The sequence below is a fragment of the Poecilia mexicana genome, unplaced genomic scaffold (genome assembly GCF_051168715.1).
Source record: "Poecilia mexicana isolate PSO_F unplaced genomic scaffold, ASM5116871v1 scaffold_16, whole genome shotgun sequence".
NCBI lineage: Eukaryota > Metazoa > Chordata > Actinopteri > Cyprinodontiformes > Poeciliidae > Poecilia > Poecilia mexicana.
In genome coordinates, this window is record NW_028263385.1 from 6,185,644 (window position 1) to 6,307,539 (window position 121,896).

At 37.8% G+C, this 121,896-nt stretch overlaps 8 protein-coding genes across 9 annotated transcripts; 5 read left to right on the forward strand and 3 right to left on the reverse strand.

Annotated features, from left to right (window-relative positions):
• Nucleotides 1–23,216: 23,216 nt before the first annotated feature.
• Nucleotides 23,217–28,677, reverse strand: arl4aa (ARF like GTPase 4Aa). Of its 2 annotated transcripts, none has more exons than XM_014977732.2 (2): nucleotides 28,538–28,677; nucleotides 23,217–25,180 (listed from the first exon to the last, which is right to left on the reverse strand). In XM_014977732.2, exon 2 carries the CDS (start codon nucleotides 25,076–25,078, stop codon nucleotides 24,476–24,478), a length of 603 nt encoding a protein of 200 aa, XP_014833218.1. In that variant the 5' UTR covers nucleotides 25,079–25,180; nucleotides 28,538–28,677; the 3' UTR covers nucleotides 23,217–24,475. The 2 variants fall into 2 exon arrangements, with proteins under 2 accessions (XP_014833218.1, XP_014833216.1); XM_014977730.2 differs by lacking the exon at nucleotides 28,538–28,677 and adding an exon at nucleotides 27,893–28,482.
• Nucleotides 28,678–46,089: 17,412 nt separating this feature from the next.
• LOC106931464 (protein C activator-like) lies at nucleotides 46,090–49,285 on the forward strand. Its single transcript, XM_088013956.1, has 8 exons — nucleotides 46,090–46,207; nucleotides 46,321–46,409; nucleotides 47,791–47,797; nucleotides 47,843–48,032; nucleotides 48,115–48,300; nucleotides 48,599–48,657; nucleotides 48,759–48,883; nucleotides 48,977–49,285. Exons 1-8 carry the CDS (start codon nucleotides 46,090–46,092, stop codon nucleotides 49,124–49,126), a joined length of 924 nt encoding a protein of 307 aa, XP_087870082.1. The 3' UTR covers nucleotides 49,127–49,285.
• A 6,703-nt stretch (nucleotides 49,286–55,988) lies between these two features.
• LOC106931463 (blarina toxin-like) lies at nucleotides 55,989–57,648 on the forward strand. The gene is made up of 6 exons (XM_088013960.1): nucleotides 55,989–56,025; nucleotides 56,355–56,547; nucleotides 56,628–56,813; nucleotides 57,125–57,186; nucleotides 57,283–57,407; nucleotides 57,502–57,648. The coding sequence occupies exons 1-6, from the start codon at nucleotides 55,989–55,991 to the stop codon at nucleotides 57,646–57,648; spliced, it is 750 nt and encodes a 249-aa protein (XP_087870086.1).
• A 1,953-nt stretch (nucleotides 57,649–59,601) lies between these two features.
• On the forward strand, nucleotides 59,602–61,356 carry LOC106931462 (snake venom serine protease homolog). The gene is made up of 6 exons (XM_088013708.1): nucleotides 59,602–59,715; nucleotides 59,891–60,083; nucleotides 60,158–60,343; nucleotides 60,650–60,711; nucleotides 60,813–60,937; nucleotides 61,031–61,356. Exons 1-6 carry the CDS (start codon nucleotides 59,679–59,681, stop codon nucleotides 61,178–61,180), a joined length of 753 nt encoding a protein of 250 aa, XP_087869834.1. The 5' UTR covers nucleotides 59,602–59,678; the 3' UTR covers nucleotides 61,181–61,356.
• A 6,436-nt stretch (nucleotides 61,357–67,792) lies between these two features.
• On the forward strand, nucleotides 67,793–69,364 carry LOC106905572 (kallikrein 1-related peptidase b27-like). Its single transcript, XM_014970468.2, has 6 exons — nucleotides 67,793–67,829; nucleotides 68,078–68,270; nucleotides 68,351–68,536; nucleotides 68,843–68,904; nucleotides 68,996–69,120; nucleotides 69,215–69,364. Exons 1-6 carry the CDS (start codon nucleotides 67,793–67,795, stop codon nucleotides 69,362–69,364), a joined length of 753 nt encoding a protein of 250 aa, XP_014825954.2.
• A 2,989-nt stretch (nucleotides 69,365–72,353) lies between these two features.
• vwde (von Willebrand factor D and EGF domains) lies at nucleotides 72,354–104,867 on the forward strand. Its single transcript, XM_088013961.1, has 34 exons — nucleotides 72,354–72,437; nucleotides 72,567–72,649; nucleotides 75,191–75,311; nucleotides 76,741–76,805; nucleotides 79,501–79,714; nucleotides 80,715–80,946; nucleotides 82,388–82,465; nucleotides 83,079–83,308; nucleotides 83,548–83,637; nucleotides 83,919–84,066; nucleotides 85,115–85,329; nucleotides 85,667–85,740; nucleotides 85,848–86,127; nucleotides 86,937–87,133; nucleotides 88,165–88,862; nucleotides 89,734–89,870; nucleotides 89,983–90,135; nucleotides 90,352–90,456; nucleotides 91,569–91,683; nucleotides 93,398–93,654; nucleotides 94,666–94,885; nucleotides 95,849–96,003; nucleotides 96,069–96,264; nucleotides 97,051–97,464; nucleotides 98,638–98,733; nucleotides 98,860–98,955; nucleotides 99,041–99,136; nucleotides 99,978–100,073; nucleotides 100,166–100,261; nucleotides 101,192–101,287; nucleotides 102,014–102,109; nucleotides 102,787–102,882; nucleotides 103,768–103,865; nucleotides 104,017–104,867. Exons 1-34 carry the CDS (start codon nucleotides 72,354–72,356, stop codon nucleotides 104,029–104,031), a joined length of 5,442 nt encoding a protein of 1,813 aa, XP_087870087.1. The 3' UTR covers nucleotides 104,032–104,867.
• A 52-nt stretch (nucleotides 104,868–104,919) lies between these two features.
• On the reverse strand, nucleotides 104,920–107,385 carry seraf (Schwann cell-specific EGF-like repeat autocrine factor). The gene is made up of 5 exons (XM_015009619.2): nucleotides 107,036–107,385; nucleotides 106,554–106,649; nucleotides 106,379–106,483; nucleotides 105,297–105,392; nucleotides 104,920–105,135 (listed from the first exon to the last, which is right to left on the reverse strand). The coding sequence occupies exons 1-5, from the start codon at nucleotides 107,256–107,258 to the stop codon at nucleotides 105,023–105,025; spliced, it is 633 nt and encodes a 210-aa protein (XP_014865105.1). The 5' UTR covers nucleotides 107,259–107,385; the 3' UTR covers nucleotides 104,920–105,022.
• A 2,857-nt stretch (nucleotides 107,386–110,242) lies between these two features.
• On the reverse strand, nucleotides 110,243–121,678 carry tmem106ba (transmembrane protein 106Ba). Its single transcript, XM_015009613.2, has 8 exons — nucleotides 121,568–121,678; nucleotides 117,186–117,395; nucleotides 116,121–116,184; nucleotides 115,831–115,990; nucleotides 114,048–114,188; nucleotides 113,188–113,237; nucleotides 113,058–113,111; nucleotides 110,243–111,690 (listed from the first exon to the last, which is right to left on the reverse strand). The coding sequence occupies exons 2-8, from the start codon at nucleotides 117,382–117,384 to the stop codon at nucleotides 111,570–111,572; spliced, it is 789 nt and encodes a 262-aa protein (XP_014865099.2). The 5' UTR covers nucleotides 117,385–117,395; nucleotides 121,568–121,678; the 3' UTR covers nucleotides 110,243–111,569.
• Nucleotides 121,679–121,896: the final 218 nt, after the last annotated feature.

Consider the following 121,896-nt stretch of genomic DNA (forward strand, 5'->3'; position numbering starts at 1 on the left):
GGCACAGTGGAGAAACCTTAAACTGCTCCACTTACTCAACAGGTCGTTGCTAGGTAACCAAAGAGTGAGTGAGTTGCTAGGTAACCAAAGAGTGAGTGAGTCAGTTGATTCCACCGACCTTGCTTAACTGGTCATGAGAGGTTGAGCAACTAAATCCTTTCCACTGCCTACATCCCCCAGAATGCTTTGTGGTTCTGGATCGGAGTTCAGTGAATACTCAGATATATAAACCATTGATATTGATCATGTGTCTGGATATTAACGATTTAATTCCCAGTCATAGTTTAGGTTTCCACCAAAGTATTTTAGACATTTAGCTTAAAGGTGTAGTGTTAGGTAAAAATCAACTTTTTTTATCTTTACGTCATGTTAAAATGCTATTCCAATAAATATGTACACCCTTAACATGTTTTTTGTTGATTCAGTTTTTCAATTCAGTCTTCTAAAGTTCACACCTGCCATCAGTCACAGTGAGTCTGGAAAAAAAGCTCAAAAAAGCTCCTCGCAAAATTTTCCTGACATTTAATCATTAGTATCCGCTTGGTAAAGCAATAGCTGGCAAAAGGTGGAAAATTATTTTAAGGTTAATGTTGACAAAAGTATCCAGTGAGGACAAGCTTTAACAATTGGAGGCAATCTGGGACTATAGTAGCACTACAAAAACAAGACGTTAGTGGTGGCAGCAGCATACTATGGGAATGGCTTACTTCAAACATTCTGGAAGAAAATTTGGTGGAGGCTGATTAAGTTTTGAGGAGTTTATATTCCAGCAGGATGGCAAACCTAAACTTACATCAAGAGATGGAATGTGTTCATTTAAACCATTGAATGCATGCCACACTTTTCAGATTTTTATTTGTGAAAATGTTAAAAACACTCTTTAATTTCCTTACACTACAGCTATGCACAACTTTGTGTAGTGCAATCCCAATAAAACACAAAAAAATTATTTTAATGTGAAAAAATAGGGGAAAAGTACCTACGCAATATGAACTCTATGTTGTTTTTCATCATTACCTTTAATTGGAGGTTGAAAACCTAATGTTAGCCAAGAGATAATGAATTTATCCATTTATCTTTGTTTAACTAAAAACACAAATCAGTTTGCTAAATACTTTAATGAGCACATTCAGTGTGGGAAACTCAGAACATAAAGTTCCTGTCCACACAGATGCAAGCCATTCAGAAACCAGTTAGTCACTGAGATTATCGAAGTGTTTGCACAGCAACAACTGATACACTCCTTCTTTTGAACATAAATTATGCAAAACCAATTTAGGACAAGCCGTGCCATTGTCATGCCAGTGACCTTATTTCACCAAAGCTCTAAGGAAGTAATAAACGTTCATCCTGCCAGCATTTACTGCCATTATTACCTTTTACAATCCTCCTCTCATATATTCTGTTAATTATGGCAACTCGTCATTCTGAGGTTTCAAAGTTCATTTGATCATTTGTCTCTTTAAGCAAATATGTTGTCACCCTTCAAAGGGTGGATATTATCAAAAGACTAAATTTAAAACCCTCTTATCAGCCACGGCACATGTAAAAACACCAACATGATGCAAGACCAAAGGAGCTCAACAAAAAGGGGAAATCTTGTCAGCATTCCCAGATTAGGGTTTAAAGCAGCTGACTGAACAGGAAATAAAGAGAACGCCTTCAAAACGCCATATTCTGTCACAAGCCATAAGGTGGTGTGTGTTATCCTCCAAGCGGTAGATTAAATTAGGGTTGGGCGAGAGAAAGAGAAAAAAGCTGATAAGGCTTTTCCTGAGCGCTGCCTGTGCCCACGTGTTGATCGGTCAGCGTCTGTTGCTAAAGACTTCCTGCAGAGTCAGGATGCACCTGCTCCGGTTGGACGGGTCTTGAGTTTTCCAAACGCGTCATGGCGGCTCCCGGTGGGGGAGAGCCCATTGTGTGAAAAGCTGCTGAACTTGTGGAACAGTTTGCACCAGAAAACAGGTCTGCTGTTCTGTTTTGTTGCAGTTCTGTCGCAATCTTATAGGAGATTACTGGATGTTCACCAAAGTCCAAAACAAACTTCACTCAGCAAAGTTTTTCTGTCTCTATAATAGGAGGATTCACTTTAAGTTTGAAAGCTGCATAACTGGTTTAAATCCAATTATGGGTGTAATTTTATTATTTTACTTTACCAGGAAGTCCCAGGAAGAAACATTATAAAAACTCAAAAATGTCTAAGTGTCACACACTAATTAGTTGGTATAAATAATAAAAACAAAAAAAATAAACACCCTGAAAAAAATACGTAATTCTCTAACTTAACATTTAAAAGCTGTAAATTCAAATAATGCAGTTATTTCAGTGTTTATTTAACTAAATGCCACTGTCATTGTGACATGTCAAAGCGATCCTAACATCTAATTGGTGAGCGCAACTTAAATTTAAGCCAATCAGCTGAAGAGGAGAAATTCTAGCCCCACCTACTAATTGGCTTTATAGAATTTAAAGGGCCAGGGTATATTTATTTTATAATTTAATAAAGACAGAAATATTCAAATTATTTGAAGAATTAAAATTTAAAACAAATGAATAAAAACATAAGAATTAACCCACGTTTTTTTATTTGTATGCTGCAGCACATTCTCAATTTCTTAAAACTGTTGGTTTGTACAACTTAATGTAGGTGGGCGGGGCTAACTCCCCTACAGTCAAGCTGATTGGTCTGTGCAGGTCAACCAATCATACACTAGTGTTTACTTGATCTGAGAAAAAATATCTGTTTAATCTATTTTAATGGTCCACTGCAGAAAATAAAACATGAAATAGTTAAACCAATGCATTAAGGATTTTAATTATATAGTTATCAACAAGTATAAACAATTGTAAATTTATTAGTATATTTTATGTTTCTTTCAGTTGTTTATTAACTGGACTGGAGCACTTTTGGCCTTTAGAAATGATTCCAATCAATTTAATTTTAAAATTTTTGGAGAAATAATTTTGAGATTTGATTAATAAACCATGTCACATTTTCAAAAGTAGTAAGCTGAATTTGGATTAGAGCTAAAAACATTTTTAAACTTAAATAGGTTTTTCTACGGTAAGCAAAAATGAGCAGAGGTTGTATTTAAATAGTCATAAAAATATGTTTTTTTAATGATCTCCAGAGATACTTTACCTTGGAAATGGCTCTAAGGCTTCAACTGCCCACCAGCTTTAACCATTGGGTCTGTTGGAGCAGAAACTATCTGGTTGCAGCTTAATTTCAGACCCTTGGCAGTGGTTATTAAATTATAAACAACTTCCCATTGAAAATGCATGAAGTTGAAAAAATTTCCAAGCGGTAGAGCATGTGTGAGCTGGGAAGGTGAGAGCTCAGCATGGGACTATGAGTCTTCAGTCAGATAATAATCTGGTGTATTGAGGAATTAGCAATATTTGGAGGTAAATACTTTGGTTGTCCAATCCTCAGTTGCACAGAATAGCTTTAATGATAAGATAAAACCTAAAAATATCCACAGAGAGTCAGTATTTATCCTTTCAAAGCGCTTGATCATGGGGCAGACTGTTTAGAACAAACAGCACATGTTTGTCTCCCTGTTATCTCTGTCAGAGTTAATTCCAAGAAACGGATAAACTCAGCAAATACCAAGAGCGACACATTCTGAAAATCACTGTCATCACTTTGTGCTACTAACAAGGGAATCTTGGCAACAACAAAGAAACTATGAAAAGGTGCAAAACAAATCTAATCCGTCTCAGCCTTGTTTCTGTTTCTTTCTTTCTGATTTAACTCTGTTGTCAACATTTGAGACGAATGAGTCAGTGGGAAGAAGAAACAATTTCACCCTGAAATTCCCGGAAAGGTGTTTCTACATATTTGACGAGCAGATAAAGATTGCGTTGGAGTTTTTCCAACAATCGCATCAATATTTTACTTTCAGCATAATGCATCTTTTGACTGAAGGTGGCCTGTATAATTAGCGTGGTGATTTAAGGGGCATCGGTGGCTGGCCTCCACGATGAACAAGGCATCATCTGTCTCCTCCAAAGGTAGACACAGGGTACTTTTGAAGTCTCTGCTTTCAGTCCTTTGAGCTCTGGGGCCTCTCTGCAGCATATCAAACACAGCTCAGAGACAAAGATACTTTGTTTGAAGGATTTTTTTCTTCTTTTTTTTTGATTTGCCACAAAGACAGATAGCTAATGAGGCGCCAGTGTCTCAGCTCAGATCTGGATTGAGACTGTAGTCTTAAATTTCAGCTCAAAACGAGACCAGTTTGCTTTCGTAGAATAACAGGACGGCGTTCTACAGCCTTATTTTGGCTGAATTTTAGCTTTAAAGGGCCATGGTGTCAACTTTAATATTTGTTCTTACCAACTTTGTGGAAAACTTTAGGATTTGCTGGACAGAAGCAGTTATGAGTTTTAATTTTATGTTTTTCATTTCATACATAACACCAATTATCTACAATTGTCATCTCAAAGGACGTCAAATGAGAAATAAAATCCACGTAAACACGGAAGTATATTCTATCAGAGGTGGAAGTACCAAAACTTGTACTCAAATGATGAAGTAGCACTACTTAAGCATTTTTTTACTCAAGTAAAAATAAGCAAGATCATTACAAAATCAGGCAAAACAGACATTTTACCAGATCAGTTTCTTATAAAACTTATGAAACTTGAACAAAAACTGCCTCTGTGTGTTTGCGTCTGGTGAATTTTTGGTGAAAACATGTTTGTTTTTCATTCAGTGAGTAGAAAATCCAGATTATTTGCTCAAATAGGAGTAGCGATACTTCATAATAAAATTACTCAAGTAACAGTAGAAAGCCTGGTAAAAATGCTTTTAAAAGTACAAGTTTTTCAAAATGTTACTGAAGTAAATGCTAGTTACTACCCAACTCTGCTAACAGATTGCCACAATTAATATCTTTTACTTATGAGATTGGAGCATGGCAAAAAAATCTATTACTAGAGTTTAGAGTTTAGAACCAACTGATTTTGGTTGCTAAGTGATGGGCTGGGCTGGGCTTGGGTTGCTAGGTAACGGCTGGACTTAGCTTGGGTTGCTAGGTAACGGCTGGACTTTGTTGGGGTTGTTAGGTGAGGGGCAGTGCAGATGATTTCTGACGTTTTATTCTGGAGGTTTTTGAAACGAGTCACTTTTTAGACTACACCACAAAAAAATTTGCTGGCTAGGTGTTTTTTTTTTTTTTAAGCTCTGTGAATGTTTTTAGAAGGAGTAAAATCCAATGCAAGTACAAAAACTCAGTAAAAATACTTTTTTCTCCCAAAAAGTTACTCAAGTAAATGTAAGTAGTTACTACCCAACTCTGGACTCTATAAATCTCCCCTTTCATCTTTTTCCATCAGGCGCCAACACAGTGAATCATCTCTGCATCCTCTTTCTTCACACCAACTAACTTCAACTCCTCTTTTACCACATCCATAAATCTCTCTTCCCCTCTCGGCCTTCTGCCTTGTGGCTCCAACCTCTGAATCCTCCTACTAATATAATAATTTTCTCTCCTCTGGACATGTCCAAACCATCTCAGTCATGTCTCTCTGACTTTATCTCCAAAACATCTAACATGAGCTGTCCCTCTGATGCACTCATCCCTTACTCATTCCAACCTGCCTGAACACACTTCACCTCTTTTCCACACTCCATTTCTCTGGGCCATTAGTCCTAAATACTTTAAGTCCTCTTCCTTCTTTACTGTTACGGTTATTCTCCTTTTATTTACACACTTATTCTGTCTTGATACAACAAATTTTCATTCCTCTCTTTTCTGATATAAATGTCCACCTCTAGCTTTTCTTGTACTCACTGCAGATCACAATGTCATCTGCAAACAGCATAGTAAATAGACTCTGACCTGAACCTTCAGACACACGTAGTTACAAAGTCGGCCTTCTATCATCTGAAAAACACTTCCAGGATTATTGGACTAAACTCTCAGCAAGATCTAGAGAAACTCATCCATGCATTCATCTTTAGTCGCATTGATTACTGCAACAGTGTCTAAGTAAATCAATCCTCCAGCTGCAGCTGATCCAGAATGCTGCTGCTGGTGTTCTGACTAAAACCAGGAAGATAGAGCACATCCCAGTTCTAAAGTCCTTACACTGGCTCCCTGTAGCTCAGAGAACAGACCTTAAAATAATAGTGTTAGTTTATAAATCACTGGTTTAGCACCACAATACATTAAAGATCTGCTGTTGTTGTATCAACCTTCCAGACCTCTCAGGTCTTCTAATTCTGGTCTGCTCTGAAGAACCTTTACCAGAACCAAATGAGGAGAAGCAGTATTCGCTTCTGCACCACAAAACTAGAAAACACTTCCAGAAAACTCCAAAACAGCCGAAACACTGAGTGCCTTTAAAAACCCACCCGTTCAGAGTTGCTTTTGATTAAAAAGAACATTGATCAACATATTTAGTGTGGGTGGTGAGCTGATGACAAGATGTGATGTTTACATTTGTTTCACAATTCGTGACTCTGGGATGTTTTTATGATGTAAAGCACTTTGAACTGCCTTGCTGATGAAATGTGCTGCACAAATAAACATGACTTGACGCAGAAACACTCAGCGAGGAGTACTGTTTGTGGAAAAGTAAAACAAACAATTCCTCTGACCAGGAATCAGACCAGTAAGCCAGGAGTACTGTCTGCGGGAAAGAAAAACAAAGTAAAACAAATTAAAGTTGGTGACAAGAAACAAATGAAAGGAATTTCATCTAGGAGGAAACGTCTGCAAGCACACCACTTCCCTGAGTGAAGAGCTTGTTTTGACTCAGACTTTATCAACCAGAATCTCAGCAGGTGAAGCGTTAGCAAATGCTGCTGATTACACAAAAAAAGCATAATCAGTATTCTTTTATTCATCGCAGCTGCACTCGCTGCAAAATCTTCAAAAATAAACGTGTTTACTCCAGTCCAATTCAAAATATTTCTGACTGATCTGATATGATTCAGATACAATAAGACCAACTCTGGTTTTTCTGTTTTGTTTACAAAAACCCAACATGTCGAAATGTTGTTTCCATTACTTTTTTCAAAAAAAGTGCTGACGCATCCAGTCACATGAGCCTACAGTGATTATCCAGACAAGTATGGCAACATGCTTTTGCAACTGACTGGAGATGTTTATCAAGTGAAACCTAACCACTGCTGTGTACAACGTCTTGCAACGTGAAACGTTTTGATCCGCAGGTTTGTCCTGTTTAATCCTTGAGCACAATTACAAGTACGGGATCTGATGTGAGGCTTTTTTGTGTTTTGGTTCAGCTGAAATAAAGTAGTATGTCTAACTGCAAAGCAAACATACAAAAAAAATTATAGTACTTAATTGCTGAATCTCAGAGTAAGCAGCATATCTGAAATCAATCCATTTTATTATGATTCCAATCATCTGTCTTGCATTAAAACAAAAATCGTTAGTCGTTACATGTTGCGTTTTTAATGCTGTCAGCTAGTTTAGAAGATTGGAAAAGCAGCTTGCAGTCAAATGTCTGATTTGTAGGATTTTCTCTTAAAAAAGTTAAGTTATAATTATTGATATTACAGTCATTATTTTCAGATGTTACGTGAAGAAAGGATCCATTAAAATTGAAAAAAGAAGAATACAAATTCATACAAAGGATGATTTCTGTTTAGTATACATATTTGCTCATTTATTTATTTTTCTATTTTTTAATGTGTAAATATTCATAAATAAAAACAAGTGAAAAACTAATTAGATAAACAACAGATTTTACTGTAGAAAGGACCATCTACTGAACCAAATCAGACTTTTTGTTCACTTTTGGGTCAAGAAATAACAGATGTAGGAGGGAAAACCAATCAATCAACCAATCAAAATTCTGATGCAGCCCTAAATATAAGACTACCCAATTCTTCATCAGCCAATCTTTATAACCACAGCTGTTTCTGATAATTGATGCCAATCGTCAAGACTCAATGTGATCTGGACAGAAATCTTTAGTCTTTAAAGCCACCATTAGTTTGGTCTGTCTAAAGCTGCTGGTACATTCATAACGTGTGCTGGCACTCAGGTGCCAATTAATTTCAACATTGGGCCACTGTCATAGTTGTACAGTAAAGCCACCTGCCCACATTTAACATTGCATGCTAAAAATTAAAAATACTAGATTTAAAATGGATCTATGGGAAAGGTTTGCTCACATTGGAAACAAAAACACTTAAAAATTTCCAATTTTGTTGCTGTTTATTAAAACTACAAATTAGTTAATTTCAAGGGCAGAATACATGTTTTAAAACTATCACAACAGAGTTGTTTTTTTTATCATTGAAATGTGCAATACCTATAAGTTATAAGAGTATAAGTTTATGAGAACATGAATCAGAGTGAAGCTGTCGATCTTATGGACATTTGTAGTCTTACACTTACTTATTAGAGTAGAATTAATACTAAATACCAAAATAATGACAAATGAATTTGTTGTTAATCATTCACTACTTTCCTCTAATCTAGAGGTTTATGTCGATTTCCTTAGTATTTGGTAAAGTTGTCTTTTACATTGTATAGCTTGGGTCAACATTTTGGTTTTCTTCCACAAGTTACTTCCTTCAGCTTGCTGGAATTTTGGCCCATTACTCCTCACGGAACTGGTTTAACTGGGTCAGGCTTGCAGGCCACTCTGCACACACACACACACACACACACACACACACACACACACACACACACACACACACACACACACACACACACACACACACACACACACACACACCCCTTTTCAGCTCGGCCCATACATTCTTCTCTTGTACTGAGATCAGGGCTTTCAAAAGGCCACTCCAAAACATTGACTTTTTTTTTGTCCCAACTAACTTGCGGGTATGTTAAGGGTGACTGTCGATCTGAAAGACTCATTTGTGCACAAGCTTTTACTTGGCTGATGTCTTAAGATGCTAATTTCCTCATCAAGGGCACCAGCAGTTACTTTTGGAGTAGTAGATTCTCTGTAGATAATAAAACTCCTAGAAATATTATATATACCAATGTATGTAAACTTCTGACTTTATTTGTTCTACTATCCGGTTATTTTTATTTTGTAGATCAATACCCCTTTTTGCTTATTATTAGTCTGTAATGGTTGTTGTATATACACTAATTGGTGAATAATAATAATAATAATAATAATAATAATAAAACTTCTGACTGGACCTGAAATTATTTTGGAGATAGGAGTTTCCAATAATGATGTATTCTATTCTTCTCAAACTATTGGCTAATTTCAGGTGCAATCATTTCACTGCTTTTTGGTAACAAACAGCCTAAAGAAAAATTTAGATGTCAGCTAAATGTCATGTTGCAAAAAAAATTCAAAAGACGTAAGGAGATAAAGGATGCAGATGTTTACCAAGATTGGTCATGAAGACATAAAATGATGTGATGCATAACTAATTAGGTTTAAACTCAACAAGGTGAGAGAGTCTATAAAAAATATTTAATTCCTGTGTTGTCATATTTCACCATGCGTTTCATGGCAGGGAGAAAAATTCCTCTTAAAACCTGAGATCAAAGACATGACTGAGATCAGAAACAAAAGAGGGCTGTGGGAGTGAAGGTGATAAGAGGCTTAACACTGGCTTACAGGCTGTGCACACCTTGTACAGTGAAATACAGCCACCGTCTAAAAGCTGCAAAAGACGAAGGAGGTGAGGAGTGTAGTGCTGCAAAGAGCTTATCATGCTCTTTATGTTATCGGAAATAAATAAAATATTTTAGTTAGTGGGCGTACAAAATACAAATAGGTGTTTTACACTAAATGAAGCATATGTTTTTAGTAAAAAAAAAAAAAAAAAGATATTTCAGCACATATGAAGGCTTTCGCTTCAGATGTAGAGTAACTTGCGGTTTAACTGTTTCCTAAAAACTTTAAACACAAAATTCACATTTTGCATGTTCTTGTACTTCCATTTGGGTTTCTACTGCTTCTAAAAACATCAAAAGCACTTTAAAACAAACCACCCAATTAGTTTCTGACAGTAAGGAATTTATTATTTTTTTTATGTTTGAAAAATGACTCGTTTCTAAAACCTTTGGAATATAACTTCAAAAATGAGCAGGCAATGCCCCTCACCTAGCAACCAAGCTTTGCTGTGAGAGGCCATTACCTAGCAACCGTTACCCAGCAACCCAAGTGGAGCTCCAGCAGGTTTTGTCAGTTGGTCCTAAAATCTAAAATGTAGTAACAGCAGGTTTTCTGCCATGTTCTAAACTCATAAGTAAAGGACTTTTATTGTGGCAGTCTGTTAGCACAGTTGGGTAGTAACTAGTTACATTTATTTGAGTAACATTTTGAAAGAATTTTACTTTTAAAAGCATTTTTGGTATGCTGAACTTTTTACTTTTAATTAACTGAGTAATTTTACTATTAATTATTGCTTCTCTAACTTCAGTAAACTTTCCGCATACTTTACCCACAGTGAGTAACTTCACTGAATGAAGAACAAGTTTTTTTTTTGTTTGGTTTTGTTTTTATAACTTTTTACAAGTTTTATTTTGAAAGAAATTGATTTGGATTCATTTTGTTACCAACATTTTTCTAATTGTTGGTCCTTAAAACGAAGGACCAAAGAAAATATCAAAATTTCTACATAACTTTATATTTTGGTCCATCTGATGATGTAGTTTTTGAATATTAAATGACTGATGTTTTGATCTGTTACTTAGTTCTTGAGTAGCCTTTTTACCAAATACTTTTTTACTCTTAATTGAGTAATTTCTTGGACGTTTTACTTTTTACTTTAGTAAAAATGTGCTGAAGTAGTGCTGATCTTACTAGAGTAAAGTTTTGGCTACTCCAATCTCTGTTATATGTCTTTATGTTGTTGGTACAAAATATATTTTCTAAATATCTTTCCATAAGAATAAACTTTCATATGAAACATTTCATGCAACTGAACTGTATAACTATATGAAGGAAAAGTAAGAAAGAATGGTGTAAATAAATTAATAAGTTCACTATTTTTCTCTGTTTACCCTGCATTTCCTTTGTAAACACACAAATAAATTATTTTAAATGATTTCAGAGGACTCAAACTTGCTTTATGGAAAGTTTAAAATAGTTTGGTACCCGATCTTAGTTTTTAGGAGCCTTGTCACTGATGTAACATATCTGCTGGGTGGCAGGGCTTTAATTTATTTTGATTCATGGCTGTGAGGGCAAGAGGACGTAACCCACCCCCACACTCACATCCCCTCACCCACAGCGCTGGAGTCTGGTTCTCACAGAAAACTCTCTCAACCTGATTGTTTAGCTCCAAGCCTCTGACATGGCAGCAGGGAACAACTGATAAGACTTCTGGTGAACCCAAACCTTGACTTGTTGTGTTTTCTTTCAGATAATCTGCCTCCCCTGATAAGACGAAGTGCAGACTGCACATTCAGAGACGAGCCATGTTTTCCAAGACAAGAGAAACAGAAATCTTTGGAGGTGATCCATGACTGAACAACCTTTTAAATCTCTCAGATCAATGTAACCAAACAGAAACCTCCAGCTTAATAACTCAGAAGCTCCATTAGTAAAAGGCAATCTCTGTCTGCCGAGTTCTGGCCGGAGTGGAGACTGTTAATCACTGAGGGACATCAATATCTCTGACCTCCGTCCTCCCCTCATTCCAGATAAAAAGGCCCAGTTCAATACTCAGCTATGTCTTTCTTATAGTTAATCAAGTCCCAGTACAAACTCATGTTGTGGCTCTTTAAATACCCCAGTCAGTGGTAATGCCAACACCGAGGGAGTCACGCTGCTCATAACGAGGAGGCCAGCAGCAGCTCGCTTCATTACCCAGAGGAGAGGACAACAACGAACCAGCTGTGAAGTCAGGACCTCTCATTCTCTTCTGGAACGAAGCAGTGTCGTTTCACTGCAGATTTAATTACAATCCAATGTGATTCCAATCAGAACAATTGAATTTTGAGGTACTGTGAAGTGAGAGTTTCTATATTTGGTACACAAGCACAACCAAGAGGAACCTTCAACAGTCCTCAGACTTTTCAAAGTTGATGTCAAAAACGGTACATGCTCAGTAGCCAGCTTTTCAGATACACGTTTGCTTTGCTTGTTAAGATGAATACCAAATTGACCAATCACAAGGTAGCAGCTCAGTATATTTAGGCGTCTGGAGACAGTGAACATGATTTCTAACTACATGACTTCTAACTAAGCATCAGAATGAAGAAGAATTGGTATTTACAGGTGAACTATTCTGCTTCCTTGTATGGGTTAGGATAGATCTATGGGCTATTCATAACATGTTTATTACAGTTTTTTGCACAAAATCATCAACAGATAAGTTTTCAAACTGATCAGCTCTGACTATTCTGAGCTCTTTTCAGAATGAGCTGTTTTAGTTCCTCTTGTCACTTTAAATCCAAATAAGCTCCTCTAACTCAAAATTCACACTTGCATATGAAAATGGCTGCAAACAGATACACAATTACACAGCCCTACATCTTTGAAAAGCAGAAGTAGAGCCTCCTGCACAACCAACAAGAATGCAGCAGGTGGTTTCAGAACGGCAAGTCAACAACAAAACACTCATCTTTTCCAGCAGCCATTGTACAGCTCATACAGTGGAAAAACAAGTTGGCCAAACATGCTGGAACTCCTCTTGGTTGCTTGGTAATGGTCTGAGCTTAGCTGAGGTTGCTAGGTAACGGGCAATGCCTGCTGATTTGTGACGTTACATTCTAGAGGTTTTTGAAACGAGTCATTTTCCAGACATATAAAAAGCATTCACTTTTTTGAAGCACCAGGTCTGTTTTTAGAAGCAGTAAAAGCCCAAATGGAAGTATAAAAACATGCAATTTTGTATTATACTTAAAGTAATTTTGAACATGAATAGCATTGTTGTTTGTGCCTACTGAACCAGAAAGGAATCTACTGGGGGTTTCACAATGAATAGTCCAGAAAAGGGAAAATATTCAACGAGTGGCAGTTCATTGAATACTGACTGGCTCAAGATGACAGAAAAGTAACAATAACTCATGTAACTTGTTGCAACTGAAGTATGCAGAACACACAACATGTGAGAATATGAGACAGATGGTCAAGTGCCACCTCTGTCTGGTAAGAACAGGAAACCGGGTCAGCAAAATTGGACAACTACAGATTAGAAGAACGTTGCCTTGTCCAAAGAGTCTCAGCTTCAGCACATCCAGATCAGAATTTGGTGTAAACAGCATGAAAGCATAGATCCATCATGCCTTGTATCGGTTGAGTTTGTGGAGGTGGTATAATGGTATCGGGAATATTTTCTTGGCCTACTCTGGACTTTAGTGCCAGTTTAGTATTGCTGAAACACCAAGCGACCGTGCCCATCCCTTTATGATCACAGCAAACTCATCTTCTGATGGCAACATCCAACAGTAAATCTACCATGTAACAAAATTAAGATTATCCTAAACTGGGTTCTTGACTGAACAGCTGCTGGTCTTCCAACAATGAGGATTTCCCAAATATGCCCTTTAGTGGAAGACCTCACCAAGACCATCCAGTGGTTTATCTTTTTCTCTCTGTAATTTGATTTTAGTCCAATATGAAAGACTCAGGTCTCTGTTTTCTGAGAATGTAGCCTCTTTGGAAGTCTTCTTATTTTTTCTCCAAACAGTGGATACCCGCCTAGTCCTGGTTCAGTATTCACAGATTAACCTATTAGCAAATTTCAATGGAACGCAACTCAAAATTATTAGCAAAAACCTGCATATTCACAGACTTTTAGACATGCTATTGGCTGGTGTTTGCAAAGCAACCAATCCAGGAGCACATTATATTCTCCTTGGCACTCATTGGCTATATGCCCAAGACTGAAGATAGGAAAGACTGTAGATATTAGCATCTGGGCTAATGCTAAGAAGGTTTCCACCCTGTGTATTAATGCATGTTATGGCATATTTGATTTGCTGTTGGGACTAATAAATACTCAGCTATAAGCGTGTTTATACAGGGTTTCAATACAGAGAATCCACTGTAATCTGTCTTTTATAGGCTCATCCAGATTTAGTGAGGCTTTACTGCAAAACAACTATATTTATTATACGTCTTTAGAGACACAGGTTTCAAACACAAACAACTCAGTAGGCCAGTCATGGTCGCTTGTTAAATATTAGCTTGAATCTCTGTTTTGACCTTGGCTACAGTTTATCCATTTCCATCTTCTTCACTGCAGTTTATCTCATAACAGACGTGTAATTAAATATCTGAGGAGAGAAGCCGTGACCTCTGTGTGAACCCATGTAGCTGCTTCCTCTCCCCCCTCCGTTTGGGAATTCACTTCAGCGCTGACACGGCTGAGAGGCTTTTAGGTGAATCACAGACAGTTTCTGATTTGAATTTCAATTAGCACACAGAGGGCAGAGCGTCGAGACAACAAAACTGTTTCCTATGCCCCAAAACAAGTCAGGGTGTGAATAAATATGAAAGAGATCCACCAGAATTTAAAAAGCATTTTTCCACTTACTCACTCCAGACTTTATTTTTATTCCACGTTAAAATATTTACAGCTAATGTTTCCCCAAAAATGATGTGCTAAATTTGTGTTCTGATGTTTATGGATCATTTTTGAAGCATTCCCAAACATCTCTGAATCCGTTGGCCGCCACATATTTTCCCCTCCGCTCCACGTGCAAACAGAAAGCACTGGGGACCACAGTCTAAATCCATTATAATCCTCTCTGCCCAAACAACACCAAAGACTGATTTCACAGGCTTCTGCTTCACAATGCCCACACTGGAGGGGGACACAGCTCTTTGTGCACCAGATTTGTGTTTGGACACTGGATGATGTGTGGCTGTGAAGCTCTGGGTTGCAGGTCAACACGGTAGAGAGAATAAAAAAGCTATTTTAGCATTTTCTTAGTAGCAAACGGTTTGCAACTGGTGGTACTCCAGCTGTTGACAGTCGTTCACTCTCAGAAGTTAAGAGTTGGAGGTTAAAGAGCAATCAACATAAACAACGAGGCTTTCACACAGGCTGGACATAGAATGGTGTTACATAAAATCCATCAGGATACGTGGTAAAAGCAACCACTTGAAAATACAATTTATATTCTGTTTGTGCTTTAGATTACAAGCTTCACTCAGAACATAGATTAAGCCATGAAAAAGGACATTGCACTGCAAACATACAGTACTAAATGTTCATCACATGCTCTTATTTTGATATCTTGGTGCAGAATGATCCCCAGCTGGTTTTTAGTGCTATGAATAGATTCATTTGCCAGACTTTGATTTTATCAAATCTGTTTTACAGTAACTTGAAATACTTCATTTTTGTCTGTCTTTCACTTTCTCACATTGTTGTGACGAACTTTGACCACTTTTATAGTTTCTGCACAAAGCTGCACAATGTACCTTTCACAATATTTTTATTTTTTTACATATCTGTTGAAACTGTCACTATGTTGGAACAGCACAGCATAGCAAAATCAAGCTCCTCTGCCTCCCAGTGCTAAATAAAAAACAACCAATCAGATACAGTATTGGTGCCGCCGATTCTCGATCTCAATCTTGTGTTCTGCTACACTGCAGCCAGCATAGTCTGTTGCATTTATCCGCTAGGCTAGTTAGCATGGCGGTGAAATGGTTTTCCCGTAATGGAAATCCGTTTATCTGTTTATTAGCCAAATGTGCTATGAGTACATGAGGTTGATTGACAACGCTAAGACCCTCCTCCTGGCTCTGATTGGCTGATTTTGACCGGGAGACAATAGTAGGGGGAATCATATTTTCACAGATTATCTGTCTCACAGCGTACTGTCAAAGTGGTGAAAGTTTTAACAAATATTGCTAAAAAGCTTTTTTTTTTTTTTTTTTTTAATAAAAACTGCATACTGTAGCTGTAAGCAACACTCAAGTGAATAATTGTGACCAGAGCAGAGGGAACAGTGGGAAAATAAGGTGGTTTTCACCAAGGAACTTCCCAGGCAGGCAAAGCAAACCAGAAACGTTTGGATCCTAAACCCTCAAGGATTCTGGAAATCCTGATAAACGGATTTAGCTTTGGTTCAAAATGTTTAGGGAGACAATAAAGAGTGAATGCTGTACCTCACTGTCCATACTGTTACTGCTACCAGAGTTGGGTAGTAACTAGTTACATTTACTCAATTACATTTACTTGAGTAACTTTGAAAAAATTTACTCTTAGGAGTTTTTTTTACTTCGCTGTACTTTTTATATTTACTTGAGTAATTTTATTATGAAGTATTTCTACTCCTACTTGAGTAAATTTTCTGGATTCTCTGCCCACTGAATGAAAAACAACCATGTTTTAACTAAGAATTAACTAAGAATACACATGCAGTTTTTGCCTAATTTTGTTACTTATATAAATGTCTGTAAAATACCGAAATCTGTCCGTCTGATGATGTAATTTTTAAATATTAAATGATTGATAATTTAATCAGATCCTCAGTCCTTGACAAGACTTTTTACTAAATACTTTTTTACTCGAGTAAATCTATGTTGAAGTAGTGCTACTCTAACTTGAGTACAATTTTTGGGTATTCTGCCCACCTCTGACCGCTACTAAATTATTTTAATGTAAGATTAAACTTATTTACTTTAGCGGAGCTTTGTTTTTCGCTCCCTCCTGCAGCCTGTGGGTTAATAAAACAGACTTCTCCACACACTATAGAAACAGGAGTACACTTCTTCAGCGCCTCCCTCATCTTCCTCCCCCTCTCCCCTTGCAGGTGGCCCCGTTTTCTACTTTCAGCAGGGCTGCAGGAGGAATTCACATGTAAATAGGCCACCAGCTCTCAATAGACTGCAGGGAGAAAAATGAATCCCATCATGATAACCTTGCATAATAATCACGCTTCAAGTGTGCACATACTGCACACTTTTTTTTACGAGATGGGATAAAATCTGAGAACCCGGCAGATTAACAGAACCCCCTGGAGATGCGTTTATGGGGAAATGAAGAGGGGAGTGACACACAGGCAACACAAAAACCTCATGGTATGCATTTAAGATTATGTTGCCTCTTTTACGAGAAGGATTTTGGTTAGTCCCATATGTGCACCAACATTGGTTCCAAAAGAAAATATCTGATTTCACACAGGTCTTAGTAAGGCAGTGAAGCTGGGAGTCCTAAATGTTTACCCAACGGGTTTAGAGAACAAATACTCAGAAACACCTTCAGATCCCTGCACTTGTTCTTGGGTTTTGACCTAATTTCTCAACAAGTTATTTAAATGTCCCATCTCAAGTATGATTTGTTTTCAAAGTTGGGTTTGCCTCAACTTGTAAAAAACTTCAGTTCTTTACGAGCCTTGTTAACTTCAAAGTTAACAAGACAAACTGTCCTTATTAAAAACAATAAACAACTTTGTGTTGATTATCTTGCATAAATCTTGCCTTTAAAGAATGAAATATGTTCTACTTTTTACGGACAAAAAACAATCCAGCTATGACGAATGACTAATAAAAGTTAATATAACAACTATAACAATAAATCTTTTGACAGAAGATGGGCTCTATGGAGAAGTGATAAGCAGTTAACATCTTACCTGCAGTGGTTAACTTTACAGTTTGTTCCTGCAGGCTAAAGCAAACAAGTCAGATTCAAAACACACAGACCTTTAGCACTAGCATCGATTAGCGTAAATCAGCTCCACACAGTTTGGATGGCTGACCATTTCAACTGAGCAACAGACCAATAAATGACCAACTCATTTGATTAATATTTGAATCTTAAATATTTTCATCAGCTGAAAGCAGAACATTATCATATTTAACAGGAATAAGGGCATAAAAGGGGCATTGTACTTTCCCACAAAGTTATTTGAGAAAACATATGTTTGCAACACAAATATGTCAATTTATTGATAACTTGATCATGAATAGATTAACTTCGACAACTTTAAACTTCAAATTATGACTACTTTTAAAATCTTACAATATTTTATAATAGTCTTTCACAGAAACTGAATATTTTGCAAAGAAATATTCACTCTAAACTTTCACATATTACGCTTCCAATTAACCAATAAGCAACAAACAGTTTACTCTAGAACTACTTCCTGTCTTACACCAAAATAAAAGTCACAGACGTTATGTGTTCATCTTAAAACATTCACCTCACCATTAACAGTCTGTTGTTGACAGCAGCTGAGTAACTATTCACACAACAACTTCCACTTTGATTTGAAATATTGTGTTTTAGCATCTTAGTAAAGATTTAATCTGTGTGTATCAGGATGAACTATCCCTGAAGGCAGAGTGAGTAGGAGCTTCTTAAAGAGACAGAGGCCCATTTCCAAGGCGACATACTGCAAAGTCAAATTTGACATAAATAGTCTTTTACAAAAACTGTGAATATTTTGGTCCCAATATTTTTATGCTGCCATTAAAACACACTAAGCAAACTTTCAGACATTGTTTCCAATTAGTCGATAAGCAACAGTTTACATGAAACATTTATCAAACACAAGCACTCTAAACAATTTAACAGTTATAGGAATAAAGCATTTTTATAGCCAGAAGTAGGGCTGAAACGATTCCTCGAATGATTCGAGTACCTCGATTACTAAAATTCCTCGAGGAAAATTTACCTGCCTCGAAGCTTCGTTAATTTATGTTTTATTAGTTAGCGCACCATGTTCCGGCCGGGACTTCATTTGCGTTGCGCGGAGCTCTCACTTCCGCCTCTGAGTTGTTGACAAAAGCTAAGTCTCAGCGGCATAAAGTCCAATCTTCAAGATTGGCCCGTGGGGATTTTATTGATTGATGATAATGCCCGACTTTTTTTATCGTTTTTGGGGAACCAATAAGCATCCTTAAAATGACTGGGGGAATGCCTGGAGTACGGCAGCATTTCTCCTCCGGGGCTGCTGGTTGAAAGCGAACGGCGGGAAGAGCGCTGAGGTGAGCGGATAGACTGAACAGGGCGGGCGGCTGAGTAGCTGATGCTTACCGTGTAAATGTAGCTTTACCGACGAACCGCACAATAAATTTCATATCCCGGTCTGAAGAAACGGGTGGCGGAGCGCATCGTACATGGCTGGTAGATGAGTTTCTGAGTGTGACCAGTGAAGGTGTCGTAAATATCCCGTATTACTTCCCCCCGTGTTCGTCCCCCGGTCTAACGGTTCGTCAGTCCGCTGGTCTATTTCCTCCCCTCCACCCCATCTTACGTTCGTTCATTCGCCCTCTCCTCCCACTCCAGGCGGCATTTCCCGTATTTTCAAACCCAAAGCGTGACAGGTTAGGTGGCAAGGTGAGTTTAATTAATCTATTAAACTCACTGAAGATGAATACATAAACTAAAAGCTGGATTGTAGACATTTTTATAAGCATATTTGTGAGCCTGCCTCTTTGTTATTAAATTCAATATAATTTCAGATTTTTCTATAACTTTTCTTCTGGTTAACTTAGAAAGTGAGCTATTATTGTTACAGGTTAGTTTTCTAAACTACAAAAAAGCAACTGTTAGGGATGCTCAAATATGAAAAATTGGACTGATATTGATATCTGATAGTAACACCGGTATTATGCCAGATTTACCAATATTTCATTTTAGAATTTTTTTTTTATCCGATTACTCGATTAATCGTAAGAATAATCGATAGATTACTCGATTACTAAAATATTCGTTTACAACAGCCCTAGCCAGAAGTAACAATTACTTGATTGTTCTATAAAATAATACTGCGCCTTTAAAAATAAATGCATAAATACTGCAATTAAGAACCCTTAAAAAGGAAATGTTTCTTTGTGAGTTCTTCTTGGCTACAACAAGAATGCATTTTAATTTCATTCCAGTTGTAATTAGCCTCTTCCTAACAACAGCAGAGGATTAACAACCATTTCCTCATTCATAATGAGAGAACAACTTAGTTTTCTATAAACAAACTTAAAAAAAAAAAAAAAAAAAAGACATGCATGAGGTAATAAATAAGCAGTGGCATGTAGAAGGGACTGCATGATAAGGAGTTTCTATCTTAAACTGTTTAAGGGGTGCAACCATGCTGGGCAACACAACCAAGATATCCTTAAGAGAAAACTCAGAAGGTTCTGAGAAAACGTGAAGTCCCAGCAGCTCCGCCCACCTTGTAACTCCGTATCAGAACATGTCGTGCTTGACGCATGGAGTCGTACCGCAATCCGACTCAACAAAATAACTGCCAAAGTCAAATATGCCCCAGGCTAGTAGTGGCACAACCCCAATTCCAAAGAAATGCAGCAAAGAGGTGTGAAGAAACACATTAAAGTGCCTCTTATCACGTCAAAAAGCAACAGCCTGAAGTTGCTCTAATAAACATTTCCTGAACACTTCAAGAATAACAAGAAGGGGTAAAAGGTCAGAAAAAGCAAAATGTGATTTAAGCTGCATTACATTAAACCATGTCAGCAACAACAAAACCCAAGGGAGGAACTGTGCTCTCTAACAACGATCCCCCGGTGAGTGCCTTGGCAGAAAACCAATGAGCTGAGTGCTGCGTGCACAAAGCAGGACAGGACACACGTTAAGGAAAGACAGGGTGTAGTGGGCAGAGACGGGGAAACAGAGGGAATGCCTTTGCTCTTAAAGGTTTCCTTCCTCGGCAAACAAGTTGGGTAAGACGCACCTGGTCAGGGGACTATTACCATTCCTGTTTTGGTGTGAAACTTTTTGTTTTGTGCTTTCAAACAGGAGAGGACACTCTTTTCTATTCTGAAGTTTACTCATCTCCTTTTAGAGACAGTCACAATAAGCAAAGATCTTCTTAATCATAGCATTTAATTGTCTCACATATTTGTGGTGAGGTAACGTGAATTATTCGCCTGCATCATAGCGCTATTTTAGACAAGCAGCTGCTTTGTTAGGCTTAATTATTTCAAAGAGATGCAAAAACAAGTGGTGTTAATGCATAGAGTCACATATCCAACCGTAATCCAAAAATACTCAGACATGCTGTCTTCTCCTGCCCCAGCCTGTTCCACTGGGCTTGGCCTGCAGACTAACAACACCCTCCAGCTTATAGGCAGGGGAAATAATAATAATAAAAAACTACATACCTCTGTACAGATGTCAGATTTCTATGACGTAAAAATAACAAAAGAAAATAATTTCAGAATCTTTAGCACCTTTGATTTGGCTAACAACTTGTTCAACGGGATTAAAAATAAAGGGAAACTATTTTGATTCTATGACCCTTTGCAACTACGCCATTCCAGGCGCCATGATGGACGTCGGAAGTGAACGACCGAAACTGATTTCTTAAGTTGGTTTTGCCAGTTTATTCATGGTTTCTACTTGTTACAGTTGAGCTCATTTGTCTGTGAAGGTAACACACCTGGTTGGGGCTCATAGACGCTGTATTTACAACAGTTGGAAACAGCTAGCTTAGAAACCGACACCACATGATTTATTTCACTATGTCATAAACAGTTCAGTTAAAGTGTCTCTTTCTTAGTTGGATCTCAGGAAAAACTTTGGAGATCTAGTTGATTTGCCTAAAAAGTCGGTTAGTTTATCAAGGTGTGAATGCGTAATCGAACTCCGATGGACCAAAAAAGCGATCTTTGGTCCGCCTAAAAACCTCGGTCTCTTATCGGTTGAAGTTAGGCTTGTCACTATAAACAATAAATCAATTAATTGCATGATAAATTAAAACAAGCTTAGCAATTTCCATTTACATGATTTATCGTTTTTCTCTTTTCACTCCAAAAAACTGGATGATAAAAGTCTTCAGTCTGCTGCTTTGGTCTCAGCTGGATAATTCTGTATACAGAGACTTTATAATTAATTTTATTTGTTGTGTTCGCACATCGTTATGCCACTATTGCTATTGTATTAATGGAAAATGGTCCCAAAACAACATTATCATTTATTGCAATAAATTCTGGGACAATCTATCGTGCAGGAAAATTTGTTTTTTGTGACAGGCTTATGTAACACTAATTAAGGCAACTTCAAATAAATGAACTAATTCCAGAGTTCTATAGGCCGTCTACAAAATCAATGAAAAGTATCCTAAAAGGACAAATTTACAGAACTCAAAGGGCTTATTTAATACTTTGAGGATCTATCTTCTAATCGGCCACAAAATGAACAAAAAGATAATGATCTTTTAATCTTTAAGACCATTTTTTGTCATCATTACATAGATTTTGAGTGGGCGTATCGCTACCGCATTTCTACTATTAAAAAAACAACAAAGTACGTAAAATAAACGACTCACCGTCGAGTGGTTGGCAGAAAACACCCAATATAATCCTTCGGCTGTGTTAATCGTTGACATCTACACATGTCAGCGATTTTGGAAAAAGCCAAGCACACGTAGCTAGCCACAGCGATGGTACCCGGTACTCTGACCCGGAACTTAAAGTGTGCTTGACCCGGCAAAATAAAACATGGGTTGATTATTTTTGCGTCGGTTACCCTTAATCCAAGTGAACTCTGGTGTGGTTTGAATGCATTCAAACATATTAATGTTCACTTCAATCCGCTTTGCAAACACATGCGTGTTTGCAAAGGGGATTGGAGACAGCTCCAAAAGCAGGAAGCGGACTATAGCACAAGGCATTCTGGGTAAATACAATCAAAGCAAACGAATGAGTCTAGTGCTAGTCGGAGAAATGGTTCATGTTTTTTTTTTTTTTTTTTACAAATGACAAAAGAAATTCTACCACCACTAAAATCTGAGACCGCTCCATTTTTGTTTACATTATTATGTGCGGAAGGAAGTCTTCTTCGGAGATTCTGGTGTTGTTTCCTTCATGAGTTCTTGGTGTAGAGCCCCTACAGGCAAGGAGAGGAAAAGGCTTTTCACAAGTTTGGTTATTTAAGTTGTTAGACTTTGTATCCATCATAGTTTGACACATCTTTCCTTTTTGTTTTGCCTTATTTGAAGGCTCATAAACAGACGCTCTGTGATGTTTTTGACCTGAAAACCTGCAGGAAGACATGTTATAATCTTCCTGCAGTCATTAAAACACACCCTCTGTTTTTGGGTGTGTTCATCTGTCAGTGCAATTAGTATCCAGGCTGCATAAAATGAAACTAAAGGCAAGTTTGCAAAATGAAAATTAGAGGTTATAGCTTGACTGAACATGCATTTTGTTTTGAAGAGTCACGTGAATGAGCCGCAGAACAACTTGTCCTGCAACGTCAGCCGCTCCTTTGCAGGAACTGGTTTAGTTGCTCCTCTCTTCATTTTTTCCCTGGCAAAGCATACCAAGGTCTTGAATCTTGGATTAAAGTATTACCAACCACTCCATCATTGCTTCAAACATACTTTATTTAGCAAAACATAATGCATATATATCGTCTGATGTCAGCCAGTGTGGAAAAAACTACTGTACATTAGCATTTTCTGTCCAAATATATCTATAAAAGTCAAAACACAATATGATCCGTTTTTAATCTGTAAACTCCAGAAAAGGTGAAGATCTAAAGTGCATTTTTAAAAATCTAGATAAAGACAGCAATCAGATGATACTGTAATAATTCATAATACTTTTCTTTTACAAAACAACAAAAACAAAAGATCCAGTGTGGAAAAAAAAATTACAAGATATAACAACATTTAAACCAATTAAATACAACTGCCTCTCGTGTGCAACCTCTTTTTTTGTCCCCCCCTTCAACGAGTCAAAGCCTTGAATTATTTTTGGTAATATTGGGTGAAAACCAGCCTGTTTGAAATCACATAGCATCCTTTAAGCATTTTCAATCACCTTTCCAGACCCCAAACCTTCAGTGCTGCGTAGTTCCGCTATAAAACACATCTGCACATGTCTGAAACTTTCACCTCCTACTGTTATTCTTCACCTTCACTTCCTGATCAACAACGATGACATCCGACCACGACCGGGAATCCTAAAGCTGACTTTTGGACTAATAAAACTCAGCCCAGTGAATATGAACCTGCAGTGAAACTGGAAATCCACTCAGGGGGGTTGGGGAAATAGTTCCTTCATAATATAACAGCAAGAAAAGAAAAAAAATCAAATTTTGTTACCCTGCAAAAACACCAAATCTGACAGGGCAGTTGTGGTCTATTTTATAGTGCAAATATCTTATTACACTTGAAATAAGACAAAACTAACTTGTAAGTATCCTTTCAGCAAGATGTAGGAGCTTGTTTTAAGTTAATTCCTTAATATTGGTGAAAAAGTCCTATTTCCACTGGTAGATAAATTTACTGCCAATGGAAAATGGCATTAAGTTTACTGCCAATTTCCATTGGCAGTAAATTTACTACCAAATCCCCCAATTATAAAAAGTGACAATTGGGGAAATTGTCACTTATAACAGGACAATTTCCCCATGTTATACATGAAACAATCTGCCAATGGAGCTGGTACTGTTTTTTTTTTGTCAAAATCAAGAAATTATTTACTTAAAACAAGCTTCTATATCTCCTGGTAAGTTACTTTTACGTCAGCAGTGTCTTAATTCAAGTGCACTCAGATATTTGCACTAGAAACTAGACAAGAAAATACTTTGTAAGATTTGGCGTTTTTGCAGTGTATGAGTTCATCTCTTCTTCTTCTGCTGGCGAAGCATTTTTCTCCTCTTCTGGATCATCTTGTGGAGTTCGTCCAGGCCGTCTCGGAGTCCCTCCCCGATGATGGCGCAGCAGGCCTGCAGGTGCCAGGGCGTGGCGGGGCCCAGCTCCTTCAGCGCCAGCAGCTTCTCGATCTCGCTCTGCGCCAGCGACACCCTCAAGTCCTGCTTGTTGGCCACCACCAGCACCGGGACGCCCTGGTTCTCCGAGCTCTTGGCGATCTTATGCAGCTCGGTCTTGGCCTCCTCCATGCGCTCCGCGTCTGCAGAGTCCACCACGAATATGATGCCATCCGTGCATCGCGTGTACGACTTCCACAGGGGGCGGAGCTTCTCCTGACCCCCAACGTCCCAGAAGTGGAAGGTGACGGTCCGGTTTCTGCCCAGGGACACTTTCACCTTCTCCGAGTTGAAGCCTTTGGTCGGCACCGTGTTCACAAACTCGTTGAACTGCAGTCTGTACAACACCGTCGTCTTTCCAGCAGAGTCTAGTCCAAGAATAGCGATGTGAAAGGACTGGAAGAACGACATGTTGGAGGAAAACTTCGGCTGTTCAGACAGTCCATTCCCCATCGTTCCACATCAGGAGAAACAGGAAACCAGCGAGGTTCACGAAAGGCGATCCAGAAGCAATCCTCACAGGCCCTTATAGTCCAAAAAGGCAGCAGGAATTACCTGAAATTAAATTATCTGTGTTATTTTGGTGCAAAAGACAGAATTCAAAAGATAATGATGCTGCTTTTCTATTCTGAGTCTAACCAAACTGAAGACATTGGATCCAACATTAACCAAAGGAGGAATAATTGTTAAATCACAGTTAATCTTTGTGTGATTAGGATCAGATTTTGGTTTTCCAGCTTGTGGTCAGAGCCACAATAATGGAAAGGTCTCCTTGTGCGCCTGTAAGCAATCAACCAGCTAAACTCATGGTAAATTAAAGTGAGCTCAATAATTTCCTTTTGCATGATTTATCATTTTTCTCTTTTTACTAAAGACTGGATGACATAAGTCCTCAATCTGGTGCTTTGGTCTCAACTAGCCATTTTTTTAATGACAATTTTGTTTACAGAGACTTCATAATTTATTTTGTTTACCGTTTCTGTTTTGTTTATTTATTTTGGATATTTAAAATGTCTTTCAGTTCCAGTGTTAAATGTTCATTAGTATTTAAAGTTTATATGATTTACTTAGTCACTTACATTAACAAGAGCAAAAAATACCCCAAAAAAGTTTTGATTTATCTGACAAAATAAAAAAAGTCTCAGTATCTCATGGATGGGTGAGATATTTTTAGAATATTTATGTACATCATTTCTTTCTTCATATCATTTATGTTAAACTTTAAGTGTTTAGAAGCCCCTCCCCCAAAAGTTCCACTCTTCTTTAACGATTTCTGAGTGGAAATACCACAGTATGTTTGTTTTTACTTATAAAACGGTTTCATTTAAAGCTAACCGTCTGTTTGCATTTGGAGTCCTGATCTGATTCAAAGCATTCAATAAGAAAGCATGTTGGAAAACATATTCTCACTGTAAAACCTGCAGAGTTTCACTGAACTCTGATGGCAACTGTCGTTAGTTTGCCAGGAAACCTAAGCATGTCTAGTCTAGTTGAGCATGCATGACTTCATCAGAGGTGCACCGACTGGATTTGACAGAATTAAGCTTTAAAAATATGACCAATAATTCACCGACTTAAATTTTAAAAAACTAAGAAAACACGCAACAAAACAACACTCTTCAGTGGTGAAGTTTCAACTGAGGAAAAGACTCAGAAGTATCTTGATTCGCTGTCAGTAAAGTGTTAAAAAAATAATTCAGATGAAGCAAATATGATGTGAGAAGCGATTTGAAATCAAGCATTTTGTGCAAAAATATCCAAAGAATTTACTTTATCATATGCAGAGATGGAGGTAGGTGGTTTGACTGGTCAAGAACATTTTGTTTTTTTAAACTATAAACACATTTTAATTTCAACCAGAAAGTAGAATATTTAGAATAATGGGGAAAAAAAGAGAAAAATTGCTTTAAACAGGCTAGACTTTTACAAAATTGCTAATTGGTACACGTCTACTTTATTTACAAACTAATCACTTACAAACTTCTGATTAAATGTCTTTTCAAAGCCATCAAAAGGAAATACAGGATTATTGCCCCATTGATGGCTTCTGAAACGGGAGTTTGCTCAAAATTACTTTTACTGGCATGAAAGGGTGCCCACATGTTGAAATATCATAACTGCAGATAATTATAGGTATAGTTGATGGATTTTATTTCTACTCTTACCATCAACTTCTTTTATTTTTTGGCAACGTCGCTAAAATTTCACTTAGCTGCAACGCAGCGTTTTAAGATCAGAAGCTGTTTGAGTCAAATGCTATTTTAAGTAGCCATATCATGAATAAGGGTGGAGATTAGCACCCACTACTTGCATAAAGTGGTGAAATTTTATCTATTTGTGAGCAACATTGGTGGATTTGTACTAATGCAGAAGAATGGTGTTAAATTTATACAAATAACCTGTTGGGGGCAGCACTGCATCTGATATAAAGCAGACAGCAAAAACCAACAAACTTTTCCAAGAAAAGCCAAATGATTAAATTCATCGAGATTTTACCATTTCATACTTTTGGTCTTGTTGTACCTGAGATTTTCAAGCATTTCCTCCAACTTAAAGAAATATACAAGATTTGTGCCTACTATAAGGAAATGTTGTTGTATTAGTCATGCTAGAAAAATCTGCTAACAGCTTACTCCTCCCTTTAATTTGTATCCTAAACAAGCCACTTCATTTCTACTTAAAGATTGCATATCCCTTTATTCCAGTGCAGAAATGTCCCATATAATTTAGTTTTATTCAGCATTACTTTCAGAAATGGCAGCCCATTTCTAATAATTGTGATTAGACAAATCTTTATAAAAAATGGCCTGTTATGAGCCCTGATCAAACCAAAATTAATGTGAGTGACATATCATTTTATGAAACTACACATTTACAATGTGTTGCACTTTTTAGAAAAATATAGGTTTTTTAAAACCAATGGTTTAAAATAATGAAGTCATTTATTTTTTTAAATTTGTAATCAGGACAAATATTACACAAGTGTTTTTGGAAAAAAACAATAGCTTGTAGGATTTTCTTCCAAATTTGTAATTCCCCTGCCTGTTTGGAATGCTGTAACAAAGATTATTCGTAACAGAATGGCATAAATCTTTCATTGGCTCTTTGTAACACTATATTTAAGCTACCAGCTGCATTTTCTTAGGAAATATACTGTACAATTTGAAGATGAATCTGGGTGTAATTAGAGTTACATTTTCAACCAACACACCCCGGTTTTCAGGAAATTTACACACACATTTTTATTTTGATGCAGCACTCCCTTACCTCTCAGCGAGAGTCCTCTGTGGTTAAAATATTAAATCTAATCCTCTCCAAGCTGAGATGTGATTTCTTCTGTCGTCTACTCGATCTGAAATCCAGCTCACGGCGTACTTCCTCTTATTTTCACAGCAACGAAGGCGGAAAAAAAATCCTCCTAACAACAGCAAAGCACCACCCTTTCTGGCTGGCTGGTTCTCCTCCGCGCCCCGTGTGGATCTATGGCTGATGACACCGCTGCTACTGCTTCTGTATCCTGTCCGGCTGGGGCAACACCCACACCGGCACTGCGGACAAATCTGATTGGCTCCTGGGATCCTATCTCTGTCCGCTGATTGGCTAAAACTACTGCCACTCACGTTCTATGCCTGGGAACACGGGATCACCTGTTGCCCAGAATGCTCGGCACACCATTTCATTCTACACACCCAAAGACCTAGTTTGAAGTCATTTACAACAAAAATACGAGGCTTGTCACTGTGTTTAACGCTCGTTAGAGCCAGGATACACAAGATAACTAGAATATGCATATACACATGGCATTCAAGCCAACCTATTTGGGTGTTTTAGACAAAAAAAACGATCTGGAAAATGCTACCGGGACAGCTAAGCTAGCTGCGACCGGAGACACAAACGTGAGCGTAAACCTACCGTTTGCTTTAGCGTGGAGAATCGTCGTGTTTTCCCTGCTTTGCCTTGCCTGTGTGTGTTTGAGAGAGGCCACAGTCACTGTGTGTTGTTTGCGGGAACAGCGCCGCCCCGTTTATCCCCGCATGTTTTTGTTTAAAATGATTGGTCAGAAAGCAGGAAACACCGCCACACTCTCCAAAGCCCCACAGGGGTATGGACACTGGCTGCTGGCCACCGAGTTGCGTAACCTGCATGTGTTTCTCTTTTCTTCCAGACACAATATAAGAACTAAACAAGCTGGGGATTATACCACCCTGTCCACTAGGCTTATTGCTTTGTTGTGGTAAAAGAAAAAAAAAAGAAAAACTAATCTTTCCTAGTGGTTTAAGTCAAGTTGAGTTTATTTCTATTGTACATTGCAGCAGCAAGACAGTTTAAAGTGCTTTACATGATACAATAATATCAAAATAAACAAACAAAAAACCATTACAGTGGCAAAATATAGAAAAGTTATACAAAGTTGTAATCCTCTATAAAATTAATCTATGTTCCAGTTGAGTAAATGCATGGATAAGCCATAACATTCTTCAGCTAAACATGAACAAAACTGAGCTAACAGAACTAGTTTCCAGTTATATTATGACTAGAAACTAGTGATCACGTCCACAATCTGGGTGTAGTGGTGAACCTGAACCTTCACAGACACATAAAGACAATTACAAAGTCAGTCTTCTATCACCCAAAGAATATTTCAACAAATACTGATGTCCCAAGATGAGAAACTCATCCAAGTGTCTTCATAAAAAGTCAATCAGGTAGCTAATCCAGAAAGCCGCTACTCGTAAAAATGGAGTATATCACCTCATTTTTTAATTCATGTACAGTCATCTGCCTGACAGCTGAAGTTTTGCCCAAACTGCATATTTCAAGCAATATTTCAAGCAAAAAGCAGTCAATGTTGACTGAGCCAAAGCAGCTGCTTCAGGCTGTTGCTGCTAAAGGTTGTTGTTCTACACAATGCCTCTATGGCTTTATGTATAATGTTTAGTGATTTTGTGGAGTTTATTGTCTGTTTTACATCCTAGAAACCTAAACCTAGAATTGAAAGAGGGTTCATGTTCTATTACCCATCTGGCTACCTGTTTAATAATATCTAACAAAGTGGATGCAAAAACACACAATCTTACCAAGTATTTTTTTTGTGTGTACTTTTTAGTGCAAATATCTTAGTACATGTGAATTACATACAATTCAGAGTTCCCCAGGCAGCTTAGGTTTATTTATTGCATATGGCATCACTCATACACAAGATAATTCAAAGTGGTTTATGGGGAATTAAAGGAAAGAGAAAGAAAAGCAGTCAATTATTTTGTTCTTACATATTTTACAATCAAATTCAAGGATGGATTTCGGACAAGTTGAGAAGATTGCTTTCCTAACAAGTGATTTAACAAACATACTGACTGTAAAATGGATGAAGGGTATTTCTCCACTATAAAACATTAAGCCTGTGTTACATTAATAACAAATGGAAAAGCTGGTGCATAAACAACAAGTTTCTTTTTTTTAAGATATATATTTACTGTTTTCAACAAATTGTCAACAAAGCAGCAGGACAGTCATCAGGATACATTTACATATGAGATGTTGATCAGTCAGCTAAGACCAGTCAGTGGATGTTGACACAACACTGGGATCTGCTACATCGTCTTCATCTGTTGAGCAAAATCACAGCTGCAAACAGGTTCCAGCTGCCCAACCGCCATTTATATTGCAAGAAAAATAAAATAGCAACGGTCCACAGAAAAGAAAAGTAATACCCCAACCCACACACCCACCCACCCCAGAATATTAAGGAAACTTAAAAATGAGAGGATAAAAAAAATGGAATAACAAATGCATAGAGAGATAAAGGGGGTTTGCAAACATTAAGGATCTGCTATGACCAAAAGGAATCAGAGATTCAGCAAATAGTCCAGCTTTTTTAAATTAATTATATTGATTTTTAAAACAGTTTTTGCTTCAGTTTGGTTGTTTATTGACCTAGAGCTAGTGTATACACATTAATGAGAAATGACAGTAAAACTTTTGTTATCGTTGCTTAGAGTTTCCATATCCATCAGGAATTTCAAAACTGCACTTTATGAGCTTTATGCTGCCATGTGGCAGCATAAAGCTCGAGCGGTGTTATGCAGAAAACCGATATGCCATTTATTTTATATTTAGCCAGTCAGTTATGTGCAGTCAAAGACGAGCCTTTAAACTCATGCATGCAACTATTTCAGACATGCTTCGAGTGAGTGCCGGCTTCACGAGTTTGTAATTCTGTGTTTAGCGAATGAACAGCTGTTCAGAGAGCTTCACAACTCGCCAGGCCATCTGCTATCACCTAAACACAGTGAGAACCTGACGCCTCTGTCATGACTGCTACAGTTTATGATGCACTTTAATGTTTATCATGTTATTAAATTTAATCTGAGCAGCTACAGAAAATACTATCTGTCCTGGAAACAACTGAAACTTATTCCACAAATTGTTCTTCATTTGTGTTCATTACATAAAACCTAGCATTAACTGCACATTCAATTAAATAATTATAAAACACTTATATTACCTGTATACTTACTTACTCAAAGTTAAAAAGTAAAATCACATTTTATTTTTCTTAGCTCTATGAAATAAGACATAATATATGAAAGTGTTTTACAGTAAAGTAATTTTAAATTATTAAAATGAAAACATAAAAGCTGACTTTGCCATCATAAAGTGTGATAGAAATTTAGGTCAAGCTTAAAAGGTTTAATTTTGAGATTATGCTAAAACAATTTTAAAAAGCATTTATTTTTAATGCTTTCCCACTGGCTGCTTTTTAATGGGTGTTTTGTAACTCGGGAGAGTTAAAATCTGAGCTTTGACACAAAAAAAACATTATAACTGAACATCAGCTTCATAATTGTGATAGAAAGAATTTAATATTCACTAGAGGAAGCAAATAAAATAAGAATCTGATTGGCTCCAAAACATAACCCTGTGGAGCTCCACATGTCAGGTTTCATTGCATGATCTGCTCATATGAAGACAGAAGCTTGTATTTGAAATGTGATGCATGAGCCTTGCTTTATGTGTCTCTTGAAAAGACTGAATATTTTCTCTTATATCTTTGCAATAGATGATTAATATTAACCATATTAGTATATCTGAGTATTAACAACACAATGTACTTCAACAAAAGTAAATATATCCAGTGTTATCTGGTTGTTTTTCTGTTCTCTGGTACAAAACTTGTAAATTTGGTGTTAAATCTGTAACAGTATGTTATGTTCTATGAAGCCACTGTGAAAATTCAAAATATCCCAATTTCCAATTTTATTAAGATGTAAAGAGCTCAGGACTCCACTTAGGCTCTGGTGGTTTATTAACGTTCTAATCCTAATTACAATTAGAATTAGAATTAGCCATTCTAATTCTCGAATGTGAATTAGAATTAGAATTACAACGAGCTTAGAATCAGAAATAATTAATAGAAACAGTCACTACTTAGTTACTTTTATACTACTACTTGTTAGAAACTGTGACTATTCACTTTTATCCCAGAAAAGGATTTAGAACAAACTAAGAACGTAGCTCATTTTTTATAAACTGTGGAGTATTCACTATCTAGACCAATTTCTTAGATTCATCTTTAGATTACTATCATTTAGAAACTGTGACTACTCATTTTTAACCCAGAAAAGGAATTAGATTAGTCACTCTAGCTTATTTTATCAGAAACTGTAGAGTACTCACTGTCTAGATGCAGAGACCAGAAGCCCGGAGATACTTTTGGATTGAGACTATTTTTCAGACTCCTGTTCTTCCAACCCAGAAATGTAATTAGACCAGAGGAAACTTAGCAACCCTGAACAGGAGCTCCTAGTTTACATACTTTGGATCAACATTAGATTCCTTTTCTTCTTTTGCTCTTTCCTTTGGTTTGTTATTTTGTTTCTATTTCCTTTTAATTCCTGTAAAGCACTTTGTATTGCCTTGTTCCTGAAAATGTGCTATATAAATAAAATTACCTTTACCTTTAAAGTCTCTGAAACTTGTGTTCAGTTCAGATCTGCTGCTGTGCACTGTAGAAAATATTATCTAAATCATTAATTTATGTCTAAATAAGAACAAAATGGATCAAATACAGGTGTGTAAATGTTTAACATTCAGGTTGCCTGGATCTCTAACATTTTCATCGAATTGTGGAGATGAAGATTCATATTTTTGAATATATCTCCACCTTGTGGTGACGATAAAGTACTACAAGTGTATAACCCACAGACCTGTGCATATACTGTATATATTTGGAAAAAGGCTTTAAATATACCATGTGTTTCTGGCTGAAATATTTTACTTATAAATACTGGAAAAGTCAAGTTAACTCCCAGTTTCTGGCAGCATAAGAATTTTTCTTCTCAACAAGAAATCCTGAATTTTTCATTTCAAATGTGACAGCAGACATTTGATTTAACAAAATTTGACTATTTGACTATAAATTTCAATTGACTATTTAGAGTTTTAGCGTGATTAAGTGGGAGAGTTTGCATTTTAGGAGTAGAAAAGTCATAGTGCTGCTTGGTTACAAAAGGATTTAACCCTTTTAACAAAAGAATGGGCTTAAATGGGTTTAGCTCAGCAGGAGACTTGACTAAACAAAATACCAGGAACTTAGTTTTTAGTGAAAATATCTCAGTACACTTGAAATAAGACAAAACTAGCTTACAATGAACTTTACTACAATATATAGGAGCTTGTTTTAAGTCAATAATTCTTGAATAGCGATTAAAAAATGTTCTAGTCCCACCTGTGGGTTTTTTAAACTAATAAAATATTTTAGTTTTTAAAACTAATATTCAGTTGTTACTTACTTAAAACAAGCTCATATATTTTGGAGAAAAGCTTCTTGTAAGTTAGTTTTGTCTTATTTTAAGTCAAAATTTTGCACTGGTGTAAGTGCAAAAAAAGCGTACACCAGAAACTAAACAAAAATACTTGGTAAGATTTTGTGTCTTTGTAGTGAGAATTAGAAACTCCCATACAAATATAATTGTGCCTAAGTAACCAGCAGGGGGCAGCAGATAAAACAATTCTGTCCATTTTATTTCTTAATACCTTTTAAGCAGCTGGTCTAAATTTCTCCAGATAATTGTCATGCTGAATTAATTTACATAACTCTTTTCTTGCACAGCTTGCATATATTTTATATTTTTACTTATAAATTCAGGCTTAACATGAATCGAAGTTGTGATCACACTGATTGGAAAGAAATAAAACTTTGTGAGCTGAAAGAATATAATTAAACGAATCTACTTCATGGTTGAACCGGCTGACATTGGTGAAAGGTTTCAGGTTACAGCGAGTTTTGGGAGGTGGGCCCAGACAGGGTCTGCATGGATGATGTTTCTTCCAGATTTCTGCTGCTCAGATGGAGCGAGCTGTTTACTGTCTAACTACAACATAAAACTTTTTACTAACTAAACGTCTTGCAAAAATCTGATGTTTTGATTTCATTCTATGATAAAAGCAAAACATCTGAAGTTCTAGGAAATTATTTTATTACATACACTGCAAAAATAAAGAAAAGAAGGGTATTGTATATTCTAGAATGTTTTAAACATAAATAAGTGAACATGCCCTTTACATGTTTCTTGCTAATACTTACATTATTTCAGTGTGTGTGTGTGTGTGTGTGGGGTGTGTGTGTGTGTGTGTGTGTGTGTGTGTGTGTGTGTGTGTGTGTGTGTGATTTCTAATTTTGCTGTATTTTTTAAAGGTTCTACCAATAACTGGGATCCAAACCCTTCATACAAAATAACAAACATTGTTTACTGTGCTGCCATTCATTAAATAAACTTAAATTAAAATTGATAGATTTCTCTAAAACCTCTTCAATTTATGCTTTATTGAATCAATAATCAGAATTTCCGTCTTTTCTTTAACAATATAATTTCCATTAGAGAATATTAAGCATCCACTTTATAACATTAAAACAGCAAAATTTAAGTACAAACAGAAGTTTAAGCTTTAGGTTTGTTTCAATGTCTTGCATATTTTTGGTCACATTAGGTAGAGTATCCAGAAATTAACTACATAAGAGTTGCAATATTTCTTAAAATTACTCAAGTAAAAGCAAAAATACAGTAAAATTACTCCTAAAAGTATAATTTATGGCATGTGAAAATTAAATACAGTGGGTCAACATTTAATTGTACTTGATAAAAAAGGATTTGAAATCTTTCTAGCAAAACTGAAGTTCCACTAATGATTAAAACATAAAAACACAACAGACCAGCCACTGATGTTTCATTAGTCAGTACTCTAAACCACTTAAACAGATGGTGCTTCAGGGTGTTTTTAGGGAAACAGACACAATCCAAACAGTGGGATTTTGGAGGAGACAGGAATTACATTAACATGTTTTTCCAAACTGGGTCCCGTCTCTCACTCAGCAGCCGTTTTTAGAAACTCACTCCTGTGTGAAAATAACCTGATCAGGTCATAAAATGGAGGGATTACAAAATAATAGAGAAATAATTCACATGAATTTTGTATGAAATGAGGATAATTGTTTACCTCCTCAATTAGTTTTAACATGTAAAAAAAAAGTTTGCTAAAGAAATGCCAATCATATTGTTTAGCTAAGATCACATCTCAAAGCGTTCTCTGAATTTCTAAACTATAAGAGAAACACAATTGTTTTTTATACCTTGGCGGCGGATTAAAATTTTAAAATGACTAATTTAAGAAACCTTCAGCAGATCTACAAGGAATAAGTTAAAAAGATGCCTTACTTTTCTTGATTTTCAGTTTCAGGCTAAGCAGGGACATAAATAAACTTCCTCATAAATCTCCTGGTGAAAGTCTGTAAAAATCCTCAACCTCACTTTCTTACACAGCCAGCAATCATGAATCTGACTAAAACCACAATCAGGTTAAACCCAAGGAGCAAAGAAGAGGCTAAATAAATGGAAACAGTTGCTTTATTTAATAGTGTAATCTTCACCCAAGTTAATTTTGTCCAATTTTGTCTGATTACAATTAGAGACAGAGAGATGGCAGCCCTGCAGTGTCCGCCAGGAAACGTGCCATCAGTGAAATTCAAACCAAGCATAATTACCTAAAACTCCCAGCCAAGATCAAACCAGATGGCTGTGCAATCCACAGAACGCAACAGCAAATTATTTCTTTCCCTTCACAGTCAAAGGAAATGTACGCAGGTGTAAAGAAAATGGATGGATGTGGTAGTCTGACTATAAAAAATCCTTGAATTTTTGAGTGTTATATATAATTTTTTCATTTTAGTCTTTATAATACTAACCTTCCACAATTCTTGTTTTCCTGTCTGACATCGGACTGAAAAAAAGAGTCAGACTATAACCAGTCTCTCTGTGATTAAAAAGCCTTTTTACCAAATATTTTTTACTCTCACTTTAGTAGTTTATTGGATAGCTATCATTTAGTTTTAATTAAAATAAAAATGTAATTAAATATAATAAATTAGTATTTGATTCAATATATCTCATTCTCATTGGTTTTCAAGCAAAAAGGTACAACTTTACAATAAAGCTCCCCTTAAATGTGGCTAATAGGTTATAGATATACTATAAACACTTTATAAATAATTAATAACTGTTTATTATGCAATAATTAAGAGTAAGAGTAAATATTTACGTTTAGAACAACTCCAGATAAAATATAGGTGAACAGGCTTGGCTCACTATTTGGCAAAAATAGTGAGGCCCTGCCCCTTTTATTCTTGATGCCCTTATTGCCCTTTTTCAGAAATTTTTAAAACCTGTGTGTCAGGAGGCCGGCTTGTGCCCCTCAACAATAATATTTAGTTAAATATAACAATTTAGCAAAATTAATGAGTCTAGCAGCCCTCTGTCTTGTAATAATGACTCTCAGAGGCTCCGTGTTGTTCAGACACCGGGCCATTGTTGAGGAAGGGGGGTCGGATCTGCACAATAACTATCAAATTATGAGCAAGAATTTTTTTCCCCACTTGTGAATAAAAACGTAGGTCTCTGATGTTGAAGTTAGAAAAACTGTTTATTTATTTTTTATAATTGTCCTCAGAGGGAAAACTCTCCTCGCCTCTAAACAGAAATGGTTTGGCTGCAGAGAAAACTTCTGGCTTTAATTTCATCATCCTGCCCCAGTGCTGGACTAAATGCCTGGTTTGCTATAAGCAGCCTGAGTCGGTCCAATCACTGTGGGTCAGAACCAGATATCCTGATATAAAGAAAAGGTATGTTGACTGTCACCGTGATGCAGGTCAAAGCCCCGGTACCGCCTGCTCACTGTTCGCTCTGCTTCACCTTAACGTTACTACCAGGCGGGTTAAAGCCGCTGCTGACTGGATCTGGGATGTCAGCCCAGGCAGAACAGGCAGTTCTGTTCTGTGGACAGAACAGGTGGTAACAGAACAGACAGAAGTGAGTCAGCAAGGATGATCAAAGGTGCAAATAAAAGGTCATGAAGCATCTGACCATATGAGTAAGGAGTAATGTCTGCAATACACAACTATGGGATGAGACAGTATAAAGACCCTTGGAAAGACGAAGAAGTCGCTTATTCTCCACAGCAGACGTCGAGTTCAACCATGAATGCAGTTTGAAGATCTACAGAGGACTGCACCCAAGAGCAACAGGAAAACCAAGACTCTGCATTGCATCTAAGGACAAAAGCCAACTGCTGTCATCCATGGCTCCAGATCTGACAGATCTCCAGATCCCTGACTCTTCCCGAACTGGAGCCCCAACTACCAGCAGCAGACCTGGCTGATGGACAAAGACCTGATGGTAAGCTGACAGAACCAGAAGGCAACGTCCTTTATTCTAAGATAACTTATGAACATTAAAATTGATCTTGTCATCTATCAATTGTCATTTGAGTTCTTTTAATTATTGTAAAAAGTAATGGTGCATTGTTCTAGAGATTTGGAGGTATTTAACGGTTACCTTACAAATGATTAAAAATAGCAACCTTGGAGTTTAAGTCTAGCTACTAAAACTACTCTAGCCCAATAACAAGTTCTTGTTGTTAAACAGAGAGAGAGCTACCGTTGGTGTTTGGGGTTATGCAGCTGCAGGACTACTCAGCTGATTGCTCCAGTGGCTGAAAAAGGTTGTAACATCTGGACGTAGGAAGTGAATTGGCTAGAATAGATGAATCTCTCTCGACACTAGGTTGAATAGTTCCAGTAATTCTAGTCAGAGTAAGACTTGATACTTTCCGGACCCGTCAGATGGAGACCTGGTCAGTAGTCAGTCCTGATTTGTAAGGGAACAGGGTGGGACTGGTTATTGTGCAACAATCATTAGTTACTGAGTTTTCTTTATCTCAGCCTTACAACTCTATATCTTTATATATCCATTAGGGAGATTAAGGTTAGTTGAGAAAAAACAAAAGTATTAATTTATCCTAATTAATAGGATAACTAATTAAGAGTGGAACAAACTGATCAAGATACAACTATAAAATTATATCTGAGAGGAAATTTGATGAGAATTACATTTCATGATAGTTGGTGTTTTATTTAAACCCAGTTGTTATTTTTATCCACTCTATGCATTTACACTCATCCATGATGTAAACTGGTCTCTCGCATGCATAGTCTGGTCCTCCTTCAACCATCACACCATAAATCATGCCGTTGAACACTGCTGCTGAACCAGAGTCGCCCTGTAGAAAAATTTATATCAATACGTTTATGTTTTAAAACAGAAAAATCTTCTAATCACTGTAGGCAGATATTGAAGAAACAAACTTACAAAACATATATCCTTGTTTGGTTCTGCAGTACAGAATACATGACCACATGTCGGCTCAAAGACGGAAACATAATCAGCTGTCATGTTGACACACTGAAGACGAGTTGCAGCAGCAGCATTTGGTACTGGAGAGTAACATGAAAATCATAAACATGTTCTTCACTCAACCTTCTCTGTAGAGACAGAAACAAAGATTTTATTCTCATAACTTTAATATTTCTCTCACTTCGTCAATTATTGGGGCCGGTTGTCGTTCCTCCCTCTCCTGCCAGCTGAACAGTATCACCTCTAAAACAAAATTAGAATAAAATGTAAAAATACAAGAAAATGTAGAAAATTTATTATGAAGAACAATGAAAGAACAGAAAATAAATCCATGAAGGACTTCATCCACTGACACAGGAGTGTCCTCCTCCTGTCCTCAGTGTCCTGTGTCCTTTACATGTGTCTCTGGTCCAACACACCTGAGATAAACTGGTTCTGGTTCTGCTGGTGGCCTGATTACCTGACTCAGGTGTGCTGAAGCAGAGGCAGCAGGACTGGAGACAGAAAACATGAAGTCATGTTTTTGATCAGAGAAAGACTTACACTTTAGGGCGTTTACTGCAGTCTGGTAGTGGAACAAGTGGGACACCTGTTACTGGCGTTGGAAGCTTCAGCAACATGATGTCATTCTTCTGGCCATTGTCAGTATACAGCACAGGATTGATCTCTGATCCACATAGGGTGGATCAGAGATCCTCCACAAAACCTCCTATGAGTACCATTGTTGGTACTCATAGGAGGTTTGTAGATATTTATATAAGATCTATATAGAAGCTCCTAAAGTTTTAAAGTGCATCGTTGACATGGATGCACTTCACCAGCCGAACATAATAATGCCGCTCCGTGTCAGCACAGTCATGACCTCCAATGATTCTCTTCTGCAGAGAAACAGCTGAGTTCACTGAAACACCTGGAGAAGAAAAAGGAGGATTTTACTCAGAAACCATGTACTAACAGGGCTGCTGGAACATAAAAAGGATAAACAGTTAAAGATTAAAAAGCATCACAGTTCATATGCAAAGAAGTTTCAGTCTGAAACAGAATCAGAGGGAAGTTTGAGAGTCACAGAGAGCATCAGCCAGAGGAAGTGTCTCCAGTGTGTCCAGTTTCTCCAGTGTCCCCAGTTTCCCCAGTGTTTCTGACTCACCCAGCCCCAGCAGCAGCAGAACCTTCAGCAGAGCCATTGCTGGTCCAGCTTCCTGTGAATTTCTGCAGTCCTGCAGCAGCTTTTAAACTGTTCACAACTTCCTGCTGGAGAGAAAGCCACCAATCACAGGACAGACACCGATCTGTCCAATCAGAGGACTGATCTGTGCTGTCATCTCACATTAAATCCTGTGACTTTGACAGTGAGATGTTAAACTAAATTTAACATCTCACCGTTCTAAGGATTGATTGACTGATAAAGAAACTCGAAAAATGTTCTTGTTCCATTGACAGATCATTTCACCAATATCCAAACATTTCCCCTCTTAAATGATCAGCCAATGAAACAAGAACTTTTTCAAGGAATTAACTTAAAACAAACCGCTCCTCTATTTGGCTGCAAAGTCACTTGTAAGTTATTTTTTGCCTTATCTCAAGTGAACTGAGAGATTTGCACTAGAAATTAGACTAAAAAATATTTGCTAAATTTTCTGGCTTTGCAGTGCATAAGTTTGCAGAGAGTTTTGCTCAAATGAAAACTTGATTATTTATAATTGATTTTCTGAAGAAAGAACCACGCCTTGTTTTCAGGTTGAAGTTTTTTTGGGGGGAAAAACTGTTTGGTTTCCAATATACAAGAATGTGCATCTTTTTTTGCTCACGAAAGTAGAAACATTTTGTTCATTGATGAGCTGTGAAAATGACTCTATACAAACAGAAAAGGGTTTGTTCCATTTATTTTGAAAAAACAAATTATATATATATATATATATATATATATATATATATATATATATATATATATATATATATATATATATATATATATATATATATATATATATATATATACACATATATTACAGTGCTGCGCAGTGAAGAGCATTTGCTGAAAATGCAAAATTACAACAAAAAATTAAAACTCAGAAATTCACCCATCCATCTTCTCCGGGATTGGGTCTAGGGGGTAGCAGGCTAAGAAGGGAGGTACAGACTTCCCTCTCCCCAGCCACTTGTTCCAGCTCCTGTGGGGCATTCCCAAGGCATTCCCAGGCCAGCCAGGAAACTTAGTCCCTCCAGTGTTTCCTGGGCCCAAGCCACCTCAACTGGCTCCTCTCGACGTGAAGGAGAAACGGCTCTATCTAATGAAGCCAATAGGACCACATCATCTGCAAAAAGCAGTGTTGAGATCCTAAGGCCACCAAAACAGATCCCCTCAACATCTCGGCTGTGCCTAGAAATTATGGGGTCCCATAATAAACCTTACCCGGAGGCTTAAGAGTGTGACTCCTCTGCAATTGGAGCACACCCTCCGATGACCCCTTTTTGAAAAGGGGGACCACCACCCCAATCTGCCAATCCAGAGGGTGAATCTCATCCACCCCCGGCGCCCTGCCACCAAGGAGCCCTTTAACCACCTCAGCGACCTCTTACCCAGAGATTGAGGAGTCCAACCCAAAGTCCTATGTCCACATCCTCAACGGAAGGCATGTTGGTAGGACTGAGGAGGTCTACAAAGTACTCTGCTCACCGGTCCACAACGTCCTGAGTCGAGCACACCATCCCCACGACAAACAGTGTTGGGACTGCACCATTTCCCCCTCCTGAGACGCCAGATGGTGGACCAGAATCACCTCGAAGCTTTGCGGGAGCTCCGAACTCCTCTCACACCAGAGTCTTTGCCTCAGCAACCACCCAAACCGCCTGCTGTTTGGACGCTGGTACCCATCAGCTGCTTTCAGGGTCCCACAGGTTAAAGATAAATACAAAAAATAGAAAAGAAGCCCTGATGCTACATTGTGAAAAACAAAACTACTAATAGAACTAAATGTCCTTCATAAAAGAAACTATGAATCTTGTAATTTTATATACCAGAAATGTTACAAGAGATTCATAAGGAACACTCTGTTGTGGACAAAAGGACTCTTTATCTTTTCTCTATCTGCTTTATCTGCTCTCACGCACAAGGCTGCACGCTGACGTAACCATAACATTTAAGACGGGCGACTAGGTCTGTCACAATAAATCAATTAATCGCATGATAAATAAAAATTATCTACCTCATTTTAATTTAATTTTAAAATCACAGACCTCTTTTACCACCCACATTTCTTTGCTTTTAAAGTTTTTCTTGATTACTTTGCTGCATTTGTGCACACAAATGGAAGGCTGGATAATTGGGCTGAACAGCAGCACTTAGGGTTTATAACTTGAAGATTTAATTTTAAAAAGTCTATTGTTGCCATTTTATTTTGTAACAAAGTTGGGCTTTACATTACATATGTTCACTCCAAACTGACCATGATGGACACAGTGGCTGTAAAGTCCAGTGCAGTACCACCATCTTTCATGATGTGTGGTGGATGTGTGGACCAAATGCAGCAGGCAGGAGACGTAAAAGTTCTGTGGTAGATAAAAAAAAATCAAACTTAAAATAAAACAACAAAGCCCAAGGAACAAAAATGAATCTAAACCACAGACGGAAAGAGACCATAAGGAAACCAGGAAGAAGAGACGAGGAGCAGTGGCGTGGAGTAACAAGACGAACCAGCTGGTAACAGTCTGATTTAATTAGTTTTTTTTTTTTTTTAGTTTAGTTTAGTTTATTTCAGACAAACCTTTCACCGACAGTGTAAACAACACCAAAAAAAACAATAAAAAAAAAATAAAAAAAAACACATCACATCGGTGATTATGAGTCTGAAAAGGAGTATGATGAAGTATAACTTATGTAATCATACCCCTTTTCCAGCTGTAATTTATCACAGTATTTTCAATATCCAGTATCCTTTCTGACAAAGGAAATAATAAGTGTAATAAAATTTCCTCAGCTAGATGAAAATAGTGCATACACACACATACACATCTGTACACAAACATATATACATATTTACATATACAAACATATATACGTACATACACCCATATACACTCCCATCTGCTTATAGACAAAATACACAGCTATTTACATACCTTTATATATTTACCCACACCTGCGCCGACATGCCACCTACTTGATGACATCATACTTAAAGTTTTAATTTCCCACCAGGATTATCCCCTTTGTTCTTCCTTATAACTTTGAATAATAGCTGTCTTGAGACCTTTCTTAAAATGTCTCATACTTGGACTTTGCTTCAGCTCTTTAGAAAGTTTATTCCAGATCCTCACACCAACACCAGAAATGCACAATGTTTTCATTGTTGTACGAGCCTTCAAAGTTCTGAAGTTAAGGTTTTCTCTATATTCATATCCCCCCACTCTATCGGAAAATAATTGTTGAATCTTTTCTGGCAATATTTTGTTTCTGACTTTAAACATGATCTGTGCAGTTTGAAACTCTACTAGATCAGTAAATTTCAATAAATAAGAATCTATAAATAGATTGTGGGTATGACAGTAAAAATCAACCTTATGAACTAAACCAATGGCTCTTTTTTGTAATGTGCATAATGATTGTAGTGACGTTCTGTAAGTGTTGCCCCAAATTTCCACACAGTAACTTAGGTAAGGTAAAATAAGTGAGCAGTACAGAATGTATAGGGCAGAGGAGTTTAAATATTTTCTAGCATTAGCAAGAACTGCAATACTTCTTACCATTTTAGATTGGACATATCTTATATGAGGTTTCCAACAGATCTTGTTTTGAATCAGTACTCCCAAAAACCTAATTTCAGTCACTCTCTCCACAGTCATATTATCAATTTGTATTCTTAAGTCACTCTTCTCTTTACACTTACCGAACAACATAAACTTTGTTTTATCTAAATTTAGTGACAATTTGTTAATATTAAACCACTCCTTCAGTTTACATAAGTCTTGATTCATTTCAAGCAACAGCTTTCGTAAATCTTCACCCGTGCCAAAAATGGTTGTATCATCAGCAAATAGTACAAAGTTAAGTCTCTTAGATACCTTACATATGTCATTTATATACAAAATGAACAATTTTGGCCCCAATACCGAGCCCTGGGGAACACCACAAACAATATCCAAGCATGAGGATTGGAAATCACCCAACTGCACAAATTGTTGCCTATTGCTGAGATAATTTTTCATCCAATGCAACACTACTCCTCTTAGACCATAACACTCAAGTTTTCTGAGTAGTATATCATGATCAATTGTGTCAAATGCTTTTTTCAAATCAATGAATACCCCAACAGCATGTTTCTTTTTATCTAAAGCACTGGTCACCTCTTTCATTAAATGCAGAACTGCCATTGCTGTGGATCTTTGTGACCTAAATCCATACTGACTGTCCGTCAGTAGATGATGTTTACTAAGAAAACTTTCTAGTCTGACAACAAATATTTTTTCCACAATTTTAGAAAATTGTGAAAGTAATGAAACAGGCCTATAATTTGTGAAGTCATGTCTATTCCCCGATTTGTATAGTGGGATAACTTTTGCAATTTTCATTTTTTTTGGAAATATTCCTGTTTGAAAAGACAGATTACAGATATATGTTAGCGGTTTAATAATTTCCACAATCACCTTCTTAATTATTATCATGTCGATGCCGTCATAATCAGTTGACCTTTTATTTTCACATTTATTTACTATATCTATAATTCCGTTTTCCTCCACAGCTATAAGAAACATGGAATCTGGATTTCTAACTAATGCGTCATTTAGTGTTTCATGTCCTGTGGGCTGTGGTATTTCCTCAGCCAATTTTGGGCCCACACTCACAAAATATTTGTTAAAATTATGAACTATCTCTTCCATATTATTTAATTGTTTATCTTCATTGTTTGTGAAGTTTTGTGGATAACTAACATGTTTGAAATTTTTTCTAATAACAATGTTTAAAATATTCCAAATACCTTTAATATTATTTTTATTTCTGTCCAACTGTTTACTACAGTAATCTTGTTTTGCTTTTCTTAAAACAGCAGTCAGTTTGTTCTTGTATTTCTTATATTTATTTTCTGCCACAGATGATCTATGCCTTATAAAATCTCTATATAGCTTATTCTTTTTTTTACAGGCATTTTTAGAGATTAGAGATGTGATTACATATTCATCTGAAAATAATTGTCTGTTTTAAAAGTTAGTTTGGTGTAAAGTGGAGCTAATCTGCCAACAAACATCAAGTTATGGACAAACATAAATACAAAGAATAGGAAAAAATGTCCTGATGCTACATCATGAAAAATAAAAATACTAATGGAACTAAATGTCTTTAAAAGAAACTATGAATCTTGTGATTTCATAGACAAGAAATGTTACAAGAAATTCAAAAGGAACACTCTGTTATGGACAAAAGGACTCTGTCTTTTCTCTATCTGTGTTAGAATTATGTTTGTTATCATTCTTACATTTGTAATTTTATGTTACTAGTTGTCTTTCTATTTAGAGGTTTAGTCTTCAAATTTGTTGAAACTGTGGAGACACAATCATTCTTACATTAACCTCAAGCATGTTTTTACAGATGGTGACTTCGATCTTCCTGGATACTCCTGAGCTGTAAACCTATCTGTGTGTTAGTTAACTTTCTGTGTCCCCCTGTTGTGTTTCTGAATCCACATTCTACTGTGAAGATAGGATGTGGGTTTCACCCCTCCATTCCTTTTCACACCCTTCTTGCTAATAAAAGAGACAAACAAACTGAAGGTTTTCAGAACACATGGTGAGCGACTTGGAGAAGCAGTTCACTGTGTCTTCTCAGTCTGCAGAAGTTTGGTTGAAAACTCATATACATTGTCTGTGGTTCTTTCTTTTTTATGTAGGTTTGAGAAAATACCTATCAATCTGCTTTATCTGGTCACACGCACACGGCTGCTCACTGACATAACCATAACATTTAAGACTGGCGACAGTCACACAAATAAAAACTGATTAAGGCAGGCCAACACCTTCGAGGGAGCAGAATGAGGAGGAAATAAAGCAGAACTTGCGCTACAATCTTTGCTTCACTTTGTGTCAAAGAAAGGTGAGCTGAGTGGAGCCTAGCGCTGGACAGTCATTACAATATGCCACATGAAATCATTTAAACATGTTTTTGAAAAAATATTTCAAATATGTCCTGATCTTACACATTTTGTCTGAGAAAAACTGGCAGGAACTAAGTTCACTCTGTGTCTCACAGGTAGGATGTTGATTTCACAAACTTCTGCACAATTCAGGCTCCAAATATATTTCATGACTGAGAAACACCAACCTGTTAGTATCTCAGACCATGTAATTTATATATAAACAATTTCTTGCGTAGCAGACAGTGGACAGCTATCTAATAGCCATTTTCTTATGTTTATATGGGTTTATATTTTGTAAATGCACACAAACCACTAAAGTGGACACTAGTGCTTCATACAATACACTGCCAACTGCTGGCCATCCACAGCACCACCCTGGAGCCAGGCCTAGAGGTGTGGCATGCTTGTGAGCGCCTGGTGGCTGGGCTTTTACCCATGGGGCCCGGTGGTGGTGAGTTGGCTCCTGGTAGTGGGGGAAGATGCCGGTCAGGCCTGGTCAGGCCCAAACGTGTTGTGAGGGTCTGCTGGGAACATCTGGCAGAGTCTCCTGTGAGATGGAGCTTTAATTCCCACCTCTGGGGGAACTTCGAACATGTTTCATGTCCGCATTGTCGAGGCGAGGTTGGACTCTCCAATCACTGGGGACGAGGTCGCCTCCGTGATTAAAGAGCTTTTCAGTGGCAAGCTCAGTCACTTGGAAGGAACTCAAAGTAAAGCTGCTGCTATTTCACATCAAGAGGAGCCAGTTGAGGTGGCTTGGGCATCTGCTCAAGATGTCTCATGGACGCCTCCATGGTGACGTGTTCTGGACATGTCCCACCAGGAGAAGGCCCTGAGGAAGACCCAGGAAACACTGGAGTTTTCCAGGTGGCCTGGGAACACCTTGGGAATCCCCCGGAGGAGCTGAAACAAGTGGCTGGGGAGAGGGAAGTCTGGGCCTCCCTACTTAGACTGCTACTCCCTAGACCCTAGAAGATGGATGGATGGATGGATGGATGGATGGATGGATGGATGGATGGATGGATGGATGGATGGATGGATGGATGGATGGATGGATGGATGGATGGATGGATGGATGGATGGATGGATGGATGGATGGATAATTGTGTGAGTTTCTGAGTTTTAATTTTTTGTTGAAATTTTGCATTTACAACAAATTCAAATGCTCTTCACCAGCCAGCAATGTAATATTGTTTTTATTCAAAATAACAAAATAACCTTGTCTGTTTGTGGAGGAGGGGTGTCATCTCCAGTCCTCAAGGTAACTGTCCTGCAGTTTTTAGATGTGTCACAGGTACAAAACACTGGAATGAAATGGCTAAATTAACTCCTTCTTGTGTAGATAAGTTCTCCAGAGTGTTACTAATGACCTAATTATTTTATTCAGGTGTGGTGCAGCAGAGACACATCTATAGGTTGCAGGGCAGTGGCACTCAAGGACTGGAGTTTGACACCTGTGGTACAGAGGGTCGTTTTCACAGCTCATCAATGAACAAAATTATTCTACTGTCTTGAGCGGACAGATGAGAATTCTTGTAGATTGGAAACCAAACAGTTCTTTCCTAAAGAAACATCAACCTGAAAACAAGAACAAGTTACTCTTTCTTTGTAAACAGTGCTACTTCATCAAGTTTTCACTTGAGCAAAACTCATTGCAAACTTGTGCAATGCAAAAGCACAAAATTTACCAATTATTTTAAATCTAGTTTCTAGTGTAAATCTGTCACTTGAGAAAAGGCAAAACTTACAATTAACTTTACAGCAAAATAAAGGATTTTCTTATTTTAAGTCAATTCCTTTATATTGATGAAAAAGTTCTTGTTTCATTGGCTGATTATTTAACATGTAAAAGGGGAAATGTTTGGATATTAGTGAAATGATCTGTCAATGGAACAAGAACGTTTTTCAAGTTTCTTTAGAACGATGAGATGTTAAAGTTACTCTGTATGCAGAAGACGCGCAGATCGGTGTCTGTCCTGTGATTGGTGGCTTTCTTTCCAGCAGGAAGTTGTGAACAGAGTTTAAAAGCTGCTGCAGGACTGCAGACATTCACAGGAAGCTGGACCAGCAATGGCTCTGCTGAAGGTTTTGCTGCTGCTGGGGCTGGGTGAGTCAGAAACACTGGACACACCGTGGAAACTGGACACAACGGGAAACTTCCACTGGTTCCATGGAGGCTGCTGCTCTCTGGGACTCTCAAACTTCCCTCTGATTCTGTTTCAGATTGAAACGTTTTTGCATATCAACTGTGATGCTTTTTAATCTTTAACTGTTTATCCTTTTTCTTTTCCAGCAGCCATGTTTGCACCTGGTTTCTGAGTAAAATCCTCCTTTTTCTTCTCCAGGTGTATCAGTGAACTCAGCTGTTTCTCTGCAGAAGAGAATCATTGGAGGTAATGACTGTGACAAGGAGCGTCGTTATCATGTACGGCTGGAGATCGGCAAGGGTACTCATAGGAGACTGTGTGGAGGATCTCTGATCCACCCTCAGTGGATCCTGACTACAGATACCTGCTGGAAGTTGGAGACTGGGTGGTAAGAAAGAGACACGAAGACAGTTTTATCTGCAAATCATCTGATTTCCTGTGTGTTCATTATAATCTAACCTTTTCTGCAGGATTAATGCAGCAACAATAAAAGTTCATCCACGGACTGGTAAAGCGAGAGTTCCCAGAATCCAAAAGAAACCTGCGATTTATGCTCCCGAAGGCTGGCGGCATGACATCATGTTGCTGAAGCTTCGGAAACCAGTAACACATGTCCCACTTGTTCCACTACCAGACTGCAGTAATCGTCCTAAAGTGTAAGTTTTTCTCTCTGATCAAAAACATGACTTCAGGTTTTCTGTCTCCAGTCCTGCTGCCTCTGCTTCAGCACACCTGAGTCAGGTAATCAGGCCACCAGCAGAATCAGAACCAGTTTAGCTCAGGTGTGTTGGACCAGAGACACATGTAAAGGACACAGGACACTGAGGACAGGAGGAGGACACTCCTGTGTCAGTGGATGAAGTCCTTCATGGATTTATTTCCTTTTCTTTACAAACAATAAATGTTCTAAATTGCTATCTTGTATTATTACATTTTATTCTAATTGTGTTTTAGAGGTGATACTGTTCAGCTGGCAGGAGAGGGAGCAACAACCGGCCCCAATAATCGGTCATGTGAGAGAAATATTGAAGTTATGAGAATAAAATCTTTGATTCTGTCTCTACAGAGAAGGTTGAGTGAAGAACATGTTTATGATTCTCATGTTTCTCTCCAGTACCTGATGCTGCTATTGCACCACGTCTTCAGTGTGTCAACATGAACGTTGTTGAGGTTTCCAACTTCCTGCCAGGATATGGCCATACATTCTCTGCTGGAGGACCAAACAAGGATGTATGTAATGTAAGTTTGTTTCTTCAATATCTCTCTGCAGTGATTAGAAGACTTTTCTGTTTTACAACATAAATACATATATTGATATAATTTTTTCTACAGGGTGACGTTGGTTCAGCTGTGGTGTTCAACAACATGATTTATGGTGTGATTACTCCAGGTATATCAGAGAATCCATGTCGGAACCCAGTTTCAGTCACTGATGTTTGTGAATACATTGGGTGGATAAGAACAACAATTGGGATTCAATAACACAAACTGTCATGAAATATAATTCTCATCAAATTTCCTCAGATATAATGTTATTATTGTATCTTGATCAGTTTGATCCACATGTTTGTAGAATTAGAATAAATCAATGACTATGATTTTCTCATCTCTACTTGATCTCCCTAATGGATCTTTCTCTGTCTCAGAAATGACCAATAAATCAATAAATGCATTGAAAAAGCAACATTTCCTGGCTGATCGTCTTTACATTCATGGTTCAGTTTGTTCAGTTGATCAGTTGATATTTTCCCTGAACTGAGTCTGAAAATGTGACAAGTTTTTAATCACATGAAGAGGAACACCAGAAGTAATTTATTTTGTTTAGTTTGTATCTTTTATATCAGAAATGAAAATCATCTGAACTCTGCAGCTCTGGAGTTACTATTCCTGATTTAGTTCTAGAGAAAATTAAACTCCACCAAGACCAAAGAGCTGTGCACAAAAATAATGAAACAGAAGTTGCATAATACAACATTTAACAAATAATAAAATCCTAATGTAAAAATAATAAGAAATAACATCATGTGTTTAGTGAAGATACAAAAGAAATTAGTTCAAAAGTCAAAATCTGGAACAAAATAAGCTTTAAGAAAATATTTGAAAACAGATCAGACTAATTAATGGTACCTTCTGTAGCCACAAATTTAACATAAAAATTAGTGTAGAAACGTTTTCTATATTGCAGTGAAACAAATGTCATTTTTAATTAAAATTTTTAATTTTAACACTTCATATAGGTATTCATATAGTTATAAAAAGAGTTATCTTAAAAATATTAACATTAAAATTGCCTGCAAAAATATTAATTTTCTTTCAATGTTGAAATTAAAATCTATTTTAGATGTTATATAACTCTCAGAAATTATAATTTGGTTTTCAAAAGTCTAATTATGACAGACATTCTCCATTAATTTTATAGTAACATCTGGAAAAAGTAAAAAGATGTAAAAAAAAAAAAAAAAAACTGTGAAAATATGTCATTAATACTTCATTGTTATAGTGTTTTTCACTGATGATACATCAAACAGAAAAGAATGTTTGCCTCAGGGCAGTGCAGAGACCTTTGGAGGGGTGGGAGCAGTGGTGGCACAGGGGCAAAGCACAACCCATGTATAGAGGCCTTAGTCCTCATGCCGGTGGTCGCAGATTCAATTCCCGACCTCGTGACATTTGCCGCATGTCTTCCCCCTCTCTCATAACCTTCTTTTCTGTCAAACTACTTTCAAATAAAGGCCACTAGAGCCAACAAAACCTTTTTAAAAAAAAGTTAAAATGAGGCACACTGAACAAGATCTTAAAACATCGTACAACATCCATCCATCCATCCATTTTCTTCCGCTTATCCGGGGTCGGGTCGGGGGGCAGCAGCTTCAGAAGGGAGGCCCAGACTTCCGTCTCCCCAGCCACTTCTTTCAGCTCCTCCGGGGGAACCCCAAGGCGTTCCCAGGCCAGCCGAGAGACATGGTACCTCCAGCGTGTCCTGGGTCTTCCTCGGGGCCTCCTCCCAGTGGGACGTGCCCGGAACACCTCACCAGGGAGGCGTCCAGGAGGCATCCTGACCAGATGCCCGAGCCTCAACTGGCTCCTCTCGACGTGGAGGAGCAGCGACTCTACTCTGAGTCCCTCCTGGATGACCGAGCTTCCCACCCTATCTCTAAGGGAGAGGCAAGCCACCCTGCGGAGGAAACCCATTTCGGCCGCTTGTATCCGGGATCTCATTCTTTCAGTCATGACCCAAAGCTCTTGATCACAGATGATGGCAGGAACGTAGATGACCAGCAAATCAAGAGCTTCGCTTTTTGACTCGGCACTCTCTTTGCCTCGACAGAATGGTACTGCACCTGCTTCACTGCAGACGCTGTGCCAATTCACAGCGTCTGCATTTAATTTTTTTTCCCTCATTCGTGAACAAGATCCCGAGATACTTAAACCCCCACTTGAGGTAGGACATCCCCCCCAAACAGAAGAGGCACTCTACCCTTTTCCGGCTCAAGACCATGGTCTCGTATTTGGAGGCACTGAACTTCATCCCGGCCGCTTCACACTTGGCTGAGAAGCCAAGTGTGAGCGGCTCACAGCTCACTTGCCTGTGAGCCGCTCCAGCGAAAGCTGTAGATCACGACCTAATGAAGCCAGTAGGACCACATCATCTCAAAAAAGCAGTGTTGAGATCCTAAGGCCACCAAAACAGATCCCCTCAACATCTCGGCTGTGCCTAGAAATTTTGTCCATAAAAGTAATGAACAGAATCGGTGACAAAAGGCAAACTTAGTGGAGTCCAACACTAACTGGAAACGAGCCTGACTTACTGCCGGCAATTTGCACCAGACTCTGACGCTGGTCTTAAAGGGACCTAACAGTCCGTATCAAAGAGCCCAGTTATCCTATACTCCTGGAGAACATCCCACAGGGCTCCCCGAAGGACGCAGTTGAACGCCTTCTACAAGTACACAACACACGGGCAAACTCCCACGGACCCTCCAGGACCCTGCTGAGGGTGTATAGCTGGTCCAGTGTTCCACAACCAGGACAAAAACCACACAGCCCTTCCTGGATCTGAGGTTTGACTATTGAACGGTTGAACCTCATAAGGTTCCTCCATAATAGATCCCATAAGGTCTATTATGGGGTCCTGGAGAGGACCCCATAATAGACCCTAACCCTAACCCTAACCCCATATAGACCTTACCAGGGAGGCTTAAGAGTGTGACTCCTCTGCAATCGGAGCACACCTTCCGATGACCCCTTTTTGAAAAGTGAGACCACCACCCCAATCTCCCAATCCAGAGGTACTTCCCCATTGTCCATGCAATATGGCAGAGTCACAGGAGCCAACACAACCTAAAAACATCCAGAGCCCTAAGGAACTCGGGGTGAATCTCATCCACCCCCGGTCTATTGGGGTCTATTATGGAGTACCATAATAGATCTTACCAGGGAGGCTTAAGAGTGTGACTCCTCTGCAATTGGAGCACACCCTCCGATGACCCCTTTTTGAAACCTTACGGCCACAGCTCTGATAAATCACCTCGACAATGGAGGCACGAAACGTGGTCTGTTCAGACTCAATATGCCCCACTTCCCCCAGAACATATTCAAAGTTCCCCTGGTGATGGGAGTTAAAGCTCCGTCTCACAGGACACTCTGCCAAATGTTCCCAGCAGACCCTCACAACACATTTGGGCCTGACCAGCCCTGACTAGGCCTGACCGGTGTCCTCCCCCACCACCGGAACCAACTCACCACCAGGTAGTGAAGAGTGAACAGTTCAGCACCTCTCTTCACACGAGTGCCCAAGACAAACGGCCGCAGAATCGATGAAACAATGACAAAGTCACCCACATTTCTTTGCTTTTACAGTTTTTCTCGATTGATTTGATGCATTTGCGCACACAAATGGAAAGCTGGCTGGGTGGATAATTGGGCTGAACAGCAGAACTTAGGGTTTATAACTGGAAGATTTAATTTTAAAAATTCCATTGTTGCCATTTTATTTTGTAACAAAGTAGGGCTTTATTGTGGTTCTTAATGAAACTATTTATATTTATACCTAAATACTTATATTACATATGTTCACTCCAAACTGACCATGATGGACACAGTGGCTGTAAAGTCCAGTGCATTACCACCATCTTTCATGACGTGTGGTGGATGTGTGGACCAAATGCAGCAGGCAGGAGACGTAAAAGTTCTGTGGTAGATTTTTAAAAAAAATCAAACTTACAAAAAAAACAAAGCACAAGGAACAAAAATGAATGACTGGAAGAGACCATAAGGAAACCAGGAAGAAGAGACGAGGAGCAGTGGTGTGGAGTAACAAGACGAACCAGCTGGTAACAGTCTGATTTAATTAGAGATGTGATTACATATTCATCTGAAAATAATTGTCTGTTTTAAAAGTTAGTTTGGTGTAAAGTGGAGCTAATCTGCCAACAAACATCAAGTTATGGACAAACATAAATACAAAGAATAGGAAAAAATGTCCTGATGCTACATCATGAAAAACAAAAATACTAATGGAACTAAATGTCCTTCTTAAAAGAAACTATGAATCTTGTGATTTCATAGACAAGAAATGTTACAAGAGATTCATAAGGAACACTCTGTTATGGACAAAAGTACTCTGTCTTTTCTCTATCTGCTTTATCTGCTCTCACGCACACAGCTTCTCACTGACATAACCATAACATTTAAGACTGGCAACAGTCACACAAATAAAAACTGATTAAGGCAGGCCAACACCTTCGAGGGAGCAGAATGAGGAGGAAATAAAGCAGAACTCGCGCTACAATCTTTGCTTCACTTGGTGTCAAAGAAAGGTGAGCTGAGTGGAGCCTAGCGCTGGACGGTCATTACAATATGCCACATGAAATCATTTAAACATGTTTTTGAAAAAATATTTCAAATATGTCCTGATCTTACACATTTTGTCTGAGAAAAACTGACAGGAACTAAGTTCACTCTGTGTCTCACAGGTAGGATGTTGATTTCACAAACTTCTGCACAATTGAGGCTCCAAATATATTTCATGACTGAGAAACACCAACCTTTTAGTACCTTGCTGGTCAGGCCTGGTCAGGCCCAAACGTGTTGTGAGGGTCTGCTGGGAACATCTGGCAGAGTCTCCTGTGAGATGGAGCTTTACCTCCCACCTCTGGGGGAACTTTGAACATGTTCCGGGGGAAGAAAGGGGTGTGGAGTCTGACAGGACCATGTTTCATGCCCGCATTGTCGAGGTGACATATCAGAGCTGTGGTTGTTGGTGCTTGTCATGGTAGCAACCCTCGAATCCATTGGTGGACACCTTTGGTGAGGGATGCTGTCAGGTTGAAGAAGGAGTCCTATCAGGCCTTTTTGGGTACTGGCAGTCCAAACAACATGCGGTCTGGCTGGTTGGTGAGGAAAAAATTCGGGTGTGGGAGGAGTTCAGAGAGGCCATGGAGAGAGACTTCCGCATGGCTTCGAGGTGATTCTGGTCCAACCATCTGGAATCTCAGGAGGGGGAAGCAGTGCAGCACCAACACTGTTTGTAGTGGGGATGGTGTGCTGCTGACGTTGACTCAGGATGTTGTGGGCCAGTCGACAAAGTACTTTACCTCATCAATCCCACCAACCTGCCTTCCATTGAGGAAGTGGAGCCTGGGGGCTCTAGGTTGGACTCTCCAATCGCTGGGGACGAGATTGCCTCTGTGATTAAAGAGCTTTTCAGTGGCAAGCTCAGTCACTTGGAAGGAACTCAAAGTAAAGCTGCTGTTATTTCACATCAAGAGGAGCCAGTTGAGGTGGCTTGGGCATCTGCTCAAGATGCCTCTTGGACGCCTCCATGGTGACGTGTTCCGGGCACGTCCCACCAGGAGAAGACCCAGGAAACACTGGAGGGACTAAGTTTCCCAGGTGGCCTGGGAATGCCTTGGGAATCCCCCAGAGGAACTGGAACTATTGGAGAATTGAAAGGTGGCTATACTCTTAAATATATAAGTAAAAGAAATAACACTCTGAGAAGTAGTTCTTGCTGCTAGGCCATAGACGAGCTAGAGATTTATTACACTACCACAGATTCCTCATTACATTTTCATCAGTTCAGTACTCAAAAATCTTCCAAAGTCTCAACAAAAAATCTTCCCGTATTCTTAAGATCACCCTTTTTTATACACTCTCATCTTCACTGATGTGAGTTGGAAAGTATCGACCAATGAGGTTGCTACCCTTGATTTGAGACATCTTTATCCAACATCTGCTCCTTCTCAGAATTGCAGAGTCGCCCAATTCATCTCAAACTGTTGTTCTTATCTTGTCCGAACATTATTCCTTCCAAAGCCATTTTTGGATCCATTGCTCTTTGCAAAGAAATAAGGTCAGGTTGACCAAGAGAAGCGCCAAAATCCTTTCGCAAAAACAACTCCTTAAGTAGTATTTCCGTTCTTACAGAAAAAGTGGCTGGGGAGAGGGAAGTCTGGGCTTCCCTTCCTAAGGTGCTACCCCCACGACCCGACCCTGGATAAATGAAAGAAGATGGATGGATGGATGGATTTCTGAGTTTCAATTTTTTTGTTGCAATTTTACATTTACAACAAATGCAAATGCTCTTCACCATCCAGCACTGCAATATAGTTATTTGTCAAAATAACAGAATAGAATAGAATTCAACTTTATTGTCATTGCACCGTCACAAGTACAAAGCAACGAAATTAAGCAAACACTTTTCTGTTTGTATAGAGGGTTGTTTTCAAAGCTCATCAATGAACAAAATGTGATTTTACTTTCACCACCAAAAGCAGATGTGAATTTTTGTAGATTGGAAGCCAAACAGTTCTTTCCTAAAAAAAAAAAACATCATCCTGAAAACAAGGACAAGTCGCTCTTTCTTTGTAAACAGTTCTATTTCATCAAGTTTACAATCAAGTTTTCACTTGAGTAAAACTCATTGCAAACTTGTGCAATGCAAAAGCAGAAAATTTACCTATTATTTTTAATCTAGTTTTTAGTGTAAATCTCTCTGTCACTTGAGAAAAGGCAAAACTTACAAGTATCTTTGCATCAATGTAAAGGATCTGTTTATTATAAGTCAATTCCTTTATACTGATGAAAAAGTTCTTGTTTCATTGGCTGATTATTTAACATGTAAAAGGGGAAATGTTTGGATATTAGTGAACTGATCTGTCAATGGAACAAGAACTTTTTTCAAGTTTCTTTAGAACGATGAGATGTTAAAGTTACTCTGTATGCAGAAGACGCGCAGATCGGTGTCTGTCCTGTGATTGGTGGCTTTCTTTCCAGCAGGAAGTTGTGAACAGTTTAAAAGCTGCTGCAGGACTGCAGACATTCACAGGAAGCTGGACCAGCAATGGCTCTGCTGAAGGTTTTGCTGCTGCTGGGGCTGGGTGAGTCAGAAACACTGGACACACCGTGGAAACTGGACACAACGGGGAAACTGGACACACCAGGGAAACTGGACACACTGGGGAAACTAGATAAACTGGGGAACCTAGACACACTGGGGAAACTGGACACACTGGAGACACTTCCTTGGGTTCCAGGGAGACTGCTGCTCTCTGTGACCCTCAAACTTCCCTCTGATTCTGTTTCAGATTGAAATTTTTTCGCATATGAACTATGATTATTTTTAATCTTTAACTGTTTATCCTTTTTATGATCCAGCAGCCATGTTTGCACCTGGTTCCTGAATAAGGTCCTAATTTTTCTTCTCCAGGTGTTTCAGTGAACTCAGCTGTTTCTCTGCAGAAGAGAATCGTTGGAGGTCATGACTGTGACAACAAGGAGCGTCGTTATCATGTACGGCTGAAGGTCATCAAGGGTCCTCATACAAGAGTGTGTGGAGGATCTCTGATCCACCCTCAGTGGATCCTGACTACAGATACCTGCTGGAGGTCGGAGACAGTGTGGTAGGAAAGAGGCCTTAACAGAATTTTATCTGCAGAAGATCAGATTTTCTGTGTTCATTATAATGTAACCTTTTCTGCAGGTATAACAAAGCAGTGTTAAGAGTTCATCCATGGAATCCTTATAAGAGAATTCCCAGAATCCAAAGCAATTATGAGACTTATGCTCCCGAAGGGTGGCGGCATGACATCATATTGCTGAAGCTTCGAATATCAGTAGGAGGTGTCACACTTGTTCCACTACCAAACTGCAGTAATCGTCCTAAAGTGTAAGTCTTTCTCTGATCAAAAACATGACTTCATGTTTTCTGTCTCCAGTCCTGCTGCCTCTGGTTTAGCACACCTGAGTCAGGTAATCAGGCCACCAGCAGAACCAGAACCAGTTTATCTCAGGTGTGTTGGACCAGAGACACATGTAAAGGACACAGGACACTGAGGACAGGAGGAGGACACTCCTGTGTCAGTGGATGAAGTCCTTCATGGATTTATTTTCTGTCCTTCCGTGGTTCTTCATAAAAATTAATTTTCTACATTGTTGTCTTGTATTTTCACATTTCATTTTATTATAATTGTGTTTTAGAGGTGATACTGTTCAGCTGGCAGGAGAGGGAGGAATGAAAACTTGCCCAAATTATCGGCGATGTGAGAGATATTGAAGTTAAAAGAATAAAATCTTTTTTATCTCTACAGAGAAGGTTGAGTGAAGAACATGTTTATGATTCTCATGTTTCTCTCCAGTCCCCAATACTGTTATTGCACCACGTCTTCAGTGTGTCAACGTGACAGTTGTTGAGGTTTCCCACTTCCTGTCGGGATATGGCCATACATTCTCTGCTACAGCACCGAAAACGGATGTATGTCATGTAAGTTTGTTTCTTCACTATCTCTCTGCAGTGATTAGAAGACTTTTCTGTTTTACAACATAAATACATATAATGATATAATTTTTTTCTACAGGGTGACGTTGGTTCAGCTGTGGTGTTCAACAACATGATTTATGGTGTGATTACTCCAGGTGTATCAGGGCAGTCATGTCGAAGCCCAGGTTTCATCATGGATGTGTGTAAATACATTGGGTGGATAAGAACAACAATTGGGATTTAATAAAACAAATTGTCATGAAATATAATTCTCATCAAATTTCCTCTCAGATATAATTTCATTATTGTATCTTGATCAGTTTGATCCACATGTTTGTAGGAGCAGAATGAATCAATAGCTTTGTTGGTTTTCACCTAACCTTGATCTCCCTAATGGATCTTTCTCCACTCAGAAATTAACAATAAATCAATGAATGCATTGAAAAAGCAACATTTCCTGGCTGTTCGTCTTTGCATTCATGGTTCAGTTTGTTCAGTTTATATTTTCCCTGAACTGACTCTGAAAATGTGACAAGTTTTTAATCACATGAAGAGGAACACCAATATCTTTGAAAACAAAGATATTAACAAATAAACTTGATAATATGCTGTACGTTTAGTGATATTTTCACAGTTGTGGTCTCGACTGGTCTTGAAATAAAATGCTGAGTCCTCAGAGAGCGAGACAAGTCCGAAATCATCAATAAATGGTCTCGAGACCAAGACTGATCTCAAGTACTACAACACTGGCACTGAGCTCAAGCTGCAGTGGTTTGACAAGCTGCTGATGACCGATATTAAGAGAGAAAAAATTCTAAAACTTATTAACCCTTTTTTAAAACCTTTTGACTCGTTATATCCTCTCTTATGCCTGGATTCAGAAAATACTGTGCGCAAAGACTGAGATCACACAAAGATAACAGCGTCACCATAATCAGCATTTATTCAACACAGATACATACCATCACCAGAAAAGCACATCAGAAAACTCAGAGCACAAACAACACATGAATTTACCTGAGAGAGGGAAAAAGACAAAAGATGGAAACGACAAACAAAAAGCAAAGACGTCTTTGGAGAAATTTCATAGAGCAAAATCTGATTTGTTACTCCTGTGTACAAAGTTTTATAGTAAAGGCGTATTCTTGTCTTTAATTTATTCAAATAAGGCGTATCTTTGCTCATCCAACCAGGAACTGTCTCTGACCTTCTTTAAAGTTAGAAACTCCCTGCAATTTGTTTACAAGATCAAACACCAGTTGTCTCCTTTATCTAAACAAAGTGGAAGGAGAGGTTCTCCTCCACTGGCCTAGACTCATGCTCTTTTATGGCTTTTCACAGATCAGTTTTAAAGTTGGAACTTCTCCTGATTGTTTCCCACACAGTCAAAGGATCTTAGCAAACAATCTGCTGTAACTACAGGTAACATAAAGTTCAATAGGGCAGAATAAGTTATTAATCTGAAAACTATAATTAGGCTATTTCAATCAAGACATTTTAAGTTTTAAAACTAGCATGTTTTAAATTTATTTTCTTAACACCAAGCAGCAGTCAGCCGAGGCTAGCATCTCCAACATCTGCACCAAACTGGAGATCTTGTGGTTTCTGTTAATCATGTTGCAGTCTCTGGTTGTCCTGGCCCACTTCAAGCTGCTGCAATGTGACATCGCAGCATGCATGACCTGTGGCAACACCAAGATATGGCAGGGCGTTACTGGAGAAACGACCTTTGGAGGGGGACAAGATTCCTCGTGACAGCTGGAAGGAACGGTCTGTTAGATAGCTTAGAATAAACATGGACATACTTAACGATTGTTGTGGGGTGGTAGAAATACCGCTCCAGAAGAACAGGGGGATTGTTGGGAATAAATAATTCTGTGCTTTCCTCTTTTTTAGCTAGTTGCAAGGCTAAAGCTAAAGAAAATGACAAGTTAGAAAACACCCTCAAAGCTAAGTCTGCGGCATGTTCCTGGCAACCACTGTTGACCTGTGCTACCTCGCCTTAAGGCAAAGGCGATCCTCTGTCAGTAGCAGTCTCAGTCTCAAGTCATTGGCTGCAGATCTGTTAAATGAGAGTAGGGCGATGTAGTGGGCGTCGCACATTTTCATTTTGGAAAGGTGGCAACCCCACTCTGTATTCAGATAACAGCGCAGATCAGTGTCCGTCCTGTGATTGGACAGATCAGTGTCTGTCTCTCCAGCAGGAAGTTGTGAACAGAGTTTAAAAGCTGCTGCAGGACTGCAGACATTCATTCACAGGAAGCTGGAGCAGCAATGGCTCAGCTGAAGGTTCTGCTACTACTGGGGCTGGGTGAGTCAGAAACACTCGACACACTGGGGGAACTGGACACACTGGGGAAACTGGTCACAACTTCTTTGCATATGAACTGTGATGCTTTTTAATCTTTAACTGTTTATCCTTTTTCTGCTCCAGCAGCCATGTTTGTACATGGTTTCTGAGTAAAATCCTCCTTTTTCTTCTCCAGTTGTTTCAGTGAACTCAGCTGTTTCCTTGCAGAAGAGAATCATTGGAGGTCATGACTGTGCTGACACGGAGCGGCATTACCATGTTCAGCTGAAGATGACCAACGGGCAGAAAACCACCATCTGTGGAGGATCTCTGATAAACCATAAGTGGATCCTGACTGCATATACCTGCTGGAAGTCGGAGACAGGGTGGTAGGAAAGAGGCATTAAAAACAGTTTAATCTTCAGATGATCAGGTTTTCAATATTATCTAACCTTATCTGCAGGATTAATGTAGCATTATTAAAAGTTCATCCACAGACTGGTACAATGATGACTGTCAGAGTCCTTCACGCTCCTGTGGTTTATGCTCCCGAAAATTGGAAACATGACATCATGTTGGTGAGGCTTTCAAGACAAGTAACAGGTGTCCCACTTGCTCCACTACCAAACTGCAGTAAACGCCCTAAAGTGTAAGTCTTTCTCTGATCATAAACATGACTTCAGATTTTCTGTCTCCAGTCCTGCTGCCTCTGCTTCAGCACACCTGAGTCAGGTAATCAGGCCACCAGCAGAACCAGAACCAGTTTATCTCAGGTGTGTTGGACCAGAGACACATGTAAAGGACACAGGACACTGAGGACAGGAGGAGGACACTCCTGTGTCAGTGGATGAAGTCCTTCATGGATTTATTTTCTGTTCTTTCATTGTTCTTTATAACAATTAATTTTCTACATTATTATCTTGTATTTTTACATTTTATTCTAATTGTGTTTTAGAGGTGATACTGTTCAGCTGGCAGGAGAGGGAGGAACGACAACCGGCCCCAATAATCAACGATGTGAGAGAAATATTAAAGTTATGAGAATAAAATCTTTGTTTCTGTCTCTACAGAGAAGGTTGAGTGAAGAGCATGTTTATGATTCTCATGTTTCTCTCCAGTACCTGATGCTGCTATTGCAACACGTCTTCAGTGTGTCAACATGAAAGTTGTTGAGGTTTCCCACTTCCTGCCAGCATATGGCCATACATTCTCTGCTGCAGCACCAAACACGGATGTATGTCATGTAAGTTTGTTTCTTCACTATCTCTCTGCATTGATTAGAAGACTTTTCTGTTTTACAACATAAATAAATATACTGATGTAATTTTTTCTACAGGGTGACGCTGGTTCAGCTGTGGTGTTCAACGGCATGATTTATGGTGTGATATCTGCAGGTGTATCAGAGCATCCATGTCAAAGACCAGCTTCAATCATTGATGTGTGTGGATACATTCAGTGGATAAGAGGAGTAACTCGGTATCAATAAAACAAACTGTCATGAAATATAATTCTCATCAAATTTCCTCTCAGATATAATTTCAATATTGTTTCTTGATCAATTTGATCCACATGTTTGTGGAATTAGAATAAATCAGTAGTTTTGCTTTTTCTCACCTGACTCAGAAATTAACAATAAATCAATAAATGCATTGAAATACATCATTTCCTGGCTGATCGTCTTTACATTCATGGTTCACTTTGTTCAGTTTATATTTTCCCTGAACTGAGTCTGAAAATGTAACAAGTTTTTAATCACATGAAGAGGAACACCAGAAGTAATTTATTTTGTTGAATTTGTATCTTTTATATCAGAAATGAACATGCAGCATCTAAGCTCTGCAGCTCTGGAGTTACTATTCCTGATTTAGTTCTAGAGAAATTTAAACTCCAACAAGACCAAAGAGCTGTGCACAAAAGTGATGAAACAGAATTTGCATAACTAATATTGAAATCCTAAATCATTTAAAAATGATTTAAATATATAATTTCTAATAAAGGTATAAAAGAAAAAAATAAAATGTTTAATAATTCAAAATCTATTAAAGTCAAAATCTGAAATGAAAGAAGTTTTAAAAAATTATTAAAAAACAGGTCAAACTAATTAATGGTTGCCACAAATTTAACATGAAAATTATTGTAGAAAATGTTTCTCTTTTACAGCTAATTTATTGTTACAGTGACATCTGGAAAAAGTAAACTGCTTCTAAAATATATAATCAAATACTTTATTGTTACAATGTTTTTCACTGACAATATTACATCAAATTAAACAGGAAAGGTTTGCATCATCAAATATGATGGTCTTAATAATTCAATAATGACCATCCAAATAATAGTACTAATTAACAATCTGACCTTATTTATTTACAACCAGGGAATATTTCATTATACTTTTATTCAATGATACAAACTTTTTCTAGAGTAACGACTTTGTCATTCATCTTATTCTTCATACTTAACAAACATCAACTGAAAGATTAAAATGCATAATTGTACCATAAAATTATTAATCTTGGATGGAGATGAGGCATATTTCATCCAGCTCTGGATTTTTGGGGAGAAAAGTTATTTTGTAACTTAAACTGGGAGAATATTATGTTTCTGAATAGATAAAGCTGCAGTTTGTTATAATCAGTAGTAATATCCACTGTCACATAACTAGAAAATAAATGTCTGTCTGATCAGATTGTAACTCTTTTATTCATGTCTGATTAATAATTAACAAAATAATGGATTTCCAATAAAATATTAAACACATTTTTAGTTTTAAAAGCTGTTAAACTTGTCATTAAAGAAACAAAAACTAAAGTCTGCATCAAACGGTTAATGTAAAGAACCATAATAGTTGCATGGATATGTTGGATGTATTCTGGTAAATTTGAACAGTTCTCAACACATTTTCTAGTGGTAACTTAAACTTTAGAAAATTAAATGTACAAACACTCAAACCTTTTCTGTATTTGGAGAAGATCAGAGGAAGCAAAACATTTAGCTTTGAGCTCATTAGCTTGCAAGCTAAATATTATTTGCTAGCTAAATAATTAGTCAACTTAATATTTAGTGTTGTTGCTAATAAATTATTTTAATGGCATGTATAAATGCTTAACTAGTTTTCAAAATCTGCCATTATTTTTGCCTTTATTGATCTTTTTTGGAAAGATTTGTGTGTCTGATCAGTTTCTCTCACCATTCCCTAATGTTATTGTCGTTGCGTCAGGACTTTTCATTATGGTGACACATGACACGTTCACTGACGGAGGAATGAACCATTCATTCTGAATTAGTTCTGAATCACTTTTGCAGGTTTGCTAGATTTCCAGTGGTGTGGAAATTTTCCTTTTAAAATGAGTGAGGGGAAACTCTTTCAAGAACCAGAGAAAGAATATGTTAGAGAATTTTCGGTATTATCATTTTGTTATTACTTTAGTTCACATTCAGTCTATAGATCGTTGTAATTTTCTGTTTAAAGTGTTCTTTTCCTTATGTGTGTATAAACTGACCTGGAGGTTATGACTGTCTGTTTATCTTCATGTGAGACAGTCAAACTCTGTGGTTCTCAGACCTTAAATTCTTCTTGTGTTATCTACCCTTTTCTTAGTTGATAGTTTGACCTAGAGCTGAACTGGGCTCAGACCGTAGATCAGATATCACACCTGGCTGGTTTGTTTAGGTTAGAAGTTTTACGACCTTTGTTGTTCTTCCTGACTGCCCCTTTTGGCTGTTCTGCTTGGACAATAAAACAGGGGCTCGCGTGGAAGGAGATCAGAACTCTCTGTGAACGGCTTGGAGAAGTTGTTGATGGAGACTTCTCCTTTGGCAAAAGCTTGGCTACAAAATTCATATACGTTGTCTGTGGTTCTTTTATATAGGTTTGAGAAAAAGTACCTATCAGAATATATTCTTAATGAGTATTTATTTGAAGGCTTAACAGCATTTGAAGTCTCTTCTCACTGAATGCAGTCAGGAGAAAGAGCCCCAAGCAAAACACAGATTACAGTTTTATAGGGAGAGGGAGATAATATAAGCTAAAGAGTGACAAATCTAATTCCTTTTCTGGATTGAAAGTAATCTAAAACTAAGTAGTGACTGTTCCTGTCAAGTATTCCTGGATTCTAAGTTTGTAGTTATTCTCATTCTAATTCTCCTTCCATTTCTGGGCTGTACAATATTGATCTAAATACCCATCACTCTACATTTTCTAACAAAATAAGCTAATAGATGGATAAAAGTAACTAAGTAGTGACTGTTCCTGTTAAGTATTTCTGGATTCAAGTTCATAGATATTCTAATTCTAACCAAATAAAACAAAAAAGAGGAAAGGTCACATTAGGGCAAATGGCAACATTCAGACAAAACAAAGAAGAAAACAAAGACATGAGTGAAGGTGGTGACATCACAGGGCCATGAAACCATGTTGCTGAGACTCCTGGCGAAGTCCAATGAAGATGTTGTTATTGGGTGCAGTGGTGGCGCAGGAGCAAAGCCCAATCCATGTATTGAGGCATTAGTTCTCATCCCAGTGGTTTGATTCCTGGCCTGGCGACATTTACCCCTCTCTCGTAACCCTCTTTCCTGTCAAACTACTTTCAAATAAAGGCCACTAGAGCCAACAAAACCTTTAAAAAGAAAAAGATGTTATCAAGGCATGATGTCCTTGGGAGCGCTCAGCTCCACAGCTGCATGGATAACAGGAGGGGGTGAGGTGGGAAAGAGCATTATGTTCACATATTTTCAAGGAGATTGGAAATATGCAGCCCTTCCAAGGCCACACAGGGAAAGCCAGTTCAGAAACAGAATGTCTTAGGTAGGGAAGATTATAAATTTCAATCTTCCCTAAAGTCTCTGATATATCTCAGTTCCCAATTATCCAAATTAATTTGGTCATTACACTTAACCGAAACTAGCAACTTCTCCAAAATCGATTCCATTCTGTTAGTGAGTTTTAGAGTCCTGAGCTGGGCTGCGAGTTTCAACAAGAATCACATCCAACTTGCGTTTCTTTCCACATCAACAGTCCGAGTGTTAGCTAGTTCGGCTAAGTCCATCATAAATTTTTTGATAATCCAGTAATCCACAAGCTCCAAACAGCAGAAATCCTGTTATCATGAATAAATCCAGGGTGAATCCCGCTGGGTGTGTCCCCAAAGGACAAGAGGGCTCTCCTGTGCCTAGACTTTTCGTCAAAACTTTGATTAATTGCATTGAGAGATCAGTTGACCAGATCCATAATTTGTAGATTTGGAGGATGTGCAAAGAAAAGCTCCAAAATATAGAAAAAGACAGGACATAAACAGAGCAAGCAGGGCAGGCATGGGCAGGGAGGGAGCAGAGGAAAAAAGCATACGCCTTCACCAAGAGCAAGAGAGCAACCAAGAATGATCCATTTTCCCCTCTGTGCACCACCCAGGTCCTTTACCACTTTCAGGACCCAACTCATTATCTTGAGAAATAATGAGCTTTGAATGGGGGTTTAATGCAGAAAAATGATCAACTGTTGCACGTAATCCAAATGGATCAGATACAGAGATGCTCACCATCCAGCACTGGGCTCCACTCAGCTCATCTTAGTGATGACACCAAGTGGAACAAAGATTGTGACAAGTTTTGCCTTATTTTCTCCTCATTCTGCTTAATCAGGCCAATTTTTGGCCTGATTAAGCCAGGCCAAAAATTGTTGGCCTGAATTTATAAATTTTTGTTTATGTATGAATGTTTTAAATGTTATGGTTATGTCAGTGTGCAGCCGTATGCATGTGACCAGATAAAACAGAGAATAGAGAGTCCTTTTGTCCATAACAGAGTGTTCCTTATCAATTTCTTGTAACATTTCTTGTCTATAAAATCACAAGATTCATAGTTTCTTTTACGAAGTACATTTAGTTCCATTACACATTCAGTACCAGTACAAAATAGTTTTTTTTTACTGCAACAAAGTAACACACCAGTCAGTGCATTTGATCACCCAGACTTTTTCCACTCCATAACAAGCGGAGAGGCATATTCACTAATAGACTTCCTTATAATACCCTTCATCTCCGTCTTAGACAAGACCTCCTGCAGCTAATAATGTGCTGGTGCTAGGCATCGATAAGGCAAGCGAAACGGTTGGTCATCAGTAAAGTGAATCCGATGGACAAAATCCCTAGTCTCCCCACAATCCAGTTTTCCCCTGGAGAACACATTCTGGTAAGAAACTACAAGTTCAGCCAGCCTTCTCTTGAACTCATCCGACACCTCACAGCTCTCTATGTCGATGTCATGTAGACCACAACTTCTCAGCATTTGTACAGGATCAGAACTGTGATGTGGTGAGCTTGTTGAAACAGTAGGATGGCTGCAGTACAGTTCAGATTTCTCCTGACTAAACACAAAGTTCTCCACAGTAACACATAGGAAGACGTCAGCGATTTTAGCATTGCTGCGCAGTATCATAGGTTTGTCTGTTGGGTTGAGGACCTTCATAGGGACTGTTGGAATGTTAATTTTATTAAGCTAGTTTAATGCTAGAGTAAACTTTAACCACATGTTTAAATATTAGACAAAATCAACATTGTTTTGAGCAGGCCTAAATTGATGTTAAAATTAGGTTCATGATTCAATCAACATAATCTGATCAGTAGAATACTGTTCTTAATCATACCACCATGATTTGTTAAAAGTAGCTTAAATTGTAGTTTTTATATTAAATCACAGCCCTGTTCAGTATGCAAGTCATGCAGTAATTAGAAAATGTGTGTGCAACTGAAATTGTCTTACAAATGTAGTTTAAACTAAGCCTGTATGTTTTTGGAAGATAAGTACAGAACTCTGCAAATGTATATGTCCAGGGACAAAGGACCATTAATATAAGTGTCTTAGCCTTCCTTTGAACCCAGCAAGCATTCACAGAGACATGAAATATGTTTTTCTGAAGGCAAAACTTTCTCTGTGTTTAGCTTAGCGTTCAGGCCAGAGTCAAAAAAACTCTGTGTTGCACTCAGGCAAAGGAAGAAAGTTCATAAAGAAAGCTGTAAATCGAATAAAAGCCTTTGCATGGTTTGTACCAGGTAAAAGGCAGCCCTTCTACATTACATATAGTAGAAAAGGAAGAACACGCCTCCTTAAGTCCCCAATATACTCGGGGGTACTTCAGTCCGCGGAGGCGGGGACTAGAAGTGGATGTCCGCCCGACATGTCTGCGCAAGGATAGATTTTTATGACCGCGTACGCGTACTCAGTGTCGCACAGTAAACTATATTGGGTATATATTGGGGCCTTTAGAAAAAGCTGGGTTCCGGAACTGGAAGAGCAGATCATTTAGTTTTCCTCACATGTTCTCCAGGGATGGTCCGTTCTTGAAAATGTGTCCCAGTATTTTCTTTTTGTGTTTTGTCTTTTGTCTCAGGTAATTATGTCTTGATTTGCTGGTTTGTGATTCCTAGGATGAGTTGTGTGAGTTTATGCATCTGATTGTTCACTATATTCTGCTATGATTGTATGTAGAACAGCTAGTTTCTTTGTATTGTTTTTTATGGACCCGGGGAATGAGAGAAAAAAACAACAACGTGTAGAAGGAGGTTTTTGATATTATATATCATATATTGTGTTATTCTCTCAACAGGACCCAACAATTCCCCAACATGGGTGTGACTACCTGACCCAGCACAATCCACTGCAAAAACAGAAAACTTACCTATTATTTTTAATCTAGTTTCTAGTTTAAATCTCTCGGTTCACTTTAGACAAGGCAAAACTAACAAGCAACTTTGCAGCCAAATAGGATCTGCTTGTTTTAAGTCGATTCCTTAGAATTGATGAAAAGTTCTTGATTAATTGGTTGATTATTTAAGTAATAAGAGGGGAAATGTTTGGATATTAGTGAAATAATCTGTCAATGGAAGAGGAACCTTTTTCAAGTTTCTCTAGAACGATGAGATGTTAGTTACTCTGTATGGAGATGACAGAGCAGATCAGTGTCCGTCCTGTGATTGGACAGATCAGTGTCCGTCCTGTGATTGGACAGGTCGGTGTCCGTTCTGTGATTGGTGGCTTTCTGTGAACAGAGTTTAAAAGCTGCTGCAGGACTGCAGACATTCGTTCACAGGAAGCTGGACCAGCAATGGCTCTGCTGAAGGTTCTGCTGCTGCTGGGGCTGTGTGAGTCTGACACACTGGGGAAACTGGGGACACTGGAGAAACTGGACACACTGGAGACACTTCCTCGGGTTCCAGGGAGGCTGATGCTCTCTGTGACTCTCAAACTTCCGTCTGATTCTGTTTCAGATGGAAACTTCTTTGCATATGAACTGCGATTATTTTTAATCTTTAACCATTTATCCCTTTTCTGCTTCAGCAGCCATGTTTGCACCTGGTTTCTGAATAAGGTCCTAATTTTTCTTCTCCAGGTGTTTCAGTGAACTCAGCTGTTTCTCTGCAGAAGAGAATCATTGGAGGTAATGACTGTGACGACACGGACCGGCATTTTCATGTTCGGCTGGAAATGAGCAATGGTACTCAAATGATCATCTGTGGAGGATCTCTGATCCACCCTATGTGGATCCTGACTGCAGCTGCCTGCTGGAAGTCGGAGACAGGGTGGTAGGAAAGAGGCATGAAAACAGCTTTATCTGCAAATGATCAGGTTTTCTGTGTTAATTATAATCTAATCTTTTCTGCAGGAATAATGTAGCAAAGTTAAATGTTCATCCACGGACTGCTAAACAGACGCATTTCAGAGCCATAGACCTTAATGTAGTTTATACTTCTGAAAACTGGAAGCATGAAATCATGTTGCTGAAGCTTCCAACGCCAGTAACAGGTGTCCCACTTGTTCCACTACCAAACTGCAGTAAACGCCCTAAAGTGTAAGTCTTTCTCTGATCATAAACATGACTTCATGTTTTCTGTCTCCAGTCCTGCTGCCTCTGCTTCAGCACACCTGAGTCAGGTAATCAGGCCACCAGCAGAACCAGAACCAGTTTAGCTCAGGTGTGTTGGACCAGAGACACATGTAAAGGACACAGGACACTGAGGACAGGAGGAGGACACTCCTGTGTCAGTGGATGAAGTCATTCATGGATTTATTTTCTGTTCTTCCATTGTTCTGTATAACAATTCATTTTCTACATTGTTATCTTGTATTATTACATTTTATTCTAATTGTGTTTCAGTGGTGCTATTGTTCAGCTGGCAGGAGAGGGAGGAACGACAACCGGCCCCAATAATCAACGATGTGAGAGAAATATTAAAGTTATGAGAATAAAATCTTTGTTTCTGTCTGGTTGAGTGAAGAACATGTTTATGATTCTCATGTTTCTCTCCAGTACCCAATGCTGCTATTGCAACACGTCTTCAGTGTGTCAACATGAAAGTTGCTGGCAGTCCCCAATTTGTGGCTGTATACGGTCATGTATTTTCTGCTGCAGCACCGAACATGGATGTATGTCATGTAAGTTTGTTTCTTCACTATCTCTCTGCAGTGATTAGAAGACTTTTCTGTTTTACAACTTAAATAAATATATTGATGTAATGTTTTTCTACAGGGTGACGTTGGTTCAGCTGTGGTGTTCAACGGCATGATTTATGGTGTGATTACTCCAGTTGTACCAGGCAACGCATTTCAGATTCGGGTTTTCATCATGGATGTGTGTAAATACATTGGGTGGATAAGAAAAACAATTGGGGTTCAATAAAACAAATTGTCACGAAATATAATTCTCATCAAATTTCCTCTCAGAAATAATTTCATGATTGTTTCTTGATCAGTTTGATCCACATGTTTGTAGAATTAGAATAAATCAATATCTTTGTTTTTTCTCATCTCACCTTGAGCTCCCTAATGGATCTTTCTCTGTCTCAGAAATGAACAATAAATCAATAAATGCATGGAAAAGAAACATTTCCTGGCTGATCGTCTTTATATTCATGGTTCAGTTTGTTCAGTTTATATTTTCCCTGAACTGAGTCTGAAAATGTAACAAGTTTTTAATCACATGAAGAGGAACACCAGAAGTAATTTATTTTGTTGAATTTGTATCTTTTATATCAGAAATGAACATGCAGCATCTAAGCTCTGCAGCTCTGGAGTTACTATTCCTGATTTAGTTCTAGAGAAATTTAAACTCCAACAAGACCAAAGAGCTGTGCACAAAAGTAATGAAACAGAAGTCAGATTTTGATTATGAAAATTAGCACATTTCATATAATATCTTCAAACTTTTATAAAACAGACAGCAGTTTCAATAACAAAACGTCTGTTACACTCAATATTTTCTGATTAGTTTTCAACCATTTTAAAATGACCAATTTCACACTGGGCTGGATTTTAAAACGGGCTTGCCCGGGCTGCAGGCCGGGGCCCCAGCACTTCGGGGGTCCTGAAAGATGATTTGTATTTTTGTGAATGAATAAGATCAGAATGCCTTAATTTTATCACTGGCTAAAAGGATTTTGGCGGTGTTGTTGAGTAAAATTACGAATTTGTTCTGGCAAACGTTCATCATGAATGCTTGATTATAATTGGTCCATGTTGGATGCTTCTTACGCTTTGGGGCGGAGCATCACCTGTAAGGGACAAGATCCGTGTACCCACAGATCCGGGTTTCCTGATTGGACCGCTGCCCTGCTCTCTGCTCTAAAGACCCCAACTCTGCTGCAATGGACTTGGTGAATGGACAAAGGTCACTGATTGATTTGGGATCTAAGAGTCTGAAGGATATAAAGGACTGGATCTACTTTGTTCCATTTTAAGGGGATTTTCGTCTCATCAAGACATGATTCTGACCAAGAACGCCGAAATTTCTGTTGCCAAGGGACATAACATCTACTGGGTATGAGTCCGACTGCTTCCCAAAGCCTCTTAGAAAATCTAGTGATAGGATAAGGAAGGGATAGATAATGTGGTTTTAATATGATATCTAAAAAAAATTGTTAATTGTAGTCGGTAAATCGTTTTGAAATAAGTTGCTGTCACTTAACCCTGCTAAAGCCACTAATAAAAATATATATGAAATTTTGTTGACGGTTGTGGACATTGAAATTAATTCTGAGTCCGGAATTACCAATATTGCTTCTGATCATTGTAAAGTCTATGTGCATAGTTCTAGGAAAATGGTGGCTCCATAGGTTTCTTTGGCGATGAGTAAATAATCACCCTGGGGTTCGAGCCGAGTCACTAAAATTTATCTAGTCTGCAACAAGTGTTCATTATTAAAAGGGAGAGAGCTGCCGTTAACAAAAGTGATTATTGGGGCTCGGTAACCTTGAGAGCTACTAGGTTAATTGCCTTAATAATTGAAAAGGGTGATAACTTCTGGAATTGTAGGCAGTCAGAGGCTAGACGAGTCCTCCCGCCACCAGCTTAAACAGAATGTTTTCTAGACTATCCATGGAGTAAAAGCCCTAGGAACTAGAGACTTTCCCGACCCATTAACTGGAGAGCTGGTCAATAGTCAGTCCGTGAGATGTGAGAGGGTTTAGGTGGGGCTGGCTATTGCGCAATAACAGACTATATATATATATATATATATATATATATATATATATATATATGTATATGCGCAATTGTATAACAATGATTAAGTAGGGCCCCCACCTTGGCCCCTCCTAAATCCAGCCCTGATTTGACATCTTGGTATTGATAAAGATATGTTGCATGAATAATAAAGCTTGCCAGAATCACAAACCAAGAAATAAGTTGTTGTAGTTCACCCAATTTGCCCTCTGGACACCACCCAGGTCCATTTAGCAATTTCAGGACCCGACTCATTACCTTGAGAAATAATGAGCTTTGGTTAAATATAAAACAGGCCTTAATGAAGAACATGATCAAATGTTGCACGTAATCCAAATGGATCAGTTGCAGAGTAACATTCACTGTGCAGCGCTGGGCTCCACTCAGCTCACCTTAGGGATGACACCAAGTGAAGCAAAGATTGTAACAAGTTCTGCTTTATTTCTCCTCATTCTGCTCCCTCCCTCAGTTGTTGACCTTTTGTCCATAACAGAGTGTTCCTTACCAATTTTTTGTAACATTTCTTGTCTATAAAATCACAACATTCATAGTTTCCTTTACGAAGTACATTTAGTTCCATTACACATTCAGTTCCAGTACAAAATAGAGGTTTTTTTTCACTGCAACAAAGTAACACACCAGTCAGTGCATTTGATCACCCAGACTTTTTCCACTCCATAACAAGCGGAGAGGCATATTCACTAATAGACTTCCTTATAATACCCTTCATCTCCATCTCAGACAAGACCTCCTGCAGCTAATAATGTGCTGGTGCTAGGCATCGATAAGGCAAGCGAAACCGCTGGTCATCAGTCAAGTGAATGCGATGGACAAAATCCCTAGTCTCCCCACAATCCAGTTTTCCCCTGGAGAACATCCTGGTAAGAAACTACAAGTTCAGCCAGCCTTCTCTTGAACTCATCCGACACCTCACAGCTCTCTATGTCGATGTCATATAGACCACAGTCTCTCAGCATCGGTACAGGATCAGAACTGTGATGTGGTGAGCTTGTTGAAACAGTAGAATGGCTGCAGTACAGTTCAGATTTCTCCTGACTAAACACAAAGTTCTCCACAGTAACACATAGGAAGACGTCAGCGATTTTAGCATTGCGGCGCAGTGTCATAGGTTTGTCTGTTGGGTTGAGAATCTTCAACAATCCCCCCACATGGGTGTGACTACCCAGCCCACCAAAATGTTTTTGGGAGTGGAACGAGCAGATGACGGCTTGACGATCACAGTGCCCCCTAATGTCAGTGGTGCAGTGGACGGCAGCTTTCCCCAAACCACATACTCATGGCGAGGAAGAAGGGTGACAGCCTGTCTGAGCCTACTTCTTCCAATCTTGTCAATGTCAAATTCCTCTGCTTTATCTTGTCAGGTAAAGCAGAGGTTGACCACCGAGAAACACAACTCAGCAGCTGCAAAATCTCTTCACACTCTGTGTTTGCAGTATCTGACGATGTAATGAGTTCCCAATACCTCGAATCAGTTTTCATTCTTTGAATAAGGGGCACATTGCTACCGATGATGATTTCATGATGCTGCCCAGGTATCAAAAATGTTGGTACTGTAAATCTAAAGCCATAGATCTCAATGTCCAACTCATAGGTGCGCCAAGGCTGCATGAGAAGGCCTCCACACCTGTCGACGACTGGGATTTTAAGAAGGATCAGATCAACACCTACGGCTCTTAGTTTTCTCTCTGCCTTCATGCTCAATGTGCATGACATACTCCCAGAGTCCAACATACCCCTCAGTGTAGATTTAACTGAGACTGAGGCATAAAACAATCATTAGCCCTCTGAACTCTCTGTGACCCCAAGAAAACAAAGTAAAGTTAATTCCTGCTATTTTGCAATCGTAGGTTCACTTAAATATTTACATTATGGAATGGATTCATTTATTCGTTCATATTCATATATTGCAAAAGTGATGATAAAACTTAACTTAATAGATCTATAAATAAACTGGATGTATTTAGATGAAAAATAAACAGTACACACTTCTCCGGCAGGACATTATAAAAGGGAAGGGCTTAAGGGATGCAAACCATTTAAAGACAAAACCACAGAAGAAGAAATAAAAAGGAGGGGCTTTCAGTCTTAAAGCAACATGGTTAAAATTATTTAAAGATGTTTCATTCATTCAGGTAAGGAACAACATGAATCACCAAAAAAGAAAGACACTTTGCATAATTAAACACTATATAATTTACACTAGCCTGGAGGCTAGCATGAAGAATAGCATGGAGACTAGTATGGAAGCCAGCATGGATGCTAGCATGGAGGCTAGCTCTCCCACACCCTGAAAACCTAAAAGCTTCACTTAAGATTAAGTTTTGTATTTTGTCGTTTAATATGTAGTGATTGATTGGAACGTATGTTTATTTTAAGGCTGATTATTTACTTTTGTTCAATATTTTAAATGTTGTGGCACGGTTTGAGCCTTTTGCTAACAAAATGTTTCACTTTGACCCTTAGTGCTGCTGCTCAGTCCTGTGTTCACAAATGAATGAAAGCAATTAATAAAAACTGTAAACTGAATCGTGGTTGATGAAAGAGGTTTGTGTCTTTAATAAAAAGAGTCACATTGGTTAAAATTTTACCATAGGTTTCTTTTATAAAATGTGTTTTAAAAATCTGAATTATTCTAATTTAATTGGGTAAATTTCTGAGTTTTATTTTTTGTTGTAAATTTCCATTTACAACAAATGCATTATACTCAGCACTGTGATAATGTTCTTTTTCAAAATAGAAAAAGCAAACCCTTTTCTATTTGTATAGATGGTGTTTGGAGAATTATCCTTTCTCCATACTAAATTCTTGATGTATGAGGTTGAGGAATAGTGAGTGAGTTGAAATCTTGATTTCCATTTAAAATACAGCTGACCTACAGCTGCTATTTTTAAGGGCTAGCAGAACAAAATGGCATCAAACAACAGTTTGTAATTGGGGCCTGCCCATGCAATGCATGGCAGGAACCTATTGTTCTACACCAGGAGTCCCCAAACTTTTTCCTGTGAGTGCAACATAACTTGTCCCTTCCCTGGTGGGGGGCCGGAGTCAGTTTCTAACAGAAAAAGTGTGATGATTGCAGGAGTGCCTAAATGTAAAAATGTATTGTTTTCCAGAAAGCACAATCAAATAACCCTCTCTGGGTTCTTCACAAAAAAAAAAAATCCAGAAAATAACACCATTTATTAAATAAATACCGTATTTTCCGGACTATAAGCTGCACTGGACTATAAGCCACAACCCCAAAGTTTTTAAAAAAACCCAGTAAATATACACATATAAGCCACAGATATCTCTGCCGCTCCAGGTTTTCCACAGCGATGCAGCAGCAGCAGAGGGGGGCGGACAACCAAATTTGAGTCATAACAGGTCAATTGAATATCACATTTATTACGGATGAAAAAGAAAAAGTTGCCCAATTTAGATTTAACCTACCTGATTACAGTAGTTTCCAAATGGTCACTGTAACAGTAAAAGTGCTGATCCTTCGTGTCTGCTACTAGCTAAATCAGGGGTCGGGAACCTTTTTGACTCAGAGAGCCATGAAAGCAAAATATTTGGAAATTTATTTCAGTGAGAGCCATATAATATATTTTTAGACTGAATTCAACTAAATGTGAGTATAATAAGCCTCTGAATTTATTCTTTTAAATAATGTTGTTATAATACTCACCATTAATGCGACTTCTGGTGCTGCATGGATTTGCTGGTGGCTGCGCCAAATGACTTACGTCTGTTGACTCATCCAAAGCCAGGGAAAAGAACGGCGCTGCATTTATGTCCTTCACTTGTGTTTCCTCCACTTGGTTTGCCATCATGATGGTACGATCATGAACAGTTCTTGCCGACAGAGGCATGTCTTGTATCCGTTTGATTATCTTATCTTTGTTCGGAAGATCATCAAAAATTTCATTGGCTACATCCAGCATCAACGTTTTAGCATACTCGCCATCTGTGAATGGTTTTCCGTTCCTTACTATTGCTAAAGATCCAGCAAAACTAGCGGAATTATAGTCGCCTTGCCGGGTCCATACGTGGAGTTGCTGCTGGCTAGCTTGCACCCTGCTCAGCAGCTCTTGGCACGCTTTCTTCCTGCTGTCTCCCGCAGGGTATTTTGATGCAAAGGTAGCATGGCGTGTGTCGAAGTGCCGCTTTACATTCGACCGTTTCATCGATGCAATTTTGTCATTGCAGATTAGGCACACCGCAGAACCTGCTCTCTCTACAAAGGCGAATTCTTCAGTCCATTCATCCTGAAATGTACGATACTCATCATCTTTTTTTCTTTTCGCCATCTTCTTCGTTGAAGGGTTAGCTTTGAGCTAATGACCGAGCAGACTGATTCAAAAGGGGGCGTTTACCTGTTTACCCAGCAACGGCCAATGTAGGCTATTATCATCCAATTAAAATGATGGACAATTGCTGCAGCCAACTGCAGCCCTGAACAGGACATGAGCAGTGGAAAATCGATGGATGGATTAAAACAAGTGATAATATTTTATGTTTTATCTGAAAAGCCGAAATCTGCGAGCCAGATGCACTCATCAAAAGAGCCACACCTGGCTCGCGAGCCATAGGTTCCCGACCCCTGAGCTAAATGAAAATGGGACTTTCTTCTTTAGATTTCAACGGCAGCTTGCATCCATTATTGTTGCACTACTGCCATCTACTGGATCCTAATATCTATACCTCAAATTCTCATAATGATCCCAGTATTATTTAAAAAAAAACTAAAAATCTTCTTTTTCCCCCTCAATGCTATTTAACTGATCAACAACATTCTCAAATTTCAGTTTCCTATTAAAACCTAATTCCGTTTTAATGGGCATTTTCTTCTTTTATTTCCAATTTTGACTTCCAATGATTCACTTCCTGCTAAAGAGCCCCCTGGTGAAGAAAAATACGCATATAAGCCACATGGTTCAAAGCTTGGCTGTACAGTGGTGCAGTTGGTAGCACTGTTGCCTTGCAGCAAGAAGGTTCTGGGTTCGATTCCTGGCCCCGGTCTTTCTGCATGGAGTTTGCATGTTCTCCCTGTGCATGGTGGGTTTTCTCTGGGTACTCCGGTTTCCTCCCACAGTCCATAAACATGTCAGGTAAATTGTCCCTAGGTGTGTGTGTGTGTGTGTATGCATGGTTGTGTGTCTCTGTGTTGCCCTGCGACAGACTGGCGACCTGTCCAGGGTGACCCCGCCTCTCGCCCGGAACGTTAGCTGGAGAGGCACCAGCACCTCCTGACCCCACTAAGCGACAAGGGTGTAAAGAAGATGGATGGATGTTTCAAAGCTTAGGAAAAAAGTAGCGGCTTATAGTCTGGAAAATACGGTATATGAAAAAAATCTAAATGCCCCTGGTATTGTTCAGGGATCCAGCCCATGGGCCATAGTTTTTCTACACATATCACCCTTAAGGCAGCTCAAACCGCTGCGTGTACCCCCACAAAAGTGATATCAAACGTTCAGCTCGATCCCGAGAAGTGCGCTATTATTTTTTATGGTTATTATGTTATTATGGTCTATATTATGTTCTGTCTCGCAGCTCACCTACTCAGAGGCGCTGCCACTGCTGCGGCCCGAACCGCAGTCTGAGGGGGACACATTACCGTATTTTCCAGACTGTAGAGTGCACCTCACTATAAGCCGCATCTACACAGTTTTCTTTTTAAAAACTGGAAACGTACATATATAAGCCGCACCGGGCTGTATGCCACTGGTATCTCCGCCGCTCTCGGTTTTCCATAAGGACCCAGCAGAGGGCAGCATCCTTATAACTCTGCTGGATAAATGAAGGACGCATATCTCCAAAGTCTCCAAAGCCGATCCACGCTGAGTTTATGTGCAGCGACTTTATGTACCCCCTGAACTGCCAGATCAATAGCCCTCAACTTAAAAGCTGCATCATACGAGTTTGAAAACATTTCTACGTTGTGCCTGCTGCTAGAATGTGCTTGTATTAAATGAAAATTATTCTTTGAATTCCAATTTTGACTTCCAATGATTCACTTCCTGCTAAAGCGCCCCCTGGTGGTTGAAGAAAAATCCACAGAAAAGCCGCACCGGGTTATTAGCCGTATGGTTCGAAGCACAGAAAAAAGTGGCGGCTTATAGTCCGAAAAATATGGTAGTTTACAAAATCTGTCATTATTTTTGCCTTTATTGATATTTTTTTGGGAAACGTTTGTGTCTGATCAGTTTCTCTCAGCATTCCCTAATGTTAATTGTCTTTGCGTCAGGACTTTTCATTATGGTGACACGTTCACTGACATGAAGAGGAATGATTCATTCTGAATCACTTTTGCAGGTTTGCTAGATTTCCGGTTTGTAGTAATTGTTTTAAGAAATGCTCCAATTCTTGTGCAGACGTGAAGAAAGAACCAAAAACTGAGAGGAACTGGAAAACTAAAAATCCTTAAAGTCTGAAAAAAATCGGCTAAAATGTAATATTTTTGGTGAGTATTAGATGGAAATTTAGGTCTAGATAATAGAAAAAAGGGGAAGCAATCTTAATTTACAGATTTGAAATAAAATGTTTTACAAATAAGTGTGAGAAAATGTGAGAATGAATCTGTGTGTGTGTGAGAAAATGTGAGAATGAATCTGTGTGTGTGAGAGAAAATGTGAGAATGAATCTGTGTGTGTGTGTGTGTGTGTGTGTGCGTGTGTGTGTGTGTGCGTGTGTGTGTGTGTGTGGGTGTGTGTGTGTGTGTGTGTGTGGGTGTGTGGGTGTGCGTGTGTGTGTGTGTGTGTTGTGCACAACTATTTATCTGTTTCAGCCAGGGAGCGGACCAACGCTCCTCCTAACGCGCAGTCCTCCTGCGCGAATCATCGGACAGCTTCTGCTCTCCAGGACTAAATCGATTAAAACCAACTGAAACAGACACAGGAGACAAACGTTGTGGGGGAGAAAACACGGCGGAGTTCGTGACTTTATTGATCCAAACACGGAGCTCGCGCTGATCGGTGGTAAAGTCACGCCGCGGTGACAGAATGACCAAGCTGCGTTTTCTCATCAGACTTTTTCTCTACGCCGTATTTTCTCTACCAAACGCAATGCAGGCTCAGACAGGTAGGTTTTCACTTATTCACTGAAAACACACAAAATCTTATCAAGTAACTTTCTGCTTAGTTTACAATGCAAATAAGACAAAACTAGCTTACAAATTACTTTTCAGTGACTCTAAACAAACTTATATTTTGCTGAAAAGTTACTTATGAGGTGGCTTTGTCCTATTTTAGTGTTTAAAGTGTAGTTTTCTGCATGTCTCCATATTTAACAGACTACAAAACTTAGCAGCTATTTTAAAATCTATACTAGAAAAATATGTATTTATTTAGCATTTTATTTCACCTTAACGCCTCCCATCATCCATCCATGTTGAAGCCAATTATTTTTGGTCCTCCTTCACTGTCAGAAAGCCACTGGAACATTGGATCTGCATTTAGTTGTGTCTACTTTCTTCTAATCTTTAAGTCAAGAGTTTTAGATTTTGAACCTAAATGTGTGAGTTTGTGAAAGATAAATTTACAGCAGCAAGAAGTGTTAGCCTAAAAATTTAGTTTATTCAAACCTAGTAGTGTTGAATAAATAAACCCTAATAGCACTTAAAAAACTGAAAGTAGAAAAAAAAACAGGAGTGGGAACTATTTCCCAGAATGCTTTGCGGCATGTTTCTGTATCCTGAGATGGGAGTGTGTTACATTGATCTGACTCTGTGTGTTTTAAGACAAATGTTTATTTTGATGTCCTGTTCACACTAAATGTTCTTGAGCTGAATTCATTGTGATGTTTAATAAAATTATCAGATCAGAAATTTTGTTCATGCAGTTTGAAACAAGAATTTAAATATTCTAACGTAAAATAAGAAATTATTTGAACTTCTTAATGTGAATAAAATAAATAGGTGAGGGCAGTTTATTCTTGCACATTGGGAATTATTTTATTTAATTTGCAGTAATTAGCATTTATTTGCTGTTTCTGTTTTGTTTATTTATTCAATTGTGTATAGAATCCAATTAAGATGGTTTAACTTGATAAAATTACATCAATCTTACAAAATAATTGATTTTGTGTCAGTCACAAAATGTTTACCAGCAAATGTTCCTCTTTTTATGTGAGCTATATTCACGCATAGCTATTGTAGATCAGCCCCATTAGAGAAGACGTCATATTTTGTCCATAATGTTTTATTCCTCAGTGCATTAAAACTTCCCCATATTTAACTTTACAGCTCAATATTTGGGCTGACAGAAGCTTTCCATATCACTTGTTCTTGCAGTCTTAGACCTCCAGTGTTTACAGGGAGTCTCTGGCTGTCGTTGCAGGGCTCCCACCGGAGTGTTTGCCTGGCGGCCACATGGTCCTCCAGAACCCCCACCGGAGCACCACCTTCAGCTCCAGCAGCCTGCAGCAGTCAGCGCCGGAGGACATCATCTGCGACCACTCACTCACTCCAGGCTGGTACCAGTTTCAGATTTTTGACAAGCGTGCCAGAATGCCCACACAGTGTGTGGAGGTAAAAGTTGTCTTTTTTTTGAGTGGGATGTTTAGAAAGGAATTATATTGTGTGTGTTGACCAGTGACTGCAGAGAACTTTAAATATGAAGGAAAATAATATGTTAAAGGTGACTTATTATGCTTGCTTGAACAGATTAAAATAGGTTTAAGGGTTAAAATAAAACTTGTTCATTCTTAGAAAATGAGATTTTAGTCTGATCAGTTCTGCCTTTCGGAATGAGACGTTTTAAGGCCTCTTGTCACTTTAAATTCAAATAAGCTGCTGCTGGCCACGCCCCTCAATCAATCAAAATTATTTGTGTTGCACATTTCATCAACATGGCAGTTCAAAGTGCTGTACATTGTGAAACACAAACAGAAAACATCACATACATCAACAGTTGTGAAAACCAAAAACAGGCATTAGATTTTCTCAAGTGCCATCATTAAAACCATCAATACACATTGAATATGTTGGTTAATGTCCCGTTTACTATGGTTCGACACTTACATTCGCATGTACAAATGGCTGCAAAAAGATGAGCAATTATACAACCGTACATCTTTGAAAAGCAAAAGTAGAGCCTCCTGCACAATTGACAAGAATTCAGGAAGTGGTTTCTGGATGGCAACTCAACAACAAAACACAGGAAAGCACAAAAATGTTCAAAATGTGAATTTTGTAAAATAGTTTCCCTTTAATCAAGTGGGAGTCTCTTCATACTCCTTGAGTTTTGTTAAACATACATGAGAAAATTTATAAAATTTTGTTAGATATACATTAAATGTAACTTTTCTACCTGCAATTGAATTGTTTTCATTGTACTTTACCCACAGAAGTGTGAAAATTACTCTAGAAAAATTATAAAAAACATCAAATATTGCTGCTATTGCCTGTATACACAGGAAATAAACCAATTAGTAAGTTGGTCTATAACCAGCAACCTAGCATGTTGCTTAAAATGTACTCTCTGTAGCTACATTGTAAAGATGTATTTCCTCACACCTGTGTGATCCAGGTAAACCACTGTGGGACCCAGGCTCCGGTGTGGTTGTCTCTGGGAGACGGCGAGACCCTCCCGGGGTCGCTGGAGGTCAAGCAGCTGACGGCCTGCGCTGCCTGGAAGATCTTTCAGAGCGGCAGCAAAGACTGCTGCATGTTCCGCGTCCCGGTCACCGTCCGGAGCTGTGGAGATTTCTATGTGTATCTGCTGCAGCCCACACCAGGATGCATGGGCTACTGTGCACAAGGTAAATGCAAACAGGATGTAGATTCTGTGTTTTCTAAAAAACAGTTCTCTTATATATTGTTTGCTTATTTAAGGCTGTAGAAATGGACTAAATATGTTTGAATCTACAGAGCTACAGTTTCTAAGCTTCCGTATTACAGAGCTGCCCTCGCCTGCTCCTTCAAACTAGCCAGCAGCAATTAGCAAAAACCTGGTGAAACTACACATCTGCTGAGCTCATTGTAAGAGCTATATCTCAGTAAAAACATTATTAAAGGGTTAATAGAGGAGCCATGTTGTGATGACTTCCTGGAAGCGGAGTTTCAGAAACAACTGGAGTTTTTAAGGTGTTAAATTACAAAGTCAAATTTCTTTTAAGTCATATTTGATATAAACATAATTTTTTATAACTGAAGCTAACACAGTTACTTGATTGTGCTATAAAATGGCATTATGTGCCTGGAAAATACATAAAGCTGCTCCTTTAAAAGTGTTTGTTGATGCATTTATTTGAATCGGTCATGCACACTCTGCCCAGCTCCTAGTAATACATATGTTTCTCCAGTGTTTGGATACGTACAGCAGCCTGCAAATCTATTGCCACCACTAATTAAAATTTATATTAAAAAAATACATTTTGCATTAGCATGGATACTAATTCGAACATTTAAACTTCTTTACCAGGAGTATTAATAAATCTGATTCTGAAGGATGACATCAGATGTACTTTTTTTGTCAGTGTTATTTATGCACAGACATAACATTTATCATAACTTTGGATTATTGGTGTAACAGTATTGTGTTTGCAGCTTTTCCCCCATGAGGTTTAAATCAGGAAACAAATAAACAAAGCCAATATAAAAAGGGAAAACAATAATTCTCATTATCACTCACACACTGAGAGAATGCAATCTGTTTTATTTGCAGCTGACATGAATCTGCTGTGAAATCTGGATGATTCAGTGTTTGTTGTGTCTGTGAAATATGGGAAAATGTTTGACAATTTTTTTGTTTTGTTTTTTTGCATTGTGTTTGACAGTTTCTTTTGAGAATTGTGTTAAACTGTTGGCTCAGACTGTGTTTGTCTCCTTCATTTGAATAAATAACATTTAAACAGTGAATCATAAGTTTTTCTATTACACATTCCAGCAACAAGTGCTTTAAAATATAAAAACATAACACTGTGGACGAACAAAAAATAAACATTACGGTACAGTGACAAAATGAAGAGTGATAAAAAGTCGCAATCCAGACTGGAATCAATCCATGTTAACTGGTTTTAGTCTTTATTTAAAGGAAATCAGTGTTTCGGCTGTTTTGTAGTTTTCTGGAAGTTTGTTCCAGATCAATTGTTAATCCATGCAGCGGGATAATTTCAGTGAGACAGATTTAAAGTAGAAGTAAAATCCTAAAAAAATGCCATGTAAATTTTTGTTTTGTTTTCTTGAATTTCTGTTTCGCAGAGATGACAGAAAATTTACCCACAATGCCTTCTTTCCTCTGTGGTCCTGATGAGGTGAATGCCGGTGGATTATGTAAAAGTAAGAACCTTACTGCTGTGTCTGCTAGGCAGTTAACTGTTTTTGTTTCACTAAACACACACAAAAAAACCCTTACAAGTAACTTTTCAGCAAGATATTGGAGCTTGTTTTAAGTAAATAATTACTTAATAGTGATAAAAATAAAGCACTGGTCCATCTGGCAGATTATTTCACTTGCATCGTGGGGAAAACGACTTTTTGTAAATTAAAAAATCTACCAGTGGAACTGGTGATTTTTTAAAATCAATATTAAGGAAGTATTTGCTTAAAATAAGCTAAAAACTACACTGTAAGAAATCATGTCTAATTTACGGTAAAATACTTTCAGCTGCAGTTCCCAAAATTTTACTGTATTTGTACAGTAAAATTCTGGCAACATATCTCCAAATATCTTACATAGTTGGATCTGACTTTGGATACTTGGATATAAATATAATACATAGTTGGATCCAAAAGACAACTAATGTATCCAAATATGTATCCATAGTGGTATCCAAATATTCAGATGGATACTTAGTTGGATCCAACTGTACAGTTATTGATTACTGCACTCAGTAGCTGTACAGTTTGTACTGTCACTCCCAGTAATTTTCTTGTTTCTCTCTGTTCCCAGCTGAGCCACCTCCCGCTCCCTCTGTGCCTGTGATTGTCTCAGAGGTGAAAGGTCACACCGTATACCTGAGGTGCAGCTTTGACAGCAGCTCCAGCAGCTCTGTGGGCTTTGTGGTGGCCTGGTCGCGCCTCTCACCTGAGGGCAGGAAGGAGGAGCTCAGGCAGGAGGCCACCATCCACACATCCGCCCTCATTGAGCTGGATGGCTTCAACCTCCGACTGGGGGACAGGGTGAGACTCCGGGCTGCGTTTACTCCATCTTGATCACTTATGGCTGAAATTGCTCAAACACCAAATATTCCTTAATAAATGGAAACCATTTTGGCACTACTGCTGAATCCATCTTCCTTATCTTGTGTTGTTGGGTGTCCAGCCAATCAGCGCCAAAAAACACGAATGATGCTAATATGATTAAGATGCTTAACAAAATACATTTTACTGAAATGACTGTGTTTCTACCTGTTTGTTAGATTTACTGCTCCAGCTCCAGTTTCTTGTTGGAGTCACCAGATATTCGAGGCACTCCCGTGGAAAGTCAGGAGTTTTTCGCTGGAATAAAGGTATATGTCTCTTATTACGTATGTTCATAGATAACATGATGAATCCGAAGGCAAAGTATATTTTAACTACATAATCTATTAACTACATTTAATCATCTTGCTAAAATAATGGCCCAAGTCAATTTTTGCTAAAATCACTTTTGGCAAAAAAAAAAAAAATTATTTAGGTAACGATAGGTAACATAATTTTAAAATTTCCTGTTGATATTTTTAATAAATCAAATATGTTGGTCCATCCTAAAAAGCTTGCTGTTTTCTCTTTTAAAAACTCCTTTGTGCAGTTAAAACCAGAAGTTAGCCGAGTGTCTGAGAACGGGAGGCAGCATCGGCTTCTGGTTGAGAGCTCGGTTCCGGTTCCATGTCCGGACGGTTCCTTCTCTTCTGCAGAGAAGTGTGTTTTATCTCTGCAGCTCAGCACAAGCAGTGAAGGTAAAGACCAAAAAAACTAACGGCTATAGGTCAGGGTTTAACTCATTTTCGATTTGGGCCAAGTCAAGATCATGAATGCTCTTAAAGGGACGGTTGTGCCAGAATGTATTGATAAAACCTGATCACAAACTGTTAAAATGTAAATGAATCCTTAAAATTAAATATTGAACATCTTTTCAGTCCCTCCAGGATTTTGTGATTTTTTGCAATAAAAATCAAAGTGTTTGTGGTACTAATCTGGAAATATTTGTGCTTATTTCTGAAGGTAAATGTGACTCTTTTTATTACTCACCGTATAGATCATGGACTTTAATCTGACATTAATTAAGGCTGTGGCAGTTGTTTAGTACAAGTAAGAAAGTTTTTTAAAAATTTGGGAAACATCTGCAACAAACTCCCAATTATTAGTGCAAAAAAGTGCAGGGTTGGTTGTATGAATTTATGAAGGCTCAGTGGATTTGTTTTATTTTTCAAAATCAATTTTGGGACATTTTATATCGATTCTGAATCGTAATAAATTAGAACAGCAAATTTTATGTGAATGGATTTATGTATTTTTGTATTTTTCCTGACTTACAAAGACGAACCCTCATCTTGTATTTGATCAATATGTGCTCCTCTCTTTTCCATTTTGAAGAGTGGATAAGAGAAAATGAGCTCTGCTTCATGTTATGTTTAACATGAAGCAAGGAAATGTTTGTGGACAGTTTGATCAACTTAAATAAGTGAAATTAATTTGAAAAAGGCTTCATTTCTTAGCATGGGATTTTTTTAAACTCACTAAATAAATTAACTTAAATTAGCTGAAAGTTGCCATCACGCTACTGCAGAAAAAGAACCTCCATACCAGAGGTGCAAATGCATTTTAACTCTTTAACATTTTGTTAGTTGAAGAAATAAAACATTTTTGCACATTTTCAGTTTATAAAAATCTGATTTCTTCCCATGTTCGCCCCAACACAATTCCGGTTGCAGAATTAGCCTGTTTCTTAAACAGTTTTAAGCCTTTTAAATCTTTTCAAACCAACATTGCATCCTTTTTCCACAGATGAGGATTTGCTGGGTGCAGATTTGTCTCTGTCATCTTGTAAAGTGGATTTATCTCAGGATCGCTGCAGTGGCCAGGTCTGTAGCCGGGTTCTGGTCCACTTCAGTCCCAACACGGACTTTATCAAAGACGGTGAACGGATCAGTCAGATCTCTGTGAAACCTGTCGTCACACAGAACTTTCTCTGGAACGGATACTCGCCAGAACCTGTTCAGGTGAACACATCGAGCTTTGAATCCATTTAGTTTGTATTTCTAATCTTAAATCCAGTTTATTATTACTTGTTTATTACTATCTTATTATCTGTTCTTAATTGCTATTCTTATGTGCTTATTTAATTGAGTCAAATTTCTGTTGCAGTGTTTATAAATTTACTTGTTTAACAAGTTTTATCAGACCTAATTTGAATTATATCTGAAATTCAAGAACTAATTCAAATTAGAAGAGTGACTAAAAGAAAAACATCTAGCCATTTTCTTAAATATAAGTTAAATTAAATAATTAAACAAATAACCTTTAAATGAAGGAATAAAAATGACTCTGTATTTCCAGATAACCATTACTGATGTTCCCCCAGCTTATTGCTATTCCTTCACAGATCCCCACATGATCACTTTTGATGGCAGGTACTTAATTTTAACCATCTATTGTAATAATTAGAATGATTTCATAGTATTGTTGTTTGTATTGTTAGTACAGAGTTTGCTGAAAACAAATCTTGTTGTTTTCCCAGATACTACGAGAATTATCAAATAGGCACCTTTGTTCTTTACAAGAGTGCCGATCGGCCCTTTGAGGTCCATGTCCGTCAGTGGGAATGTGGCAGCCTGGTGCACGCCGCCTCCTGCGTGTGTGGATTTGCGGCGTGGGACGGCGGCGACGTTGTCGCCTTCGACATGTGTGAGGGCGAGATGGGCGACACGAAGCCCCGTCTATCTGTGAAGAGCAGAAACGCTAAACGAGTAAAGAGCGGCTTTCGGATCAGTGAGTCCTACCAAGGACGCAAAGTCACTGTGAGTCAACAGCAGCTGCATTTCATCATGAATAATACTGGAAATCTACTTTTGTATAATTTCTAACATGTTTTAAAGGGGCTCTATTGTGCAATATTCACATTTTGCAAGTTTTTGTACTTTCATCTGGGTTTCTACAGCTTCGAAAAACAACACAAAAAAACATCTAGCCATTTTCTAAAAAACAAGTTCATGCTTTTTATTGTCTGGAAAATGAGTCATTTCAAAACCTTCCAAATGTAACATCACAGATCAGCAGGCACTGCCCGTTACCTAGCAACCCCATGGAAGCCCCGTCTGTTACCTAGCAACCCAACCTGAGTTTGATTGCTAAGTTATATTCAACAGGGACTGGGCTGTTGCCTAGTAAACCCAGCCAAGTCGCACCCCGTTACCTAGCAACCCAAACGGAGCTCCAGTACATTTGGCTAGCTCGTTTTACCGCTGCGTGCGCTGTACGAAGGCAAGTGTTTTGTTGTTGACTTATCAACCAGAAACCACTTGCTGCATTATTTTTGGTAGCCTCTACTTCTGGTTTTCAAAGATGTACAGTTGTGTAATTGCACATATGAGTGTAAACATTGAGTTGGGGGCGTGGCCAGCAGCAGCTTATTTGGATTTAAAGTGACAAGTCGTCCTAAAACAGATCATTCTGAAAGGAGCTCAATTGAGCAGAATAAAATATAATTATCTAAGAATGACTTTGTCCAAAAAATGTAATGAAAATGTTTTTAACCTGTCCAAGATAATAGGTCACCTTTTATATCTGCAGATTTTGAATAAAACTCATCTTCTGAAACTCTTTGCAGATCACGTTTTCCTCTGGAGCATTTGTTCGTGCAGATGTCTCAGACTGGGGAATGAGTCTGACTCTGAGGGCTCCCAGTTCAGACCAGAATCACACATTGGGTCTGTGTGGGACGTATGATGGATGGCCGGACAATGACTTCCACTCAGCAGGGGGCGCTGTGCTGGAGCAGCTGCAGGATTTCATATCTGAGTGGAGGTCGGTGGGTTTCAGCTGTGTTTTAAGAATCATAATTTCTGTTAACTGATCCACAGATTAAGCTAAATACGCTCAGGAGCTCATTAGTTTTCATTAGGTGAGGAAGTTCTCCTTTGTTCTGTATGTGTGAGATTTTAAATGGATATTTCAGCTTTTCTGAAGGTAAATATCACTGAAGAACCATCCACCACCCTGCGCCACCTTTAAATCACTAATAGTCATCTAAGCACTTTGGATATCTGGTAAAAACCAGAAGAAGAAGAAGCACTAGAATCAAATATGGCCGCCTGCTGCAGCTAGCCAATGAAATGATGCTGACGTTTGCGACAGATTCTGTTTCCATAACATAGAGGACTATTTTAAAATTATTTTAAAGATTTTGGACTGAAAATGTTCCAAAATTCAGCTTGGAAATATTAAAAAGTGCATATTTGGTGCAGTATGTTCTACTTTCCTGTTATACATGACAAGCAACAAAAATCAAGCAATTTAAATTCTTCAAATAATTAAAATGTTAATTAATGTCCAATCTGTCTGCTTGTTTTTTCCTCATCTTTTTTTTCTATGTGCAAATTCTGGAAAGGTTTTAGTTAAGGGAAAATAATCTAAAAAATTCTGGAGGGACTGGTTGTAAGTCTGCTGATGAAACATGTTTTGTTTTACAATTTAATTCAATTTGATTCAGTTCAAATGTATTTAATCAGGGGCAGCACATTAATGTTATATTTGAAAATCATAGATGTAAAAGTAGGTTTTGTGGCCAAACGCTGATTTACAAACTCAATTCTTGCAAAACTAAAATTAGTTGCTGAATTTCTGCAACTATAAACAAGAAAAACATAAAAATGCATATTAGAGAATGCTAATTCTCCACAATAAAGTAGGTTAGAGTACATCTTCTGTTTTTCTATAGCTTGAGATGTGAAGAAAAATAGCTTCTTGTCTTGAAGGTGGAATATTTTCCTGAAAAATCCTTTCTGTCCCCGTAGTTTCTGGATTAAACTCTTTGACTTCTTCTGTGTTTCTTTCAGACTCCCTGCAGGCAGCAGCTTGTTTGACTCCATGCCAGCCGTTGTGAACACACCAAACATCCACACATACTGCAACTGCCAAGCAGATCACCTGAAACCATCTCTCAGATCTGGATCCAGCTGCTCCAATCACAGACTTGTCAATTTTCTGACTTTTATCCCCGCTCTGGATGTCACAGCTAAATACATCAGTTCAGTGGAGCTACAGAAAGAAAATAAAAAACCACAGCTCACTTCTGGTCGCAGTGAAAGTTCCCCACATCCGGAGAGCTTTTCATACTTTTTCCCAGAGGATCATGAGTTCTCGGTTCAGCCAGACGGACTCCCAAGATGGCCGACTCCTGCTGGTCTAACTCAGCAGCAGGCTCAGGCTCAGTGTGAGCGTGCAGTGGGAAACTCGAGTGTCGCCGTCGGCTGCCGGCTCCTGTTAGCGGGTTCAACAGTCAGCCGAGCGGTGGCCATGTGTGTCGCCGACCTGCAGCTGAAAGACGAGCCGTCGTGGCTGAACGCCACCTTGCCGCTGCTGGAGAACGAGTGCGAGCGAAAGCTGGTGGAGGAGTGGAGGAGGTGGGAGGAGCACCGGGACGCGGCGTCCGCCCTGAGGTGTCCGGACCTGTGCAACGGGAACGGCCAGTGCTCCGAGTTGGGCTGCGTCTGCTTCCCTGGGTTCGGTTCACATGACTGCAGCGAGCTGACGGGTAAAACACACAACAGACACAAAACCCGAGAGATTATGCCAAAAAACACAGATTTTAAAGGTGAACTATTAGGCTTCGTTGAACCCCTTAGGAGAGGTCTATGATTTTTGCACAAAATCATTCCTGGATAATGAGATTTTAGCCTGGGATCCTTTCAGAATGAGCTGTTTTAGCGCCTCTGAGGCTTACTTGAAAAGGTCTGCAAACAGATGCACAATTATACAACCTTTGCAATTTGCAATAAAACACTTGTATTTTCTGGCAGTCATTGTACTAGCGGTAAAACCAGCTGACCAAACTTGCTGGATCTCCGGTTGGGTTACTAGGTGGCAGACTGCACTGAAAAACACAAAGTCTTACCAAGTATTTTTGGTCTAGTTTCTACTGCAAATATGTTAGGAAACTTGAAATAAGACAAAACTAACTTATAACTTTTTTGTAAGGTATATAAGCTTGTTTTAAGTAAATAATGCTTAATATTGATTTTTTTTAAAAGTACTAGTTTCATTGGCAGATTATTTAACTTAGTATAAGACATCTTTCCCAGTTAATTTATCAGCCAGTAGAACAAGTACTTTTCATCAGTATCAATGAATTATTTATTTAAAACAAGCTTCTACATCTTGGTGAGATGATTAAGTTAAGCTTTTTTTAAATCTTGGACTTCTTTTAGAAGCAGTTCAGATCCAAATGGAAGGATAAGAACATGAAAGATGTGAATTTTGAATAATAGATCCCCCTTAACATCTATGAAACCAAAAATGTTTTTATGAATGTAAATAGCTGAGGATGCAGTAACAGTTAAAGCAGTGGCTACTCTGCTCTTAGCCAGTTTTCAGGCCTTATCTGACCTTATGCTAATTTTGTAAAGACCAGATTCCAGAGATCACCAAGTTGAGGAAGGAAGGTCTGTGCAACATCCATCAGGAAGACTGCTCCACCATCCAGGTCTCTGGTCATGGTTTCAAGGACTCCAGCCAGCTCAAGTGTGAGTTTGTAAAAGAAAAGGTACTTCATCTTGTCTGTCCTCATTTTCATTTAATACATTAAACTATTAAACTCTGGCTTTTATTGTCCTTTTTTCTGTCCCTTATTTTCCTGTTTCTCTGTTTTAATCAAGATTGAAGACGGGGAGTCGGTCACGGTTTCTCCTTGGTTTGTTCAGGCCACTTTTCTGAATGAAACAGGTCTTGAGTGCCGGCTCCCCCTGGAGGACAACCAGGGTCCTGCAGACACGGTGACAAACCGAGCCGTTACGCACTGGCAGATCAAAGTTAGTCACAACTGAAGCACTGTTCAAAAATAAATTGGTAACTCTTCAGTAAAATCACCTGTTTATGTGTTTTACCATTAAGAAATCAATACCCACCTGTTACTGCAGCTGGGTGTCGTAAATACAGCTCTGACATGGACACTACAACTTTTCCATGACTCTGTTTGTGTTTGGGGTTTTGATGCGCCGCAGTAATCAAACTTCTGCTGATGGCAGGTTTCAAACGATGGCTACAGCTACAGCAACGCCAAGATCCTGACTCTGTATGACGGAGGCTGTCAGATCTGCAGCCTCGACACAGAAATCATGTGCACCCTCAGGGTGAGACATCTTTCTTCCTAATCCTTTAACCGTGACGCAGCTGCAGCTTTAATCTCCTCAGGTCTGTTTCGGTCGGTGATGGAGGGTTTTTAAGGATGTAGCGTAACGGAGCTGGAGCAGAAAGTTGGAGACAATCAAATATTATTTTCGCTGAGTTTGTTTTGTGCTTAAGAATAAACAGAGAAATTAAACTTTAGGGTGCATTAACACCAGTATGGTCCAGTTTAATCAAACTTTAGTTAATTTGCCAGGAAAGTCAGGATTTTAATGGACGATAAATTGACCCAGACGTTATCACGATAAACGATATTGTTGTTTTGATACCATTTTCAAGGAATATAATGGTATTGTCATAACAATGCAAATACCAATAAACATTAAATTCTAATTAATATTTGACACTGGAACTGGAAGACATTTTAAATGTATAAAAAAAATAAAGAAAACAACAGAAACAACAAATAAAATTAATCATCAAGTCTTTCTTAACAAAACTGTCCTTCAAAGAACAGCTAATTGAGACCAGACTTTTGTAATCCAGTTTTTGGTAGAAAAAGAAAATAGATCATGCAAATAATTGGGGCAATTTTAGTTTACAATGCGATTAATTGGGTTATTGCGACAAGCCTACTGATCCATTACTCAGTGTAAATGAGGCATGTTGCCCTGGCACCAACCAGACATACCGTGTTTCCCCGATAGTAAGACACCCCCGATTGTAAGACGTATCGGGGGTTTCAGGGGGGTCGGCTAATATAAGCCGTACCCCGAAAGTAAGACATATGTCTTACTTTTCGGGGAAACACCTCTCATCTAGCTGCGCGCCGCCTCCTGCCCACGTCCGCACCGCCCCCCGCTCCATACGTCACCGCGTCTGCCGCCTCCGTCTGATCCAAATGAGCGCCGCCTCCTGCCCACGCCTGTGCCGTCCCCCAATATAAGACATGCCCCGAAAGTAAGACATAGTGGGGCTTTTGGGGATAAAAAGAAAGTAAGACACTGTCTTACTTTCGGGGAAACACGGTACTAAAAATGCGATACACTTAAATGTTTCTGTGGTATCCTCAACAGATTATATATTCATAATGATAATTTAAATGATTTTTCACCAGGAGAAGACCTGCATCATTGGGGATTTGTGCTACAATGAAGGAGAGTCCAATCCCATCAATCCTTGCTTCACTTGCCGTCCGGACCTTTCCAAACACACATGGTCCAAAGTTGAGAGTATGTGCAAGAAATGACTTACACCTGTTTGAATCGGTGTAATTAGACTCTAAGAGCGGAGAATAGTTGCATAACAATGCATGAAAGCAGAGGAAGTTCCTAGAAAGACGATGCCTTCAATAATGTTTATAAGATTTTGTATCTTGTAAATTTGCAGATGGTTTTACAATTTGAGTGTTTTTGTTTTAGGTTAAATATGCTTGGGAGATTAAAGATTAATCATGTACAAAAAAATGTGCAAAGATAATATTCTACCTGTGTTTCAAAGAATATAAGTTATTTCTTGTTCTTTTTGTCATTCTTTATCCTGGTGCAAACTGTAAGCAAAGTAAAAACAAAATTACAATGATTAGTTTGTATAATATTCAAATAAACACAAACTTAAAACACAGGTTTAGACATTTAATGTAAACTATATAAGCATATCACAAATTACGCTTGATTTAACTTAACTAATAAGGCATGTAGTTTACTGCATGAACACTTTGTAGAATAATAAAACATTAGCATTAACTAATGTCCAATAAAAAATAGCGAACATTGAACTAATTAGCTGCCAATGTACAAATTAACCCACGGAACCGCTAACATTTCCATTAGCTTAAAGCTAATTTTCCAAAACCGATACTTAGAACAAAACAGACATATTTCCCTGAAGCTTACAACATTCAACATCAACTCACCACGTTGAGCAATACTCAAAACCGCAAATAAGAAGCAGTGTCAATGTTAATTTAGCTCACTAATTGCATCTAAGCGCGATTTAAAACGCTTCCGGTTCGCCGTCAAGTAACTTCCGGTTTTACTTCAAGTCATTTGAACCAACATAAACATACTGCAGAGCCCCCTAGTGGAATGGGAGGGGTGAACCCAACAAAAACGGAAAAAAAGCTGAGGAACTTTTTTAAAAAGCTGGATTTTGACAAAGCAGAAAACCACATGTAAAACACAGTGTGCATGAAAACCCAAAGTCCTACCTTATCTTCCTCTCAGAGCAATTGGACCGTGTCTCTAATCGCACCTGAACACCTCCCAGCTCCGCCATGTCCTCCACCAGGCGGCTGCTGCTCACCGGAGGCAGTTTGGATGATTTGTCAGCAGCTCAGAGCTGATTGAAGTCACATCTGTCCTTCGGCGCTGATGTTAAGGCTGCAGATCTCATTGTTACACTTTTTGGCTAACTTTTACCTCTGAAGCTCAAACTAGGTCAACCAGGGCTTAGAAACATGACAAAATCTCACAGAAGTTACTGAATAATCTGCTGATGGCAGAGTTTATGGAAGACATTTCCACCACTCTGATGAAAAAAATGTATCTCACTCTTAGGACTTAGATATATGAGATATCATCTCATACTTTTAACTTAACTGCCTCATAATTATGACTTGGCTATCATAAGTATAAGATAGCTAAGTCATAATTACGATATCAAATTTTTTAGCTATCATAAATTTAACTAAATCATTAGCTGAATTGATTTAGCTAATTATGGTTATGACAGCTAAATCATAATCATAGCTATGATTTAGCTGTCTCATAAATATCATAATTATGACATACAAGGTTTTTTTTTCCATCAAAGTAGTGGAAATACGCTTCCATACACTGAGTTCTGTATGAATAAACATATTTTCAAAACATGCTGAAATTTTCTAAACCAAATTCCTTTAAAATTCACCTTCCATATTTGAGTTGTTTCTTGTTTTTCATCCAGAAAATGAGCCTCCGTTGTTCCAGCCACCACAGATCCCTCTCCGCGCCTTCCAGGAGGAAAGTTTCATCTACCAGCTACAGGCTCAGGACCCTGAAGGCTCCGTGGTTCTTTTCAGCCTGGTGTCGGGTCCAAAAGGGGCTTCGCTCTCTTCAGCTGGACTCCTGATGTGGAAGGCGACCTCTGAACCCACAGACACCCACACGTTCCAGTTTACTGTCACTGATGCCTGCAGCGCGGAGATGCTCGCCTCAGTCCAGGTGAGATTGTCCTGCAGGCAGATCGACAAACTATTTTATTATTTACCCAGTTGTAAAAAATAAATAAATAAATAAATATAAAAAATATGTTTCAGCTCATGAAGAAATTCTGGAACATAATAAATAATAATCCAGTATTAATAAATTAGTCCTAAATTAAACAAATATTTCCTAAGAATTGTTTCAACTTCCTACCACTAGAGGGTGTTAACTGTACATAATTTAATTGTATATATTTAAAGGAGATGCAGAATGACCGCCCCCCTCGCCCCCCCCCCGCCCCCCCCCCAAAATCAAAACCAGAGAAAATAAGGATTTGCAAATATATATTTTTTTCAACTGCACATAAAAATAAAAATAATATTTTTTGGCAGAGCCTACATATCTCAGACTCTTAATAGTGATAATTACTTGTGAAAAGTTGTGACAAAAATAGGAAAAAAAGTTAATAAATGTTAAAATTTAGATACAGAAATGTTAAAATTTACAAAATTTCAAAGTCAAATGAGAAAATCTGTATTATTTAAAATAAATTTACAACTAATTTTAGCTTTTTAAATTCTACGGTTTGTAGTCTTATTTAATAATTTATATGATCTTTATAAAACTGTATTAAAATAAAGATGTAGCACATTTATATACTTTTAATTTATGTCTGTTATGTTTCCGTATCTATATTCCTTGCCAACTATTAATAAAAAAAGTATAATTGAACACTACACTGGTTTTCACAGTAAAACAAATATGTTTATCTGAACATAAGTGGTGAAAAAAATGTTTATTTATTGTTAAATAAAATAAATGCATGATTTTGTCATGCATTTATTATTAGTTATGTCATACATAACTAATCTTTCTCTGTATTAATTGAAACGGATGGGTAAAATTATTCTTTTTAAAATACTTTTTCTTCTCTTCTTGCATTTGTGGGACCAAGTTTGTCACAGATGGATCTAAATATCTAATCCAGCAGCAGAGAGACAAAGGAAACAGATTGAATTTTGCCCTCAGGTTTCTGTGCAGTCCTGCGATTGTCTCAATGCGGCGTCCTGCATCACCAATGTGAACTCCCCGGTCGGAAGCGCCGAGTACGTCTGCGTCTGTCCTGATGGGTTCACGGGTCGGCGGTGTGAGGTGGACGTAGACGACTGCAAGCCGAACCCCTGCAGGCTGGGCCGCTGCGTGGACCGACCCAACTCCTTTTCCTGCATCTGCCCTCCTGGAATGACGGGTAGGAGGAGCTGGGCCCGTTTGGTCCAACTAACATAGATTATTCAATCAATTATTCATTTAAGCGGATAAAAATAATGGTCAGATTCTGCAGATTTTGTATTTAAGCCTTTTATGCAATATTGGAAATACATGAAATTTATGCAAATAAACAATTCATTTTATCAAGAGGAAATGTAACATTTTATTGCCTAAAATGCAATAATATAGCGTTCCTTTAGTGAACGCTTCATCATTTGTAGAAAACAGAGTCGGACCAAATCATGTGCGAGTTAAGCTGGTGGTTAGGGTCTCCACGCCACCAGGGGGCCCCCAAGAGCACCAAGCTAAAATGTTTTGTTCTTCTTTGTCTTGTATGCAAAATGTACATTTTTTTACCACTCTGAGTATTTTGCTCTTTAAGCTAATGGCCATTTTTTGAGTCAGTGAATACTCAGTTACTAAATTAGTTGACGATTATTTCAATAGTTGATTCCTCATGATTAATCGTTTCATCCCTAGCTCAAATTAAGAAGTGATAAAAGGAAGAACTGCTCTCTTTATTCATACTTCTTTGTTTGTATAGTATTAGAAAATATTAAAACATTATTAAATACATCTAAAATGGTTGAAATCGTTAAAAAAATCAAACATTTGCATTTTTCACAGTAAACCTGTTAATTTTTTTTATAATAAAAACATTAAAAACATGAAAACAACACAGTTAGAAAAAACAAACATCTCTATCTGGTAGGTCAGTTTACTGTCCAGGTTTCATACAAAACTTTAGCATTAGACACAAGTAACTCATTGACTTTTATTTTAATTTACAGTAAAACATATTTTTGTCTTACATCAGCTAGAAACTTATTAAAACAAATGTGAAACACATTGAGCCACTTGAAATAATATTATTGATAAGCATGCATGTATGGTTGGTGGTTTTGAACGTTATGAGTTTCTGTAACGTTTCATTCACTGACAGGACGAACATGCAGGGAAGATGTAGACGAGTGTCTGTCCCAGCCGTGCTTCGCTGCAGTGAGCTGCAGCAACACTCTGGGCTCCTTCGTCTGTGGATCCTGTCCACCAGGATTCACAGGTGATGGAAAAACCTGCCAAGGTATGCACAATGTTAAGGTTTCTCTAGCTGAACGTGACCCGTTTTTAGCTTATTGTTCTGAACATTGTGCCCTTACACAGAGGAAAGCATCGCAGGTTCTCCAGTGAGAGTGCCGCAGGTTTCTCAGAGACCCAAACCGTCGGGTCCTTCGCCGTGCAGCAGGACGCCGTGTTACCCGGGAGTTCTGTGCTTCGAGAGCATCCATGTTTCAGCCGGGTTCGCCTGTGGACCCTGTCCTCCTGGTCTCCAGGGAAACGGACAAATGTGCACAGAAACGGGTGAGATTTTAAGCAGTTTGATATAGTGAAATAAACTTTGATAAAAAACGAGCTGGACTTTTCTCTGAATGTTTTAACATGCTTTGGATCAAATGTTCTGCCTTCTGATGACCTTTGAACGCATTGCTTATTGTTTTATCTTCTCCCTTTTCACTGACTAAAAAGAGGGTACAAAAAAATGTAAAAAAGAAAAGATGGGATTTTGGACCAGGGAGGTCCATGATCCTTCAGCAAATGAATCGTTAACATTATCTGTTTGGTGGCTATCTGGTTTTAAAGAATGAAAGTTATTTCAAATTCATGTGAAACGGTGAAAAAGACAAGTCTAGAAAAAGATAAACAATATTTAAATTCTTGTCAAAGGCAAGAACACAAAGTGTAAAGAGAAGCTTATTGTACTTTCACTTTGTTATACATAAATCATCATCAGAATAAAAGCAGCAAAATATTTCCTCTATATTTTCTAAAACATGTGAAATTCCAGCTAAATCTCTAGAGAAACTAAAAAAAATCATAAAAAAGATTGTTGTATTTGTTCAGTTAATCATTTTTATATTTTTAAAGACTGAAAAAATAGCTTTATCTCCTCACAACAATTATTCCACAAATATTTTTAATATTCATCCTGATCTTTGTTTCTTTAACCTAACCCTTCTCTCTTAATTCTAAAGAAGAAATAACACAAAATAAATAAAACATCTGAGTTTTACTTCAGTGTAATGTATGAAATCAAGGCTATGTTCCTGTCGACATTAGTTACTTTCTCTAACTTTAAGCGTCTTGCAGGTCAGGAAACACTCACCAGCAGAGCATACGTTGGGACTCCTGTGTCTAATTCCACCCATGAAAGGACCCACTCCACCTCCTCCTCGTCCTCATCTTCCTCCTCGTCGTCTTCTTCTTCTTCTGCCTCAAACAACCAACCACCGGACAGGCAGTGGAGACCAGACACTAGAAGAGCTTCTTTCAATAACAAACAGCCCACTGGTTCTCCTCAGAACAAAACAGCAGTTCGAATATTTTCTCCCTCCGTCCACAGGGGGCAGCATAGCACAGTGGCGCTGTCCTCGGATACTGGTCATGTGACCTGCTCCGATTCTCCCTGCTTTCCCGGTGTTATCTGTGAACCGACGAGCTCAGGATCCCTCAGGTGTGGACGCTGCCCGAACGGTTACACCGGGGATGGATTCGTATGTAAAGGTGATGATGAGTATTTTAATCCTTCAGTATGACGCTGAGTAATGACGTCAAACTACTACATTTAGAACATTTAGAAAATGGCCGCACCGCGGCGGCCATTTTAGTTTCGGACAAACAACAGTTGTAAGCGGTGATCGGCTGATGTAGGTTATTAATATGTACAATTTAATTCCCATCAAAAATTGTCTGCCAAATGAAATAAAAATGAAGAACAGTTATATATTTAAATATTATTTATGATGCAAAATTCACATTTTACACATTTCTGTTCTTCCAACTGATTCTAAAAATAAGAAAGAAAAAAAAGAGCTTTAAAAAAGCATCTGGATGTTTTCTGGCCATAAGTTAATGTTTTGGGTGTCTGGAAAATGAGCCGTTTCACAAAGTCAAATTTTACAACACTACGGTTACCTAGCAACCCCAGCCAAGCCCTGCCCCAACACCTAGCAACCAAGTTTGACGTGAGATTGTTTGGTTTTACCCTTGTGTGCCCTGCTGGTTAAAAAAAATAAATGTGTTTTGTTGTTGACTTACCGTTCAGAAACCACTTAATAATAATCTTTATTTAGACAGGGACAATGTACAGCTCAAACATAAATGTCACCATTTAATGTGCTGCACCAGATTATAGCGTAAGCTAACTCGCTTCTGCAGTCCCTTGGCAAGATATACAATACAATAATAAAATAAAACTTAAACTATAACAGTGTAAGTTTCTTTCTAATCACAGTACACAGATAAAAGCAGACACACACACAGTTGCTGCATTCTTGTTGGTGGTGCAGGAGGCTCCACTTCTGTTTTTCAAAGATGTACGGTTGTGTAATTTCGCATCTGTGTGTAAACATTTTGATGTGCGAGTGTAAACATTGAATTGGGTGGCGTGGTGTTTTGATTTTCCTCTGTTTTTGAACACTATTTTGTTTACAGATACTTCATAATAAATGTTATTTGTTGTTTCTGTTGTTTATTGCTTTGTTGATTCTAAATAATGTGTTCTTGCATTATTATGTCATTATCAACATATTACTTGAAAACAACAACATTATTGTTTACCATGATAACTCCTGGGACAATTTATTGTCCAGGAAAATTTGTTACAGCGACAGACCTGAGCCTGAAATTTTCTCCCTCATCTTACTGTCTTTGTTTAAAATGTATTTTCTGTTTCAGCTGTTTGCAGATATCCCTGCGGGCAGAACATGGAGTGCTCTCTGCCCAACACTTGCACCTGCAGAGAAGGTTACACCGGATACAACTGTCACACAGGTGAGAGTGACAGAGCTCACTTTGTTTATTTGCGCAGGAAAACAAGCTCATTAACACATCAGCACCTCTCCAGATTCATCCCATTTATCTCAGCGTCTGATTGTGTGTGTTCACCCCGCCTCTCAGCCGTGTGTCGGCCTGACTGCCAGAACCAGGGCAGGTGTGTGAAACCCGACGTGTGTGAATGTCCTGTGGGCTACAGTGGGCCATCCTGTGAGGAAGGTAATCTGAGCAGATCCTAAGATGAATCGAACCTGCTGAGAGACATGGCTCACTAATTACTGCTGGGTGTTTTTGTGTTGTGCAGCGAGCTGCGAGCCGCCATGTCAACACGGAGGCACTTGTCTGGCCAGAAACCTTTGTACCTGCGCCTACGGCTACGTGGGGCCCAGATGCGAAATCAGTGAGATGCACCTTAACTTTTTAAACAGTTTTTCCAGCCAGTCTGCTGACTTTAAATCTTTTTTGTGTTCATTTTGTTAGTGCAACTCCATTATTACAGATGTGTCAAAAGTACTCACATTCTCTAATTATACAGAAGTACATATACTAATATAAAAAATATTCTAGTAAAAGTAAAAGTACAGGTTGGGCTGTTTTACTCTAGTAACAGTAAAAAAGTACAAAAAGTAAAAAGTAATTTTCACCTTCAAGAATACAAAATGACTTTCGATAAGTCTAAAATACTTAAAAAGTTCTAGTCATACATCCTTTTACTGACAACATGCTATGTGTTGGTATAGTTTTGAAAAATACCAAATAGTTACAACTTTTCAGGAAATTATAACATGGGGAGAGTGTCTTTGCCGTTACCTAGCAACCCCAGCCAAGCCAAACCCGTTACCTAGCAACCCAGTTCTAGTTCCGCTGGCAGATTATTTCACAATAAGATAGGGAAATGTTTTGTGTAAGTGAAATAATCTCAGTGGAACTAGTACTTCTTCATCTATATTAAGGAATTATTGACTGAAAACAAGCTCCTATATTTTGCTGAAAAGTTACTTTTAAGTTAGTTTTGTCTTATTTCGGGTGAACTAAGATCTGTGCCAAACTGCATTAGAAATCAGAGCAAAAATACTTGGTAAGATTTTGTGTTTTTGCAGTGAAGTTCTCACACATCTCCAGGTTGTCCTCCAGTCAGCAACACGTCTGCAGTTCATCCTGACAGAACATGATCCAGTTCATTAGCTCTGTGCTAATATTTCCATTCATCAGGGCTAACTGGGCTGATTTGTTTCCCCCAGTGGTGTGTAGCAGGCACTGTGAAAACGGAGGCGAGTGTGTTTCTCCAGACGTCTGCAGATGTAAACACGGCTGGTACGGACCAACATGCAGCTCAGGTAGGGAAGGAAACACACAGTCAGGCTTCACCTCAGAGACACAGCATAAGCTAGGCCAGCGTGAGCTAAGCTAACAGCTGTTTCTTCTGCAGCTCAGTGTAACCCCGTCTGCCTGAACGGAGGATTGTGTGTGAGGCCAAATGTCTGCGCCTGTCCCACTGGCTTCTTTGGCTTTCAGTGCCAAATTGGTAATCTTTATTTAAAGCATTTGGAATACACATCTCTCCTTGCACTGGAAAAACTCAATAATTCCTTAATATTCATGAAAAATTACTAGTTCCACTGGCAGATCATTTCACTTAGAACTAGAACTTTTTCATCAATATTGTGGAATCACTGACTTAAAACAAGCTCCTAAACCTTGCTGAAAAGTTACTTGTAAGTTAGTTTTGTCTTATTTCAAGGGTACCAAGATATTTGCACTAAAAACTAGATAAAAATACTTAAGAGTTTGTGTTTTTGCAGTGTTTCTTATTTGCAGAGGTTGTAAGGTACCCAAAAATTGTACTGAAGTAAGAGTAGCACTACTTCTACATATTTTTACTCAAGTCAAAGTAAAACGTAGACTTCGAAGAAATTATCCAAGTAACAGTATAAAGGTATTTGGTTAATAATCTGATCAAATTATCAATCATTTAATATTTAAATATTACATAATAAGACTGACCAGTATGTAAAGTTAAGTGGAGTTTTTTTTATTTACAAAAATTTAAATAATTCATATAAGTAACGACCAAAATAAAATATTTCCAAATCAGTTTCATTCAATAAAAAATTTATGAAACTTTCATAAACAAAAACTGCAGTTGTGGGAATTTTTGGTTGAAACATGTTTTTTTTCCATTCAGTGTGTAGAAAATCCACTGAAATTTTATTCAAGAGTAGAAATACTTCATAATAAAATTACTCAAATAAAAATAAAAAGTACAGAGTACTAAAAATACTCCTAAAAGTACATTTTTCAAAAAGATTACTCAAGTAAATGTAATTGAGTAAATGTAACTTGTTTACTACCAAATTCTGCATATTTGTTACTTCTAACATGGTTGTTGGATTAAAAAATAAATTTATTGTGGAAGAAGTTAGTTTTTTTTTTGTTTTGTTTTGTTTTGTTTTAGCTGTTTGCAGCCCGCCCTGTAAAAACGGGGGTCAGTGTATCAGAAACAACGTCTGCTCCTGCCCAGAGGGCTACACAGGAAAAAGATGCCAAAAAAGTAAGTAATCAGTGTCTTTTTATTGAGTATGTATTACAACTTCAGGTTAGTGCAAAGGTCATCAAACTTTCTGCAATCTTTTGAAGACAGACGGTTGACCTACATGTACAGGTTTAGCATCAGGAAAAGAGCAGTTAGCTTCTCTGCAGATCCCACACATCCTGGACACAGTTTTACCTTCATGTTGGCACAACGCAGCAGTGTTTACAAAAACGAGCCGCTACAAAGGCTGTCTCTGATGGACAATCAGTTTTTCACTATTTTAACATTTTCTCTCTATTTTTTAAACCATATTTTTACAAAAAAATTACATCTTTTATTTTTATTTCCTTTCTTGTATATTTATTTTTAAGTCAAATTCCTTATTTTTGTGCACAAACTTTGCCAATAAAACTGATTCTGATACGATTTTTCTTTGGATTTCTGCTGCTTTTCCACATACAGCTGCTGAACTAAGGAAACTTTAATAACACAACATTTTAAGACAATTTGATAATATTTTACTTTTTTTTGTCCTTCTGCACAGTATGATGTTAAACTCAGGTTCAAATATTGGACAAAAAATTGGTTTAAAACGCAGATAAAGTTCCAAGAAAAGACTTTCTGAGCGACTGAACGATTATCAGTCAACGACATTTTAAGTGATAACTGTTTCATGTGTTTTCTTGGCAGTAATGTAAAAAAATTAAAGGTTTTTGAAGAATTAAAAAATGTTTTTTGTTCCAGGTGTCTGTGAGCCGACGTGCATGAACGGAGGGAAGTGTGTCGGACCGAACACGTGCTCTTGTTCTTCAGGCTGGAGCGGGAAAAGATGCAACATGCGTGAGTTTATTTGATTTTTTATTTCTAATCACAGATTATACAGCAGGAATAAAAAATAATTGAGATATATTTGAGTTTAATCTTCAATAATTTATGAAAACAATTTAGATTCCTTTAAAAAGTCTAAATCTTCTGTTAAATTTATTTTACTTCTGCCCTGCAGAGAAGGCAGAACACATGAGTTTATATCTCCAAACATTTTGATGTATAATTTAAGAATATAATCAAATGCTGGTTACAATAATTACACAACTAACTAATCAAAGTATCAGTTCAATATTATTTTGAGACTTGAACAGCAAAAGTAACAATCATATTGTCAGGATTTGACGATGTAATCATTTGTTTAAGACGATAACTACTCATTAGTACACAAGACTTTAAAATAAATGTAAGAAAGCTCTGTGAAGGTACAGTTTCAGGCATAAATGCATCTATTTTCTGATCACGTATGACATAATAACATAAGATTTTAAACCTGTGTGATGTGGAGAGCCACCTCATGAGGATTTACTTTTCATTAAATCGTTTGTTTAACTAATCTGTTATCACACTTTGATGCACATCGTTGCGTAAATTCCTGCTCCTACAATCTGTGCGTCCCTCATATCAAGCATTGTGTTTGTAATGTGTAAGTAAGTCCTGAGAGACTTTGACTCTGTCTGTTTCCGTTGCAGCCGTTTGTTTACAGAAGTGTAAAAATGGCGGCGAGTGCGTAGGAGCGAACACGTGTCACTGTCCTGCCGGCTGGGAAGGGCTGCACTGTCAAACGCGTGAGTCGATAAATCACACCGGCCCACCCAGACGAAACTGTAAGAACATTTTACTTACTGCAAATGGAATAAATTCATGTTTTCATCAACATTTTACACACAACAGATGACTCTGGCATGTCACATCTTCATCGAGAAATAAAAGCACATTTTAAGTCAATAAACTCTTTATTTTTACTATTTACTCTTTACTATTTATGAAAGATTGCTAGCTCCACTGGCAGTTTGTTTCACTAATAATATAATAATATACTTTAATAACACATCAGGCACCTTTCTACCCAGGTCTTATGTTTGCTTTTTATTCTTTAAATGTTCCTTTTCTTCTAGTTTTTAATGCAAATATTGCAAAACACTTAAAACAAGGTTTTATTTCTTGCTGAAAAGTTACTTGTAAGTTCCTTTGGTCTTATTTTAAATCAATAATTGCTTAAAATTAATGAAAAAGACGAACTGGAAAGAGGACTGTAAAAGATTATAGCACTCTTTGTGAACAGACGAAACATGTTTTCTTCATGTTTGCAAATAAAAAAATTTGATCAAAAAATATGAGAAAGTGCTGGTTCCACCTGTAGATTGTTTCACTAATGTAATCTAATAAAAATCAGGCACCTTTCTGCCCCTGTTTATTCTCTAGGTTTTTAAATGAAATATTCAGGATAAGCTGTGAATACTTGTGCACACGCTTTTGTTTGTTTTTAAAAATTTCCAAACATTTTTTTATGATTTTGAGAATATAAATAAATCAAATTAATGTTAACTGGAACTTGGAACATTTTCTCAGTAGTTAACCGTCAGTTTGACTTTTTCTATGTGAACTTGAATAAATGTCATCAGAGCCTCAGCTCTGCAGGAATATTTTTTATTGACGCTGTTTCTGCTCAGCCTCCTGCAGGCGGCCGTGCCTCAACGGCGGGCGGTGCGTGCTGCCCGACTACTGCCACTGCCGCAGAGGCTTCAAGGGCCTCACCTGCGCCATAAAGGTGAGACATGAGGTCACGATTCTTAAAAACTGAGCTACTTTGTGGCTTAAGAAGAGTTTACAGAAACAAAGGAGATGATTTTGCATCATTTATATGTAATATATGTTCTGTCTAAACTTGGTTTTCTTAAAATCTTTTGTCTTCTTCACAGGCTTCACAAGCATGAGAAGATGAAGAGAATTACTGCAAAAAGCATAAAACAACCGGATGCGTGTTTGAATGTATGACGGAGAACAAAATGTGCTCATCTGTGCACATTTCAGCTGACAGAGATGATTTATTGCACTTGTGTTTTTGTCCCTGCATTTCACTACCTCAAGGCTAAAAGTAAAATCTGTTGAATTCATTTAAATACTTTAAATATAGACGACTCTGTAGCAGTGGATGAACATGTCAGTCAACTTTTTATATTTTAAAAACAAAACCATGATAGGAAATATACTTTTCCATTATTTTCTTTTATGTTATAGTTGGTATAACTTGTATAATCCAACAGAAAAACTAAACCTCATTTCAGTTTCTGCAAATGATTAATTTTTAATGGAAATGCATCACTCAGTTTTGTCGAACATCTTGATTTGAGAACATTTGTTCTTGCAAAGATTCTCCGGATCAAACAAAATCTCTTAAAACGCCTTCACCGCAAAAACAGATTTTCTTGTTTTCCAGTTGAATTATAAAAAATACATGTAACATTAAAGATTTATGAAGGTTTCATTTTATAAAATCACAACAGGAGTGTGTTATTGTTTAACCGTTCACAATTATATTTTAACTCATTTATTTTACAAACAGCTTCCAGCAAATATTTGATGGCAAAAATTAGTTTCAGTTTTATGATTCTGCCATAAACAAATTATAGTCTGTTTTATCAAAACGCTTACATAAGTGTGTTGTATTTATTTACATCTAACTCTGATATTGTTGAAAGCCTAATTATAAACATTGTTTTGCAATTATGATGCAAATAAATTTACTTCTTATGTCTGTTCTGTAAATAAATGTTTGACATCGTTTATCATTTATTGACAAATTACAGTATTTAAAAAACAAGCATAGTACAAATGTTTCATTTATTTTTAAAAAGGTGATACATGTTATGCAGAACAATGTTTGAGCTACAAGAGAATAATCCTCATTTTGGAGTCTGGAAATGATTAGTGGGTTTTTTTCCTCTCCTCGCAGCGAGGACCGGAGAAAGGCGGCCGACAGCGGCATTTGTTTGGAGAAATGCATTTCCCTCCGTTCAGGCAGGGCTGATCGCAGACGGCTGAACCCGACACAAAGGACACAAAACCAAAAGCTGTTAGCTTTTTCTGTGAAATCCCAACAGGCTGACTTCATAAACTCTGCAGCTGGATTCACAAAAAGGCAGAAAAAAGTAAAATCTGAGCAGCACAGATGATAAAAAGGTAGAAGTGTTGACCTCACCGTTGTGGCATGCTCCACCCAGCCATCCCTCTGGACAGCTGCAGATTCCTGGGGCCACACAGATCCCACCGTTCCTGCAGCCCTGGGGACAGATCGCTGTTTGGAGGACAAACCAAACAAATGCTCAAGGCTCAAGAAGGAGACCAGGAAACAAACTGAATACTTAGTCAATACATCCAAAGAGAACAAAATCCCACATCCACATTGGTTCGTCCAGGATGTTGAGATATTTTCATGTGATTGTTGTGTCCTAAAGTTAATTACTTTTCAAAAATGTACGATCAAAGTTGCAAATCTTTCTAAAGTTTGCAGCATTATGTATTTTCCAGGCACATAGCAACATGTTACACCACAGTCAAGTAACTATGTCAGTTTCAGTTGTTATAAAAATGCTACTTGTATCATTTTTACTTAAATGAAACTTTGTAACTTAATGCCTTTAAATTGGGCCTCTGTCTCTTTAAGAAACTCCTGCTCTTTCTGAAACTGCCTTCAGGAAGTCATCACAACATGGCTCCTCTATTAAACACTTTTTACCAGCGTTGTAAAAAGATCAACAGATGCGTAATTTCTCCAGGTGTTTGCTAATTGCTGCTTGCTTGTCTGAGGATTTGAGTGGGACGGTTAGAAAACTGGAATGTTTGGAAACTGCAGCTCAGAGGAGGAGCTGCATCGTTGAAGGCGGAGCTACGTCCACGCAGGCGTTTAGCACAGTCGAATGGTTGCCATGGTGACTAAATTATTTCTCAAACATTCATGAAAAAGGATCAAAGCAGTAAAGTATTCTCTAATATTAGTGAAAATTACTAGTTTAAGATTATTTCACAATAACATTTTCTTATGTCATAAGTAAAATAACCTGCCAATAGAACTAGAAGTTTTTCATCAGTATTAAGTAATTATTGATTTAAAACAAGCTCCTATATCTCGCTGAAACACTATTTATAAGTCAGTTTTGTCTTATTTCAAGTTTAGTAAGAAACTAGACCAAAATTAGTTGGTGGTATTTTGTGTTTTTGCAGTGTATGTGGCACCTTTGACCTTTGTGTGATCACATGACCAGACGCAGCCATTAAACTCACCATCCTGGCATTTTGATCCACTCCAGCTGGACGGACAGATGCATTTGGCCTCTCCGTTGACGGCGTTGCATTCCCCTCCGTTCCAGCATCCGCCCGCACACGACACTGTGGAACGCCACATTTATTGATTAATATAACAAACTGATGGATCTATTGATTGATTTGTCAACCTGACCTGTGTGGCAGTATCTTCCTCCATATCCAGGCTGGCATCTGCATTTCCCTGGACGGAGACAAGCTCCGCCATTTTTACATTTGGGGAAACAGTTGGCTGCAACAGAACCAATAATGTCTTTTTAATCATTTTAGGCAAATTATTTTTTCTCCAAATCAGTTTCTTTCAATAAAAAAACTGATGAATCTTTAACAGAAACAAAAAAAGTTACTCAAGTAAATTTAACTGAGTAAATGTAACTAATTACTACCCAACTCTGCAATTATGTGAAGTTACCAAATTAGAGTCAACAGTTCAATTTTAAACAAACCATTAATGGCGGAAATGCAAACTATTAATTGACTCTAATCTTAAATAAAGTATTATCACACAATTAAAATACCTGGATGAATTAAAGTGTCGTGTTTTCCTAGATACTCGAACTTTACCAACAGCCGAACTGTTCTTCCAACATGCCAAAGTTAGCATCGTTAGCTCCTCACCGTACTGGCACGTCTCTCCTTCGTAGCCCTTGGAGCAGTGGCAGGTGTTGTTTCGGATGCAGACTCCTCCGTGTTTGCACGGCGGGTCGCACTTCGCCTGGAGGTCGAAGACGAACCCGACCGCGACCCCGCGCGGCGCGTCCGAACCTCCGGCGCAAACACCGACAGCAGCGAGCAGGAAGATAACGAGAGGAAAGGCTGGTTTGTGGACAAAACGGCTCATGGTTGGTGTTTATTCCGTTTTGTTTGGCGGCTGGAAAGGAAGAAACGGAGCGGTTTTGCTCCGGTTTCCACACAGAGGCTCCAGTTGGAGCGGGGCCGAAGGAGGATGCGCCCTGGGCGGGGAGAGCGCCGCCTCCCGGGGGGCTGGCTGACCGCAGCTGGAGGTAAGATTAGAGGAAACTTTACATGGGTACAACAGCGTGTTAGGCCATTGAAGATAGGGGGAAAAACTCACATTTTTCTTGAAAATACAATATCTGACTTTGAAAACTCAAACATTTGTAGGAGTAAAATTCTGCAAACAAAAAAAAGTCAGAATTTTCTGGAAAAAAGTTAACAATTTCTGAGCTCCAAAAGTTAAAAATTTGCAAGAAAAAAAATCAGAAAGTTTGAGATTCAGCTCATAGATTTTATAAACTTTCCTAGACAACACTCACAAATGTTGAGATTATTATTTTTTTTTTAATTATATGAAGAAATGTGGACATTTCTGAGCTCCAAAAGTTGAAAATTTGCAGAAAAAAAATCTAAAATTTTGAGATTAAGCAGACATTATTTTGAGGGATGGTAAGGAGAAGCATATTTCTGAGTTTCAATAGTGGAAAATTTGAAAAATTAGGAAATTTTTTCCTAATTTTCTTTCTAGAAATATTTTTTTTTCTATAAATTTTTTCAAGATTAATCTACATTTTTTCTCAAATGTTCAACTTAAAACAATTTATGAATTGGGATATTTCAGTTAAATCACACACAATAAGCATCATTCTCCAACCACTTACTGTTGTCTTCCTCGTCATTTCCACCAGTAGTAACATCCGGTTGTTGATCACAACTCGTGCAATGCAAAAAAGCGAATTTGTAGTTTTGCAAAGTACACTAACTTCCGTACGACTGAAAAAACACCTCATTGTAGCACAAAAACTTTGTCCAAAAATATAATTTTTCAAAATTGACATGTTTCCATAAAGCAAATTTATTTTTGTAATTCCACTTTGCCTAATCATATAGTCAATGGAAATGCAGGTACTGTAGCCAGAAATTAAATTTTAACTCAGAGTTACATATAACTTGATAGAATAATTACATTTATTCTTGTTGGAAAGATTGAAAGTAACATCAGCATAGAAATCCAATATGGCTGCCACATGTACAGAACTGTAATAACTACAGAAACAGTATTTGCACTTCTGATAATTAAGACAGAAACACAAATACTTGCATAACCTGTTTCTATAATGTTTGAATGCTCCAAAGTATATTGTTGATGGTTTTATAGGATATTAATGGGAAGGAGTAGGAGGCAAGTTTTAATGCTGCTGCAGTAAATCTTCATTATGAGAACAGAAAAAAAAACATTTTATGTTTAAAAACCTGCCAGTAGATTGATAAAATATGAAATTTTATCACTTTGTTGGATTAACCCTCAAATAAATCTGAACTTCAAATTCAGAGTTGCTAGTTTCAAACAAAAGGAACCTGTGTGGATTTCCAAAAAAAACATTACTGAGGGAGCACATGTGGAAAAGCCATTTCCTTTCAGCTTGTTAAAGAAAAATGCTGGACATATATATGAAGTATGGAGGAAGGTTTGCTCTAATGACAATAACAGACGTGAGAGAGGATGTAGCTGTCTGCTCCGGAAGCCACTTTGGCTCGTTAGGTACAAACTCTCTGGAAAGTTTTAACACGTTTAAATGGATCCTAAAGGAAGACATTTTTCTGTTATTATAGTTTTTATGTTGCTGAGGAATAAGCTTTATTGAGAAAATAATTTATATAAACAAACTTAATGTATCTTTAAAACTTCACTGCATGGAGGAAACAAGTAGAGCACAATCAAAATGCAACATAATGCAGAATAAAAGACTAATTTCACCCTAAAAGTGTATAATTTCTCTCTGTATATTTAGTTTGACACATTTACTCTGGTGTTGCTTTGGGTCTGACCACTGACAGGCAAAGACAGCAAGCAAACTGGTGTTTGATGCTTCCAGCAGATGTGAGCATACCAAGACCCTCTGGAGGATTTGTTTCTAGAAAGCTAAAGAAGCCTGAGTGTATTTAATACACTGGCAGAACATAAACAGTAGGCTGAAAATATTAAAATAGCGTTCAGACATGCACTTTATGCATCTAACATTAAATACAAAACCCTCCCACAATGTAACCGACCTGGACAATATTACAGTATATTAGTGCCACTGAAGATAAAAAAATTCTGCCAAAAAAAAAAAAAAACTCAAAGTTTTAGATTCATCCCAGAAATTTTCTATAAAAAACAAGGAAAATTTGCTGAAAGAAAACCAATTTAAATTCCAGATTTTTTTCTAGAAAAATCAAGGAAGTCTGAAAAGTAAAAAAAGTTAAAATTTTGTGATTAATCTCAGAAATTGTATACAGAAAAGAACATTTCTCAGAGTTTAAAATTTGTGAAAAAAAAAGCTTGATTCGAAAATTTGTTAGTTGAAAATTTTATATTTTTGAAACTGAATTTGTAACTCTTCAAGCTCAGACATGTCCTTATTTGACATATTTTGGCAGAATGTTTTTAATCTACAGTGACTCCAATACGGCGTCATGGTACATCTACCGGTCCAGTATTTCACTTCACTACTTTATCTCCATACTGAACCATTTGTCTGCTCCGATTATCCAGGATAAAATCATTTTTGTAAGTCTAGTCATGCATATATACATGAGTTTTAAAAGGCAAGGACTTTTGGTAATCTGTACAGTATTGATGCAAATGTCAATAGTTTTGAATGTACTGTGTCAAATTCACCTGTTATATGAACATTTATCAAGACGTGTAAACATTTCATTTTACTCTAGAAGCAGAAACCCATAGTTTAAATAAATGGCTAAATCTGGCACTTTTACAGGATTCAATGTTCACTAATGTGAAACAAACATGGACTTGGCGCCACCCAGTGGCAACAAGGAAAACTAACAGTTTCCCCAACAAAAACACAGAAACGTACAGAATGGACTTATAATTTTATTTTCCACTTCATGCATCAAAAGCCACAAAAACCAAACTAAAAACTATGCACATCTATACTGTTATAATAATAACGACGGCGCTTGGAGTGTAAAAATGATAGGAAAAGTCACATTAAGGTTTCAACATTAGTCAATCTGGATGATTACCAATTAAGTTAGACGGAAAAACTTAGTTTAGTTGGAAAAACGAATAGTTTCAGAGCACATTAAATGGATTAAAATGAAATAAAAAGGGTAGCAACAAACAGGAGGAGAACTCATGATTGAGTATTAAAGTGCAGAGTGGATAAAAAAAGAACAGCAAACTGTATAAAGCTCCTGTTCAGTTGGAAAAAAGTTGATTTCGGTTACATTTTTATTAAGACAACCCAGAAAGAGTACATTTGTAGATTCCTGTATTTTTAGCCTTTTGTACTGTGCTGATTTGGACCAAAACAACAACATTTTCCCTTTTACACACTTTTTCTTCCTTTTAATCACTAAATAAAATCAGTTTACTTTAAAACTTTTCACATTTGCCTTTAATTGTGCTTGATGATAACAGAAAGAAAAGAAACAGTGACATGAGATGCTGTTAATATTGCACTACTTTACATCAAAGGACCATAAGTGAAATAACATAATAAAAAAAAAGTTTTGTATGGGTAGAAATGTAGCTCAGTGGTTTTCTGTCTCAGCTTGCCAACAGAGGAAAGAGGTTTGCAACAATCCAACTTCCACTAAAACGCTCTAAAGTGCATCAAATCTATTGCTTTCCATCAGGTTTAACATGGAGGAACACTGCAAAAACAAAATCTTACCCCGTATTTTTGGTCTAAATTCTAGTGCAAATATCTTAGTTCACTTAAAATAAGACAAAACTAACTTACAAGTAACTTTTCAGGAAGATATGGTACTAGATTAGTTTACTTTAAACATAAGTGAAATAACTTGCCAGTGGAACTAATACTGGGTTGCTAGGCAACGGGCTGGGCTAGGCTGGGGTTGCTAGGTAACGGCGTAGTAAGAAGGAAGTATTCACCTTCAAAAAACTCCTACATCTTTCTGAAAAGTTACTTGTAAGTTAATTTTGTCTACCAAGAAATTTGAACTGGAAACCAGAGTAGCAATACTTGGTAACGTTTTGTGTTTTTGCAGTGAGGAACTCTGCAGTCTAAAAGGGGGAAAACGTCAAATTTCAAAGCACATACTGCAAAAGATACTGTGAAGGAGGTCAACGTTTTAGGCCAGATGAGTATTTTAGGAGAAACTATTTTCACTGAGAAATGAGTTTACACATGGAGGTTTGCTGACGGAGACTTTTTCCTTCCTACTGGTAGACCTGAACATGGCCGTGCATGGAGGTCGTGTTCCCGCCGCAGTCCACGTACTGGTACATTTCCTGAGAGACCTGCTCCGCGTGACCGAAGTACGACGTCGTTACCGTCACCCTGAAACAAAAAACGCAGTGACTGATTTATGCACAACTCCTCACTGACTGGTTTTCAAGTTTAACCTCAATGCAGTGCTTTTTTTTTTTTTAAAGTGGGCCGCCACCAGCGGTGTTGAGAAGGTTGCAAAAAATAAAATAAAATTGAATCTCATTAAGTTTTTATCATTTGTTTTTTTATTATTCAAAAAAATTTTTTTTACATAAAAACAATTTTTCTAGCAAATTCCTGAGATTGATCTCAAAATTTCAGAATTTTCTTACAATTCTTTTTACTTTTCAAACAGAAATTTCCAAGTTTTTAACTCAAACATTTCTGAGATAATTTTTCAAAATTTCTGATTTTCTTTTAGCAAATTTCACACTTTCAAACTCAGAAATGTCCATTTTTCTGAGGTCAATCTCAAACTTTCTGAATTAATTTTTTTAGCAAATTTTAAACTTTCAAATTCAGAAATTTCCTAATTTTTCTCAAAACTTTCTGAAATTAATCTAAAAGTTTCAGAATATTTTTTTAGAATTTTTTTTTATTTCAAATTAAGACATTTCTATGTTTTTGTTTTACTTCTGAGATTAATCCCAAACTTTCAGATTTAAAAAAAAATATTTAGCAAATTTTTAACTATTCAAATTCAGAAATTCCCCCCAAAAATCTTTAGGAAATATTTGAGATTAATCTCTAAATTTCTGAGTTTTTTGGCAGAAAGTTTCTCCTCTTTTTTCTATCTAAAATGGCCTTAATACGGCATCGTAGTTTAGTGATATAAAAATCACACTTCTTTATATGACTGGTGTCCTAAAGAAGCCAATAAAGTAGATATGTTTTCCAAGAGGAGTATTTATGTTCATGTGGCTGTGAATACTGTGTCCTGCAATCACTAATAAAGATATATCATTATAATAAAAGTGTTACTAAATATTGTGATAAATTCTAATTCCATATCTCTCACATCTAAATACATTAGTTTTTCTTGAAGGATGGATAGATCCATTTTATTCCCTTGTTAACGCCATAAAAATCACATGTAAAAACAGACAAATGAAATGTTTCAAGGTTTAGCAGCAAATCTAATGGAAAGCAGCCACTGCTTCTGCACTTCAGAGTGATCATATTAAGATGCAGACCTGCTGCATGACTTTGAGCAAATACAATTAGGTGAGCTAATTAAGCTCTGGAGAAATGTTTGCTTTGATAAAGATGATGAATGGAGGAGGAAGCAGAAGTCTTTGGGCTGCTTCGGCTCCAGGCGGCTCTTCAACATGTGTGGGTGCAACAATGTGAGCGTGGAGGAGGAAAATATTTGGGACCAATGAGGCTCAAACAAATCCCTCACTGTTACAAGAACTTCAAATTAAAGCCATACTTACTGCATCATGACCACTATGTTGTGGACTTTAATAGTTGGTAAGGTGCAGTAATCACTAAAGGACAGAAAAAACAGCTTGGAATGAAACATATAAAGAATTTAGTGATATTTAAGATAATCCGGATACTCACAACATGTAGCTCATCTCATCAGCGATGGTTGTGGGAACAGTGTAGTCAAGCTGCAAAACACACAAGACATTTAGAGAACTCAGCACAATTAAACACACCAATAACATCACAAGCTTTACTAAACATGTAAAAAAAAAAACATTAATTTGTTCAGTTAGTGCAGACAGGAGTAAAAGCCAATCAAAAATCAATAATGGCAAAAACAATGTAAAAATAAACTTCAACAAACTGTCTTTGAAATGGCTCAGAGGGTGCAATTAGGAATCCTAAATATGATGCAAAATAAACAAAGCATGACATCGCTCAGAGCGCTAAGCATAGAATTAGACTGAATAGATCTGCTCTAATCGATTATCACGATACCCGATGTAGACGTTATTTTAAATATCAGAATCAATACAAACATTAACATCCGATTGGTGCATCTCTAACTTTGAGATCAGAATCCTTTGAGATGCTTTAAAACTTAGTTTTCAAGAACTTTTCAGACTCAGCCGACACTGCAAAAACACAACATCTCTCCAAGTAGTTTTGGTCTACTTTGTAGCAGAAATATCTCAGTACACTTGAAATAGAACAAAATAAACTCATAAGCAACTTTTCAGCGAGATAAGGGAGCTTTTTCCAGTACATAATTCCATAACATTGATGAAAAACTAATAGTTTCATTGGCAGATTATTTCACTTGCAAAGACATTTTCCCCATTTTATAAGTCAATTTATCTGCTAATGGAACCAGAACCTTTTCATCATTATACATTTGATTGGATTTTCTTCACTGTAGTGGCTTCAGGTGACTGCGACTCCATCTCTGAAACGCTGCTGCTGTTGACCAGTGTAGTTACTGGTGTTGGGCCTACCTGCTGTTCATCCAGAGGCATGATCACCGTCGTGTTGTTGAATTTGGTTTTCCCAATCACTGTCTTGGAGAACTGCACCTGCGCCGTGATGTTGGTCACAGATATGGCGTAGTAATTGTTATTAGTGATGTTCAGAGTGTTCTGTTGGGAAGAGATTCAAGTGGAAATAAAGTTATTCTTTGGTTGGTGGAATTTATCACACAACGGACATTTTAATCTAATGTGGTGAGCATTCTGACAAAAGGAAACCCAGGGTTTCCCCCAGAAAACATGGTGAGCCCGGTGGTTGGGCGTTACGGTAGTCATTCATCCAGCCGCTCGTCATGTTTTTGGGTTAAAAAATGTTTAAAGTTGGCAGGAAATTTGAAAATATCACACGATAATTATGTTATTAAAAAATTGGAAGGTTAATACCTCATCACCAACTATAAAGTCTTAAAAAATGTAAACATAAAAAAAAACAAAAAAACGATGCTTATCCGGTGGGAACACAAGTAAAGCCTGGTGGCCCGCCAGGCTTATAGTATATCGGTGGGAAACCCTGGAAACCCGTTTCTTAAAGAGGAAAGACCATGTATGGACAACTGTTTTCTGTCAGAGTTAACAGGACACACTCAGTGTCTAATTTATGACACATAAACCAAACCATGTTTAATGAAAGGTTTGGTTTAAGTCTACCAACAACAACAAATATATGGATTCAGGTTTGGAAGAGTTGTGAGGAGTTCAAACCGTGTTTTTACTCTTCAAATAATAATAAATATATAAAAGTAATTAACTAAACAAATTCAATAAGGTTTGATTCAACTGATTTGTTTTCTTTTGTTTGTCTACACACCAAAACAGGCAAATGTTTTAGAAAAATTTATAATGTTCTGCCTTTATGGTTTTGATGATGTTGTATTATCTTAGGCTTCTACCCAACTACAGGAATTAAAATATTGTTTATCCATTTCTGTACTAATTCTGTCTCTTTTTTTTAACATTAGCTTCTTTAGTTTTGCTTGTTTTGTTAGCATTGTTTGTTTTTCTATTTTTGTGTTGTGTAGGGTTAGGGCTACCAAAACCTGATAAAAGTCTTCAGTCTGGTGCTTTGGTCTCAACTAGCCTTTTTTTGAAGGACAATTTTGTTTACAAAAACTTCATAATTAATTTTTTTTTTTAACTTTAATCTCCAGTTTTTAAAAGAACATAATTTAAAGTTTACTAATCTCTGGGAATCCATTTTGCAGTGATTATCGATCACTGCAAAAACAAAATCTTGCTAAGTATTTTTGGTTTAGTTACTAGTGGAAATGTTTTAGTACACTTAAAATAAGAAAACTAACTCAGAAGCTACTTTTCAGGAAGTTATAGCAGCTTGTTTATAATTCCCCAATATTGATGAAAAAGTATTAATGCAGATTTGCAGATTATTTAACTTATAAAATGGGAAAAAATGTCTCATTACAAGTGAAATAATCTACCAGTGGAATTGGTCATTTTTAATCAATATTAAATATTTTACTTAAAACAAGCTCCTACTTCTTGCTGTAAAGCTACTTGTGAGTTAGTTTTGTCTTATTTCATGTGAACTAAGATATTTGCAATAAAACTTGGCCAAAATTGCTTGGTAAGATTTTGTACTTTTGCAGTGATATTGCTTGAAAATGGTCTCAAAATGACATTTATTGCGATAATTTCGGGGCCAATTTATCGTCCAGCAAAATTTGTTATTCTGACAGGCCTAACATTGTTCATGGAAATGTTAAAAATGACCAAAATAAATGAAGTTAATTCTTACTGTAATGGTGAGATAGACAATTCGCTGCTCCTGATTATAGGAAACGTAGGCAGACTTAACCCCGACATACGTGACATCGATGGAGCGCGGGAAGAGGAAGAAAACGGCAAGGCAGGACAGCAGGAGGCAGAGAGCCACAGATATGGTGACGTAAAGCTTCCTGGAGGAGAAAGGAAACAAGAAGTGATGCTGATGGCTGCACACCTCTTCCTACTGCGGCTCCGTTTCATTTCATCAGACGGAAAACTACAACAGCTAATCCTTAAGACGGGGTCAGAGTGCAGACTTACGTCCTGCTTGGCCGGAGCCTTTGGTCACTGTATGGAATCAGAGCCACGAGTTGATTCTCCTGACCTGTTGGAAAAACAAACGGCTAAGAAGTAAGAAACAGCATTTTACAGTAAACAGAACTTAATGCTAAATGTTTCAGTGTTTTTAATTCACTGATCTGATGTTAATATCTGCATTGGCCCCAGCATTAAAAAAAATTCTAGATATCTGTGATAATGTGCCGATCTATAGCAACAGCTCTATTCATTTATGACATCACTCTTTTTTACATTATATTTAGAACAGGTCTGTCACTGTAGCAAATTTTGCTGGATGATAAATTGTCCCCTAATTATTGCGATAAATGATATTTGTTTTCAGACTAAATTCTCAATTTCTACACTTTTTAAGGCAATATTGGTTTAATTACTGCCATGATTGTTCTTTTAGCAAAAAGGCCCTTTTTCTGTATAGTCTAGCTAACAATTGCTAAAATAGTTGATGATTAATTCAATAAACAATTAATCATGATTAATCATTCCAACCCTAATGTATGTAAATGCAAATGTATATATTTTTGTGCAGTTGTGGCTTAATTACTGCTCTGGGAATGTTGATTTTCAGCAAACTGCCTTATTTGAGTCTTTATGCTGCAGTTAATGATTAATATGATTAATAAATTACTAAAGAGAGTTGCTTTGAACCATAATGAATGAAACTGTCAACATTTTGATGTGCAATGATGGCATTTGACAAAATGCAATGTTTACTGGTTTGTATTTTTATGATGCAAAGCACTTTGAACTACCTTGTTGCTCAAATGTGCTATTCAAATAAACTTGTCTGACAGATTCAATTAATGATTAATTCAAAAATGAATTAATCACAATTAATCATTTCTGCCCAAAACACAACATGTAAATCTTAGCTTGCATCCCAGATATTTAACAACCTGAGATTCTCACTGCAGACACCAAAACACTGCATTACATAATTACACACAATCCACTTCAGCAGCTGCTGGTCAGGACCTTCTTGCTAAATACAGCTAAACAATCCAGCCTTGTATGAAATGAAGCGTTTACCTCGTGGGATTCTGCCAGTACCCTGGCATGTCGGGCACGTGACGCTGTCCCGTCCAGTGAACTCCACGTACGGGAACTGAGACACGTCTCCGTGCTTCCCATCGTCCTCCGTTTGACCGTCTCTGAACTCGCCAGCAGCCGTCAGCGCGTCTTGACTCTCGTCTTTGCTTTTGGACAAGTGTGACTGGCCCTTGCCCATGGCTGCTGCTGCTGCAAACAGAAAAGATAACAGAGCAAGAGGAAGTGAGACAGAGGAGCATGACGGTTGACTAACAACGTGCCAGGGAACCATTTGGATGTGAAATTGGAACTTGGACCGATTCCAGGAAATATTTCCCAGGAGAAGAAGCTGCAGCTGGTGCAAATGAAATGATCCTTTGTGACACTAAACACTAAGCTTATTATTAAATCAAATGTTTCTTGGATGTTCTAGTACTTTTGTTATTTCCCTCCAAGCCAGCTAAGTGGTTAAAAGGCATAATTACTTCTTAATTAGCTTTAAAACTGCCCTTTGGCAATAGTAAGCTTTGTTGGTGGGTACATATTTTCTCAACACTTGCATTCCAGCTGGTTTCATCAATATGTTTTGGTTTCCAACACAAAAACAAAAGTTTAACAGACTTTTTGTGAATATTTCTTAGGCAAATTCTTCACAGTGCAGCAAAGTTAAAACCTGAGTCAGTTTGTTTTTACTGACAGAGTCTCATTAATGACTAAAAACGTTTCCGCGTCAGGGTTTTTAACATATTCATACAATGATGGCAAGTCTGAAACAGTATTTTCTAGTATTTAAAATAACACGAATTGCATAATTAAATTTGAATGAAGTAATGGTAAAAAGAAGAGCCCACTCTTCTTTATCCAGGACTTATTTAAATATAACCATAAATGTACAAAACAGCAGTTTCCACACTGTCAACATGCATTAGATAACAAAACTGGCTCTCCCAGATTCAGGAGATGGAAAAAACCAGAAAACTCAGCCAGGTGTTGCTAATAAAATTCACTTCATTAACTGTTCAACAACAAGTCCCAGCAAATTCACCTTGAAATCATGTTGAACAAACTGAAGCTCCATTTCAGCCTCAGTTAGCATGTTAAATATTAAAGTTCATGACAGAAATGTTAGAAAAAGACTAAAAAGTTGAAAAAAATTGCCCCTCTGTTTGGTTTTAAAAAATGCAGGATCAGTATTTTTTTTAAATATGAGCTCAAAGTGTAAATGTTTGGCTGTAATCCAGAGCATTATGTTTGGAGAAAAATTATTTCTGATCTCCAAAAACACCTCAATCCAGCTCTCAGGTGTTAAAGAGTCTTTATAAAAACTAATATCTCTGCCACATCCTTTAAAAAACAAAAAAAACCAGTTTCGTTAAAAGTTTTCACGTTTCAATCATGCCAAACCCATAGGGGGCAGTGTAGCGCAAAGCTGAAACCTCTCAGCCAATCACATTTGCTTCAAAACAACCATGACTTCCTGTTAGAAATTAAACATGGCTGCAAGTTTATTTTATTTTTAATGCTGTATTAGAATATAAAGTTATTAAAACAAAACAATGTCGATGGGGAATTATGTCAAAGTAAATGGATTTATTGGCGCGTTATTTGTCACAGACTCTGATGTTAATTACATTAAATATCAGTTTTTTCTATGTAAACATACAAACACAAATATGTCTCCACTTTGGTCAGAGTTATTAAAAATAATCATTTTTATTTATATTAATAGTTTTCATATGGATGAAAAGAGCTAAATCAAAGTTTTCATTTTGACTCCATCTTTGTTTATTACGAGTGCTTTTGTACTCTTCAGTTTAACTTTAGTAAGCCTGAATTGACAGTCATGGATAAAGTTTCCCATGACTGTAGTTTATCTAATGAAGAATTTCCTTCTCTTAAAGTTTGGTTTAGAAAAATGTCATCATTTGTTTGTTATGGGTGTATTTTTATATTTCCTAAGAAACAACTGAAAGTGGTCTAAGGCCATTCTATCTGTGGTCTATGTCTTCCTGTGTCCGTTTCCTGTCAGACAGGAAATGGCGGCTTGCTTTTAATTGGGTTCTGCAAGGGTTCTTCTGTTAAAAGGAAATTGTTTCTGTCCAGTGCTGCCACATGCTTGCTCAATACAGAACATTGCTGACACATCAATGACTTGTTCCCATTAGCTGAATTTCCTTAGGCTGCATGCTATCAAATCTGAATTTCCCTCCAGTCCTCAAAGCTTGTCGTCTTGTCCAATGCGTTTTTTTAAAATATATAAATAATATGCCTTAGACGCATTGTCTTGTAAAGGTATCATTTGTTGTGGATAAGAACAACATAAACAGTTCAGTTCAATCATTTTAAATTTAAAGTTTTGTAAACAGGGCACTTTTTTAAGCTGTGTCATATTTACTCTAACAGTTCAGCAGTTTCACCTTTGACTTTTCTAACCCGACATGCATATTTGCAAGCTTTTACTTATAAATTAATTTATATTAGAATCATATTGGGCTTTATTAAGAAAGTTTGTGCAAACAATCAACAATAAAAATATTTAAAATATGAATTAAAAAAGGCCAATTTTTTGTGATACAAAGAAGGAAAACAAGTTTCAATTTGTGCAAAATTTGCATAATTTGGGCATTAATATGCCTTTTCCCCATTGTCATGTAATGTTTCTTTCTGTTTCTACATCATGTTATATTTTTATCATGTAAAGCACTTTGAACTGCTGAAATGTTCTAATGAAATGAGCTCGATATGTTTAATGTTTTGGCTTGGCCATGACAAAGCCCTGATCTTAATCCTATAGAGAAGTTGTGGGCAGAAATGACTCGACTCGGTTACACCGGTTCTGTCAGGAAGAATGGGCCAGAACTCAAGCAGTTGAAGGAAAATCAACAAATTTGACACAAGTCAAAGAGTTCAAAATACAACCTCTCATTCTGAAAGTTATATTCAGTAATTTAGAATTTTACTAATTTTTCAGATTAAAACTGGCTTTTGAAAATAACATTTATGCAAGTATTGTAAACATACTTTTCATCAAGTATTTTTAAAGTGGTCTGATGCAATATTCTCATTGTAAAGGTTTTCAATAGCCGTAAGTGAAAAAGCAAAAATAATTAATTAAAATATTTCTTACGCATTTGTCAATATTGTCACTATGTTATGAGAGTATGTTACAATGCAGAATCTGTGGAAAAAAAGAAAAGGTCACACTGCCTTCTTCCAGTGCCATTTAGAAACAACCAATCAGAGTCAGGAGGAGGGTCTTAGCGCTGTCAATAACCACTCATGTGCCGCTGCAGCTAGCACAGCCTGCCAGGCTAGATAACATGTCCGCCAACGACAGTGAATAAACAGTTTTCCTGAAGCAGTAAGTTGTTTCTTCACCATTAGCACATTTAGCAACGAATACATTAGATTGACTGAAAGCGTTAAGACCCTCCCTCCTGGCTCTGGTTGGTTGTTTTTGGTTGGGACGACTTGGGTGTGCTGCATTTCCTCAAAAGGCTAAATGTTTTCACAACATACTGACATATGATATGGTGACAGTTTTAACAAATATGTAAAAAATAAAAAATCTTTACAAAAGTTACTTCTGCAGCAATAGGAGAACCAGCCTTTGAAAATTAAGTGGGCTAAAAATTGTTTTAAAATTAGCTTACGTTTTTATACAGTCAGTTGAAACATAAATTTACAAATTATGAAAGGGAAAAGAAGGATATAAATATTTCTAATTGCATCCACCATATCAACCTATATTACTTGTAAAATTCTGATGCAGCTTTTGATTTTGGTGTGCCATTATTATTAGTTGCCCTTTACAAACTTTTCTAGAAGCGCCTCTGCACTTTTGACTATTTTTGTGTGGAAAGTGTGGAGGTAAAGCCTTGGCTCCTTCCACTTAATAGTTTAATAGGTTTAGTCCGTTGTCGTCTGCTGATTATTAGGCCACACCAACCTTTGTCGACCTCATTCACTGACGGTTTTAACTACTTTCAACCGGACATATACAATACTGAGTGATGAAAACAGGCTGTGGTGTGTCCGTTTGCTGTTTGAATATTAAAACAAACCAGGCCTCCGCCATGCTGCTGCCACAGGAGCTAACCAAAAACACAACGTACCGACCAGCCGGGGAGCAAAAGAAGAGCTAAACCTCTTTTAATCTCAACACTAAACGCGATTGTTATTTTATTTAGTTTATTCGTCCACATTTAGAAGAAACAGAATATTCTTTGGAGGCGTTAATATGATGCTCAAAATTACATTTCACGACTAAAATGTTTGCTCGACGACGCATGTCGCGCGAGATTAGCCTCTAATCCAAACCGTTAAATACAAATAAATGAAAAACTACACAGGTGAATTTTTCTTTAAACGTATGGTCTTACCTTTGATGGGTTTTATCCGAACTCGTCTCCCATCCGCTGTAAATGCTCGCCGTTTGTTTGGGTTCACGCAACAGACCAGAATTAGGCCGACAACGCCCCTCGCCTCTCCTATTGGTCAGATCACTGCATCACAGCCTCTGATTGGTCAATATCTGCAGCAGTAGCTTGAGGCGAATCATTTAGAAATTTTCATTAACACCTGCTATGACCGCCACATTTTCAAGCATGAGGAAGAACATTGTTGGTTTAGCAGTTTCACAATCAATTTTTTAATATTATTTGATGTATCAGTTTTATTTATTTGTTTATTTATTCATATAGCATTCACT

Bases quoted from the DNA above. Each gene is read 5' to 3' on its own strand.
- LOC106931462 (XM_088013708.1), top strand. From the start codon at position 59,679: ATGGCTCAGCTGAAGGTTCTGCTACTACTGGGGCTGG. The intron at 60,084-60,157 runs GTAGGAAAGAGG...CCTTATCTGCAG, and splicing joins TGGAAGTCGGAGACAGGGTG to GATTAATGTAGCATTATTAA. The intron at 60,938-61,030 runs GTAAGTTTGTTT...TTTTTTCTACAG, and splicing joins CAAACACGGATGTATGTCAT to GGTGACGCTGGTTCAGCTGT.
- tmem106ba (XM_015009613.2), bottom strand. From the start codon at position 117,384: ATGGGCAAGGGCCAGTCACACTTGTCCAAAAGCAAAGACGAGAGTCAA. The intron at 116,185-117,185 runs GTAAACGCTTCA...TTTTTCCAACAG, and splicing joins TACTGGCAGAATCCCACGAG to GTCAGGAGAATCAACTCGTG. The intron at 111,691-113,057 runs GTAAGTATGGCT...TTTTTGTTTCAG, and splicing joins AACATAGTGGTCATGATGCA to GGTGACGGTAACGACGTCGT.
- LOC106905572 (XM_014970468.2), top strand. From the start codon at position 67,793: ATGGCTCTGCTGAAGGTTCTGCTGCTGCTGGGGCTGT. The intron at 68,537-68,842 runs GTAAGTCTTTCT...ATTGTGTTTCAG, and splicing joins TGCAGTAAACGCCCTAAAGT to TGGTGCTATTGTTCAGCTGG. The intron at 69,121-69,214 runs GTAAGTTTGTTT...GTTTTTCTACAG, and splicing joins CGAACATGGATGTATGTCAT to GGTGACGTTGGTTCAGCTGT.
- LOC106931464 (XM_088013956.1), top strand. From the start codon at position 46,090: ATGTTTCATGTCCGCATTGTCGAGGCGAGGTTGGACTCTCCAATCACT. The intron at 48,033-48,114 runs GTAAGAAAGAGA...CCTTTTCTGCAG, and splicing joins TGGAAGTTGGAGACTGGGTG to GATTAATGCAGCAACAATAA. The intron at 48,301-48,598 runs GTAAGTTTTTCT...ATTGTGTTTTAG, and splicing joins TGCAGTAATCGTCCTAAAGT to AGGTGATACTGTTCAGCTGG.
- arl4aa (XM_014977732.2), bottom strand. From the start codon at position 25,078: ATGGGGAATGGACTGTCTGAACAGCCGAAGTTTTCCTCCAACATGTCG.
- vwde (XM_088013961.1), top strand. From the start codon at position 72,354: ATGGGTGTGACTACCCAGCCCACCAAAATGTTTTTGGGAGTGGAACGA. The intron at 85,741-85,847 runs GTACTTAATTTT...TTGTTTTCCCAG, and splicing joins ATGATCACTTTTGATGGCAG to ATACTACGAGAATTATCAAA. The intron at 100,074-100,165 runs GTAGGGAAGGAA...TTTCTTCTGCAG, and splicing joins CGGACCAACATGCAGCTCAG to CTCAGTGTAACCCCGTCTGC.
- LOC106931463 (XM_088013960.1), top strand. From the start codon at position 55,989: ATGGCTCTGCTGAAGGTTTTGCTGCTGCTGGGGCTGG. The intron at 56,814-57,124 runs GTAAGTCTTTCT...ATTGTGTTTTAG, and splicing joins TGCAGTAATCGTCCTAAAGT to AGGTGATACTGTTCAGCTGG. The intron at 57,187-57,282 runs GTGAGAGATATT...GTTTCTCTCCAG, and splicing joins TTGCCCAAATTATCGGCGAT to TCCCCAATACTGTTATTGCA.
- seraf (XM_015009619.2), bottom strand. From the start codon at position 107,258: ATGAGCCGTTTTGTCCACAAACCAGCCTTTCCTCTCGTTATCTTCCTG. The intron at 106,650-107,035 runs GTGAGGAGCTAA...GTTCTGTTGCAG, and splicing joins AGGAGAGACGTGCCAGTACG to CCAACTGTTTCCCCAAATGT. The intron at 105,393-106,378 runs GTGAGTTTAATG...TCCTCCAAACAG, and splicing joins TGGATCAAAATGCCAGGATG to CGATCTGTCCCCAGGGCTGC.